Source organism: Chanodichthys erythropterus, chromosome 14 (genome assembly GCF_024489055.1).
Source record: "Chanodichthys erythropterus isolate Z2021 chromosome 14, ASM2448905v1, whole genome shotgun sequence".
NCBI classification, from domain to species: Eukaryota; Metazoa; Chordata; class Actinopteri; order Cypriniformes; family Xenocyprididae; genus Chanodichthys; species Chanodichthys erythropterus.
Genome location: NC_090234.1, coordinates 30,060,988 through 30,174,408, shown reverse-complemented (window position 1 = coordinate 30,174,408; position 113,421 = coordinate 30,060,988). Strand labels below are relative to the sequence as shown.

General features: G+C 36.7%; 7 protein-coding genes across 14 annotated transcripts; 2 read left to right on the top strand and 5 right to left on the bottom strand.

Moving 5' to 3' along the window:
• Positions 1-3,764: 3,764 nt before the first annotated feature.
• Positions 3,765-26,616, top strand: LOC137035333 (target of Nesh-SH3). Of its 4 annotated transcripts, XM_067408486.1 has the most exons (22): positions 3,765-4,018; positions 7,562-7,741; positions 7,814-7,882; positions 9,549-9,681; positions 10,565-10,746; positions 11,218-11,264; positions 11,341-11,386; positions 11,473-11,550; positions 12,929-14,584; positions 15,178-15,252; positions 15,739-15,879; positions 19,020-19,079; positions 20,328-20,369; positions 20,473-20,598; positions 20,783-20,863; positions 20,961-21,170; positions 22,208-22,313; positions 22,584-22,663; positions 24,383-24,412; positions 24,522-24,680; positions 24,762-24,884; positions 24,974-26,616. In XM_067408486.1, exons 1-22 carry the CDS (start codon positions 3,946-3,948, stop codon positions 25,087-25,089), a joined length of 3,813 nt encoding a protein of 1,270 aa, XP_067264587.1. In that variant the 5' UTR covers positions 3,765-3,945; the 3' UTR covers positions 25,090-26,616. The 4 variants fall into 4 exon arrangements, with proteins under 4 accessions (XP_067264587.1, XP_067264591.1, XP_067264589.1 ...); XM_067408490.1 differs by lacking the exon at positions 15,178-15,252 and having other exon boundaries at positions 12,929-13,444; XM_067408488.1 differs by lacking the exon at positions 15,178-15,252 and having other exon boundaries at positions 12,929-13,490; positions 15,743-15,879.
• tfg (trafficking from ER to golgi regulator) lies at positions 26,313-38,953 on the bottom strand. Of its 4 annotated transcripts, none has more exons than XM_067408492.1 (8): positions 38,840-38,943; positions 37,032-37,228; positions 35,478-35,561; positions 32,955-33,101; positions 32,323-32,472; positions 30,192-30,347; positions 28,637-28,720; positions 26,315-27,156 (listed from the first exon to the last, which is right to left on the bottom strand). In XM_067408492.1, the coding sequence occupies exons 2-8, from the start codon at positions 37,213-37,215 to the stop codon at positions 26,771-26,773; spliced, it is 1,191 nt and encodes a 396-aa protein (XP_067264593.1). In that variant the 5' UTR covers positions 37,216-37,228; positions 38,840-38,943; the 3' UTR covers positions 26,315-26,770. The 4 variants fall into 4 exon arrangements, with proteins under 4 accessions (XP_067264595.1, XP_067264593.1, XP_067264594.1 ...); XM_067408493.1 differs by having other exon boundaries at positions 37,032-37,216; XM_067408491.1 differs by having other exon boundaries at positions 26,316-27,156; positions 37,032-37,219; positions 38,840-38,953.
• Positions 38,954-39,615: 662 nt separating this feature from the next.
• On the bottom strand, positions 39,616-40,262 carry jagn1a (jagunal homolog 1a). The gene is made up of 2 exons (XM_067410509.1): positions 40,168-40,262; positions 39,616-40,078 (listed from the first exon to the last, which is right to left on the bottom strand). The coding sequence occupies exons 1-2, from the start codon at positions 40,254-40,256 to the stop codon at positions 39,616-39,618; spliced, it is 552 nt and encodes a 183-aa protein (XP_067266610.1). The 5' UTR covers positions 40,257-40,262.
• A 2,435-nt stretch (positions 40,263-42,697) lies between these two features.
• Positions 42,698-45,146, bottom strand: col8a1a (collagen, type VIII, alpha 1a). Its single transcript, XM_067410129.1, has 2 exons — positions 44,918-45,146; positions 42,698-44,622 (listed from the first exon to the last, which is right to left on the bottom strand). Exons 1-2 carry the CDS (start codon positions 45,144-45,146, stop codon positions 42,698-42,700), a joined length of 2,154 nt encoding a protein of 717 aa, XP_067266230.1.
• A 26,656-nt stretch (positions 45,147-71,802) lies between these two features.
• On the top strand, positions 71,803-91,846 carry dcbld2 (discoidin, CUB and LCCL domain containing 2). 2 transcript variants are annotated; one of them, XM_067409404.1, is made up of 15 exons: positions 71,803-72,084; positions 74,873-75,097; positions 75,679-75,816; positions 78,173-78,224; positions 78,313-78,385; positions 85,364-85,497; positions 86,523-86,563; positions 86,775-86,990; positions 87,079-87,203; positions 88,236-88,383; positions 88,465-88,593; positions 89,685-89,778; positions 89,957-90,003; positions 90,082-90,195; positions 90,285-91,846. In XM_067409404.1, exons 1-15 carry the CDS (start codon positions 71,979-71,981, stop codon positions 90,656-90,658), a joined length of 2,016 nt encoding a protein of 671 aa, XP_067265505.1. In that variant the 5' UTR covers positions 71,803-71,978; the 3' UTR covers positions 90,659-91,846. The 2 variants fall into 2 exon arrangements, with proteins under 2 accessions (XP_067265505.1, XP_067265504.1); XM_067409403.1 differs by having other exon boundaries at positions 88,236-88,593.
• Positions 91,847-93,076: 1,230 nt separating this feature from the next.
• On the bottom strand, positions 93,077-100,552 carry tmem30c (transmembrane protein 30C). The gene is made up of 7 exons (XM_067409775.1): positions 100,108-100,552; positions 99,227-99,343; positions 97,753-97,860; positions 97,493-97,583; positions 96,956-97,105; positions 96,668-96,880; positions 93,077-96,151 (listed from the first exon to the last, which is right to left on the bottom strand). The coding sequence occupies exons 1-7, from the start codon at positions 100,303-100,305 to the stop codon at positions 95,964-95,966; spliced, it is 1,065 nt and encodes a 354-aa protein (XP_067265876.1). The 5' UTR covers positions 100,306-100,552; the 3' UTR covers positions 93,077-95,963.
• Positions 100,553-100,730: 178 nt separating this feature from the next.
• Positions 100,731-110,553, bottom strand: cmss1 (cms1 ribosomal small subunit homolog). Its single transcript, XM_067409777.1, has 9 exons — positions 110,446-110,553; positions 109,864-109,997; positions 108,462-108,539; positions 104,247-104,382; positions 104,094-104,153; positions 103,143-103,245; positions 102,912-103,060; positions 102,708-102,796; positions 100,731-100,952 (listed from the first exon to the last, which is right to left on the bottom strand). The coding sequence occupies exons 1-9, from the start codon at positions 110,492-110,494 to the stop codon at positions 100,869-100,871; spliced, it is 882 nt and encodes a 293-aa protein (XP_067265878.1). The 5' UTR covers positions 110,495-110,553; the 3' UTR covers positions 100,731-100,868.
• Positions 110,554-113,421: the final 2,868 nt, after the last annotated feature.

Below are 113,421 nucleotides of genomic sequence, written 5' to 3'. Positions count from 1 at the left end.
TTTATCCTGAAACACCTCCAAGAGTGAGAAGTGGAAAAAATCAACTTGGTCACTACAGACAGAAATGGCAATAACTAAAATGCTGTCATGTAGTTCAAGTAGCACTGTTTATAATAGGCCTACCTGTTATAAAATACCATACAAATCTGTTATGAAACCCATAAAAAACTTTTAATGCTGCCAAATGTAGCTGTAGATTTGTTTTGAGTATTTTATTTGACAAGGATTTTGATAAATGTGACTAAAATCTGTGCATGTTTGACAACATAAAAATGAAATCAGACAAGATAAATGCTGTTTTAATAATTTAGCAAGTAAGCTGATCATTTTAACCAGAACTAAATAAAATTCATGTTGTTTGTATAAATTAATAGTGTGTCAGCACCATAACCACCATCATACAATACTACAAAAGTTTGGGATTTTTTATTATTATTATTTTTTAAGTAATTAAAAATTATTCAGCAAGGATACAGAAGACTGATCCAAAATTACAGACTTTTCCATTGTTTTGTTTTTAAAAAAAAAAAAAACCCTGAACTTCAAAGAATTTAAGCCAGCATATTATGTTTTTTGAAGGATCATGGTACACTGAAGAATGGCTGTTAAAAAAAACCGTTGCCATCATAGGAATAAATAACTGTTTTGTATTTTAATATATTTTAAGTTTTAATTTTAAATTGTAATAATATTTCACAGTATTATTGTTTTTACTGTATGTTTTGATGATTTAAAAAAAAAAAAATCTTTCTAACCCCAAACATTTGAATGGTAGTGTAGACCAATATTTATACAATTCTTAAACTATTAAATTTGGGCTTGAACTTATACCCTGGTTTCACCACAACTTATATCCTTTTGCCAAACTAACTGCAAAGACATCAGCAGCAAGACCTGTCGAACTGAACAAACTCCAGCAGTTTATAATAATGTGTTTGGTCCCAATTATTTGCCAACAGTACATTTTTAAAGATGACTTACTGTTTGTTTGACTGATAATCTATTATTAATTGGAGACAGTGCTGAAACAGAATGACATGTTCAAAAGCCTTCTAGACAATTGACTGTAAGTACAAATATATCAAATAATTTTCCGGTAATCAACTGGAAACAATTATTGTTATATACTGTGAATCATTAGAAGCCTGGAACACTGTTACATAGATGCTATAAATAACACGATTTTGTACATTTTGAACATGTTCATTTTATTAATAAATGAATTCCACTCAGTCTTCAAACATTTCTTCATGTTTTTCTCCTTTAGCTGTGGTTAAATAGATTTAGTCTGAGAAATGGGTAACATATGGTAGGGCTATTACATTATATTTTGAACAGCAGGGAAAAAGGGAAAAGCAGTACTTTTTGAGAATTTGAATTTCTTAATTTTTGTCTTCCAGATTTCTTTTTCAGCTAATTGCCATTATTGTATTCTTACATAGGGTTATGTATTTCTAATAAGAATTATACCCATGTGTTTTTAGTCAAAGTAATTCACATTTCTTAGTATTTGTGACTGAGGAATTTCCTATTGAGAAAACCATGTATAATTCTGTTAACAATTATGTTCAGAATCTTGGTTAAATTCTTACATCTGTATTATGTAATCTGATTTATTATTTTGTTTGTTTGTTTGTTTTTTGTTTTTTTTACAATTGCTAACAAGTGTTTACTTATACCAGGGGTGGCGAACATCAGTCCTGAAGAGCCACAGGCTGCATCCGAAAACTCAGCCAGCTGACTTGTTGTCTCACTGCCCTATCAGGCAATAACTTTCCAGGCAGCATTTGCGCCCAAAGGCACCTCAATAAACTGATTTTGGACAGACGTCTGAGGCAGTGTAACGATTTAATGATCTACAGCAAAATAGCGCAAGCTTTGATGATAACTAAGCGAATAATTACAACAATAGTAATTTCTTGCTAGAAGTGACATAAAAAAATTAAAAAAAATCTCATGAAAAAGGATGTGAAGCTAACTTTGGATTCGGACATGCATTGATACCTTACTACCTTGGAATGCGTCCTCCGAAGGCAGCATTTTTAAGTTTTCGGATGCAGCCACAGTCCCGCAGAGTTTTGCTTCAACTCTAATCAAACCTGAACAAGCTAATCAAGGTCTGAAGGGTTACTAGGAAGCTACAGTTAGGTGAATTTATATCAGGGTTGGATCTGAACTCTGCAGAACTGTGGCTCTCCAGGACCGGAGTTCACCACTCCTGACCATACCTAAAGTAAATCACACAATTAGCCAAATAGTTAAAGGGTTAACGTTAGTTCACCCAAAAATGAAAATTCTGTCATTTATTACTCACCCTCATGCCATTCCACACCCATAAGACCTTCATTAATCTTCGGAACACAAATTAAGATATTTTAGTTAAAATCCGATGGCTCCGTGAGGCCTCCATAGGGAGCAATGACACTTCCTCTCTCAAGATCCATAAAGGTACTAAAAACACATCTAAATCAGTTCATGTGAGTACAGTGGTTCAATATTAATATTATAAAGCGACGAGAATATTTTTGGTGCGCCAAAAAAACAAAATAACGACTTATTTAGTGATGGCCGATTTCAAAACACTGCTTCAGGAAGCATCGGAGCATTATGAATCAGTGTATCGAATCATGAATCGGATCGCGGTTCAAACCCGCCAAACGACTGAAGTCACGTGACTTTGGCGCTCCGAACTGAAGATTGGATACACAGATTCGATACACTGAAGCAGTGTTTTGAAATCGGCCATCACTAAATAAGTCGTTATTTTGGGTTTTTTTGGCGCACCAAAAATATTCTTGTCGCGTTATAATATTTATATTAAACCACTGTGCTCACATTAACTGATTTAAATATGTTTTTAGTACCTTTATGGATCTTGACAGAGGAAGTGACACTGCTCCCTATGGAGGCCTCACGGAGCCATCGGATTTTAACTAAAATATCTTAATTTGTGTTCTGAAGATGAACGAAGGTCTTACGGGTGTGGAACGGCATGAGGGTAAGTAATAAATGACAGAATTTTCATTTTTGGGTGAACTAACCCTTTAATTATCTTCCCCAAACTGCATTTTGCTAATTTAATACCAACTACACATTTCAAGAAAAATCCCTGATTTTGGTATTGTTTAAGCTTGTATGTACAAAGAACATTTTAGAAATGTGTTAATTGACAGCATATTGTGTGAAAACAACATGAACATGAATGGATGTTGTGCTAATTGTGTTTATAGTTTTGAAAATGTGACCACAAATTGGACAAAAGGCTGTTAGCAAAAAAAAAAAAAAAAAAAAAAAAAATAAAAAACTAATAAAACTAGTTTATATAGGTTTTTGAAAACCCTTTTGTTATGTGACACTAAAAATATCGGAATGCATTTTTATGCAATTTTGGAATTTAGTTGTAATACATTTATTTATCATAGACATAGAGTTGCTTTATTCTGTAAGCATAAAGGTAAATATCATACAAAAATATTTGGGAACCCCACAAATGCATTTCTTTCTAATGAGGGTACCAAATCCTGCTTGGTAACTTCTTAAATAAAGTTGATCATACACACACCGAAGTGAAGCAGAGGAAAAGATGCAGCTTAGGAAGAAAAACTAAGTGCTATGGTGTATAGAAAGAGAGAGAGAGAGAGAGAGATAAGTTAAAGGTTTAGCAACAACAGTGTGACATCATAGGGTCCCTCCCTCTTGTTAATAATCCAGTATAGATGATGCAGTCTTACAATCACACACACCCATTTCCAAACTCACAAAATCATAGTTTCACACGGTTTCTCGCACAGAGAGTGTCCATTGACACCTGATCTGAGGTCCCTTTAAAAGGACAAAGAGAAAACATATGATTCAAGAAAGAACAACTGTAGAAGTTTAGAGAAGAGGTTTGAGTGGACTATATGAGCTCTGTTTTGTGTTTTCTCTGAGGAAAAAAAGGACAACATGAAAGCCTTCCTCCTCCTCTTCCTCAGCGAGATCTTGCTGCTGAGACAGACCTCCGCAACCACACAGAGAGGTACCAAAACAAAGCAATTCAACTTTCTAGACAAGTTCATCATAAATATTCAGACAGTAATCATTTGAACAATATCAATATTCAGTTAAAATAATCATGAATATTTATGAATAATTTGTTTATATCAAATGCTCAACCATGCAACTTTTAAAATGAATTGCATGCAGAAGGAAAATACTGCATATGCCTAATGTAATTCAATATTATTGAATTCTTAAGTCATCTGGTAATTCATAAGTCATTTGCAATGCAAGCGCAGCTGTTGTCAATATAGCTGAATGTTTTCTATTTGTGTTTGGGATAATGAAATAATTTGCTGCAATTGTGACTATTTTATAACACTGAAAGTATTTATTAATAATGTTTATGTTTGCTCAGTAAATAATTTGAATTATATCAACAATGAATATTTCCAAAGTCTGTTTGAAGGTTCATTAGAATGAATTTTTATTGGCCGTCAGTAATGGATTCTGTTGAAATCGCAAAACAAATATTGTGTGTGTTTATATCTTTTATTGGCAGCAAGTACAAGGTCACATCAGGAGGTCTGTTTGTGTGCTTTATCTGTTTCCTGTTAATCTGTGCAGTTGTTTAAAAAATTGATGAAAGCTGAGTGCATGGGCGTTGGTTGAATGTGGATTAATTTAGGTTACTTTTAGTTTCCTTTAGTGTGTAATATTAAAAATGACCTCACACACTGAGTCTGTACTTGGTGTGCCTGTGCCTGAATTTGTTTTGGCCTCATCGCTCCCCTTCTCCTGTGTCACGTGTAGGTGCATGTAAAGCGTGCATGTAGACTCTTGACTATTGCAAGTTGTGCAGACAGACATAAAGCATAATATACTAAAATAGTAAAGCATCAACTGTAATGCCATTAAGCATTGAGCTGTTTATCATATGGTGAGGCGTATTGTAAAGCCATGGTCACACTAGACTTTGAGGATGCAAAATTTTTATGAACACTGCAACGGTCAATCTTTTTACAAGACATAATTCAAATTATAATACATAAAAATGTAAAAATGTGCAGCTACTCCACTTAACTGCAACACTGCAATCCTACAGATTTAAAGTTTGCATTTTTTAATTCAGCTAAAAGGTCACTGAGGTTCGCTAAACCAAAAAATTGATCTAGTTGCCATGGAAATCCCTGTTCAATTCATTGTTGTCGTGTTGTACACACTTTCCCCAAGGACTGTTTTTTCTTACGATCAAAAAGCGTTAATAATGATATTGTGACATAGCAGGGTTCCCACTACCAACATTACCATGTCAAGGTGCTCTTGAAGGTGAACTTGAAGAAACAGGTGCATGATTGGCTAAGTTCTCCAAATTGACCATGAACTTTCATTTATATTTGGCTCCACTGTTGTGTGGAATGCTAAAATGTTGACAGTAAGACTTTTACATTGTTACAAAAAATTAGATTTCAAATAAATGCTCATCAAAGAATCATGAAAAATGTAATCAACAAAAATATTAAGCAGCACAGTTGTGCTCAAAAGTTTACATACCCCTTTGCAGAATCTGCAAAATGCTAATTATTTTAACAAAATAAGAGGGATCATGCAATATGTGCATTATTTTTTATTTAGGACTGTCCGGAAAAAGATATTATGCATAAGAGATGTTTACATTTAGTCAAAAAATAGCTGAATTTATAAAAATGACCCATTCAAAAATGTACATACCCTTGTGTGGTTACCTCAATGATCTATGGCTGTTTTTATGTTTTGTGATGGTTGTTCATGAGTCTCTTGTTTGTCCAGAGCAGTTAAATTGACCAACGTTATTCAGAAAAATCCTCCAGATCCTGCAAATTCTTAAGTTTTCAAGCATCTTCTGCATATTTGAACCCTTTCCAGCAGTGACTGTATGATTTTGAGATCCATCTTTTCACACTGAGGACAACTGAGGGACTCAAACTCAACTATTAAAAAAGGTTCAAACATTCACTGATGCTCCAGAAGGAAACATGATGCATTAAGAACCAGGGGGTGAAAACTTTTGATTGACTAAGATGAAGATGTCCAAATTTGTGTTATTTTGTTTAAATATCTAATTTTTTCATTTAGTACCGCCCATCGAAGCTACAGAAGATACTTGCATGTTTCCTGGAAGACAAATTAAGTAAAATTTATCTTGATCTTCAAATTGTCCTCAGTGTGAAAAGATGGATCTCAAAATCACATTGGAAAGGGTTCAAATATGCAAAAGATGCTGGAAAACTGAATCTGGAGGATTTTTCTGAAGAACGTTGGTCAGTTTAACTGTTCAGGACAAACAAGAAACTCATGAACAACCATCACAAAACATAAAAACATTGTGGATCATCCAGGTAATCACACACAGTATTAATGGGTCATTTTGAATGGGTCATTTTGATAAATTCAGCTATTTTTTGACTATATGTAAACATCTTTTATGCAAAATATCTTATTCCGGACAGTACTAAATAAAAAATAACACATTTTGCATGATCTCTCTTATTTTGTTAAAATAATTAACATTTTGCAGATTCTGTATATATACCAGTTATTTTAATGGTAATTTTCACAATATTATTATTTGTTTTATTTATTTATTTATTTGATCCAATAAATGCAACCTTGGTAAGCATAAGAAACCTTTCAAAAACATGAAAAAATATTATCAACTCCAAACTTTTGAATGGTAGTGTAGCTCTGATAAATTGGTTTTGGAAGAATTTGATGAGAAATGTTTATGCTGACATCTCAGACTTTTGATTGCACTTTTTTGACTTGGGGTCTTGGCAAATCTATGACAATTATGCAATCTCTTCTGAAACTCCAAAGAAGAAATATTCAAGAAGCAGGAGGAGTCTTAATTTGTTTTCCATTTATTTTCACAGCTGTCTAGGAGAAATCAGCCTTCAGTTTCATATTCTATGGATTACTAGGTTTAACAGTAAACGAACACGCATCCAACAAGTGTTTTCTCACGTTACACCCCCACATGATTTCTGACATATCTCTGCAACACTGCAGTTTATCTGCCGATTCCTCTGGGGGTGATACAGAAACCAGCTCTGATGTAATAAATGGGCTGTTTGTGTGATCTGGAGCTCTGGAGCTCTGTGCTCAATGCCAGGGGTTTCCCTCACAGCAGTAACCACTTTCTCTGACATAGGACACTGTTTCATCATTCATTCTTCAGAAACGCTCCACACATTTATGAGAAACAAACCACAGGGGTCTTGCAGTGGGATTCTTTTACGTGTTTGTGTTTTGTTGTCATAGTTCGAAAAAACTAGGTAATTATAACGGCAGAACATGATGTTTGTGTGGGAGGCATTGCTGCTGGCAAGAGCTCTGGTGCATGACCAAAACACTTTCAGTTTGACTGTAGTGAAGCTTTCGGGAAGAGGAAAATCTGACACGACTGACTGTTATTCCAAATCTCTTGGCAGAAATGTTGTAGATACAGTCACATGACTTCTAATATCCCTAGCTGAAGTCATTATGTAAATGTAAGAGAATGAACTGAATCTGACATCACTTTTCCTGTGTATTTGAATCCAAGTGCAAAGACAAAACATGAGGGTGCATATCAGAGCTGCTGGAGACACCATTGTATTTAAGTTCATTCAGCCCCATGTGGACACCGGATTGGAGGGATATATCCTGGGCTATGGCAGTAGCATGTTCTCCAAACAATTAATTAATCTACCTGAGGATGGACAACCCTATGAGACCGAGATAGGTACCATCTTTCTCTTTAGTCCTCTTTCACAGAGTTTGTTGTTTAGTTTACTGATTCTCCTTTATTTTCTAGATGCTGAGCCCAAATATCTGATTGCGGTACAGTCAAAGAAACCTGAGGAGCCTAAGAAACAATGCACAGGTAAGAAACAAGGTACAACAAATGATATTTGAGAACAATTCACAGACAACTTCTGTGCATACACTGGCCCCAAAAAGTATTTGGACACATACACCACACTTAAAAAGAACGTCATTGCATTAGATTTGCTTTTATACAACAGTTTTATTTTTTCTTCACCAATGAAAATTGTTTCAAACGAAGTCAAAGCTGTTTTGTGTCTTGTTCCTGAATGAATCAGGCATTTGAACAAATCGACAGAGTAAATGACATACTAATAAAAGCATTCGCCTACTATACTACGCCCTAAAGGTTTGTACTCTTTTGTGAAGAAAAAGTACAAACTTTTGAGTGTGTAGCAGAAGAGTATACTAGCTTTGGGACATACTATCAGGTCATAAAACTGAAAAAAAAGTGCATTTTTAGTGATATTTGTAAATTGTCTTTCTAAATGTTTCGTTAGAATGTTGCTAATGTACTGTTAAATGTGGTTAAAGTTACCATAGTTTCTTACTGTATTCACGGAGGCAAGAGAGCCGTCACTAATTTCATTTTTAAACACGTGCAGTCTGTATAATGCATAAACACAACTTCATTCTTTATAAATCTCTCCAACAGTGTAGCATTAGCCGTTAGCCACAGATCACAGCTCAAACTCATACAGAATCAAACGTAAACATCAAAATAAATACTTTACTCACATAATTTGAAGCATGCATACAGCATGCATGACAAACATCTTGTAAAGATCCATTTTAGGGTTATATTAGCTGTGTGAACTTTGTAAATGCACTGTAATATAGTTTAGAGCTCGCGATTTAAAGGGGTGGCGCGCTGCTAAAATCAGTGTATTGTTAATGATGCCCCAAAATAGGCAGTTAAAAAAATTAATAAAAAAGAAATCTATGGGGTATTTTGAGCTGAAACTTCACAGACACATTCAGGAGACACCTTAGACTTATATTACATCTTGTGAAAAAGCATTCTTGGGCACCTTTAACATCCTCCACATTTCATTTCATTTCCTACTGTATTAGAGAGAAAAGAATTAGCACGTTGATCTGCCAGTCATGAGTCTTTCATGTGGAGAACTCATATTTTTTCATAATAATGCATTTAAAAGTTAATGGCCAAACAGATTATAAAACTTCACACTGTTCTTGCAGATGTAATATAACATGGATAACATTAAATAAATATTTTTTATGCTGATTATTATCTAAACCTCCTTTGGTCGCACACATCCACCATGTTTGTAGTTTTTAAACACTTTTTATTTGTGTTAGTAGTTCTGAACTGAAGCGCAATAGGTTGTGGGCAATATTAGCCAGTAGAGCGTGCACGGACCCACACTTCGAAAATCTATCGGAAATAGTAGTACTATGCTTTGGGACACTTTTATTCTAATTTCACATACTATTTAGGATGGATAGTATGCACATTGGGATGCAGAGTTTCACTTGAATGTTTCCTGAATTAATGAGTGTTTTCAAATGAATCGGTTGAGAAAATGATTCACTCATAAAGACTGTAGCTGGGTCTAAAATCGCATACTGAGTAGGTACTACATTTGAATAAGAACTTACTTCACAACCATTAAAAAAACTACATTAAGTATGACTTAAGTGTCCAAATGTTTAGGCTGTTAGTATGCAATGAATTTTAGGCGATTGCTTGTGACCTCCAGGGAAAGTGGATCTAGAGAAACCATTACATGTTGTGATTGGCTCGGTGACACAGTCGTCGGTGCTGCTGTCCTGGGGGACTCTACTGACTGGCCCCTTCACGGATTCTGTTGTGGATGACTGTATTGATGAGGGGTATGTGTCCTAATGTGTCTATGTGTGTGTGTCCATGAACTGTGTGGGTGTTATCTGGATTTAATCAGATTTATTGTTGTTGACCTTCTCTCAAGATGTGCAATTATTTTACTGTCAGAAGACACAGAGCAGGTACAGGACCATGTGTGCAGATGTGGTCTACAATCAACCAGAAACTCTGATCACAAACATCAAGGGGCAAAACAACAGGCTTTATTAAGCTAAACAGTACCACAAACAGTAAAAAAAAAAAAAAAAAAAAAGTTAAGTAAAAACACAGTAATATAATTAACAGATGTTCGGGTGAACAAAAAAAGAATTTGGGTGTTTTTGCATACACAGACAAATACAAATTTATTATTCTACCATCATGGAGACTCTATTGTTTTTGTACTAAACTAATGATGTTTTCTTTATCCATTTAGTATGCTTATTAAGACATTTTGCTCATAGATACTGTTGGCTAACAGCTGCAATGCAGCTGATTTCAGTTTTACTGTCCTTGTGGGGACATATGGTACGCACAATGTAGGCACACACACACACACACTCCTTGGACAAGTTAGTGGAAAGCTTGACCTCAGCTCTCTACAAAACAACCAATTTGATCTCCAACCCCATAAAAGCCTACAAGGCGGCAAGTGAGATATTCATTAAAAAAAAAAAACTTCAAAAGGGTAAGCAGGGGCATTGCTTACCCTTATGAATACCTCACTCTATACATAAATAACATCTGGATTTTGCCAATTAGTGCCATATTATAATGCAAAGTGTAAATTATTCAAACCAGAGGCCTAGTTTATCATAATTTGACAGTTAATGCTAGCAATTTAAATTTAGTTATAGTTTCTAGAGTCTGTTTTTCTTTTTTGTCACCACTCAGACAGTTCACGGTGCGCTACAGAGAGAAAGAACCCAGCAATACCTGGAACTACCAGACCTGTCCATCCACCAGCACAGTCATCGACAACCTCAAACCAGATGCTCTGTATGAGTTTGCGGTCCGAGCAGACACTGACAACAACAGTGGAGCCTGGAGCCCACCAGTCATCCATAACACAGCTGGTATGTTCCACTACAGATCATCCATTTTATCTCACTCTATATGACTGTAAAAACAAACAAGCAACAAAAACAAACAAAAAAAACTTTTACAAGATTCACAATTTTATACTAAGAATACTAAAGGGAAAAAAAAACAACTCAATTGTTTGTTCATCAATATTAAATGGAGAGACATGGATACTTTTGCTTAAGTCTTGTGTTTCTCAATATTTTTCTCCTGAATCTCATGTGTTTCTCATGTGCCTCATGTGAGTCATGGATCTTAATAGCCCATATGATACATTTCTCATCAGATTCTGAGCTGTGCTGGCTACAACTAAATCTATCTACATTCATTTTATGAATTGAGTCAACAATTATTGAGTAAACAATTGTCTCATATGTTTCAATTTTAGTAGAATTATCTGGCACAAAACTGATACTTAAATGAAATGTACTGTAACTGAAAGCAATTATTTTTTCCTCTCACAGATCAAATAATAGAGCCATTTAAGGAACTGAACCAGGCAAAGCCTAAAGTAAGTGTATAGCTGTGCTGTAAGGACAAACCTTTTGTTCTCCTTTTGTTAACCTTGGATGTTTCTTACTAAACAGACGCCAGTCTTGGCAGGCCAACCATCATTCTTGCCTCCAGTGCCAGGTTAAAGACTTCTTGTACCTTCTTAAACACAGTCACTGATATGAGTAATGAATAAATATGTAATGACTTTTACTGCCACTTTCTAGTCTTAAACAACATTACCCAGACCAGGGCAGCTCCTCTCCTCAAACACACTGGCCTTCCAAAACAATGGAAAACTTCAGGTAAATGACACTCTTTCACTTTTGAAGCCAAGCATAATGTTACATTAGCAGAATGGAATACAGACATAATCCACACACCGTACTGCACAGTATTTACTGCATACTGCCCACTGTTTTTTGTAATCAGTATGCAACATTTGAAAAGGTTGTATGATGCTTTGTAGCCACATCACATCACTACGTAGCATGTATAGACCTCCAGTTATAATCTCTATGAAATAAATGTGATTATTGTGCATTCTTACCCAATTTTTGTAAAAAAAAAAAAAAAAAAAAAAAAAAAAAAAATGGAGATATTGACCGTATACAAACCTGATTCCAAAAAAGTTGGGACACTGTACAAATTGTGAATAAAAAAGGAATGCACTAATTTACAAATCTCATAAACTTATATTGTATTCACAACAGAATATAGATAACATATCAAATGTTGAAAGTGAGACATTTTGAAATATTTTGGATTTCATGAGAGATACACATTCCAAAAAAGTTGGGACAGGTAGCAATTAAAGAGGCCGGAAAAGTTAAATGTACATATTTGGTCAATTGGCAACATGATTGGGTATAAAAAGAGTCTCTCAGAGTGGCAGTGTCTCTCAGAAGTCAAGATGGGCAGACGTAGGGCTGGACGATTATGGCCTAAAATCAAAACCTCGATTAATTGAACATTTTACCTCGATTATGATTAATGAACGATTATTATTATTATTATTATTTTTATTTATTTTTTTGCCATAGTTCACTGACAAGGTCTGTACAGTAAATATGATTGACTATTAAAGGTGGAATATATTTTCCTATTGAACAAGTGATCTGACATAACAGCTCACTTTCAGCAGTTATTTTATCTATGGTTCATAACATTTCTTACAGATTTCTGCTCGTTGTGAATCAGATACATATAAATTAGCACAGTAATGAGAGTGATTGCGTGTGTGAATTAGTCATACCGTCTCTATTAATTGTGAAGCTGTGGGTCACAGTATTTTTTTAGATAAATTCCAAATATATGTCCTTCACGTGTATCAAAGTTCCATGTGCCAAATGAGAGAGGGACAAGCTGAAGAAAATGTTTCAGCATTGAATTGTCCTTTATTTTATTGGCATTATGCCGTAAATAATTAATAAAACAACAACAACAACAAAAAAACATGCATTTTTGAAACAAAATTCAACTAATGACTATAATAACTTTTCTTCTATACACAAAAATTAATTGAAATTAAAACATAAAATGTCCTTTTATCTTCTGTAACAGGAGATTTACATGTATCATTATCAACAAATGGAAATCAGTGCCTTCTTATTTCTGTTTTTGTACTTGAACTGTGCTATTTTCTTTGAATATTTGTCATATATATTGTTTCTCTTTCTCCAGTTTTGCCAAAAGGGGCAGAAAATCCCACGACAACTTCTGATGATCAACCTGCCTTCACTGAGGCCCTTAGTTTCACCGACACACCGATCATTCAGCCCATGCCAAAAACCACAAACACAGTTCAACTTCAAAACCCCACCAGTCATCCTAGCACTACCCAACCAGATCCTCACACAGAACAACATACTAGTTTAACCCCACAACAACTTACGACAACTCAGCCACAACCTTCCACAACCCAACAACAAACCAGCACAATGCAACCACCACCCACTACAAACCAAAAATATACCACCAAAACACAGGTCTCAGTTAAAGTTCAACCATATACAGCCAAACAGCTGACGAATACAGCCCAACAACAGTTTAGTGAAACAACATCTTCCCCTAGTTCATCTACAACCAAACCACCAACCCAACAACACACCACAAGGACTGTCCAGGAACATCCCCACCCATCTAAGAAACAAGACACCATAACTCAACACAGTCTGCCTACAAGAAAAATTCAGCCAGGTACCAAGCTGCATCGGTTGAGCACAACCCAGCGTTTACAAGGCACGTCCAAACACCAAACCACTCACACTTATGATTTTTCAAAATCCACTTCCCATCACCAGTCCAGCACAATCACACATTCAACAACATTCACACAGCCAAACAACAAACCAACAGCCACACTTCCTGAACAGCCAAACAACAAACCAACAGCCACACTTCCTGAACAGCCAAACAACAAACCAACAGCCACACTTCCTGAACAGCCAAACAACAAACCAACAGCCACACTTTCTGAACAGCCAAACAACAAACCAACAGCCACACTTTCTGAACAGCCAAACAACAAACCAACAGCCACACATTCTGAACAGCCAAACAACAAACCAACAGCCACACATTCTGAACAGCCAAACTACAAACCAACAGCCACACTTTCTGAACAGCCAAACTACAAACCAACAGCCACACATTCTGAACAGCCAAACTACAAACCAACAGCCACACTTTCTGAACAGCCAAACTACAAACCAACAGCCACACATTCTGAACAGCCAAACTACAAACCAACAGCCTCACATTCTGAACAGCCAAACAACAAACCAACAGCCACATTTTCTGAACAGCCAAACAACAAACCAACGACTACACAGAATTGGTCCACAACTGACAATTCTCCAACAAACACAGCCTTGAATTCACCCACAACTTTAGCAAACATTCAGGATGGATTAGCGTCATGGCAGACAACTGATTTCATCAACCAACCAGTATTTAGCACTAAACCATCCATTCTTGAAGAATATTCGACACCCCATATTCCCACAACTGAAGATTTGCCCCTTACCGAGAATGTACAGGAACTGACTCCACAACCTATATATCCACCCATACGTTTTTGGTACCAGCCCCAACCCAGCACCACAACACAACATTCCAGAACTACTAAACAGCAAGCTACCACTGCTAAATACAACCCAAAAACATTTACCTATGCTGAAAACCAACCACCTAACCCTGATGAACAGTTGCCAGGTACCAAAAAAAACCCACTAAACCTGACACCTAAAAAGGCTTTCATCAAATCTGATGCTATTCAAAACTCACCCGTGGCGGAGAAGGTAACAGTGAGGATGCGTCAACCAGGTCAACCAGAGGGTAACTTCTCCCCTAGACATAGTGTATAGAAAAATATTAGTTGTATTAACAGAATTGTAGTGATCTGGCAACCTAAAATGTTTTTTAAATGTCGTTTAAGACAAGGATGTCCAGTCCTGCACCTGGAGGGCCACTGTCCTGTGCAGAGTTTCCCAAAAGCATTGTAAGCTTAAGTTGATCGTAGCTCCATTTAAACCAATGGAGCTACGATCAACTTAGGCTTACGATGCTTTTGGGAAACGCTACCCTGCAGAGTTTAGCTTCAATCCAAATTAAATTACCTTGATCAACTAATTAAGGTCTTCAGGATTATAGAAACTTCAAAGCAAGCATGTTGGGGCAAGTTGGAGGTAAATTTGGGAGGACATTGGCCTTCCAGGAGCAGGATTGGACACCCATTGTTTAAGAGGTTCTTTGATGTTTTTCATTCACTGTTATTCATTATTGTTTTTTTTAAACAATTGGTACCAGAAATTCAGCATGGATAATCTAGACAGGTTAAAAGCTGTTGCTCAGGGATCTTCTGAGAACATTATTATTACAATATGTTTAACGTTGTATGAGACTTACGCAAGTCTGCCTCTGTATGTCAGCTAGTTCCCAGCCAAAGGACGAACAACTACTGTCACTGCCAACACTTACAAATGAGGTGGCCAGTAGGAACAATGGTAATGATGTCAGCTCCAGTTTACTCCTTCTAACTGTGCTGTTTGTCACCTGTCCGTATTAACCGCATAAATCTTCATTGTACACGGCATCGTCGTGATTGTTGACCAAACATCACCACCACTTCCAAACACCATCCTGCTGGGCAATGCTATTACCACCTCACTAGAGCTGAAACAGCCCCACCACATCCCCTCAATCCTTTTTAAACCATCACCTACGGCACCAACTCTCACATTATGCCATGCGTTCAACTCAAATGCCTGACTACTTCATTCACTCTTGAAAACACTGCCACTGTCATAATGCTGCGCACACCATTTCACACCATCTTTGCTTTTAGATCTGTTGGCTTCTGTTTTTTGGATAGCTGGTGCTCTTTTGTGAGCTTCCCAGACTCATCCCCATTCAGTCAGTCAACTGATCTGTTGTCATAATCTTTAATCATGTTCTCTTCCCCATCGCTGACTGTGTTTGTGTTTATTTAGGCAGAGGTATCTTCCGCAACTCCTCTTCTTTGTCCCGCCCATTGGCACGAAACCTTACACAGAGACATGGTCGCGTCCCTCCTCCAAAGCCTTTCAGGCCACCCCCTGTGTATCGTAACTCAACTTTCAACAGGAAAAGGGGTATAAAATGTTGGCGGTCTTCGCACTGACACAAACACAGTTTTTCTTTTAAGTGGGGCCTTTAACTGTTCATCTTTTCTTTCATGCTTCCAATTCTTACTTTCATTTATTCATTCATTTTGTCATTCATTTTGTCTAACTGTTTTATTAGACATTTAAATGTCACGTAGTGTACAAATTCAGAAATCTGTAGCACGAAGGCTGTTTCACACCACATACATACACAGCAGCATGAAAGTGTAGCTGATGAGTACACCGCAATGTTTTTAAACAGAATATAATTGGATTTTAGGTTACTGCACTGTGTATTAATTTTAATTATAGGCACAAATTGTCTATTATGCACGTGATGAGTGACCACATTTACATTTAAAGGGTAATTAAAGGCACAATGTGTAAAATTTTTGCAGTAAAATACACAAAACCCACTAGCCCAGTGTTATATATTTTGTTCAGTTGAGTACTTCCAATATCCCAAATGTTTCTAACTATTTGTTAATCCTAAGAAAATTGTGATTTTAACTGAGGATCTGGGACGTGTCCAGGAGTCACCTGTCAATGGCGTCATATCCGCTTTACCCTCGGTTATTTTGTAGAAACCATGGGAACACCAAAGACGCTTTAATATATTACGTTTTATTCGACAAGGGAACAACTGTTTGGTTACATTTATAGACCAAAAACGAACAATTGTTATATAGATCAAAACATTTAGTCTTATTGTTTAAATCTAGTTTTCTAGATTTTCCGAGAGTACCATGCTTTCACCTTGCCTGGAAAATCCAGCCTCACCGCTGTACCAGCGGATGAGTCTAGTCGCCATTGAATCAATTCGATTTCTAGGGCAGAGCAAATCCGAGCAAACAGGAAGGGGAGTAAACCAATCAGAGAAGGGCGGATATGACGTTAACAAAGCAACAAGAGAGTCAGCAGCGAAAAGTAAATAATCAATGTGTTTTCGGTCATTTAAAAGTGAATTCACGGCTGAATAGAACAAACTCTCGGGTCTCGCGTGCGCAATCTTTGTTGATATTCCCTGCGTTCCATTCCTATGCCCTAATCCCTTCAAAGGGTTTACCCTCTGAAGCGAGAGCTTCGAAGGGATGAAGGGTGTAGGGGTCAAAAAAACCTCTTCTTTTGGAACGCACTTCAGCGTCATCTTAACGAGACAATCAAAGAGGAGTAACGTTAGATTGTGCAAGCTGCGCCCTTTGTTTAACATTAGTTTATTTATTTATTTTAGGTTTATCGCACCATTTGTCATATATTTTAAACATTTGAATGGACTGATAAAGAGAGCTGTAAAGTATTTTTGTTGAAGTACAATGTCGTTTTGACCATAATAATGTAGCAAATATAATCGTATAAATATTACAGCAGTATAAAAAAATACTATACATACATTTATAGGTAAAATCGAACTCCTAACCGCCTGTACCCATTCTGTGACATCAAACAGCTTCCTTGTGCAAAGGATCATGGGGGCCCAAAGTGTCCATCAGTTGAACCCTTCGAAATTCTTCATTCTGAAGGGCCCTTTGAAGTGTCCAGTTTTGAGCATTTCGGTTTGGAACTACCCTTCAATATGGCGGCCATGATTATTTTCACTCCGAAGTGCCCTTCGGAGGGCGATATATCCCGTTTGGAACGCACCGAATGAAGGGACTTTCACCGCACTAGAGTGACGCTGTTTGCGTCACTGAAATAAACTAATCTGATTGCAGGGTATGGTTTGGAGTTGACTTGAAGCGTGACGGAGGGCAGATTGACCAGACTAATATATCTTGTAGAAGATATATCATTCTGGACTTGCCAGGCAAGCTTTTACCATGCCTCAGAGAAAAACACTATTTTGTCAAGTAGCTAATACAGCATTTTCTTCATCATACAATACATTTATCAACACAAGCCATCCAGCATTTATTAATATGATATTCTAAAATTAATCTAGCTTACTGCAGTGTGCAACAGTGTCTCACAACAGCCGGCGAGCGAACGCATAGAGGAACGTTATAACAATTTTCAACACAGTCAACAGCACACATACTCACACATACCTCATAAGCTTGACTGGACGAAGCGGAAGCGGCGACTGTGGCATAATAAAAGTTCCGCTGCTCGCGAGGCGTGTGTCGCGTTCGTCTCTCATTAGAAATCGCTCCAGCGGCTTCGTTCAGCTCCAACAGCCCTCGGTCCTGCTCTGCTTCATACTACAGTAATGTTAATAATAATGAACGTGATTTCTGCTCGAGTCCCGTCCCGATTCTTTTCCACTGGCTGTGAAGTGAAGGCGACATCTCCCAAGATAATCAACTTTTTTTTTTGTTTTGAATAGGCGACCTCTAGCGGCGAAAAATCTACATATTGTGGCTTTAAGTTGTATTTAAATATATTTACATTGTTTTATTTATATAAATGAATTTATTTAAATATTATTCTCCATTATTTTACGTTGCTTCATAAAAGCCTAAATTGAAAAAAAAAAGTCTGAATTCTGAATATGTCCACTTACCGTATATAAATATGGACTGCTTATATATGTGATTCTTATTTTTAAGAATGGTCAAAAATGTATACTTGCCAAGCACTGACTCCACAAGTCACCTTAAGTTTTAAGTTAGGTTTTACCTCAGTGCATATTGTATAGTATGTATACAGTATATATATATATTAATTATGTCTGTTACACATTCTCAGTTGATTGAATTGGATTATGTATATTATATATCTGTACATTCTTCTTTGCACATGGTTTGTCTGGTGAGTTTTAAATTCATTTCTTTAAGGGATTCTTAGGACCTGTTGACAAGATTCATGTTATCTTCAGGGACAACACACTCACACACACTTTCTGCCAGAAGTCTGTTTCTCATTCTGTTCTCTTCATACTGCCATTTAATTCTGCACTACAGCTGATTACTCCTGTGACACCTGATATTACAGCTGAAACTGAACAGTTTAACATTTTAGTTTTTCTTCACATCTTAATTTTCCTTCACATCTGGTCTCTTACTATAATATCAAATATTATCAACTGCAAACACTCTCATACTCATATTATTGTATGCTTTTAACACGTTTCTTTATCATATCCTTGAATGAAATGGGTTTGATTATAACAGTCTTTTCTATTCTGACAGTGCCTCATGGTGAGCGCCATATAGGCCTTTGGGCGCCCAAACTTCCCAGAAAGAAACCTGGTAAACTCCTTCATAGATTTTGAATACTATTATTCAAGATTACTTTAGTTTTGTCTCATAAGGGCGTTGCAATATATTTCCATTACAGTCCATGTGATGTAACTGTAGTTTCAAAGCCTGTTGTTGTGTTCTTTAGTTTTGAGTGATTTTGTAGTCCCTGTCCCAGAAAACTGTGAATCCAATTGTGCATAGTGCTAGATTGGATACAGTTTTAACATATTGTTTGAGATATTGTTTGGTAGAAAACATTTCTTGTCTAGAGAATGATTCCCTTGCAGCTGGATTTCATGACAATTCTAGGCCAAAGAAAATATTTATGTGCTGTTAATGTCATGATGGATTTTCAGAGCTTATGATTCTTTGGAAAAGCATGACAGATCAGACACTGATAAACGTAGCTGACTGCTGGTGAGAACACAGCACCCTCTCTCACTTTCTCCATCACCCTGTCCCAACCAAATATAACAATGAATAATGGAGAATCAAATCCCTCTGCCCTTACCAAATTCATCTCATCCCATGCTCACCCCATCCATCCAATCTGACTTTTATTCGAAGTCTACTGCCCTGAATACATTTGGCAGATATATGATTACTTGAGGAAAATGTGAAACTGTGAAACTTTTCTTAAAAACCTTCTGTTCATCCTAAATTAGATTCCTGCTGAAAATGATCGCATATTGGAATAATGGACCATTAAAGTGGGCTGTTGGAAAAATTATGTTTTGAGGTTGATTAATTGACAGGCTTTGGTCAGTATTATCCTGAACTTCTATTTTGAGTGAATATCCAGAATTGTAGCTGTATAGTTCTGCACTCCATCATAGCATTGGTCCCGTAGAGCTGTTCTTGGAGAAGTTGCAGTCCTAAAAGTCTGGACAGCATTAAAGGATTCCATTTGGCTCTAACAATACCCTGACTGTGCGGACATTAGCCTGATGTCAGGCAGTATTTATTTATTTTTTTATTCCAACCATGTGAATGTTATGCAGAACTTTCTTTTTCTTTACTTCTAAATGATAGTAGGTGCAGTGTTTTCTGACCTTGGACATTTCTAATAATGTGAAATAGTTGTTGTATTTTTATGCTGAAATTATTTTTAACCAAACCCAATGAAAAAAGCCTTAGCTCTCTTTTTTGTTTAGACTAATCTCAGCCACAACATAACTTTATGGGTTTATAATGTTTTCACTGACCCCTTGATTAACCAAAAACAATTTCCATGTATCTCCTCGTCTTCTTTTACAGATAAGACAAAGCTGAACCAGGCTTCAGACACTAATGAAAAGGGTGAGGACACTGACAGATAAAGATATCTGTGAATATGGTGACAGTCTTGATGTGCATATATTTCGTTTCCAATTAATGAAAACTTTTCCATGTTAACTTTTAGAAAAGATTATTGATCTGAAGCAGATGGACCCAGTACCAGATATGAAACCTCTAGCTCCACCCGCTACTGAAAAAACAACCAATCAAGAGCTTTCACAGACAACAACACCACAATCTGCTTTTGAAGGTATGGTCTAAGTTATAGAAACCATCTGGTGAAGACACTGGATGCTGAAATTAGAGTGTTTTTGTGCCAATTATACTGAAAAAAATTCAAGATCTACTGAGAATAAGAGGCGCAGTGTGTCTAACAGAGCTGGAGTCTTGATCTTGTGGTCTTTTGATGTTTCATGCATGTCTTTGAATCTTAGGCAGTCGTTTTGACAACTCCTCTGTATTCCGTCCTCATCCCCTATCTGAGAAAACGATAACGGGGAAGAAACGTTTTGTAGGTAGGTATATGGGTTAAAATCATTTATTGCAACTATAGCACTGCAAGAGGTCTATTTTACAATTCACAGTGTTTTGACGAGTCGTCGTCTGTTTCAGCACCTCATGTGATCTATAAAACCGACAAACGTCCGGAGGAGCCCTGCTCTGTCACTCACTCTCTCAGCTTCTTTCCTGATGAGGAGGTGGGATACATAAATGTCACTGGCCCGCCCAAGACCCCTCCATCCAACCTTACTGTACTCACAGTGGAGGGATGCCCCTCCTTCGTTATCCTCGACTGGGACAAAACAGACAATGAGACCACAGGTACACTTAAACTAAAGACAGTATAGAAGTTGTGATGGACAGCTTGAGAAATTAATACAAAAAGTTGCAATGCCCAATATGGCAGCTGTAGGAATGAAAGTTAAAAGAGCCAACAGCCTTTTTTGATGAATGCAATGTCTGTTTTTCAACTCTGGAATGTGCGTTAGCTGGGCAAGCCTGAAAGATATCAGCTTTTAGCATCGGTTTGAGCTTAGGAAGTCAATTTATGATACCATTGTTGTCAGATTATATTGTTGATTTGAAATATGTCTTTGAACAGTACCATGAAAAATCTTGACAGATTTTTACTCTTTCTCCAGTTTATCAGATAGATAGGAGCTAAAAAAAAATAAAAAAAATGCCCAAGGGGTGTTGCCAAGATGGCAGTGAAGTGAAGTGAACTGGCTTGCATTGAGGCTTTGCTTAAATTTATTTACTTGGATTTAACAAGATATATGAGAGATATAAATGAAAATTCTGTCATTATATACTCATTCCAAAATAAGTAATTCCAAACCTATATTACTTTCTTCCATGAAACAAAGGAGATACACTTCCATTCAAAATTTTGTGGTTGGTAAGATTGTTTTGAAAGAAGCCTCTTATTCTCACTAAGGCTGGATTTATTTGATTAAAAAAAAAAAATACAACAGCAAATACTAAAGATGAAAAGCTGCCATTGCTCCAGTCGTTAGTCACATGATCCTTCAGAAATCATTTAAATATGCTTATTTGGTGCTCAAGAAACATTTCTTATTATAATCACAGTTGAAAACAGTTTTTTATTTTGTAATTGTCACTTTTGAATAATTAAGCACATCCTTGCTGGTTAAAAGTTACTTTCTTAAAAAAAAAATACAAAATCTTACTAACCCCAAACTTTTCAACAATGTTTTCCAAAAAGTACAAAAAAAAAAAAAAAAAAACACTAGTAAAGTATACTGAACAGAATAAAACAGCTCAGACATTCTGGAAAATATCTTCTGTGTTCCATTAATGATATGAAACGACAAACTATGTTTTTGTGGTCTCAATAGAATATGACGTAGTTTCCTCAACCAAGGGTCCACATGGAGAAGAGGTGTCCATCCAGACAACAAATCAAACACATACAGCAGTGGAGAACCTGAAACCAGAGAGCAGGTTTGAACACATACACATGTTCTGTGTCACAGACTTCTTGAATTAAGCTAATTGTAATTACTACACATTACACACTAACCCAAAGAACTAAAGATGTATTTGAAATGAGGCCATCATTTAGTCCCTTCATGAAGCTGTTTTCACCGTGAGGCCTTTAAGGTCCCCATAATATTTGTTACAATAACATATATAAATAAATAATAATAACTGGTTGTCTGATGATCAACATAGTGTTGGTTCAGAGTTGCTAACTCTATTTTTTTCTTGCAGTTATGAATTCAAAGTTGTACCCAAGAACGAGCTGGGTTCAGGCCCAACCAGTTATCCAGTCAGCTTCAGTACTGAGTCAGGTAAGCGGAGGAGAAATGTTAAAGGCCTAAGACATGAATTCATTGAGAATATGTTGTGAGCTCTTGAGCTCAAACCACAGTCATTTCTGAGGTCATTGTGAAATCATCTGGCTCATCCATTGAATCTGAGCTCTATTTGTTCCAGAAGTGTCACTGAGCCAATTGTATCAACAAGAGAAGCTTATATGATTTTCACCTTCAGAGTCACTCTTTTCCATAACAAAACTCAATGGCATGGCATGTCAAGTTCTAAAAAAGAAAAACAAGCACCTTATATGCAGTCTGCATGCTATGTTTCAAGACATTTGAAGCCATACGAGAGAAAAACAGACCCTATGTAAATCATTATTCACTTAAAATCTCATTTAAATCTCATTCTCACTTTACACAAACATTCGAAAGCATCGCGATGAATCAAGTTGCGTGAGAGCCGCCGTTTGATGTTTGATGTCATTGAACAATTTAAAGAAACTGGCATGCATAATAGAGTCAGGCAGGCCAAGGTAACTTAAGAACAAAAGATCGATCTCACAGGTGTGTAAAATTGGCAGTGAACTATTGCTGTAATGTATATGTATAATTAGCATATAAGCATTACTGTCAGCAGTGGGAGTAATCTGCATAATAGTTCCAATGTGTTCAGTCTTCTGTGTATATTGAAGTAATTTAGGTATAAATACAGTACTGGTGCTCTGATAAACTGCCAGAAAATAACAATAACCATGAGGATATCTGACACAAGCTCTGGAAAATTGTACATCATGAAGGACGACTCAGGGGAATTTCTTGGGGCTTTGGATTTTTAGTAACTTTGTTAGAAATAAGTCCAAAAACATACTGTTTTGATATATTCAAACCTTGAGTGGAGTTATTTACCCGATGGCATATTGTCTGGCTTATGTTTAAGGAAGGGATTCTTACCTTTGTGACAATGTGTTTGGCTCAACCTAATTCACGTATGTATAGTTTCATAGTAGGTATGAAAAAAAAAAAAAAGGTTAATTTCATTAACTTTTAGACATACACTTGCATTTACAGTAGGGTACACAACCAAGATGTTTGGGGTTTGAAAGAAATTCCCATTTTTATTCAGCAAGGATGCATTAAATTGATCAAAAGTGACAGTAAATACATTCATATTGTTACAAAAAAATTCTATTTAAAATAAATGTTGTTTTTTTAATGTTTATCAAAAGAAAAGTGAAAAAAAAATCCATTCTCTCACAAATATTAAGCAGCACAACCGTTTTTAACATTGATAATAATAATAATAATAATAATAATAATATTAAAAAAATGCTTAAGCACCAAAGTCAGCATATTAGGATGATTTCTGAAGGATCATGTGACACTAAAGACTGGAGTAACAATGCTGATAATTCAGTTTTGACATCCAAGAATAGGCCTAAATTACATTTTGAAAAATATTCAAATAGAAAAGTTATTTGAAATTGTAATGATATTTGTTATTTTAACATGTTATTTGAAATTGTACTGTTATTTGAAACAATATTACTGTTATTACTGTATTTTTGACCAAGTAAATTTAGCTTTGATGAGCATTAGAGACTTCTTTCAAAAACAATCAACAACAAAAATCCTACTGACCTCATGAAGCTAATAGACATTAATGAAAACCAACAAAACTTTGGGATTTTGTGGGTGTTTTAACAGTTTATGCATTAAGTTTCAGTGACATCATTTTCTTCTGTATTGCAGCTGATCCTCGCGTAAGTGAGATGCCCACTGGTAAGTGTTTCGATCGGAGTAGCCTATATAATATTAATATTAAAATAGAAAGATGCAATATGTCTATACAAAATGTACACTCGTATCTAATCTATATTGGCTCTCTTAGGTAAAAATGCCATCTGGTCATCGTTTCCATTCAGAGCAGACTCATACTCTGAGTGCAACGGGCGGCAATTCATAAAGCGAACCTGGTACCGCAAGTTTGTGGGTATCCAGTTGTGCAACTCTCTCAGATACAAGATCTACCTGAGCGACTCACTTAAAGGTCAGTATCAACTATTTACAGACTCAACAGATATTTCTGCTAAAAGTCACTTACTTAACTGTAAACTTTATATTTTTTTAGGGAAGTTCTACAGCATAGGAGATCAAACAGGGTATGGGGAGGACCACTGCCAATTTGTTGACTCGTTCCTGGACGGACGAACTGGTGGTCCTCTTCCGCCAGACCAATTACCACCTAGACAAGGTTTCTAATAAAACTTTAAAAAAAAAAAAAAAAAAAAAAACACAATAATCTCACACAAAAGGTATGATGATTTCTCCTCCTTTATCAAGGCTTTTTCCGGGCCATGCGTCAAGAGCCTGTCAAGTTTGGGGAGATTGGAGGAAATTCCATGATCAACTACGTGGCCTGGTACGAATGCGGGATACCCATTCCTGGGAAGTGGTAGGACCTCAAGGAGCAGATGGAAGACATGACGGATAAGAAACAATAGTTCCCAAGGGAGAACTAGTCTTTTTATGTGATGACTGTGTATAGAGAATGATTTCTTTAGAGTATGTATCTCTGTTTTTCGGTTATCAGGCACATATAAAATTATTTATAAGCTCAAACAGTGCAGCAAATGTACAGAGAGCTGAATAAATGTTACCATTGAGATTAAGAAGTTAGGCCTTAAACTTTTAATAATAAAGGGAAGCAGGCTCCCTTAAAGACTAAATGAAGGTGTATATTATTTATCAAAATGTTGAATATTCCACAAAAAAAAGACGTCACATATTTAAGTGAATATTTTTAAAGCTCATGTTCTATTCTTCCATACAGTTAGCTCAACTATTTAGCTGTGGGACTGTTTTGGGATGAACTTTGCTTATGAGTTGCCAAGGTAATTCCTAAAGGTGGATTTTTCTCTCAGTAAACAGTCCTTTTTTGGACCTTGCAAGTTTTGTGCAAAATTGACCAGGTTTACTGGCTTTATATGGCCATGGCAGGAGTTGAAAAATTGGATATATCTGTGCAGTGTTTCAGTTACACTGGTCTTATGTGAATAGTCTCATTAAGTCTTTTTTGGCTTTGCTTATAAAATACTGTGTATTTTACCATTTATCTGGGTGCAATGCTTTGTCCCATAGACTTTCAATGTAAGTGGAAGTTTTTCTCTATTATTGTTAGTGAAACATGCTGTTAATAACATACTGAATGTACTGAATCCAGAACATTCCTTTAACAGCTCAAGCACCAGTTAAACAAGGAATTTAAGGAGTAACCATAAAGTATCCAAGCCATGCTGCTTTTCAGTTAATTGTTGTAATTATACTATGTTTGAATGTCAGGAATGCAATATCACTTTAACAAGGAAGTCTATTGTTTTGTACAGAAGTTCAATGACTCATGATTTCCAGAGAAAGCTTTAAAATGCCAGATTTTATGTTAAAATTACATAGATTTTTTATGAGGTTTATCTGCTTTACTAATAAGAGCACAAGCAGTTTTTGTTTTGTTTTTCGTGGCTGCAGTTTAAAAAAAAAAAAAAAAAAGTTTATGAATCTGATATGAAAAAAGATATGGTGTGTTTTAATATTGTTTTATATGCAATCCTCAAAAATCAGAAAGATCTAAAAAAAAGAAAGACCATAAATGAATAAAGCTCCCATAACTTCAGTCTCAAAGTCTTTATTCGCCTTCTGAAAACAATGTTACAGTTTATACAGAAATGACAGGCTTCACTGCAGAGGCCAGTCAGGGGTTAGTAAAAACCAGGACATTTGAAAAAGTAAAGAAAACAAGTAAAGAAAACTAAACAAAATATCACTTACTTTGATTATGATCATTTTCTAGTGTTTAAACAGACTCATTGTTTATGACAAAATAACACCAATGAGGAGGCCGGTGATAAAATAAACTGCACACACACACACACAGCTGTCCACTCCCACACCATTTGGTCTCCCATGTGTGCAAACGCACACATACAACCTTCACTAGCTCATTGTCACATGCATTCATACATACACCCAAAGCACAAACAAACACAAACACAATATTAGGATGTCAAACACAGATTTCGGGGGCTGATGTGTTGGAGACAGAGAAAACTTGTAGCGATGTGCTACGGGGACATTAAAGGGCTTTTACCGATACCCAGGGCCCGGCTGGGTGTAGCCCTGGCCATAAGGGGGGCGGTTCCGGGCATAGGGGTTGGCACCCCCTGGAGGAGGGGTGGCGCCAGGTGGCGGGGTGTATCCAGGACGGGGCTGATAACCCCCTGTGGCCTGGGAGGTTGGAGGCAGGCTGTAGTTAGCTGGCTGCTGAGAGGCCTGGGATGTGTAATTCTGGGCTGGAAATGCTCCAGGTGGGTACTGGGTGGGTCCTTGGGGAGCAGGAGGCTGTGATTGGTTGGAAAACCCAGGGGCGGAACCAGGAGCACCAGCTGCCTGAGAGGTAGGGGTGGGGTAATTCTGAAACTGTTGTTGAGGAGGCGGAGCCTGAGGAACACCGGACTGAGGAGTATAACCAGCTGAAAAAGAGTGTTAAATTAAACAACATTAAAGCTTGGTAATATATATGCTTTGGAGTAAACAATTATTTTATTATATATATATATATATATATATATATAAATATATATATAAAAATATATATATATATATATTTGATTATTTACTTATTTGTACTTAATTTAGTGACAGGTTATTAGCATATTTTTTTGTCTAAAGAGACAAATTTTAAGTAGCTAGATTGATTAAAGCGCAAAAAACAAAGTGCAGTTTAAACAAATTAAAGCTACAATATGTCGTTTTTTTCCGCTGCTAGAGGTCACCTATTCAAAACAAAGGTGTAGCTTGATGATGCAGAGTTTGAGCGCGGAATCTTGGGAAATGTTGTCTTCACTTCACAGTCGGTGGAAAAGAATCGGGATGGGACTCGAGCAGAAATCATGTTCATGGATGTTATTATTAACATTACTGTAGTATGAAGCAGAGCAGGACCGAGGGCTGTTGGAGCTGAACGAAGCCGCTGGAGCGATTGCTAATGAGAGACGAACGCGACACACGCCTCGCGAGCAGCGGAACTTTTATTATGCCACAGTCTTCTTCCAGTCAAGCGTATGAGGTAACGTTGCTGTTTATCATATTAGATACATTTGACCGTGTTGAAAATTATTTTATGTTATTCATTCGGCGGCTGCTGCGATACACTTGTTGCACACTGCAGTAAATTAGATCGATATTAGAATATCATATTAATAAATGCTGGGTGGCTTGTGTTGATAAATGGCATGCAATTAATTTTAAAACGTATTGTATGATGGAGAAAATGTTGTATTACTTAGCTACTTGACAAAATAGTGTTTTTCTCTGAGGCATGGTAAAAGCATGGTACTCTCGGAAAATCAAGAGAACTATAAAGATTTAAACAATAAGACTAAATGTTTTGAGCTACATCATAATTCATTTTCTGTTTATAAATGTAACCAAACTGTTGTTCCATTGTCTAATAAAACATGTAATATATTAAAGCGTCTTTGGTGTTTCCATGGTTTCAACAAAATAAAACCAGAAACCGAGGGTAACGCGGATATAACGGCATTGACAGGCGACTCCTAAACACGTCCCACATCCTTGGATAAAAATCGCCATTTACAAATAGTTGGAAACATCTGGGGTATTTTAAGTACTCAACTGAACAAAATATATGACACTGGCCTAGTGGTTTTTGGATATTTTACTGCAAAATTCTTACATATTGTGCCTTTAATGAAACAGATGAAACTTCACATGCAAAATGTTGTTCTGGGATGATTTATACATTTTGTTTTATTTCATTTTGGAATCACAGGCGAGGCTAGTTTTTAAATTATTTACTTGTTTGCCATCCAAATTTGTACAAACTTTCAAAGAAAATTAAGCAAAAGACTATCAGATTTGTTATGAACAGGGCTTAAAGCTCAGCTGTAATTTAAGAAGGCATCATTAGTATGCGATTTATATAATTACCAGGGTACTGCATTCCATACTGTTGCTGGGGTCCAGCTGGCGGAGGATATCCACCTGGAGCCTGATACTGCTGATACATCTGACCTGTTCAATCACAGAAAATTTGTTTATTGGTTTAAGACAACATAAGTTTAAGTTTTTAAGGATTAAGACTCCGTGCTAAGGGAGGGAATTCCCATAAAAAATAAGCACGCAGCTTGTGGATCCTAGCGAGGATATCCCACTGTTACTTAGTTTCATCATCAAAAGTTTGAGAAACATTTGAGACACCAGAGGGCCATAAATATTAGGAACTGATCTCTCTCACTCTGAGTCACTCTGAATATATTTTAATGTGGGATATCTGGCATGTTACTCTGGAACATCAACTAATAAAGCACCAATACAGAAGAGCTTATTGGAAACATACAAATAGGAAAGCCATATAAAACTGAGCCATCAATGGATCGTCCAAATGATGGCAGTCGGTGACAGTCTGACCATCTGTGTAGGACACAGCTCCTGATCTTGACCAACACATTTTAAATACTTTATTTGGATTCCACATTAAATAGACAAAATATTTTTAAAGACCTTAAACATCAAGAGAATCTTGCAAAATCAACAGACCTCACATATCACGATGGGTAGAGATAAAAGCGGCTTCACTGACACAAAGCACACAGACAGATTATCCAAAGTTCATAAGTGTTTGTGTGCATTGCACCAAGAAACTAATGAGAAAAGGCTGTGTGTGTGTATGTGTCCCAGTGATGGTAACAATAAAGCAGAGAAAAGCATCACAACTCCATGCAACCATGGAAACCATCCCCAAAATCTGCCAAATCTAGAATAGTTCTGCACAATTTCTCATGTGCACTACATTTATGTGGAAGAACTTCCATGGAAGAGGAGAGGGGTGGGATCAAATCCAATGGACAGGCGGAGAATAACATTATGCTCTTTACTTGAAGGACATTTGATTTGTGGTTTGTTTTTCTTCCGCTTGACAGCTTCCCAAGGGCCTCAGTTAGACAACATCTGTAAGGTGCTTTTATGCTGCAAACAAATAAGTTTTGTGTGTGTTCTTGTATGAGTGTGAGAGAACATGTGTAAGTACAGGTGTGTGACCTTCCTGCCAAAGCAGCATGACCTGCCAAATCCAGAATCGGCTTGCATTTCTCAAGTGGACTGGAGTGATGTGGAAGTTTTTTGCAATGGCAAAGCGGAGAATAACATCATGCTCTGAATCCACTACAAAGACTCTGTAGCCATATGATTCCTTGTTCATTTTTCTTTCGCTGGACTCTCTCCCATAAGCATCAGAAGAAAACATCTGCAATGGGGATGTGCAAAACTACATTCTCAAAATCGACTGGCCAGTCTTAAGGAAGCCCTGAACAATTAGACTGATTTCAGGTTGTATAATTAGACAGGGTCACCTGACACAGATCATACAGGTTTCTTGGAGGGCTTTTACACAAGACTGAGCTGCTGACTTTTAAGACTTTTACATGCTGACAGAGCACTTTCTACAAGTGTACTTGGGTACAATTTGTAAAAGTGGTGCATTTACCATCCATAGTACTAGAGGGAGGTTGTTGGACCCCTGAGTAAGGTGGGGGAGCCTGGGGAGCCACAGCAGAAGGGGGCGCTGCAGAGGATGAAGAGGCAATACTGTCTGGAGTAGCAGAGCGCTCCTCTGCAGCAGCGGTGGCGGCTACAGCTGGAACTGGAACACAGGGAACAGATAAGTAAAATGTGATTCATTGTAAATCAGGTGAAGAAGAAGAAGAAAAAGAGGTAGTTGTTTTTATTTATATAGCACCTTTCCACAAGTCCAAGGTCGCTTAAAGGTAGTTGACAGTTTACAAGCAACACAAAAATAATGAAAAAACAAAGAAAATTATTTGAAAATTTATTTCAAACAAATTTGTTTTGAGTTGAAACAAAGGCAGATAGAGAGGAGTTACTGCGAAGAGAGGGGGGTAGTGAGTTCCAGAGCTTGGGGGCGTTAACACAAAGAGATCGTTCACCTATAGTAGATAGCCGGAATCTAGGAACTGAAATGGGCCAAGTTCAGATGATCTAAGAGGTATGGGTGGACTAGGTCTGATAAATAGAGGTGCAAGACCATTTAGAGCCTTAAAGGTTAACAGAAGTACCTCAAAATGAATATGTGAAGCAACTGGTAACCTGGTAAAGAAGATGATGGAGAAGGGGTGTTATGTGAGAACTACATTTAGTCGAGGTGAGCATTCTCGCAGCTGCATTTTGTACATACTGTAGCCTTTTAATGCGTTTTTTTCTGGTAAGCCAATTAATAAGGCATTACAGTAGTCCAAAAGAGAAGTTATTAGTGGATGAATGAGGGTTTCTGCATCATCCAGATGGAGGGAGGAACAGAGATGTGCAGTATTACACAGATGATAAAAGAGTTAACAACATGAGCAATATGAGAAACAAATGAAAGAGAGGAATCAAGATTAAATACAGGGGAGGAGGGTTTAAAAAGAACCCAATCTATGTCAAAGGACAGGTCCATTCCATTTACAGGTTTGGTGGAGCTAATCACCATAATTTCTGTTTTGTTGTCATTTAATTTAAGAAAGATAAGAGACATGTAGGCCTGGTTTCACAAGACAAGACTTACATTAAGCCAGGATTAGGCCTTAGTTCAATTAGGAAATTTAAGTAGCTTTTATAAATGTGCCTTAGAAAAAACATCAGTGGTGTACATCTTTATGTCAGTATGTCAGTGCAAGTTGCTTTCAGTTAAAACAGCTCAAACGTAAATTTCAGTCTGGAAATAGGCTTAAGCCTTGTCTGTGAAACTGGGCACCAGTTTTTGAATTCTCTAATACATGCAGTGAGTGTGTCTGGCAAAGATGAAATATCAGAAAATGTGGTAAGGTAGATTTGGACGTCATCAGAATAACATTGAAAACGAAGTCCAAACTTGCATAGTATATCACCAAGTAGCTGCATGTAGGTGATGAAAAGTAAAGGACCAAGAACTGAGCCCTGTGGAACACCCTGTGTTAATGAAGTTGTGGTGGACTTATACCCTTGCATAGTGATATAGTACTTTCTATAGTGAGAGAAGAAATGAAGCAGGAAAGAGCAGAACCACTGATTCCAATATTAGAAAGACGGAAAATGAGAACATCATGACAGATAGTATGAAACGCTGAACTTGGATCAAGGAGAATTAGGATGTTTGTAAACCCAGAATCCATAGAAAGGAGGATATCATTAACCACACGAATAAGAGTCGTATCAGTACTGTGATCCAGATATACAATCTGAATGAACGAGCCACACTAGAAGCTGTAAAATCAGCAGAAAAACACATCTGTGAGAGCTCAAGAATTGAAACCTACATTAATTCAGCGAGTGGCTATAATAAACCACTGAAAAGTATGATCTATGATATATATATATATATATATATATATATATATATATATATATATATATATATATATATATATATATATATATATATATATAAAGTGCTATAGCTAAAAAAATATATATATATATATATATACACAATTACTAAGCCATCTATTAAAGAATATTAAACTTCTATTAAAATATTTTAGATTTTTAACTCGGGGCAAAAGTTACAACAAACAAATGAGAAAATCCACAATTAATCAGCCACAAATAAGTGCTATGAAATCTGTAAATGTATAAGGTACCTGGGGCAGGGTCCTCAGACAGGCCAAATGCAGAAATGACATTCTTGTTGACCTCTTCCTGGTTCTTCAGGGGGTCAAATGCAGACATGCTAGCAGCACTAACCGGCGGGGCATGCTTCATTGTTGAATCTACTGCCTCGTTCACACATTCTGTCACACAGAGACATCAGAACAACAGCTTTAGTACTGCCTGTCTGCACCTCTCTAGGCACATTTATGAGGTTCAATTTTAAAGAGAAAGTTCAGCTAAAAAATTAAATTCTGTCATCATCCTCATTCTGTTCCTAACCCATATGATAAACTTGTTTGAATACATTCAAATGCGTCATATCAAGACATAATTTTCACACTTCACCTTAAAATCTCATTTGGTTTAGGACGACTTGGAATGAGATACACAGGCTATTTTTGAATTGCTTTTTGGGATTTGTTCCAAGGTAGTAATAAAGTCTTATGGGTTGGGAATGACACGAGGGTGTGTAAATAATGTTTCAGTGAACTAACCCTTTATGTTGTCCAACTTATATAATCTGAGTTAGCTTCTAGAGTGATTTGACATGCTTCAAATGCTTTAGTTACAGTATTGGATATGAAAAACAAGAGAACCACTCCAGGAGAATTCATGTGTATACCGGTTTCTGGGTTGGTGCTCTCTGGGACAGACTCTGAGGGGGGCTCCAGGCTGTCCAGCAGGCTGTTAACTTTATTCCTCAAATGGATCAGTTCTCTACGCAGGTGCTTCACCTGAGATGACTCCAGTGGCCGAGGCTGCCCATTCACTGTAAAAAAGCAAAGCATTATTTTTGACAGCACTGTCTAACACTTTGTTCTCACTATTCCCATAAAACTATTGTTCTAATCCATGTTAGTTTGCTAACCAGCTGCCAGACATTTCATCGACATTTCTATTTTTGTCATGTCTTTCCTTTATCCAAAATCCTTTCCTAAAATATTAAACATCAAAAATGTTCTGATATGTTGTGATTTGTCAGCTCTTTGCCTCTGAGTGAGGACAGACAAAATTACTTCACTCTGGACACTCATCCCATTTAGTCTAGATAGCCAGACTATGTCTATATGATGAGGTAATCCAGAGATTTGGCATTGTGTGTGAGCCTGGAATGCTCTTTCCTGAATCCATATGTGTGAGACCGGCTGCCGCTTGAACTGTTCCAGACTCTTCAGAGATCACACAAGCTCTAGCATAAGTCCAACCCAGCCCTGGGGCACCAGTCACACGTTTGGGATGCATACACACACGTGACATTATACAACCATGAACCAGCACATTCGAACTCTTAAAATCTTCCCAAAATTCCCTTTAACTAGTTCAACCATCCAACAATGGGCAGGGCTACATTTGCAAATAAGGTCAAGACATGACTTCATCTGGCTGGAGCACAGAGGCTTTGGATAGTGCCTAGTGCAGACTTGACTAAAGTTATTAATTTTTATTTTCATTAGGAAGAGAAGCATATATTATGAGTTGGTACTTAAATCAGTTCTTTCATATCACATTGTCTACAATAAGAGCATAAATACTGGCTTTTGTTACACCCACGCAGATTGCAACCTTTGATTTTGGCTAGACGTGCCAAATAAATTAGTGTAAAATAGTGCATGAATCAAGCAGCCCAAATCTACAGCTTTTCTTCGGCAGCGTTTATGATGACACATTTGAGGAATAGTCGGCACATGCTGAGAACTGGCACTGAAACTGCAGTGCAGATGTACCTGTGTGAGCCAAACAACGCTAGAACAGAGAGAGAATGACGTCATTTAATTGGGCAAGTAACTGGGTCTGATTTTACTCTCTTAAGAATATTTGTTTGTGCCACCGACCAGTTAAAAAGAAGAGTTGCTTTTCAGCACAGCTCATGAAATTGAGAGCAGGTTTAGAGCCTATAAAATGGCCCTGACCCTTTACATTGATGACATGTATAGAGAAGTTTGTTAGCTTTAGGGCTTCCACTATTTTTAACAAATCAATTTACATGACTGTTCCAGTCATTCATGATATACTAGATGTGGGTTTTTAAAATCATTTTTAACTCACAATTTCTAACTGAAAATATTTTAGAGCTTGGTATAACTAGAAAAATGTATATTCTTTATAAAAAAATACTCATGATGTTTTAGGACTTTATTAATTTAAATCTGTTAAACCATCTCAACCAGTATTTAGACACTCAAGTCACACTTAAAATGGTTACCATCAGATTTTAAGGTTCCATTGTGTCCAAAATCCCAATTTTACACCTTACTGGTAACATTAAATGGTCAGACACAGATTCTTTATCAGTTCAAATCTTGTTCTATTGCGCCCTCTGCTGGACACGAAAAGCTCCAGCTGTGCTATTGTTCAAAGAGGGAAAAAAACAACATCACCCGGTTGGATGAAATACTACCAAGTTCAGCATTTTTAAGATTAAAAGAGCTTAACTCCGCAATATTACACCATCCATGCCGATGTGGGATTATGTGCTTAACAGAGAGTCCATTTTAAACCAAAGGTTACAGCTCAGTATAAACTGTTTTCTGGGTCACAAAGACACAATGTGGAATCGAGAAGCTTTAACTTGATATCCTTCTTTTTTTGTATGAAAAACACCATCCAAAAAGCATAAAAACAACTATGGGCTGCACATGAGCTACTTGGTACTTAATAGTGTTGTACACCTATTCTGTCAAGGGACACCATGGCCACTGGAGCGTTTTTGGAATATGATCTTCCTGCAGGTAAGATAAACCTACACATGCTCACTGACCTTAACTCTGTGCATGATTAGCACTGATGAGAACAGTGTTGTTGTGCCTGTATCTGTGGCCTGTTGTCGTTATAAGAATATAACTTGCCCCTCAGTTTGTAAAATGAACAAATAACACATTTACAGATATAAACTTACAATGAAAGCCTAGCAGGTGGGCTGGAAGATTGAGCAAAAATACAAGCCTCACATTTCAGCTTCTACAGCACACACAAAAAAAAAAAAAAATTTGGTAAGCAATTCCATCACACCAGTCACCAGTCAGTTTTATACAGACTCCCTAGGCTTCCACTGTAAGTGTGCAACTGTAAATGTTTTTCATTCATTCTAGAATATTCCTTAAATGTCAGATTGAGCAAAAAACCCTAAGCATTGCTAGTTTCTTACCAAAAAGAGTGAGCTTCAATATTCTACTGCACTGGATGGCAAAGGACAAATCAGAACTGTCAAAGATGGTGATAAGGTCATCATCTGGAAGAGAACAGACAAACGATACAAAAGATAACAAAAAATGGATGCAGTACTTGTAGTTAAGCCTCAAATAAAACTGTACCAAATGTGAAAACAATACAGAGTTTGAGATCTAGACTAAAGTCTATAGTGCAAAACTACTGAAAGATTTGATTAAGAACATCTATAGATTTATTTATCTTATAGTATTACACAACATGACTTAAGCAAATGGAGATATTATATACAGTACTGTGCAAAAGTCTTAGGCACGTCAGGTTTTAAGCCAGTTATTTATATCTTTTGCTGTAGTGCGTCAATAGGAAATATCCGTTCACATTTCCAAACATTCATTTTGCCATTAATTGTAATAATCCAGTGAGATTTTTGAATACACAAAAAGATTGATAACAGCTGGTGCTCCACATGGAGATCAGAGCTCACCATCAACAAATCCGTCTGTGATTACATGAAGAAACTGATGAAACTGAAATAAAAAAGCAAATCCAGAAGAACTGTGGCCGTGTCTCCAAGAGATTTTAAGAAACCTGCCTCCAAAGCTACCTGAAAAATGATGCCCAAGTGTACCTGGACAAGAGCTGTTTTAAATGCAAAGGGTGGTCACACAAAATATTGTTTTGATTTAGTTAATATAAGTTAATTGATAAATAAAATCTATTTATAACAGAATTTTTTAGAAACATCCTCACTTGACAGCATTTTTACACAAGTGCCTAAAACTCTTCACAGTACTGTATCTTTGCAGGCAGGTTTCTTCAAGCATCTTAGAGACATAGCCACAGTTCCCCTGGATTTAGTTTGTCTCAGTTTCATCTGTTTCTTCATGTAATCACAGATGATGGTGAGATCAGATCACTGTATGAAGCACCAGCTGTTGTCAGACTCCTTGTGTATTCAAAAATCTCACTGGATTATTACAATAATTGGCAAAATTAATGTTTGGAAATGTGAACAGATATTTCCTATTGACATACTACAGCCAAAGATCTAAATAACTGGCTCAAAATCTTTTTTGGGGGGTGAAAATACTGACGTGCCTAAGACTTTTGCACAGTACTATTATATATAGTGTCCAGTTACTACAGTTACCATAATTGCTCTTTAAATGGTTACATTTATGATATGTGCATGTTTTAAAGCTTAAAATAGGCATGAAATGGAAGTTGCTGTAGTGTTTTTTTCTCCCAGTTGCGACGTACATCCGAGTGAAATGGCTTATAGAATGAGAAAAATGTAGGGCGGGATTTTGTTTAGATCATAGGTAGTTGGGCATTGCTAACAAAAGGCAGACTTAAATGCTAGTTTGCAGTCAGTTTTGACAGATATTTAGTCCCTAGTTAATGTTTTTGATTAAAGATTACAAGGACATATGAATAATAAAAAAAACAATCAGGATTATAATAAGCACTTTAACATTCTATAAAAAATAAGACTCATCATTTTTGATTTCATGGTGACTTTAAGACTGACCTTCATCCTTATATTTGATGGCAACTTCATCGCTGCTCTGTAGCTGCCCACGAAAGACTCGCTGCATCATCAGCAGGAGCTCATCGTAGGTGATGTCTTCATTGTGGATGGGGATACGACGAATATCGTCCCCCAACTGAGCTTTAATGATCAGCTTTCCACTCAGGTCCAGCTGGCCATTCATACTGCTGGAAAAACTTTTTAAATGTAAATATTGCATATATATATATATATATATATATATATATATATATTTTTTTTTTTTTTTTTTTTTTTTTTTTTAATTGACTGAAATTACATGAATCCAGTGCAGAATAAATACAAATTATTGTCAAAATGTCCAATTGTCAAAATGGCCACTTATGCTAGCCATTGGAGCACTCTTGCCATTACTGCACTATTACTTGTGCAGTTAAGCAGTTTATTAAAGCAGGCCATTTATCACTAATGCATCACATGCACATCAGACGTCATCTGATAGTACAACAACAGACTGCATTGAAACCAAACACACTATCAGAGCTGCAGCAGAGAGAACTACATTAAATGTATGCATATACAGACTTACAGAGCTAATAACCTCTGACACGATCTATGAAGACACAATCATTATGTTCTTCTATCAGAAGCACAGAATTCCACTCACAACACAACAGTTATCTATGAAATGTGATAGTTGTAACTCAATGAGTGTCTTCACACACTACTAACTTTCCTGCTTTGTTATGGATATAAAAAACGTTAGGGAATCGCTTGTCTTACTCAAACTCACACTCTTATGACTCATCTATGAGGTTTTATCTGAACAAGTGCTACTGTACGTTACTGGGACATACTATAACTTCAAAAAAGTCTAAGGGTCATGAGATATAAGATGATTTGGCACATGTAACGTTAGATGGTCTACAATCTTTCCCAGTACAGACTTTGGCCTCAGAAATGATAGGGAGACACATTTTGGGTTTTAGATCACAATACAAACGATTTGAGTGAGTGTGATCAATCAACGACAATCTTACTCTGATTAGTTTAGTTATCATTCAGCCTATTACTCTGGAGCATGTAGGCACACCTGTATTAAACTCGTATATAATTCAACAAAAACCATGATTGAAACACTGACATTTCGTGATCAAAAAAAAAAAAAAAAAAAAGACAAAACCCAAATGGCAAACTGTCAATCAAATGCAGATTAACTTAGATGTTGTTGTACTTTTTGTATGAATTTGTCAGTTTTTTTTTCTGGCTGGTCATGTTAAATAGGCCAGATGACAGTTTCCAATAACAACAGCCCAGCAGCTATCCAAGCTAACTAAAGATCGTTTAGACGAGAGGATGATGTGGTTTTTGGGCCACACCACACATCAGGCCATTTTTCTTCATCGCACTAGCATGACGTTTAAATGTCTTGCAAAAGAATGATCCATTTAAACCATGTCATCAGGCCTCATTCACCTGATGATGCAGCAACTTCCTGCCAAATAAAGGTCTGAGCGTGACAATTCTCCCGGCGTAACAAGGATAAAACACTGTAAACAAACCTCAAATGAATGATTACAACAATTATTCATGTGTTTTAAATACTACTATTTAACTACCCCATGCTGTGGTTTAAAAACACTGCTTTTTAGACAAAACGTCTGTTTTTTTAGCTTGCCCTAGTTTCACACAGGCTAAGCTATGCTAATGCTAGTTTACTTGACAACCGGCTAACTGCTAATGATTCTTTTCCAGAAGTGCCCTAAAAACCTGTAAAGTGACCATATAAACGTATGTACATGTTTGTAAGAAAAGCCCCGCGTCTCTACCTGGTTGTTTGGACGTGTCAATCCCAGCACCAGCCTGTGTGTCCCGGACTTCAGCTGAACGACGTCTGACTGACTAATCGGAAACGCCTCACAGCGACCTGTACGTGGCAAAACCACAAACGCGCATGCGCGCTATCCGCACACTGGTCACACTACTGCCTTGTAAATTTAATTACTAGGCCTACTGATGAGGTGGCCTATATGGCGTCTGAATTTTGTTACTAAACTCACTCTGTAATAAAAATATATTTTATATTAAATGTATCTGTTTATTTAAATAGCCTAAATAAAACTGACTGGAGTTGAACTGATTTATATTATTTAAAACTGGCAGAAATAGATGCCTTATTTAAGTCACATAGTTGACTTTTATGATGTGATGTGACTATATACTATGTTAGACCTTGTTAAATTAAAAAGAAAACATCAGTAATAAATACATTACAATGAAATATTTAAAGAAATATTTTATTTATAAAGTATTAAAAATGATGTGAATTGCTCTGTATTCTTGGACATAAACCAGACCTCCTTAAGAAACATTTTTTAATTAAACAGAATTCTAGGTTTTAAATAACATGTTTTAACAACATTTATATTGCAAAGTAAACATAATTTAAATATATGTGAGTAAATGTAAAATGCAGATAGGCCTAATATTAAGTAAGCTTTGTTGGCTTACAAATATATATATTAACATTAAAAATAATTGCATGCATTGTACAGTAACAACTAAGAAGAAAAGACTGTGGATAAATTAAAGTGCAATGGTGTTTTTATTTCTTCTTCTTCTCTTGTGTTGAGTTGAACCAGGCATCTAGAAGCTTCTTGCTGTAGTAGATTTGCCATGCGTGCACCTGAACAGCAATCACCATGAGTAGATACATCACAGAGACAGCGGAGAAGCCAAAGATAAACCGGTAGGCCTTCCCGTGTCGGTACAGCTGCTGGGCCAGTGGAAACATTTCCATTGCACCAAAAATCAAGGGTGCCACAGAGAACAAACCAGCACTGATCATGGAAATCACCAGGTAGCTGATGTTGTTCTTCGGCATGGCCAGGGCTCCAATAAACGAGGGCAGGAGACTCAAAAGATAGGGATACTCCCACTGATAGGGCATTGCCACCAAGTCATGTGACACCAGATTGAGGTGACTAACAGCCACCTGAGACGCCACCAGTATCCATATGAAGAAATGCACCACGGTGAGCTTCTTTATCTCTGATTTCAATGAAGCACTGAAAGACATTTTCAAAATTCAAATACATATTCTGATATATACAACTTTATTGGTAAAGTTATATTTCTGTGACAGTTTGAGAGTTACCTCATCTGATAGTGAGATGCCACTTTCTCTCTGTGTTTAAAATCACTCCCATCAGTCCCTGCAGCTCTTGGGCCAGCACGCGATGTCATTGTCAATTTTAAGATGTCTGTAACACCATGCAATTATGTTATTCACAGGCCCTAATACATGACATAACAGTTTAGCAATTTGCGATTATTATACAGACTGAGCATCTAGCAAGACTGAGCAACTGAGGCTAAGTGTTCAGAATGTAATATATCAAGACACATAATAGCTAACTGAAAAGGACAAAATTGCATTAACATTTAGGGGCCTGTATAGAAACAGCATAGCCCTGTATTATCTCAGCATTTGAGCAATCTACCGGACAATTTACATTAAAGCACTCTAGCACTTAAATAATAATTAAAAAAAAAAACTACATTAACCCTATATAGCATATAAGCTACGTTTGTGAATTTCAATATAGGCCACATAAGCATACCAAATATAGCCTACGTCTATTTGTTAGAGATATTAAATGAAGGCATCAAATAACTGATCTAGCCTATTTAAGGCACATCTTGCCGGCCGGCTTCCGGATGCAGGATAAATTGACCGTTTCAATTGACATACGGATCACTGTAAACAGAAATCGGTTATTTCATGTGATGCGCCATTTAATAAGATAACTTACCGTAAGGATTGATGAAATGCGGCCGAAAGCAACAGTGACTGGATTAGATGAGGAAATCTTAACACAAAGGATTTTTATCAATGAAGGCAATAATATGTTGCTCATGCGCACAAACAGGGCAGAAAAGAACCTCTCCGCCCCTCCGTGTGATGTGATTTGACAGCGCAGCATCACGGTCTGCGCATCCTCAGCATCACCGAGTACTGAGCAGGATGCGGTTGCTTGGCTCATGAATATTAATTAGGGGCGTTGACGTCCATTCTGATTTCCTAAAGAAAGAGGAAGCAACAGCTGGCATGCTACTATTATGCCGGACTGAGCTAATGAATATGAATTAGGTCATGTTGACTAGATATGTCCAGGGAGGATATCATGGAACATGAGCATGATAAAATGATCCATGCTTGACATGAGCCAAGCTTTGGCCATAACCAGAATCGTTATTTATTTACTTGCACAATTTACTTTTGCTCGCATTTAGCCATTTCATTGGGTTTGTCATTCACGAATAGTTAAGTAAAAGAATAGCCTAATAATTTGGGATCTCAAAGACCAAGTTGGAACAATTTTAGAATAGGCTACTGCATTAATAATTGTTAGATTGAATAATATTATTGACAATCATTATAGTAGCCCAACTGTGCCATTTCCGTGTAAACTATAAACACATCACATTGGAACTATAATCTTTATAGTGTCTTTTCAAAATTGATACTAAATTTAATACTTTAAATTTAAGATATTTTAGTTTTAGTATCTTTTCATATATGGGTTAGCAAATTAACAACATGATCATAATCAGGTGATGGTTTTTAGAAGAGATATATTATTACATCTGGTACAGTATGGATGTAAATCACCTTTATTAAAAAATTCAAAGAAAAAGTCACCAACAAAGTGAGGGGAGGGGGTCACTGGATTCGACAATTTTAGCACCATTGTTTGAAGTGACCAACATATAAAAACAAAGGTTATTACACAATCAGTAGTCAAAAGAAAAACACAAAAGAAAAACAGGTACATTTCAGGTGAAAAGCCAGCAGTTGAATTCAGAGTGAAAACAAAAGAAGTGATATGAAATATGATTCATGATAGTGAGACTTAAATTATTGTAAGAAAAACTGTCATTTTTATGACAGTTCACTATGGGAACAGAAGTGGTTTTCAGACAAGTTAGTATTTATAGTTTAAAAATAATCTTTTTTGGGAGGGGGGATAAAATAAAATCTAGCACACATTATCTCTCGTACACACACATACACATACACACACACACACAACACACATTCATACAAACAAATTTGTAATTTGGTTGCAGTTCACACAGCGCATGTGTTACAATATTAGAAGTGTGCAAAAACTTTAACGTTTTTTTTAAATCATTGATGAATAAAGACAAATATGATGTGATATTTTTGAAAAAACTGAATGGCTTCTCATCTCATTTAAAGTGAATACATTACTTATCATGCAAATGTCACAATGACATAAAAATAGTGTTCTAAACATTTTAAAGCATGTATACTCATGTTGGATACCATCAATTACACAAATACATAAATACATTACAAAAAACAATCTTTTAAAAAATCTGTTTAAATGTGGCGTTGAATTAAAGTTTTTTATTACAATCTGTGAGAGTCTTTGTGCAGGTTGTATCTTTATAGACACAGTACTCTGTAATTTAACATTGCATATACTCATACAGTCTGTAGATTGATATTGTTGGGTTGAGTTTATAAGGGCTGTTTCTGAGTCTTCTTTATTCCCTGTGAGAATGTACCTAAAAATATTGCCATTTTTAAGTCAAACATTTTAATGTCAGTTCTTTCTTCCCTCTCTCCTTCAAATTCTCTCACTTATTCTTGTGATCTACATTGGGTACAGTAAAAAGCCAGAGAAGGAGGAATGGACATACTGTCCTGCATAAAATCCAGCTGCCTGGTCAGATGGTAACTGTAAATAAACTGTGTCTCCTGGTTGTAATGGAATCACAGCACTCCCAGATGCTTGATCCAGGAATCCCTTCTTGTATTCATCATATGTATACATAAGTGGCTCCCCATTCCTGTAGAGCCCAACCCATACATTGGCACCCTTGCAGTGCACATGATAGGCAAAGTAGTAGATGCCTGGGAGGTCACAGGTGAACACACCGGTCTGAGGGTTGTAATTCTGACGCCCATTATATAGTAGTTTGTCAAGCACTATTGGCGTGCCAACTGGAGGGAATGGTGTGGTCAGCTGGGCAGTGAAAGCAGGCATCTCCAAACCACTGGCACCCATCATATCACCCCCACCAGCATACTTCCCTTTCTTGTACCCACCAGTTTTCATACCATCTAGGGCAGGGCCCATCTCAGGAAGAACACCCATCAGGTCAGGGGAAGGAGGGGGGCCTGGGGGTCCAGGAGGTCCCGGTGGACCTGGGATTCCTGGCTGACCTGGATTTCCATTTGGGCCAGGTGGACCTGCAGGACCAACAGGGCCAGGGATTCCGGGGCTCCCTTCACCGGGTGGGCCAGCTTGACCTGGTGGACCAACTTCTCCCTTTGGCCCGGGAGGTCCAGAAGGCCCAATTGGTCCTCCTGGCCCTGCAAGTCCTGGAATGCCTTTAGGACCCTGTGGTCCTTCTGGGCCAGGCTGGCCAAGTTCTCCTTTAAGACCAGGCAGGCCAGATGGACCTGGGGAACCAGGTAGACCATTGATTCCTGCTTCTCCTTTGGGACCTATGGGTCCTGGTGATCCTCTTGGCCCAGGTTCTCCATCTTCACCTTGGAGGCCCGGTTGGCCAGGAAATCCTGGAGGACCTGGTTGCCCCATAGGCCCTGGATCTCCCTTGGCTCCTTCTGCACCTCCTTCTCCTTTTAGCCCTGGGGAACCAATTCCACCTGGTGCCCCCATTGGTCCAGGAGGGCCTGGAGGACCAGTTTGACCAGGTGGACCTGTCATGCCTGGTTGACCACCATAACCTTTGTCTCCTTTTGGTCCTTGAGCACCAGGAAGCCCTCCCATCCCTTTGTCACCCTTTGGGCCAGGGTATCCAGGTTTGCCAAATCCAGGTAATCCAGGTTTCCCAGGTAACCCTGGTGGTCCTTGTAATCCTTTGTGGCCAGGTGCCCCTGGCTGGCCTGGTAATCCCCTTTCTCCTGGACTTCCAATACCAGGGGCCCCTTGTGGTCCTTGTAGGCCCTGTCCACCAGGTGGACCCTCTGGACCTGGCTCCCCAGGCTGTCCAGGTTTCCCTGGGACGCCAGGTGGACCTTGTATACCAGGAATACCAGGCTTACCCACACCAGGTAATCCTGCCTGCCCTGGGAGTCCAGGTGGCCCAGCTGGCCCTTTGGGCCCTAGTGGGCCAGGTTGTCCAATTCCTCTGTCTCCTTTAGGCCCAGGTAAACCTGGGAGACCAGGAAAACCTTTATGTCCTGGATCTCCTTTACCCCCTGGCTGTCCTGGTAATCCTTGTCCACCAGGCTTCCCTATTCCTGGAAGTCCTGGGGGTCCAGGGGGGCCAGGTGGCCCAGTCATGCCTGGTTGTCCCTCTTCACCTCTGGGTCCCTGTTCACCTTGCTGTCCAGGCTGCCCAATACCTCCTGGCTTCCCAGGCATACCTGGCATTCCTGGCTTACCAACTCCAGGGAATCCTGGAGGACCAGGAAGTCCTGGCTTTCCAGGAGGGCCTTGCATACCATTACCCTGAGGCCCAGGAGGACCTTGGGGCCCAGGTGGACCAGGGGGCCCTTGAGGTCCAGTCTCTCCCTGAACACCCTGCTCACCTCTAGGAATGGTCTCACCTTTGTAAGAGAAAAGTAGGCACAAGTTTAGATAACAGTGACCATAAGAATGTATGTCAGCACAAGTAACAAGTAAAATACAAATAAAGTTACCACATTTTTTAAAATAAATTCACCGGTGAATAAAAGGACTTTATAAGTAATGTAAAATGTATATTATATACTGTATCAACTAATTATAATAAATCTTGTTGTCTAATTTGAAATAAGAACAAACCAACAAACACTAATAATATACACCATGGATACCATATACAATGTGACCATAAGTGCTTAGAGTGCTAATTGTTCATACCTTTGTTCATAGCTTTGGTATCTTTGCCTTTGTTTAGGTGCATTGGTAAGTCTTTTCTGTAGTGTGGATATGGCATGTGTGGCATATCCTTCCCCATTCCCATGTGAGGCATCTGTGGTAAGGGTTGGTGCTGTTGAGGATGTGGCTTGTGTCCATAATATGCACCCCCAAAAGCTGGTGGCAGTAGAGCCAATTGCAAAAAAACTACTAGGAAAGCAGCCATGGCCATGGCCTTTGGAGAAGGAGAAGAAAAAAAAGAATTAAGTCAATCAATGGTAGTAAGGTAATCAATTAGTAAATTCATATTTAAATAATTAATAAATGTATCTATATAATTAATAAATGTATCTCTATCCATCAGCAATTAATAAAAGTTAATGAATTAAAATGAAGTAACCATTAACAAGTAGCAGTACCTAATAAATATTCTTTCAGCTAAAAAAAAGAGAACCAGACCATTTAGTTTAAAATGTTAAGAGAAAATGTCTGAAAGTCATTAAAAATCTTACCAACCCCAAACTTTTGAAAGGTAGCATATTTAATTAATAATATAATAATCAATATCAATGTTAACATCACCCTCCATAATCATACAATCTCTTCCTACCTTCTTCTAACTTGATCTGAGATTAGATATTATAACATGGCTTTCTCAGGTATCTAAACTTCATATTCTTACTCCGTACACGTGACCATAAAGCTGACTTTTAAACTGGAAAATCAAAGGACAGGAAGCAAACCCTTTATTGGAATTTCTCACTTCTAAGAATCTATAGGGAAGTTCTCAGTAACTACAAAGAAATTTCAAAGAAAAGTCACCTTTCACACTGCAGGAATCCCAGACAGTAAACAGTGGATGTTCATGTATGTGCTTTACATTTTAACATTATTTCTTTACGTTTTTGCGTGTCTCTTGTTAAATGACCAAATAATTTTTCATAACACGTTACTTTGATGCTTTAATTTTTATGGAAAAACAAAAACAGCTTAGATGTGAATGAATCAAAGATTGTATCAAGATGATGGGAGAGACAGAGTTGACCTTTGGCTTTTTCTCAGGCTGCTGAGAATCACACAGATATGCCACAGGCCCTCTAGGTTTTCTGCTCTTTGAGAGAGATATAGTTTTTGGCCAAAGATCTTAGACGCAAAGACCTTAGCACCCCACTTTAGACGCAACTGGTATCCGATATCTGTGTTTACATTACTTCATGCCCCAAAATGATTGTCATCGATAGTTTTACATGCACATAGTACTATTAAAAGCTGTGCTTTTAAAATTATTTATATATTTCATGTCGAGTGGCCATGAATGGATAAGTTAACAGCTGTCAGTGTCATGGATGTATTGCAGCGCGAATTCCTTTTTTTTCCAAATGAATTCAAGCAAGCTAGGGAGAGAGCACGGCGGTCTCTTTTAAATTAACAGGGCAAAGGTAGAAATTCAGCTGCTGAATGTATGTGTGTGTGTGTGTGTGTGTGCGTGCGTGCAATTTTTTTCTAGAAAAATAGATAACGTTGGACATATAGGTAAAGTTCACACCTCAATAATAAAGCTGCAAATTTGTAGTGCGAATGCATACAAGCACGTCTGCTTCATAATACAACATTAAAGCTTCCTTTTAGTGAGCAAACGTGCCGCCCTCGCCTTGCGATGGCTTGGAATTCCAATGGGAATCGGATATGCGTGTTTAGACGTAGGTCGCATGTCCAGAGATCGGATATGTATCGGATTTAAAACCACATTTGGAAGTGGCTCAGATCGGATGCGAAAAAATCGAAACTCGTGGGGATTTTTGTGTTCACACGTGTGCAACTAATTCCGATCTGTGTCAGATGTGAGCAAAAGATCGGATTTTTTGTGCCAGTGTAAACGCAGCCATAGTTTAATCCAACCATGCAAATTTATTTTTGGCTACAACATAGTTTAAAGCATAATAATCAAATCACACTCTAAAATGTGTATTTGCACATGTATTTCAAGGTCAGGTCTGCAGGGATGCCATTTTGTGTTGAAGAATGTCAATTCCAGTGATCATGCTAATAGCATAAGAATTATCTGAAACACTAATGTAACTAACTTATTTTTCCATGTCCAAGTGAAAGAGAGAGAGAGTGCAGAGGAGAAGAAAAAATAAACATAGGAATGTAAGCTCAGCTGATGAAAAAGAATAGAGCAAAGTCTACAGCTGAAGACACTGAATCACTGATGTAGACCTTTTAGCCCTATCAGCTGGCCTCTTTTCCCTCCTTCTTTCCATGAACTATTTATACAAAGGTCAGAAACAGAGTCCCATTCACCCATTAAAAAGCAGAGCAATTAAGTAAACAAGTAGGCCTACATTGTTACAAGGAGGAAAGGCACTTATTAACAAAAGCACTAACATTAGCAATGTCATTAGTTAGGTATCACTGCAATGACTATAACAATATACACTCTACCAGTGATCATTTTAACAACATATTGTCATGATTATATTGGGAAACATAATTACAAAGAAATAAACAATTTCTCTTTACACTATGGCCCCAATCCTGCCAATAAGTTAAAAGATGTTTTTTTTTTTTTTTTGATGGTATAAACATAAATTGTAAAAGGTAAATGAACATGCCAGTGTCCTGAAACAAACTTTGACACATAATAATAAATTCACAGGAATTTTAGAGATGTCTGTCAATGTCCATTTATATATAAAATTATCAGCAAAATGTAATATTAGATATTTCCGTGATAACTTAAAGTCACCATGAAACCAAATTTTACTATTCTAATTTTTTATGGATTATTGCATCATTTATTATAAACGATTTATCCATGCACATCAATAATTTTAATTAGAATTTTAAAATTCATGCCCTCCTAAACTTTAAAGGTGCCATCGAACGTTTTTTTACAAGATGTAATATAAGTCTAAGGTGTCCCCTGAATGTGTCTGTGAAGTTTCAGCTCAAAATACCCCAAAGATTTTTTTAATTCATTTTTTTAACTGCCTATTTTGGGGCATAATTAGAAATGCGCCGATTCATGTTGCGGCCCCTTTAATTCCTCACGCTCCCCGCCCACGGAGCTCGCGCTTGCCTTAAACAGTGCATAAACAAAGTTCACACAGTTAATATAACCCTCAAAAGGGATCTTTACAAAGTGTTCATCAAGCATACTGCAAGTGTTTAAAAATGAAAATAACGACGGCAATAAGAAACAATGGTAACTTTAACCACATTTAACAGTACATGGATATCACAGCAAAAGCAAACCACAACCATCTATTCAATTCCCAGTGGATAAAATCAAACCCCACACTACATTTTTCTTGCTCAAGAAAACAATGCATCACAATTATCGCAACTTCCATTTCAGGCTAATTTAATAACTTTTGGCATATAATCTGTGAATATCATTACTCTTGATTTTGCAATGCCCTGCCCTTTTTTAGGGTTTGTTATGATTTATTCATTTATTTATTTTTGATATTTTTATTCACCCAGGGCACATTAAATTGATAAAAAGTGACAGTTTATAAAGACATTTAGGGGTGAGCGGATGACAACCTAACATGGGGCTAGTTGTAACACACATGGTTTAAAAGTTTCCACACATGCCAGCATGACAAAAACTTGTATTTATTAGTTGCCATATCAACACTATATTGAGAAAAAATTAGGCCAAAATGCAAAAATCTTTAGAAGATATCACTGAACATTTATTTAACCATAGCAAAAGTAAAGTTAATTTTAATGAATAAAGTTAATTTTTCAACTCAGTTTAGTTCTTTAATGCTTATCTAACCAGCGGAAGACAATAACCGGGTTTAAATCTCAGTTGCGCAGGTGTGGTAACACTGTGTTGTAACACTGCATTACAATGTGCCACGCAATTAGAACTCTACTATTCTATGATATTAGTGATATGATTCACATTATGAATTCAATTGAGAAACCATGAGAAACAGGTGAATAAAGATTGGGAGTCAATGTTCAGAAATTATTAATTATTATTATGTTTGAGCTATGCTGTGTAGCTGTGTTTTGCTGAGTGTTCATTGTCAAATTCATTTTTTATTTTTACTTTTTAAAAAATGCCATTATTTATATGAAAAAGTTAATAATTGTAATTTATTGACAAAATATTTTAGTTTGTCTTGTATATTTTTTTGATTAGATCAGATAACATTTTAAGCTGTCATATTGTCATGTTACACCTGTGGGGCATGTTGTCACATTTGACATCCATTCTTTCAAGGTAAATAAAAAAAACTGTATTAATGACACAAAACCACATAATTGTACTAGACATATGTGAAATTAACATGGGAAAAAATAAATGCTCTGAACCCCAAGCGCATTTACACAAACAGAGAAAGTCAAAAAGTGTTAGTTTGTGCCCTACTCTCCTCTATAATGTTACTGTGGCAAGCAGGGCAGGGATGAGAGCCACGGGAATGGAGTGAGGCTGGTGGAGCAAGTGTTGATGAACATCACCTGCCCACAAAAATGTAAAGCAGCACAACTGTTTTCAACATTGATAATAATAAGAAATGTTTCTTGAGCAGCAAATCAGCAGATTAGAATGATTTCAGAGGGATCATGTGACAATGAAGAAAATTCAGCTTTGCCATCACAGGAATAAATTACATATTTAAAATATTTTAAAATAGAAAACAGTTATTTTAAATTGTAATATTTTACAATAATAATTTTTTTACTGTATTTTTATCAGATAAATGCAGCCTTTGTGAGTGTAAGAGACTTCATATAAAAACATTCAAAAATCGTAACATTTTTAACAATAGTGCATATTAAATTTTAATGTAAACATCGCCTTCCATAATTACGCTGTATTTTCATACCATTTTCATCTCAGGTGCCTAAATTTAGCCTACACACTTAAAAATGACCTCTGACCCTAGTAAAAGAGTTCTCCATGCTATTTGTGAAATGTTCTTCTAGAATCTCATTGCTTTAGTAACTGAACGTATGAACACCTCAGCAAATAAGTCTAGTTAAATACATTCGGCCTCTCATTGAAAAACACAGATGGCCAACAGTGTTTACAGAAATCCCTTCCTTGCTCTTGTTCGCCTAGTCCCTCATTCTTCACTTCTGTTTTTTATTTCATTCATTCTCTCACACCCTTTTTCCCCATCTTTACAGAGCAGTGCATTCACAAAGAAACACATAAATCATCAGTGACAACACTTTTATTCTGGCTTTCTATGGGGGAAAAGGAGGGGGTTGATTCTTACTGCAAACCAAGGGAGGACTTAACAGGCTGTGATCCAGTAAGACATTATTGTCCAGACTGATTTGAACTAGTTTGTTAACATGTACTATATTTAGATTTTTTTCTTCAATAGAAATGTTCAAACATGAAATATTGATTTAAGTTTAATTTAATATCTGAGAATAGGACTGTGGAATAAGTACTGTAGCTAAACTGTATGTATGAGTAAGTTTCCATGTTGAATTACCTGGTTCAGAAACAACTGGAAACCAGACAGAGTGGCTGTATTAGCATGCTTGTGTTGTAGCAGACCAATCAGAGGGTAGTCAAAGAATTCATATGCGAGTCAACCTACAGAATACGACCTTGTGATGTAACACTGAATGTCTTCTTTTATCTATTGTATGATGTAGCAGACGGACTATATTGTGCATGGGGATTCACAGCTCCCAGCCCAACTGTTGAACAAAAACAGGCCTTTTTGAGGTACAACAAGGTCCTCATTCTCGCTGAGCATCTGTTGGGTTACTTAGAAGCATTTTAACAGCTGAGCGTTAATAAGAGTGAGAAACACAGCAAGGTTCTGCTAGCCTCAAAGTGCATGTGTGGGGAGAGAGAAGAAAGTCTGTAGGAAAGAATCTATCTATCTATCTATCTATCTATCTATCTATCTATCTATCTATCTATCTATCTATCTATCTATCTATCTATCTATCTATCTATCTATCTATCTATCTATCTATCTATCTATCGTGTAGCCTATATTTAGTTCTGATTGATCTATTTACTGATAATAAAAATACTCTGCAGACTGTGCGTTATAATCTCTCCAATCACCAAAGCAACACTTGTCAATATAGTAAATAAATGGACCAAATCACTCAGTTCCATATTCCATATACATATACTATGATTGTTATAAACATTTATGATTTAATGGAGAGCATCTATCATCCAAATAATTAATTTATGCCCCTGTCTTTCAGTTTCGCTTGTTATGAGATACTTCATTAATCTGGATTGTATCGATATCTTAGATATATTTGATAGTTTCTTTTCACCTATTGTCCCATGAGCAGGTTTGATGGCGCACTAAAATGATACTGAACGCTGACTGGCTTACCTCTGACAGTGATTGGTTATAAAAAAGCAAAAGTTGGAGAGTGCTACATGGGTGTATTTAAGTAGCCACTGGTGCTCATTGGATAAACTGGAGGTAAAAATCAAATAATAAAGACGAAATAGGCTACTACAAAGCACTCACGTGGTGAAAGTAAAAAATAAGTTAATTAAAGGCTTTTTACTCTCACCATGTGGATGCCTTGGAGTATTTCGTCTTTATAAAATTATTGGTTATATTTGCAGAAAGAGCAGTGGCAGGATTTTAAAAAATATATATTGGAGAATATATTTTGAAGTGATGTTAATAGTAAACATAAATCCAAGCAAGTACTTTGCAATTAGTTTGTAAGGAGGCAAATTTAATTTCAGCCACATTTGGTTGGAATAAAACAACATTTCGTTATTAGAATATAGGCCTACATTCTGATTGGTCACTAATGAGAAGAGACTTTATGCTGCCAGACTAACATTTGTGTAGCGATTAAATCAGAAAGATTTCTAACACCAAAACATAGATACATATCTATGGCCATATATCAGATTAATCTGCCTATTATACCTAAAAGTTTCACTAATAGAACTTTATAGAAGTGGCATTAGTTACTAACAGCACATGTATGCTGAAACAGTTTTGCAAATGTATTATTTCAGGCTGAGGCTGGCCTTCACAAGTCACATCCCATTGTACCTTTAGTCTGCATTGTATTCCTCTCCCAGCTGAGAGTTAAACTAACAGTCCACTATCAGGTACACACTATAACAATCACACACGCATGCAAACTTGCAAAGACACCACATGGATGCCACCAGGAGGGGGAGCTAACACATTATCTTAGAAACTGTCCACTGAACTTAAAGCAACATGTTTCTGATGTTTCTATTTCTGTAATAAAATTGAACAGAAAATAAAATATGGCTATCAAGTCAACTGTACACTGTACTGTATACACATTTATGGGTGGTTTATACACTTTATAAACCACCCATACATAATTAAACACGCTAAAACTGAGTTTGCTTTACATTCATCACATTCATCAGCTTCATTTGTCAGATAGGAGATGAGATAATAGCCCAAAGATAAACAGTGTTTTACATCCTAATATGAAATGAAAATTCACATCTTAGCCTGTTACAATCAATGAAGGTTTAATTTTGGTTTTCAACACACACTACCTCAAACATTGATAAAGAATTGTGCTAAATATGGGGAAAACTATTTACCTGTCTTATCTATAATCATTAAACAACCATTTCCTTTTTCATTTCTTGTCTATTTGATCATAATTAGTTTTCACAGGGTACATCAATAAGAATCAAGACATGCAATTACAGACTAATGAAATTATGAATATATTTAAGTGTATTTTCTTACCTTTCCTTTGAACGGCCGTAGAAGGAGATAATCTCAAAGATTCTCAGGCTCACACTCAGAAAGAGCCTGAAACACACACCTTGACCAACTGACCAATGCAAACTGGACTTAAACAAGAAACAGTCTGCAGACAACCACCTTTTATTCACAGAAGGGTGGAGTCAGAGAGCAGGGGAGGGAGAAGAGAGGCAGAGACAGATTGCTACAGTATGGATGAACATGTGACAGTATAAATGTGCAGTGTTTTCAGGATAGACACTGAGATTTGTTTGATTTTCCAAAATCACTGTCTAGTGATGGCAGCTACACCCTTACTGTGGTGCAAAATGTCAATAGCCTTTCCTGTTCACTGATTAGTCACCACATTCTCAATTGAGGTAGGGCTGCACTGTTAGGGTTATAATTGGAAAGTTATAAGATTCCTCTTTGGATAAGTTAGGATGAGTTAAATATGAGTTTGGTATAGTAGTCTATATAATTAAGTGATAATTAAACTTGAATATTTTAATAATATTATATAAAATAAAATGTTGACAAGACTAAGTTTTATATAACATCTGTTTAACATGAAAGTAAGGTTAATAATATAACTTAGAGAACAAAATTTTCAGTTTTACTCAAATTAGGGTGATGCAAAAATGAGTACACCCCACTGAACGTCTCTGGAGCAAAGCTAAATTTTTGACTACAAATGCCTAATTTAACAAGAATTCAACCACAGGTGAGTCTAATTATTCATTACACAGGTGTCCAGCAGACGGTTGAATATAAAAGGGTGTTAAAACCCCTTCCCATTTCATGCTGTCAGCAATGGCACCACATGGAAGAGAAATGTCACAAGACCTGAGAAAGAAAATAATTTCTTTACACCAGAAAGGTGAAGGCTATAAGAAGATCAGCAAAGCTTTACTTATTGGTCAGAATACTATAGCAAAATTGGTACAAAAATTTAAAAAAGATGGAACTGCAACCATCTCACAGAGATGTCCAGGTCATCCATGGAAGTTAACACCTTGACAGGAGCGTCTTCTGATGAGAAGGGTTGAAGAAAATTTGCATGCAAGTTCACTGCAGTTATCTAAAGAAGTAGAAAGCCAAACTGGGGTGACTATTTCCCGTGACACAATACGGTGTACACTGCAGAGGAAATTCATCATAGGTGCAATCCATGAAGAAGCCTCTCCTAAAGCCCAGGCACAAAAAAGCCCGCCTAGAGTTTGCCAGGGCCCATGCTGACAAAGATGAAGACTACTGGGACTCTATACTCTGGAGTGATGAGACCAAGATAAATGTTTTTGGAACTGATGGCTTCAAAACAGTATGGCATCGCAAAGGTGAGGAATACAAAGAAAAATGCATGGTGCCTACAGTGAAACATGGTGGTGGCAGTGTCCTTATGTGGTGTCGGGGAGCTGCATTTCATTGATGGCATCATGAATTCTCAGATGTACTGCTCTATACTGAAAGAGAAGATGCTACCATCACTCCGTGCCCTTGGTCGTCATGCACTTTTCCAACATGACAATGATCCTAAACACACATCTAAGGCCACTGTTGGATTTCTGAAGAAGAACAGAGTGAAAGTGATTCAGTGGCTCCAGATCTGAACCCAATCGAACCCCTATGGGGAAGAGACAAGATGAGCATCGCTCTCCAACCAGCATCTAGTCTCTAAAAGAGGTCATTCTTGAAGAAAAGAAAAAGATAGATGTTGCAAAATGTCACCAACTCGTTCATTCCATGCCTAGAAGACTTGGTGCTGTTATTAAAAATCATGGAGGCCATACAAAGTACTAGATGTAGTAGTTTTTTTGTGGGGTGTACTCATTTTTGCATCACCCTAATTTGAGTAAAACTGAAAAATGTGTTCTCTAAGTTATATTATTAACCTTACTTACATGTTATAATTTAAACACAACTTATATTAATCTTAGTCTTGTCAACATTTTGGAAATTGTTTTTGTGTTCATTGAGATATTGTTTAAAATGTTACTTTTCAAAGGGGGTGTACTCATTTACGCTGAGCTCTGTATGTACGTATTTATTATTCTTGTTATTCTTACATATTATTATGTGTAAATGGCTACACAGCATTTGATTTTATTGTATTGTGGTGTAATAGAGAAGATAAGGAAAATGGTTTCACACTATTGTGATTCATTATTAAAAATTAATATTGGACCTAAGCCATATGCAAGCTCAACTGAACAGAGCTCATTAGTGGAGATATGAGATCTGAAAGTTTGGGACATTGGGACATAAAACCCCAAGCATATTAGTTGGAGAACAGGCATAGGGTCGCCATGGGGACAGGTACAATCAGTGTACTTAGCCTTTGGTAATCATTGTGGGAAACAGGCTGATATTGCCCTCAGCCCTGTGTTAATGAACAGTCAATTACAGTGCAGTGCGGATTGAAGTGGGGGTGGAGTGTGTCCACTGTGACGCCACCATGTGAACCTAATGGTTTTCTAAGCCTTCGCTTGTTGTAACAAAATCGACTGTAATTACTTTGTATTTCATTCATGCCTGCTTTCCCATTCATTCAGTGCCGAGAATGTGTTCGACCAACACATCATTAACCTTTGCAATGACAGCTGCATGTAGCAAACCCACAGGAAAATGTGTTACGAAGTGCTGAATTTGTGCACATGCAGTACATCAGAAATACTCATACTGAGCATTTAGAACCCTTGCAGAAATGGTGCATTCTGTTCAAGTGGATAACTTTGAAATTTGTTACAAATTCATTAACCCTAACTAATGATCTGGTTTCACAGCTAGGGCTTAGATTAAGCCAGGAGAAGGCCTTAGTTAAGCTAGGACATTTAAGTAGCTGTTGCCTTAGAAAACATCATTACTGTTGTGCATCTAGAGACAAAACGACAGCACTGGCGTATTTTAAGATATTAAGCAAGTTGCTTTAAGTTAAGACAGCTCAAGCATGCACTGTAATCTAGGTCTATAGGCTTAAGCTTTTTCTGTGAACCCGGGAATTAAAGTTTTATCACAATCACTTATATCAAATAGCACCCTAAGGATAGGACTCTCCCCAGTACTGTGCACATTCGCACACTTTTTCACAAAGGCACAAACTCAATTAGCTGTGAGCATGTTTGCTAATCACACACACTGTCCTGGCATCTGTTTCACGGTTTGCCCACAGGAAAGAAAAAGGTTTGAGAAATAGAAGCAGGGTAATGAATATTGACGTGAACAAGATTAAAAGTCTCTGAGATGTGAAGTCTTTAAATGTGCTTGTTAGCACTATCCCTTATTGCTATCACTGTAGCCTTTCAATGCATCATAATTGAATTAAGTACATAGTTTTCTGGCAAGAGTACAGGTTATCTGTCACATCTCTTATGTAATGTCCCAAGTCAAGTCAGATGCCTGTAATATACCCATTATATTGTTTTGCATCATGTTTTGTTTATGCTGTGTTCTGCATCATGTACTGTATCTCTGCAGCAAATGTAATTCAATAAAATGTAATTCAACCTAAATAGTAATATTAAAACTATAATCGTATATAATACTAAAATAGCACTGCTCTGAAGTGACAAATAATTAAATGAGATATATTTATGAATAGATTAGGAAAAGTATTCCCTCTAACAGCATCCAATAAGCACATTGTTCAAACGTTAAAATGTCTTTAGCTAATTCATGTGAAATAATCTTTGACTTTCCAAAAAAGTGTAGCTTGCCAATGCAGCTGGTTAGCATCATACATATCTGTAAATATTTGTACTGTTTACGATTAGCTATGTTAAAAGTGTTGTAAGCCTGGTTGCTAGGTGACAGGGTCTTCGAAGATTGTATAGTCAACAATGGCAGTAAAATTGCTACATTCCCACAGCGGCCTCGGAATGCAGAAAGCATGCAATCATTACCACGGAAACCTATAATGGGACGCCAACCCACAGAGGGCAAATCAAAAGTAGCTCAAATCATTCTTGTAAAATGTACCCGACACCACACACATCATCAAAATCACTCCAGCACAGGTGGTTCAGGCCCCTTTTTTTACTGGACTAAAATATAATGAACTACTAATCATGCATTGGCACATTTTCAGTGTGTACATGGAAGTGTGTGTGAATGAGTGTGTGTGAGGTCTGAACCCCCCTTGGTTCAAAGATGCTGACCTGACCGAAATCTGTTCTTGCTGTGAAAACCTGCGGCTGATTGGCTGCTCCTTCTGGGACTTGTAAAGCCATCGCCATAGAGACCTAAACCTGTCACCGGTAAGATTTAGGGGTCCCAGTGCTTGTTTTAAAAGTTTCAGTCTGACAGCAGGCAGCAAAAGTTTGTTTCTCTGAAACAACACACTACTGTATGTCCTCATTAGACTACATTGAGAAGGGTACAGCTACACTCAAAAAAATTAATTGTTGAATGAACATGGTTTAATCGTAGCACCCATTATGCATCTAATCAAATCAAGTAAACTTGGATTGCTTCGAATATTGTAAATGAACACAATATACATTTGTAATTTAAATATAATCTTAATATGTCAGTGTAACTTCTTTGCAACTAGTTGAATTAAAATGTTTGTATTGTGTTACTGTGTTAATGCACTTTAATTCAACAAAATTCTGCCTTGTTACACAAACTAGTTAATGTCTTGTGTATGGCTATGGTAATTTAATGAAAATGTATATTGTTGTTTCAATTAAAATTCGAATTTAGATTGATTTTTGCAAATAATGATTTTCTAAGTTGATTGTAGACCCATTACCACCAATGCAGCTAGGATCAACTTAGGTTTGTGATGCTTTTTGAAAACACTACCCAAAGCATAGTGATCACTTCATTATTAAAGTGAAGCACAGGTGCAACACTTCTCCACAATTGTAACCCCCAAAACCATTAACATAACTGAAACTTTTAAATACCAACATAACAGAACGGTAACCATTAAAAGACACTCCATTTTCTCATCTTGCAAAAAAATGCTTAAAATAACACTTTATTTCAACATTTACTCTCTCACTTCAGCCCCTTTGCAAAGCATGATGGGAAGTAAAATTCCTGGTTGGGTTACTTGATTGAAACATGTTATTCCAGTATGAAAACATCAAGTTGAGTCAAAAAGTAATCGTTTCAAGTCAATTTAACATGAATCAATCAAATTTAAACCATAAACCTGATACAATGGTGTTGAATCCAAATAAATTGTTTAAAAAAGTGAACAGCATCAAAAATCATTTTTCTGAGTGAATACAAAAACAATACATTTTATGCTTCTGAAGATCCACTTACAGACTTTGAATGCTGTTCAATAGAAAACTTCTTATCAAAATGATTTTACTTTATTGTTTACAGCAATCCAGACTTTCATAAAAATGAAAATAGCAAGTGTAAAATGGGTGAAAGTTGAAAATAGCATAGTTTTTATTCTGTCATACAGAGAATCTTGTGTATGAAATCAGCCTACAACTCTTTCAGAAGGATCATGTGACACTGAAGGTGGGAATAATGACTGCTGAAAATTCAGCTTTGCCATCACAGGAACAAATTACATATTAAAATATGTTACAATAATAATAATAATAATAATAATAATAATAAAACAGTTATCTAATGTATTCACAATATTAATGTTTTTAACTGTATTTTGGATAAAAAAACTACAGTATTGGTGAGCATTAGAAACATCTTTCAGAAGAAGAAAAGGGGGAAAACAAATTAAAAATTCTGCACTGGTGTATGGAAGCTAATATTTAATAAAATATGGACAAAATGTATCTGGTTATCTCCTTAGATCATACATAATTGATACTTTAAATCATCGCCCCATAACAGAGGACATTTTGTAAATGTTTCAAATCCAAACAAATTGTTTCAATTTTTCCAACACCAATAGTTTAATGGATTAAAATGTTTATCATTTGTTACTCTATATGAACCCAAGAATTTAGTTCTGTGTCTGACTTAATTTAGAATTTCAAGTTTTATTTACAATACTAAAACTAAGGAGCTGTGTGTGTGTTGTGTCTGATAAGAGAGGATCACTGTAGAGGATTAATGTTATAATAATGTGTCTGTGTGACTGTGTGTATTTTTGCATGTGTACTTCACATTACTGTGTTACTGTCTTCCACCACATACACACTCACTGTCAGTCCATCTCACAGTGGACATACTGTACAGTTAGGTTAGTAACAGCATACCTTCTTGTCAGTAAGTTACCGCACAACTATCTGACTCGGTGTGTGAACTTGTCTAAATGTCATGCTTACATTATTGCTGGTGCCATCATGTTTGACCTACAGATTGCGAGTGTGTGTGCAGTGGGTGGGTGGGTTGTGTGTTTAGCTGTAGGAGTTTACTGTGAGTGTGTGAGGCAGATGGCTCACCCCTTACACCTCCATGTTCCTCCGTACACACTACCCAGAATCCTTTGTCTCAGTCAACAGCCTGTAACATTCCAGCACCGTGAACGGTCGAGGGGAAGGTGACATCATCATTCTGCAAAAGTCAGATGGCATTGTGACTGTTTCTGCATAAAAAAACAACAACAAAAAAAGCGCTAAACTAGTGCCCTAAAGTGGTCCAAAAATAAACCACCCATAGCGGTCAGCTAGCTGACATGTCTCTCATTGTATTCTGTCACCTTTGCCTCTGTGAGACATCACTGTCTATGTGTCTGTGCTCACACATGTGTGAAAACCTATTACTAATAGTGCTGGAGCCATATTGCTCGACACGTGATAAATGACAAAGTCATCAGAATATATTTTGACAAATTCAGAAAGGCAAATAACATGTTCATGTTTAAAGCAACACACACTTCCTAAGCTTGTGACTTTGTGTTTGCATGCACGTGTGTGTGGCCTGCCGGTTCTCAGGGAACCGTGGAAATGGTTGCCAAGCTTCATTTAGGGTGGACAGGCAAAGCCCTCTCCCTAAAGGCCCCGACCCCACATGCCTGCCCGAATGCTTTTACACATACGGACAAAAATTGGAACATGTCAAGTTGCAATACTGCCAGATGTTGTGTAACGAAGTCACAACCTCAGTATCAACATGTGAATATAGAATAACAACAAAAAAGATTACACATATCACTATTTTAAAAGACAGAATGGAAATCATTTAAATATTATGTTGTAGGGATTATATGCTACTGTTAAAAAGTTTGGGGTCAGTTTTGTTTTGAAAGATATTAATAATTTTATTCAGCAAGGATGCATTAAACTGATCAAAAGTTATAGTAAAGACATTTATAACATTACAAAAGATTTCTATTCCAAATAATGTTCTTTTGAACTTTTTATTCATCAAAAATGCCGGAAAAAATATCATGGTTTTCTCAAAAATATTAAGCAGCACAACTGTTTTAACATTGATAATAATAATAATTGTTTATTGAGCATCATGTGACATTGAAGACCGGAGTAATGATGCTGAAAATTCAGCTTTGCCTTCAGAGGAATAAATTATATTTTAAAAATATTAAAATAAAAAGCTATATTTAAAATTGTAATAGTATTTCATAATACTAATACTTAATTAAAAAACGTTTAAAAAAAACTTAGTTACCCTAAACTTTGGAACAGTATAACTTTAGTATCAAAATTGATATGTAAATTATAATCTATAGTCTATGGTATATTTATATTATACAACATTAAAATAATAAGTATTAAACTATATTCCCTGCTGAAAAAGAAAAACAGCTTACAAATCATTTTCTTCAGAGAGAGAGAGAGAGAAAAAACATACACTGCAAAAAAAGAATTTAAGTTAAAAAAAGTAAGTTGCCTTAAAATTTTAAGTTGATTGAAATTAAAAATTTGAGTTAATACAATAAAGGCGATTGGTTAAATCAACAGAAACTGAAAATAGTATGTTATCTGAACCACATTAATTATTGAAGTTGATTTGACAAAAGAAAAAATGTTGCGATAACAAATCATGAAAATTATTTTACAGGATAAATCCAGGAATATATAATTTAGCTGCTCCCGATGTTCATTGACTTTGCAAAACATTGGTATTGATGCCTTTTCACTTATGTGAAGAATAAGTAAAAAAACTGGTGTTACCTTTTGGCCTTCTCACCTCATATTGGGCTTGAGTCAATGTTAAATATCACTCAGAGTCAGAACTACAGCTAGCACACCATGCTGTAGTTTCACACCCTACAGTCAATTGTGATAACATGAATGACCTCACCCACACAGAACTTTACCTGTACACTTTGGGCTTCTTGTCGTCTGTCTAGTCGTACAATGTTTATTATGTCTGTACAGGAGAGTGTTATGCTATGGCTCTGAGTACATGGTTGATGTCAGATTTAGAATGATGTTTGCTCAGCTCTTCTGATTCAGTGTTTTAGTAAACATGTGACAGATCTGGCATTTTGATGTGATGTGGGAGTTTTACCTTCACGAAGTCTTACACTTCATTTTCATGTTTTTCTTTTCCTTGGGGCAAGTGAAATTCACATAATGTGTTTCACATTACATGCTTAAAAATAAATGTTCCAAAATGGGGTTTTCCAGTCTTAAGAAAACCTTTTAAAGTTTAAGGCATTTACTTCAGCATTTAAACACAGTTGTTCATCCCAAATCTTTGCATTATGCATGGGCTTTGCTTTAAAGAACACTGATCTCAAGAATCCATAAATGTAACATCAAGAATCTCAAACCCTATACAGTGAAAAGTGGTTCTTAAGGAACAATTATTATATTTTTATAATAAACAAAGGTTTGGAATATAGGCCTACTGTTAGTGAGTGAAATGCAGCTTTGTTGATTATAATGAGAGCATTCTCAGTGTTTTATTGTGCAACTCAATATATATTAGAGGGAGTAAGGCTAAATATGCAGAAACACCCAGTTCAAGACTTGTGGGTCAGAAAGTCGCATAAAGCAAATTCCTGGAGAGGAGTGGTTATGGACCTAATATGAACAGGTTTACAAAGTGATTGGAAGTACTGATAGATAAATAAATAAATTAAATAATAAGAAATACATACCGTTAAAAAGTTGGAGTTGGTAAGTTATTTTTCTTGACCGTTGCGCGTGAGCCCGTCCTGCTGCGACTGAAGGAGGGAAAATGGCGCCGGCGCGGTTGCCTAAGAAACGCACTTGGATAATACTTTGACATGAATAAATGTAATTGCTTTAAAAAATGTTTAATGTAGGCGTGTAGGCTTAATATGAAATAGATCAATGTATTTATTATTGTTTGTGTGTTTATTTGATAGCTTTTAGTTATTTATTTATAGATGACGTAAGCTACCAGATAAAATGAATTTCTCTTACTAAAACCATTAAAGTTAAAATATAAAACTGACAACATAGTGACTTATTTAGTTTGAGTTATACTTAATATAATACATTGAGTTCACATCACAAAATTTGTTAAGTTGAATTAACTTTTTTAAAGTTTTAAGTAAAATGAACTTATTTCATTTAGTGAGTTAGGTTTTACAGTGTATGTTTTTGAAAGAAGCAGCCATTATTTGACTTTTCAGTGTCACATGATCCTTCAGAAATCATTCTAATATCCTGATTTGGTGCTGAAAAAAACATTTCATATTATTATCAGTAGTGCTGCTTAATATTTTTGTGGAAACTGTGATACTTTTTTTCCCCTTTACCGTTTAATGCATTAGTGCTTAATAAAAGTATGTTTTAAAAAAAAAATACATACTGACCCAAAACTTCTGAATGGCACTGTATTAATATATCATCATATTAATTTGTTCGACTTGTGTTATGTCTTGAATCTGTTCATTTAATCTGACTTTTCTTATTCTTCACTACAGAAAGTAGGAAATTAAACAGCATAACCTTTGACCAATAACATGATGTGATCTAGGAGAGGGATCCTTAAACAAAGTATGCTTACAATTATGTAAATAAATAAATATATGATCTAATTAAACCATTATATGTAGTTTCTAAAATATAGTACTTGTAATGACTGTGGTTTAGTAAATGCTACTGTTTCTGTAAATAACTGTATTTTTAATGACACGCGTCTTAATCGTTTTAATTTACAAATACACACAATCACCCACCCACGTGCCTATAACACACAATGTGTATAATAAACGTGGTCACTTGGAAGAGAAGGAAGATTGTGAGTAACACTGAGGTGCAGAAATGTGGAGAATGTCTAGCATGTTTACCTGGAACAAACATGAACACAAACATTCTCAATTGCTCTATCTGTGGGATTTATTATTCAGTCCAAGATTAGTGATAGTGATTGACAGAACATTTCACCAAAATACTGGACAGCAATAACAATATAAGCAAAAACTGAAATATAGATCCTGTGTGATAAGCACTGTGATCCGTAACTGGTTTACAAGTGTGTGTAAAGAATATAAAGGACAGAAGACGACAGTGGCATGTGTTTGGTCTTATCAGTCCTCTTCTTTGTTAGTGTGTTTATATGACTGGGTTAAGTGTTATCATTGTCACTTGTTCTTGAGAATGTTGCCCAGAAAAAAATATTTGCTCAGATGTTGCTCTTTCAAAGCTGGAATTCTCAGTTTCAACACTGTTTTGTACTAAGACAGTGATATTAAAAGTCCAAATTCAGTACCTTATTGAAGATGCATACTAAATACAGGCAAGCAGATGAGCCCAGAATATGAACGCAACATGCTAAGTTGCATGTTAAGCATTTTTCCATAGAGAACCATTAAATAAAATAAATAAAATGCTTAGTAAAGTTTATTGCATTAAGACAGTGCTTTATACCAAAGTCCCTTTAAGACAAGACATTTCACTCGGCGGCCATCTTTGAAACGCCTCTCGGGCATCCTGGGCATCATGCAATCTCTTTGAATGGGGAAACATCAAATTCTCCAAAACTGTTCGCCAACCTTATGATTAAATTTCATATTTGAAATCACCAATGAAATCTAACAACAACCGGCTCATAAAATTAGTTTCTAAACGCTCGAATCATGACAAATAAAATTATTTTTCAGGCTGGATCAAGCTAATGCGCATGCGCAGACCTAAATGCGCGTCTCTTTGGAGGCGCGCGTCTGACTGTTTCTATAGAAACGGGTGATTCTAACGGCCGCTGAAGTGACGCGATTACTTTACCAGTCGGCGATTGGCTCTTATTTAGTAGGCGGGACTTATTCCGCCATATTGCGCGTTACACTTTCTCCCATTCAAAACAATACGAGTGACACGTCTTGTTATTCTATAGTCTTTGTTTATACTCTGGGCTTTTGTATATTGTATATTTGTATAGTACTTTACTAGTTACTTGAAAAAAGTAATCTGATTACGTAACTTGCATTACTTGTAATGCGTTACCCCCAACCCTGTTTACAATATCATAGTTTCAATATCATTTAGTCTCCAAAGAATTTGATGCAAACACAGCAGGAAAATTTGCCAATCTAAATGAAACAATATATATTTTAAATATTTCGTTTTTATTGTATCATCTGTTTCATATAATTCCACCCTTACACTGTGTGTGTCTACACTGGATGTGAGCATGCAGACATGGTGCTTATAACATAAAACCAAAATGAATTCTGGTTGGTCATTTCACATGTCAGTCAAGACCCCGCTTTATGCTGATGGTCACAAGTCTGAGTCTGTGAGACTAAAGAGGCACATAGACAGAAGTGATATACTGTGCCACACAGAAACCTCTGGGACAACCTTTAACCTTTTTGTACAGTTTACTTATTTTTTCAGCCTTTAATTTAATCATCCTGAAAATGGCTGTTAAATACACAGTGCACATACTTTTATACATATACATCCCCATAACCAGTCAGACATAACCTGTAACTTCTGTGACCTCCATAAACCAAAGACCACCAGACAAGTGCTCTTCCTCAATCATAATTCATGAGTCACACACGCATACACATTTAAGCCAAAAAATTTCAGCAAAAAAAGATAACTTGAAAATAATCGTACATTTTAAATGATACATGATGGACACATTGTGGATGTTAAACATTAATGGAAAATTTGTTTGCAGACATAACTTGGTTTGTTATTTTGTTCATACATTTTTAATATAATATAATATAATATAATATAATATAATATAATATAATATAATATAATATAATATAATATAATATAATATAATATAATATAATATAATATAATATAATATAATATAATATAATAATTGTTTTGAGTTCCTCTCTGTGGTCTGCTTAGACTTCAGCTGTGAAGGAAATGTTACAGCACAGCGGTCAAACTCTTCTCTTCTGCAACCCACCAAGTCTGAATCCAACCAAATCTCCCCACAACTTAAACAAATGCTTCCATAGTGAAAGTGACTGACAGGTGGAGAAACTCTGACCTCAAGGTTAAATAGGCATACTGTTTATTGGAATGAAGGGATGTGTGTGTATAGATGTGTATATGTGAGGTGTGGTTGAGGGAGTCAAGGAAGACATGTGTCTTCGAAGGGCAGCGTTTACAGTGGGAATCCATGCATACTGGAAAGGAAAATACACATGAAGTAGGAATGAGAGTACTGATGGAGATCACACAGTGAAAAAGAGAGAGGGAGAAACCAGATGGACTTAGAGACTTCAATATGATTTCCAATCGGGAATTTCTGCATAGATGTTCAAACAGGACTGGCGTTCAGAGAAAATGGCTTTATCTTGTCTCAACATGCATTATTCATGCATTTCGATTACTTAAAATCAACAGATACACGTACAGAGCCTTGCAAATGTTCTCAGATTTGTCAACACAGTTTAGATTTTTTGTGCCAAGTTTTGTTATAAATAAATAAATGAATAAATAAAATGACTTTAATAATTCTTAGGGGGGGAAAAGCTCTTAGATTTGCTGTGTATAAATGGTTTTTGAAAGTTTGTCCCATTATCTTAGCAGATCCTCTGTATTTCATGATCCATTTGACATTTCTCCATCAGTCCTGCATGTAAATTGGTGGGGGGAAACAAATTCAACTGGTTACTGTAAAAGTCTTGAAAAGTCACAACACACAATTACACAAAGACAATTGTACACTTCCATTCATATCATAGTAAATTTGGCATACAACCTGATTAAGGTATGTTCTTCTCAAATCAAATAACATTAGTATTCTTGCTTGGACCCTTTATAAATAGAGAAAAAAGGGTTTCAGTTATCATCTGCACTCATGCTGTAGTGTATCTTCCAGAACAGACTGAATCAATAAATATTCTCCCGAAGAGCACAGGAAGATATACTGTGACACATGAACTTATGAGATGGACCACACTCTGTGTGTGAGTGACAGTTGGAGAGTCATTTTTAGCAATGATGGACAGGCACGCGTACAGGTGGGACACACACACACACACACACAACTGTGCCGTGACTTAGAGTCTAAATTCTTTTCATACAAACCTTACACATAAAATGTAAGAAAAACATCATCATATAATGCTTATTATTAATTGCTTTTTTTTTTTAAACCCCCATGTCCATTGTGATCTTCAAGGAGCTGAATGTGTGAACGTGCATTTTCATGTATTTATATGAGTTTCCTGTATTCTGCATGTGTATGTTCTCCTATTGTGCAGTTTCAGTGAAAAGGTTTTTTCTCCCTTGCCCTCTCCAGACTTGGCCTACATTACATGCATTTTTAATCAAAGTATACTGTACTTTTGTCTTTATCCCTTGTTCAACCTTATGGACCTTTTTGTCATTTTCAGTTTTTTTTAATCATTTTGTCTGTGTTAACTACATACATTTTGGCATAGGTGTGTATTTTTAGTGGAATTTTACTATTTCACCACCATTTCCTTTAAAAATCTGTTTTGCACTATAACACAAAATAGAGCCTCTCAGGGCCTTAAATAACAAAAATGTCTCCATTGCAATTTTTATTCCCAGAGCCATTTAAAGGTGATAGAGAGGATTTTTTCGTCGACTGAGAATGCAAAGACTGTTACTCAGTTTTTGAAATGAGCGCATGCGTAAGAACAACCTCCCTCCTTCGAAAGAACGCCTCCCAAAACTCATAAACACTCATATTGGAACACGAGTGTTTACCACCGGCATTCTCTGTGTCGTGTTAGTGGATTCATTATGTCGGACTCACCGCAGGTAACTCATAATCTGCAGTTGTTATTCCTGTCTCCTGACAAAAACATTGCATGCGGCGCCTGTGGAGTGTGGAAAGTTACTGGAGCGCACAGCCGCGCTCGTCTCTCACAAGGAACGTCACGGCAGTGATTGACAAGCCAGAGGGCCAATCGTTTACGCGATGATCACGTAAACGATTGGCTGATGTTTTTAAGGCCCTACCTCGTGCCCAGATGATGTATATTAATATTATTCCTTTCAGTGCACCTAATAAATAGTATTTTATCAGTTAGTAAAGACAGTTTCAAGTAATATTACAAAAATGTATAAAACAAAACATCCTCTTTAGAACCTTTAACTATAAAATAATGCAATCTTTGTTAAAAGGCTTCCATTCTGTTGGCAAGGCTTCAAAAATTTAAATTTGTATGATTTTTTTTACCAGATGGTGCCATTTTCTCAGGTTTGGCCTATAAAGCAAATACTCATTTTATTCCATGCTTCTGCATATTATGAAGCCAGTTGGATAAATTATGCAGCTATAATTGTGTGGGTGTTGGTATGGATGTCAGAGTTTTGTTTATATGTGTGTAATAAAAAAAAATTGTGTGTGTGTTTGTAATATTTGAGAGAGAAAACTCTGTAAATCACAAATCCAACCACTGTGTACCAACGGAAATTTGCTGGCATCTAATGGGGAAAATTTGGTACTGCGCCCAAAAGCTCATTTTTTGAGATATCAACCTCAAATTTGGAACACAGCTTGTTTAGATTTTTGGCTTTGAGTTTCTAGTAGTTTTAGAGTTCAACATGTTTCATTAAATATTAAGTTTATATAAAATAATGTTCATAAATCATTTTCATTTTAAACCTCTATCATTTTTTACTTCAACAATAATCTGCCAAGGGTCTTCTTTAAAATGAGGCCAAACTTAAGTCTGTGCTCCCAAGCTTCAAATTTTTATGAAAGTTTTTTGACATGGACATTTTTGTCCTCTATGGACCTATGTGTAACTTTTTTTAATTGACGCACAAGTGTTAAAGGAAAAAATAGCAACATAAAGCATTACAACCATAAATATTTAATATCAATCAACACAACATGACAAGAACAAATATATGATTAACATTTCATTGACACTTAAAAGACTATACATTGAAACAATGACAAAAGTATTCAAATTTGTCCTAAAACCATTAAAAGAAGAAATGGTTCTTTCCTTTCAGCTCATTGTAAGTTGTAATTTACACCGCAAATGAACTTATATTATTAAATATGAAGCCAACAAACCAATTAGTGCTTAGAGATGCAGAAATGAAACATTTGACCTTTACATCGTTTATAACGATGAGTTAAACCTGTAGCCTATCCAGAAATAAATCATAACACAGCTAATAAGCAGTATCAAGCATCTGTAATGAAGAAGCAGTATAAAATATCATAAAATTCCTTGTTGCTGGGGCTTATTTCTAAAACTTAAACCTCACTCAAGTTTCTTTACTAAATTATCAATATGGAGTTTAAACGGCAAAATGTCATCTAGAATATGACCTATTAAATGTGGGCAAAAAAAAAGAACCATATCAAACTCAGCAGGGGTTTATTAGATATTCTGGGTCGCTCTGTACTCTTTGATGAAACACTCAAAGCTCTGAGTATTGTGACTGATGTGCTCATGTCTCCCAACTGCAAAGCAGTGCTGAAACACAGACTGTGTGATCTAGGTGTTCTGCGCTGCTCTGCTGAGCTCTTTGTTTTGATAGACTGTCTGAGTCGGCCACCGTGGTGCTGATGATCAATGTTGACTCTCAGAGGTCAGACAGGCAAAGGAAATTCACTCTGTCTCTTCTTAGCTAATGAGGTGGAGTGCCTTAAACAGATCCAAGAGCAGTTTATCAAGTGTTGTGCTTAAAGGCTTAGAACAAAAAAACTAACAAACATAATATTCTTTGAGGTCCCTTTGAGTAACATGTATAATATTTATACACTCTTAAAAATAAAGGGGGCTTCGCTGTGATGCAACAGATTTTTACTAAACTAAAGATCTACTATATGGATGTTAAAGGTTCTTAATGGAACCATCAATGCCAATAAAGAACCTTTATTTTTAAGAGTGTATGGTATACACAATATTATACATGAAATACCATGATGAATATCGTAAACATTCAGTAGTTAGAAATCCAGACCATCTAAGACCCATCAAAAATAGACCCTTCAGGGTCCAAATCCAAACCAAGACTTGTTTGTCGATTTTAACAGATGAAGAAATAAATAGAACAACTGAATTTATTGCAGACGCAGCAATAAATATTTACATTATACTCAGGTCCTTCATAAAATACTGTGGTAATAAAACAGCACCAGAATTTTATGTAAAAGTGACATGGTATTTTTTTGGAGCTGCTAAAGTGTGGGAGATCTTAGAGAAAGACAGAAATATTTAGTAAGCTGACATAGAGATTGATGGAAAGATGTGAAGTTTGTTCATCTGTGTTTGACATACACGGCAAGACAGAGTTGTACTCTGTACTCTTGTCAACTCAGTACTTCATAGCAGACATTTCTGACCCACATCAACCCAAAATCAGACTTAAAAGAGCAAGGGAGACTCAAAAACAAGCAACAGACTGTTGCACAACAAAAAGTTCATAGGAAAAAAAATATCAGTGTATATGATTGGTGCTGTTGAAGATTTATCTTTGATATAGTGCCACAAAAACGATTTGGACACTTAAGCCACACTCAAAAATAATATTGCATCAGTTTAACTATGGACACACTAACATCTGGCAAAAAAGTGTCTAAATAAACTACTGATCAATTGTACTTTTTTTGTTTTGTTTTGTAAAAAGTCTATTAAGCTCACCAATGCTGCATTTATTTGATCAAAATACAGTAAAACAGTAATATTGTGAATCATTATTTTTTTAAATAATATAATTAAATATATTATATTTCAAAAAACAAAGCTAATGGTGATTTGGTACTCGAGACACATTTCTATTTATTAGCTATCAGTGTTGAAACAGTGCATCATTTTATTTAGGATTCTTCGATAAACAGAAAAAGCATTTATTTGAAATAGAATTTTAATGTAAACTTGCTTCTTTCTGTCTTTCTTTTAAAAAAAAATATTACTTGTTTTTTATATTTCTTAATCAATACAATGATATTTATATCGAAGTCTGACTTAATTGGCAAAACATCATTAATTTTATGTCCATGGCGTATCAGGCTATTGCAATACCTCGTATTTCCACGGTGCGACAGTAGTGTTCTTCTAGTAATTCAACAAGATGACAATGAGTCTTGCACCTCTAGGTGGCGTCATTGCGTTAGAATTTATGATTCTCTGCTATTTCCGATGTGCTGCACACAGAGAATGTGGACGTGCAGAGCAGACCTCGTTGTATAAAAGATAACAACCCTGGCTGAAGGACTCTGATTCACCACTGAGCTATCCCAAGGACAGAAAGAAAGGAAATTAGATATAGCGAGAAAGACTGAGTAAGAAAGAGAGAGTGTTTTTGTGGTCCAGGGGAGAAAAACATACAGAAGTTAAATCCCACCCAGATATTTTGACCAAAGTGAACAAACTCAGTTAGTGTGAGGCATTTAGAAGAGAACAAATACTATTTACATAAAAAAACAGAAGTCCTTTACTGTCTGCTTCTATAAAAGATGATACAATTAATCGTACCAGAAGAGCTTATGAAACTTTTTATGTTATTTTAAACTCTTTTTTTTTTTTTTTTTTTTTTTAGAATGACCTTTATGGTGTCTGTGCTGTGGTTGACAGTTTTCATATTAAAGTAACTTGGAATATGTACTAAAATTATGCTTAACCAAAGGCCATGTAGATGTATTAAAGCCTCCTTGATTCTTAAAAACTGAGAGCTTGAAATGTAGTTTTCTCTTCAGTTACACTCTATAACATCACATTTTCTGCAAGGGAATGTGACATGAAACCTCCAAACCACTGATCTCATATATAATTGATCTTATAATTATTTTAGTAAAATTCAGATGTGAGCTTCCAGTCAAAAAAGTTTCTTCATTCTGTGGTTCTTTGAGAAATTGGACATTTATAAAGCCACCAGCCAAGTGACTTTGTCTCAGTACTTCAAATAGATTCAATAATAGACCTGCATTAAACAGAAATATAAACATGTATCATTAAAAAAAAAAAAAAACATTTTCACATTTCCAAAGGATAATACCAGTTTCAGAGTTGTGACCTGTTGTTGGCCTTTATATTGCAGGTTCTCTTTCTATATTTCGCCAGCTATGAGTTCAAAAATGGTTTTTAGTTTTATGTAAATTTGCTTAGCGTATATATCATATGAACCAGAAAAACAAAATGACTACTGTTTAATATAGACATTTGATATTCATAATATAATTATTTTGTCAAAATCATAAATGTTATGTCTGATTGAGGTGACAAATCAATAGATTGAGCAACAGTTAAAATAAAAATAAATTCATCCAATTCAATTCTTTGAAGTAAATTTTAAATTTCAATTTGTATGCATATTGTCAGTATTTATCATAATCATCATCATCATCATCATGATGAAAGTAATTATTATTCTCATTATTATTATTATTATTAGTAGGCTAGTAGTAGTAGTAGTAGTAGAGTAGTAAAAAATTAAGTAGCCTAACAATAACAAAAGTCTTTATATAAAATGTAAAATATCTTATTATTAAACACATAATAATAATAATAATAATAATAATAACAATTTGTTACAAGTTATCATTATTATGGTCATTATTATTATTATTTAAACAATTTTAAAAAATAAAATATCAATTTAAAACCATATAAAATATCAATTTACACACAGCTTTTAAACTCTTCATATAAAATGTCAGCTATCATATTATTAATAATAAAAATATTAATAATTTACTTTTACTTGTGTTTTTTTCCCGAATAACTTTGACATTATGTTCCGAGTATATATTTCAGCAAAACAAAAACAAACCACTGATCACTCCTTATATCCACAACAATGTATGGAATACCACAGAATTCCCATCTAGGGGCCGCTGTGTGGTGGGAGGAGCGGAAGTTGAGGAAGTCGTGTATTAGATCGGGGGATGAAGAGCCCGTGTTTGTTCTAACTGTGCGCCGCTCAAGAGTTCAGGAAGCGTCTATAAAACCATCCTGATAGAAAACACACACAGTCACCCGCGCGCACTTATCAGGACTGTGACACGCGCGCGGCTGGATCAGGACACTTTTGCATTATGCATTCGGACTGCAGGCTGCTGGGATGGACGCGTCGGTAATGGTGGGCAGAGGGACCGGAGGGGCTGCGGTCTTCATCCTGATCGTCTTCATCGTACTCCTCGGTGCCAGAAGCTCGCGGGCGCAGAAGGGTACGTGATCTTCCGAGGGGGTTAAAGTTTTTTATGAGTTGGTAAACTTCTCGTAAACGGCTTCACCCCCTCTTGGTTTGGGACTGATTGCGGTTTCAAAACAAACTCTCGGGGTGGTGTGGTGCAGTGGTAACTGAAACTAGTGGTATCTGAAAGAGTGTAGGTTCAAACCCAGGCTCGGTTCTTGAACAGTCACAGTTGTATGTTCGATCAAGACACTCATCCACACCAGTAACTAACCAAGACATTTAACTAGCAGGGATGAACCTGTAATAAATTCAGTTGGTAAACACCTCAGCAGCTAATTAAGTATAAGTGCGCGTGCATTCTTGCATTCTCACATTGTTGCTGTGCTACAGCTGGAGCAACAGAAGAGCGTGATGACGCAACCTGACATGGGCCGCGCGCTGCCCCCACTGCTTTCCCAAATATGTAGTGAGTTCATGTGCTGTCCAGTGTCAAGATGCTGCATTTAATCAGACTAACTAGCAACTTAAAGGGATAGTTCACCTAAAAATTATCCCATGATTTACTCACCCTCAAGCCATCCTAGGTGAATATGACTCTCTTCTTTCAGACAAACACAATCGGAGATATATTTCAAAATATCCTTAGTCCGCCAATGTTTATAATGGTTGTGAATGGCAGCCCAAATTTTGAGGATGAAATGCATCCATCAATAAAAAAATTAATCCATGTGACTCCAGGGGGTTAATAAAGGCCTTCTGAAGCGAATGCGTTTGTGTAAGACTGATATCCTTATTTAAAATTTTATAACGTAAAATAATGAGCTTCCGGCGCATCAGCCATACGCATTCGACGTACGTCCAAAAGCATTAACTTGCACGACATAGTACACAATGACATGACATATTACGCATTATTTGTCTCATTGTAGAGCTTTACATGGCATATAAAGTTTTAAATGAGGATATTTGTCTTAGACAAACACATTTTATTAACCCCCTGTAGTCATATGGATTCATTTTTTTTGTCTTCAAAATTTGGGCTGCCATTAACAACCATTATAAAGCTTGGAGGATAAGGATATTTTTAAATAAATCTGATTGTTTTCGTCTGAAAGAAGAGAGTCATATATACCTAGGATGGCTTGAGGGTGTGTAAATCATTGAATAATTTTCATTTTTGGGTGAGCTATCCCTTTAATGCTGCCTTGACATGCTCTCGGAATTCTCGTAAATATGAGTTTCCTTGGTAAAAATTGCACATGAACGCCCTCCCATTTTGAAACTTGAATGTGATGAGCTCATAATCACGACTTCAGAAGTGGGAATTATCACATTTCCGGTAGCATGTGAAGGCAGCATTACTCCTCCTCAGGTAATCTGATGTTAACCCGGTAAGTTTTTCCAAGTAGTGTTACACATACAAGAACAGCACTTTTACGCAATATCATAAAAATATGCACTTACACAAGTTGAAGACTGCAGATATATCAGTCCTCTAGAAAAAGATGTTTGATTCTACATGGAGCGAATTGCCCCCTCATGGATGCTGCCGTCTTGATGTCACATGATCTCTCATGGCTGTTACTAGTTCTAAACCATTTTTTTGTTATTCAAGTAAATAAAAAAAAGCCATTAATATTGTTATATCTTGTCACAAAAGGTCAAAGATTGTTAAATGAACTGTCAGTTTTCCTTTCAATAATGGTGGTAATGATCAATGCCTTTTTCATTATGAAGACTTTCAGATATGTTTCTATGTAGAAACTGGGTTTCAAATATAAACCTACCCTAATGAATATTCAGTGAAACTTGTGACAACAAGCCCCATACAGACTGTTTTCTAAAAGAGCTGACAGTATAGTCTTCTTCAGAAATCATTCTAATATGCTGATTTGTTGCTTAAGAAGCATTTTTTTTTATTGCTATCAATGTTGAAAACAGTTCAGATAAATATTTTTGAGGAAACTGTGATACGTTTTTTTCAGGATTCTACGATGGATAGGTTTTTTAAAAGAAATATATATTTTTCTTTACATTATAAATGTATTTAATGTCACTTTGATCAATTTAATGCATTCTTGTAAAAGTATTAATAAGAAATTTTCAGTGAAACATGTGACAGCTAGCCCCAGTTTCTCATACAGACTGTTATCTGAAATAGCTGACAGTACGTTCTGTGCATAAAACTTTGGAAATGTAAGGTTTGTGTGGGTGGAGTGAAGCTAAGGGAGACACTTAGACTAGAGGTGTAGGTGTGTGTGGAGGGGCCTGTTGTTTTTGCTCCGGGGGTCTGAATAGTGTCCAGCAAGGATTACGTAACAACAGCGCAAGCTGAGTTTCATTCGGTGTGTAAACGCGTGACAGGCAGCGCAAGCAGCTGCAGTGCAATGCGATCTCATCTCTCTGTCTCTCTCTTTCTCTCCTATAAAGATTCAACAAGGAGTTCTTTTGCACAATTTCCAAGCAAAACATTTCACCAAATGAAGTTTAAGTGGAGGAAAAAAAAAAAAAAAAGAAAAAAAAAATCTGTTCTTAATTAAGACAAAATTATAGTACTTTCTGTTTGTCAAACATTAATGGAGCATGAAAAATATAATCAAATTATGTTGATTTTACCAGATCATCCAGATTAGATAATTAGATTAGATAAGAGTTTCATGTTATTATCTTTTTGTATACTGTATGTACCATTGATAAACCATGGTATTTTTGGAATTACCTTGGAATACCATTTTAAGATCTAGTGCATGATGTATATATCAAAGTACCTTTGAATCTGAGCTCTGCAGAGTGCTTGACCATTTCTGGATGTTTTTCAGGGGACGGCTGTGGACACACAGTGTTGGGTGTGGGCAGTGGGAGCCTGGCGTCATTGGGGTACCCTCAGTCCTATCCCTCACACTCTGTGTGTGAGTGGGAAATAAGCGTGACCGCCGGATACACAGTCCTTGTGCGCATTGCGGATCTTGATATCGATACAAACAACTGTCAGGTGTCTTACCTGCGACTTTATAATGGCATCGGACCAGGACGAACAGAAATTGGTGAGAAACACTTATGGACTTGATGTGCATTTGGTTTTGTTTTTGTTTTTTGTTGTTTTTTTTTACAGGTCCTCAGTCCCATTTTGGGAAGAGAAAGTAAAGTGGTCTTTTCAAAACTTTTATGATCCATGGCCCTGTTTACACCTGGTAATTATAACATTTGTTGCCAGAAACTGATGTTAAAGTCACTATGAAATCAAAATTGATGACTATTATCTTTTTAATGGAATACTGCATTGTTTGTTAATAATGATTTATCCGTGCAGATCATTATATTTCAAAATTTATGTGCCCTCATAAACTCTCACTAATGAGATCGCATCAATTATCAAACAACAACAATCCAATCGATTCCCAATTGACAAAATCAAGTCCTGTCCTACATATTTTCTTGTTCAAGGAGCCGTTTCATTCTAATATACATCAGAATATGGAAGAAAAGATGTTTTTAATATTCATTTCTTGTTGACTTTAAAAACAGGTGTAAACGGGGTCTTGGTAATGGAAACAAAACTGCCCACTAATGTACAGAATGTTAAGTAAATGGAAATTGAGAATTATTCTCATTTCTCTCTCTGCAGTGAAGTTTTGTGGAGGGAGAGAATGGAGAGACGCTGTCATAAAATCAAAAGCGCATCAGGTCACTGTGCAGTTCATGAGTGGACCACAGAACAACGGCCATGGCCTCTTCCTCTCATACACCAGTAGTCAGCACACAGGTAACTAATCTGGATACATTTATTGATGGTCTTCGCCTCTTTTAAAGCATGTGCATATGCAGACCATGTACTAGGGGTAGAAAGGTACACAAAAATGATGGTTCGGTACATATCTCAGTACAGCAGGACAACTGTTTTTTATTAAACAGTGGTTTACTGAATAAACTATATCTGTCTTTCAATAAAAAAGTCAGTCAATATTGCTTGCAACTGACAGCAACATACACTGCAGTTTCTGGTGCTGTTGTAATTGGGGGAAGATATTTGGAGTGCTTACTCTTTTAGGTGCAAAATGTGTTGGCAAAATATTTTAGAATAAGATTAGAATTATTGCCTTTCTATTCTGGTATTGGTCTTCAGTGTCACATGATCCTTCAGAAATAATTCTGATATGCTGATTTGATGTTCGAGAAGCATTTCTTATTATTATCAATGTTGAAAAATGGTTGTTCTGCTTAATATTTTTGCGGAAACCGTGTCACATTTTTTCAGGATTGTTTGATGAATAGGAAGTTCAAAAGAACAGCATTTATTTGATTTTTTATTTTTATTTTTTACATCTTTTGTCACTTTTGATCAATTTAATGCATCCTTGCTGAATAAAAATGAAATTCTTTTTAAAAAAGCAACTTTTAAACAGTAGCGTATTTATTGTCCTGTATGTGTGAAAGCTTGTTATTGTATGAATTAGTGTTGAAGTAGGCTTGGGTGTCACAAAGGAGCTGCTATGGAAACTGTGTGTGTTTGTCCAGATGAGAGTGAGGGACATCATGCGAAACTGATTATTTCAGGAATATGTTTCTGACTCTTAGGGTGTTAGGGTTTTTCCTGGTTCCAGGGTGCGTCCTGAGAGCTTATGAATGGCAGGCAGTTAATTTAACAGATGAGGCAATAATTTAAAGTCATTCAAAATGAGAGGAAATGATGTAATGGCCATTGGTTCTTATGTCATACTGTACAAAGATGTTTCAGAGTTAGAAAAGTGGAAAGGGTTTTTTTTCCACTTTCTTACAAATGTGAACACTTTCTTGTGCGAAATGGCCAACTCCTGAGTTTCTATCATACTCTTGTCCCTAGTTTTGGCTCGGGTTCCTCCTTTAATGTCTTTAGGATTTTTCCTCTTTACATCAGGTGAAAACATGAGTCAGAAAGTCAGGTCAAGGGTATTTATGTAGTATTTTATACAAAACAAATTACTTCAAAGCAGCTTTAAAGTAAAAACCAGTCTGATTGTCTCAATTCAATTTGTGGAATCATTAACAGCAGTTATAATAAATAGAGGAAGAATAGCATCCATGTCTGTAGCATAAACAGTGTGTATGTTTAATATTGATGTCGAAGTTTAGTACTTGGAGAAGCCCAAAGATATACAGCTTTGATGCAAATGCTTAGCGTAAGCATACAGCATACTGTATATAAATCTGCCTGTGCATGTACATTACATGCTAACAATGTAATTTGTCACATGCACTGTACACATACCCTAGCATACACATAAAAACAGTAGTAGGCCTTTACTTTGATCTTTAAAAGATTATAGCTGTGTACGTCACACATACCCTTATGCTAGTTATTTTTGTAATAATGTCCATTGCTGCAGGAAAGTTTCAGTTTGTGGTTGTTGAAACTGCAGCGTAAGCACATTTGTGAAGGTGCTCTTTATAGCATGGTACATCCTAAGCCTTCAAATCTTTGGAATCACAGCTGTGCACTTTTGTGTTTGATGTGTTTTAACAATGACATTTGCACTTTGACCTCTCGGGCTGTCTGAGGTCAGGGATTCACGCTGCCATGTGGGAGCTACACCTGTTTACCCCAGTACTGAGTCACTGTGTGTGTGTGTGTGTGTGTGTGTGTGTGTGTGTGTGTGTGTGTGTGTGTGTGTGTGTGTGTGTGTGCGCGTGTGCGCGTGTGTGCGCGTGCACAAGAGAGAGAGATCATATTTCCCGTGAGTCAGGAAAGAGACAGATGAATCTATGCTGTGGGTATGAGTAATGGGTACAATAACACCACAAAATACCTTGAACCTTAGATGCGCGCACACAGTCATACACACTCTAACAATTGTGGCTGGGCGTTTTGCACCACTCATATTTTCTTCGGAAAAAGTAACGGATGTAAATCTAGTTGATATTGATCTGTTCATTCAGATAGAGGCTTTCATCCACAAGTATGAAACCCAATACACCAATCTGTTACACCACTTACTGAATGGCCAGTGCGCACATAACAAGCACACACATAAACGGCTGCGTATTTTCTTTGTGTGGAAGGATGACATTAATCAATCGTGTCGCCATGGCAACCATCTAATGTGCTGCTTTATAAAATGCGTCTCTCTTCTCTCATCCTTCAGACCTCATCACCTGTCTGGAGAAAGGAGAGCACTTCAGTGAAGCGGAGTTCAGGTACCCACGTTTATAGCTGTCTGTGTGTGTGTGTGTGTGTGCGCGTTCTTGCGAATGTGTGTCTCATTTTCCCGCCCTGCATTTGCAGTAAATTCTGTCCTGCTGGATGCCTGACTGATTTTGGAGAGGTTTCGGGAACCATACCACACGGATACAGAGATGTGAGTATGCCACTATTGAGTGGATGTTAGATTAAAGGCTTAGTTCAGGCACAAATTAAAATTTTGTCATTTTTCACTTACCCCCATGTTATTCAAAACTTGTATGACTTTCCTGAAAGTAAAAGGAAACATTTTTACTAATGCGTTAAGCACAAAGTATACTTCAGTTTTAATATGACATTTAACATATGCATACACCCGAACGTGCAGCCTTTCAACGTTGAAAGTGTGTGTGAACACATGTGGTCAACACATGCGCACAAGTAGAAGGATTCATCCTTGTCCAGTGTTTGCGCTATTTCTCTCCAGAAGTTATGGGCGAGATAAAATATATATTTTTTGTACTCTTTTAAACTTTTTAAACTAGAGTTATCCCCTTACTTTACTGTTTAATATGTTGTTGTTGTAATCCTGGGTGGGTGGTTGATCTGTTGTTGTTCCATTTTTCTTTTTTTTTTCTTTTTTGACTGTGAAAATAATGTTGAGCGTACTATGAAAGCTTGTTTCCGCCACTGAATAAAAAATAAAAAAGGTCATTGCGACTTTTTATATCACAATTCTGACATTTTTTTTTCAGATTTTTCTTTTTCTCAGAATTGCGTGATATAAACTCGCTATTGCGAGTTATAAAGTCAAAATTGTGAGATATAAACTCGCAAATCTGAGAAAAATGTCAGGTTTTCTTTTTCCTTAGAATTGGACTTTATGACTCGCAATTGCAAGTTTATATCCAGCAATTCTGAGAAAAGAAGTCAGAATTGCAAATTGTAAACACAATTCTGAGGAAAAAAGTCAGAACTGTGAGATAAAAAGTTGCAGTTATCTTTTACATTTTTTTAATTCTGTAGCAGAAACAAGCTTCTATAGTATACTTCAGTTTTGACATGAATGCAAATGATTGTGTACAGCCAAACACGTAGTGTTTTAAAGGTGCCATCGAATGTTTTTTTACAAGATGTAAAATAAGTTTAAGGTGTCCCCTGAATGTGTCTGTGAAGTTTCAGCTCAAAATACCCCATAGATTTTTTTTTTTAATAAATTTTTTTAACTGCCTATTTTGGGGCATCATTAAATATGAGCCGATTTATGCTGTGCGGCCCCTTTAAATCTCGTGTTCTCTGCCCATGGAGCTCGTGCTTGCCTTAAACAGTGCCTAAACAAAGTTTACAAAGCTAATATAACCCTCAAATGGATCTTTACAAAGTGTTCGTCATGCATGTGTCGGATTATGTGAGTATTGTATACTGTTATATTGTTTACATTTGATTCTGAATGAGTTTGAGGCTGTGATCCGTGGCTAACGGCTAATGCTACACTGTTGGAGAGATTTATAAAGAATGAAGTTGTGTTTATGAATTATACAGACTGCAAGTGTTTAAAAATGAAAATAGCGACCGCTTTTGTCTCCGTGAATACAGTAAGAAACGATGGTAACTTTAACCACATTTAACAGTACATTAGCAACATGCTAACGAAACATTTAGAAAGACAATTTACAAATATCACTAAGAATATCATGTTATCATGGATCATGTCAGTTATTATTGCTCCATCTGCCATTTTTCGCTATTGTTCTTGCTGGTTTACCTAGTCTGATGATTCAGCTGTGCAGATCCAGACGTTAATACTGGCTGCCCTTGTGTAATGCCTCGATCATGGGCTCATTGGGCTGGCATATGCAAATATTGGGGGCGTACACCCTGACTGTTACGTAACAGTCGGTGTTGAGATTCGCCGGTTCATCTGAGGTCTTTTAAACAAATGAGATTTATATAAGAAGGAGGAAACAGTGGAGTTTGAGACTCACTGTATGTCATTTCCATGTACTGAACTCTTGTCATTTGACTATGCCAAGATAAATTCAATTTTTCATTCGAGGGCACCTTTAAAGTGTACTGCATTTGATAGCGGGCGCAAACACAGAATGCCAGATGCAAATGTCCTCTTTTAAACGAGAGTTCTGTGTTTCTCTTAATTCCCCCCACACATGGTTTGTCAAAGCAGCTTTCAATTGTTGTTGCGGTCATGTGTAGTTTGTTATTGTTGTTCTGTCTCCTTTGTTTTTTCTGATTGTGAAACCACAGCCAGGTCACTGTTGGCACCTTGTGGACAAACTGATTTGTGCAAAATGAATGCACACATTCGAAACTGTCTGTGTGTACTACGCTACGTTGAATGGGCATCGAAGATTTCAAAGTTGAATGGGGGTCAAAGCTTTCAAACTTCAAAAGTGAAGTAAAAGCACTCTAAAGGCATCTTAAAAGTGCTCCATTTGACTTGTGCACTTTATTCCAAGTCTTCTTAAGCTGTACCAGAAAACAACTAACAATTTGAGAACCACTGCGACCAGACTGAGTCATTGAGTTCACTGAAAATATCTGACTCAGACAAACCAGACACCTCTTAGGGTTCTCTTGCTTCTGCAATATATGATTTGTTTATCCTCTTTAACTGTGGTGATTCAGTTATTGCTCTTCAAAGTAAAATATTCTCTTTGGATCCATGTTTGAAATGTGCCATCTGAATTCTTTACATTCTTCAGCAATGTTCCATAAGTAATGTGGTGTAAAATTATTTAAAAATTCTTTCTTCAGTGAATTGCATAGTTCTAGAAAAGGTCGGTCATTGAAAACATTGGTAGCTACAGAAAATTGTCCTTCAGGCTCTTGAGGTTGCACAATTGCACAGATAAGCGATTCTATCATGTAATGTTTAACTATTTGTTTATACTTCAAAGCAAAAGAATATTTTAAATGCTTATATACAATGCTTCCATTGTAAGTGCACCGCCTATTAATGTTTTTACAAATTAAGTCAAAATTATTGTTGGTGGTAAGCAAAAGCTAAGAGAGACCACACACTGTCTTAGCTGTACATTGGGTCACTTCTGATGACCTCATCACTGCTTTAATGCTTTCTGCTTGCTTCAAACTGGATGATTTCACATGTGAATTTACACAATAGGCAGTTGTCTTCTGAGAGCATGTTTCAAGCTTGAACATGGTTGAGATTGAGAAGCAGGCGTTCTTTTGAAGTTTAGTCATTGTAAATGATTCTGTGTGTCACTTTCAGAGCTCTTGGTCTCTTAGGGGCGTGTTGGTATGCGCGTCTGTGTGTTTGGATGTATGTGCGCGTGTTTTTATGTGTGTATGACAGCGTGTTTCCCGGGGAGATGTTAGATCAGGTTTGGCTGAATGGTTTTCTAATGCAGACCAGCTGACAACAGTCTTGTTTCTCAGTTCAGATACACCCTCAGAATTAGTGTGGGGCCCATATGACGCTTTGTGAACTTGTGTGTGTGTGCTATGTTTTTTGTGGCAAGAGCAGTGTTTTATTTTGCCCAGAGGAAGTGGTGTATGTTTGCGGTGTCGTTGTGTGTGGGTGTTGAGAGTTTGCCTAGTGTGTGTGGGTGTTGAGAGTTTGTCTAGTGTTTGTGGTCTCTTATTGGTTTGGAATCCCAACTGTGTGTGTGTGTATAATCAGAACTGTCATTTTTTTTCTCTTTTTAAAATAGCAATTTTACTATTATTCCAGTGCCTGGCAGCAAGTGGCTCTGGCCATGTACATACTGCAAAGAGATACAGTTGTCATTTCTTTTCTGAGAGCTTTAAGTCCTCCTGCTTATGAGTTGTTGTGATTTTACTATAATGTGCATTCGAGTGTCACTGTGAATATAAGTGAAACATAAAACACGCATCTGTGGATCAGATTGTTTAAAAGTGTTTATTAGGAGTGTTTTTCTTTCTGACAGGCTTATAAGACTGATTTAAATGCCTCTGAATCTATTGCTTTCACATGCATTACAGACATTTCAGCCTTAACTGAAGTGTGCAGTCTCGATTATTTATTTGATTAATTTGTGCATTCTTTAGACACATAGGCAGCTAATTAAGAAACACATGAAGCTTTTAAAGCTCTAATTCAACAAAATTGAGGGAAGGATGCACATTAGGTGTGTAAATGATACTTGCATTTTATCCTTTATGTGCTGCCACAGCAGATGGTTAATGTGGTACATTTCCTGTCACCTCATAAGCTGCTAAATGAGTTGTATTTTCTGGCAAGCTTTAATGCTGTTCTTCTTCAATAGTCTCCATAATGCATGTAGAATAACACTGTATAGTCAACATTCACAATTGAAACCTAACCCCACTACCAACTTGCATCTGACAAGATGCTTTAATGGACACAAAACATATTTGGTTTCAGAATTCACAAAAAAATGACAACCATATTATTTTCAATAAATCTACAAAGTAGCAGAACTGAACTGAGTGATGAGAGTAGAAAAAAACGGATATTAAAATTCTGTCATTCACCCTCATGTCATTCCAAACTTGTTTGACTAACTTTATTTTTTTTGAAAAAGTCTATATACAATAACATCAAAATCAGTGGGGTCCAATCTTGTTTTTGGACCCCATTGACATTTGTTGTGGACAAAACAGTTGAAATATTCTTCAGAACATTTGTGTTCCGTGAAGTCATAAACATTTAGAACAACATGTCCGAATTTTTAGTTTTGGGTTAACTTTAATGAGCAAAAACTAAGTGGTACATGTCTGTCAGCTGTAGTTTACTAAGAACAGGATAATAATATGTTTCTGGTCACTAATGTTAGGTTGTTGAATAACACCTCATATGTTGCTATGGTTTTCACTATGTCAGCAACCCTGCGTTTAAGGTTATAAGAGCTACTCATTTATTCTGTACACACAGAAGATAATTTAAAGGACCTATTATGCAAAATTCACTTTTATAAGGTGTTTGAACACAGATGTGTGTCCACAGTGTGTGTAAACAACCAGCTTATAATGGTAAAAATCCACCCACTCTTTTTTTTTTAATTTTTTTTTTTATATATAATCCCATCAATCATAAATTGTCTCTCCAAACACGTGGTTCCAGATTTCCCCCTACCCTTACGTAAAAGTAGGGGGAATCCCCGCCCATGACTGGTGACAACTGCTCTATTAGCATAGATAGCCTGAGTGAGCCAGTCAGGAGCTGGAGATATGCAATAACTGTGCCAAAAAAACATTACAAATGTTCTGTTATTGGATGTATCAATGAACATAAGAGTCTCCATAGACCAGTGGTCTCAAATTACCGGCTCAACCGCGTCGTTTCTATTATGAGCGCGCTTGCCTAAATTACTGTTAAAGCACTCAACTTTAAGTCACGAGTGTCGATTAAAACCACCAAAACGCATCCAATGCATCCATTAAACGTTACCGATGCTCAAACGGCATCTTGGACAAATGTGTCTCAGCTGTGTGAGCGCAAGCGCTGCCAGGTGTCTGGCAAGAAACAGAAGAGTGTACAAATGTATTCAGGGATTGTATTTGTTCAGTATAGTGTTGTTCAGTGCAAGATTTTAATGTTATTTAAGCTAACATAAAGTAAGGGAAAATACTTCCACTAAATGTTAAAAAGTAATAATGTATGTAACAATGAGAGATTTTTATTTTTTGGCAAAATAAAGTTGATATATAGCTCCAGTTTTTTTTAGTTGTTTATTTCTGACCCCTCCACGCCACAAGTGTTGCTGGTTTTGTTCCTAAATTACATGGAATAAATTTATTTTTTTATTCCATGCACCTTGTTGGATGTGAGAAGTTGCACTAAACTATTGCAATTAATAGTATTATATTAGTAGTATTATATTAGTATGGTAGTAGTATTATGTTAGTAATAGTATTATATAATTCTATTACACTCTGTAACAATGAGAGAGACACGTTTACATTTAGTATGGTAAATAAAATATTTATAGTATAGCTATAAAAATATTTTAGTAGGCCTAATGAAATTTTAAGTAAATGAGATATAATGAAAGGAAAGTAAATTTTCTGAAAATTTTCTTGCGCTTGAATGTTAATATGGCCCTCCTATGAGGTGTCAATCCCAGAAACGGCCCCCCGCCAATTTGAGTTTTTAGACCCCTGCCATAAACTCTCTGCATCGGTGTCACTTGATGCATGATTATTTATTGATAGTTTTGTGAATGGTGGATGTTATTATATGCAATGATTTCATTGGCTCATTGTAAGTTTGATTTTTGTCTTGATTTTACTTAAAGGAACCTACACACACCTGTAACCTTTTAGCCCTGATGAAGGTCTGTGTGCCGAAACGCGTTAGCAAATTAAAGTCTTGATCTTTTAGCTCCAGTTTTTTGTTTATTTCTGATCCCTCCATGCTACAAGTGTTGCTGGTTTTGTTCAGTCACTGAGGACACCATGCTTGAATTTAATTTATGAAGGAATTATGCTGAAAAGTTGGTAAAGTGTTATGTATTTACGCAAATCATTTTACGCCGAACTGCTTCACAAATGAGGGTCGGTTCAAGGCTGGATTTTCATGATTGGATGGGAAAAAAGATTTTTATATAATCCATTACTCCAGTCTTTAGTGTCACGTGATCTTTCAGAAATCATTCTAATTTTAAATCATTTAAAAATTTTACCACTGAAGAATTATTATTATTGTCAATGTTGAAAACAGTTGTGCTGCTTAATATTTTTGTGGAAACTGTGATACATTTCTTTCAGAATTCTTTGATGAATGAAAATGTCAAAACTACACATTTATTTGAAATGGGAAATCTTATGTAACATTATAAATGTCTTTACTGTCACTTATGATGACTTTAATCCATTCTTGCTGAATAAAAGTATGAATTTCTTTCAAAAAATAATCATACTGACCCCAAACCTTTGAACAGTATCGTATACGCATTTGTCATTCCCCAAACTTTGCTATGTGTCTTGTGAGAACTCTGTGTGTAACTCAGTCTAAACTCTGGAAGAAGTTCCTCTAATGAATCATCCATCATTCTTTATCACAGTGGCATAAATGAAACCACTGCAGTTCTGCTTCAAGGATGTGACCTCATCATGCCAAATCGCAGCTTGTGGGTTTTAGGTGAGTGAGTCAGTGTCAGCTGTCTTAATGTTTCACCGTCTCTTTCTGCAGTCTTCTCCACTCTGTCTGGCCGGTATTCATGCGGGTGTGGTCTCCAACACTCTGGGGGGGCAAATCAGTGTGGTCAGCAGCAAAGGCATCCCACACTACGAAAGCTCACTGGCTAACAATGTGACATCTGTGCCGTGAGTAACCCATTTGCATTCTTGCTTGCTTTCTTCATGGGAAAATCTATTTCATTTGATTACCGGGCTTGCAAGGCATTGCAGTTTTGATATTTCTCTAAACTTTTTTTTCTTATTCTTTCTGCAAATCAATTCTGTTGAACTGCTTAATGCAGGGGTTTTCAAACTTTTTGATGCCAAGGACCACCAAATATGCTGATCCACTTGCAAGTGACCCTCTTCCTAGAACATAAATAAACAACATATGCAATTTAATGAAAATATTAAGTTTTAAGATTTTATGTAGATATTTAAATTTTCATCATATATTTTCATATATCCACGTTTTTTTTTGTTTTTGTTTTTTACAATTATAGAATTCGTCTAATTGCAAGCATTTTATGATTTTACAAGATTATATGAAAGCTGTAGTCATATTGCACTTTTTTTTGTTTTTCAATATTTTGAAAGAGCGTATAGGCCTAGAGGTGAATTAATGCAATGATGAAGTACTGTCATAAACATCAAAGGAGCACATGGATCCGTCTTGGCATTATGAATCGTTTGTTGCCATAGAAACAAATACTTTCTGAGTCAGAGGACCCGAACTGCTTTAAATTGTCATCTGGTAATTATGGTAATTCCAACATGACGTGAACACAGCATAAGTGACAGCTTAACATTTGCATACTGGATGCATTTATTTGCAACCCTCTATAGCCGTCTACACTGCAAAAATCTAGCGTTGTGTGTTTATTCTCATGTACAATTCTAGATGCATGCTGTGTGCAAAACGTCTCTGATGCAGCATTTAATTTAAACCGAATCGAAGCCCACAACCTGAACTTACTAAAGCATTTTGCTGCCTTGCAAGCACTGGTATTTCCTTCTGGAAATGCAAACCTAGTTTTATCCCTCTCTTTGGTTAAGTTTTTTTTTTCTTCCCTCCATGTAATAAACTGATTGATAGCTCTGTGTCAATCTGTGTGATAAATTGATTGATTGGTAGACAGAATGATAGCTCTGTGTCTTTCTCCCTCTTACAGTGGAAATCTATCCCCCAGCCTTTTTACTTTCAAGACTAGTGGTGAGTGAATCAGTAATGTATCAAACCTTTTCCCTTCTCTATTTATTGGATGTGCAGTACCCTCCAGAAACCAAAATAGTTTAAATATAAAATGTTTATATAACTTAGTGATTTAATAAAGAAGTTTGTTCTTTATTCCTGTCACTTCTATAGAAATGACCTATACCTTGAAGATCTAATAATAGAAACTTTCATTTTCTCTCTCTGTAAGGTTGCTATGGCACTTTGGGTTTGGAGTCGGGGGTGGTCAGCGACTCTCAGATCACAGCCTCGTCGGAGTGGGAATGGGGCGGTCACGGAAAGGAGCCCACTGTCTGGGGCCCCACAGGGGTTCGCCTCAAAACACTGGGACGTCCGTGGGCAGCAGCCAACAGCGACACAAAAGAATGGATTCAAGTGGACCTGAAGAAAGAGAAAAGAATAACAGGTAGAGTTTGTGTATGAGAGAGAAAAGATCAGTGTGTTTTCATCTACTGCATGTCTTGATTGATCAATCAGTCGAATCTACTTCTCAGGTATTATGACCACTGGCTCCACCCTCCCAGAATATCAGTTTTACATTTCGTCCTATGAGGTGTTATATAGCCATGATGGACAGCAGTGGAAACCCTATCAGGAAGTGGGATCAGATAAAAACAAGGTATGGAGGATTACCTTAGTTCTCTGGAGGATGTAGTTCTCAAATAAACCTAAAAATACAAATATCGGGTAAAATGATAAATTTTTTAATTACACTTACTTTTAAGTATTAAAGTGTTAGTTCACCCAAAAATGAAAATTCTGTCATTAATTACTCACCCTCATGTCATTCCAAACCCATAAGACCGTTCATCTTCGGAACACAAATATTTTTGAAGATATTCAAAAGATATTTTTTTGAAGATATTTTTAATGAAATCCAAAAGTTTTCTGTTCCTCCATAGAGATCCAACACAACTTCCACTTTCAGGATCCAGAAAGGTAGGAAAGACGTCAGTAAAGTAAGCCATGTGACTCCAGTGGTTTAACCTTAATTTTGTCTAATTATGTCTTTCCTACCTTTCTGGGCCCTGTAAGTGGGAGTTGCATTGTATCTCTCCAACTGTCCAACACGAAACCTCTCAGATTTCCTTAAAAATATCTTTATTTGTGTTCCAAATATGAATGAAGGTCTTATGGATGTGGAACAACACAAAGGTGAGTAATTAATGACATAATTTTCATTTTTGGGTGAACTAACCCGTTAAATTTAACTGTAGGTTTATTATTTTATATATATATATATATATATATAATATTTTATATAATTTTATATAATTTTTTTTGCAATTGAATTTGGCCAAAAAAGCTATCTTAAAAGGCAGCATAAGTTGCATATTCAGCTCAGTAGGTTTTGAAACAGAGCATGTGTTTTGTTGTCCATTCTTCTTTGTGTTTGGGGTATTAGGAGGTCATATTGTAACTGCTGCAGAATGACATCACTGTTTGTATATTTCCAGGAAAAAGGGTTTTACATTCCTGTGGTTTAAGGAGCCTGAAATTAAAGTGCACTCTGTGGTCATTAATAATGAATGTCCATCGACTGTCAGGGACCTTAACGAGAAGCGCATTGATTAGGCGTAAATAAGATGGACCTTGGTCTGAGGCCAAATGTTCTTTGTTGCCAAGACGTGTCCTTGTGTCTCTGAAACAGATTTTCCAAGGCAACACCAACTATTTCCAGGAAGTGCGGAACAACTTTATTCCTCCAATTGAAGCACGGTTTATCAGAATATGCCCCTTCCAGTGGCACCAGAGGATTGCCCTTAAAATGGAGCTGCTGGGCTGCCAACCGCATGCAGGTGAGACTAATCTGAGAAATCTGTCTCCGATTTGGCCAATTAGCCATGCTAAACATGATTGGATCTCTTTCTGTTGGTCAGCGAGGCCAAGAATCTTCCATCCAGCCCCTCCTCCTCCTCGCAGAAAAAGCACAGTGCCCCCCCTGCAGGAGAGGACGACACACACGCCCAACATCCGAAACACCACCATGCCTCCACACTCTCATGATGGTATAAAACATTCTTCATTCCCATAAAACAGCCTTTCTCTCTCTCTTTCTCTCTATTTTATATATATATATATATATATATATATTAGGCAGTGGCATCTACTTTCTATATGGGGCCATTCATTTAAAAATGCAAGATTCAGGGCTATGAAATGAAAAAAGGTGAAAAAAACATATACGTCTAGTTCATGTTTACATGGAAAAACAATGGAAAAGTAGCACAGTGGAATGCAAAATGCGTTCTATGTGAATTGCTCCTCAGGCAGCATTCTTAGTGAAATGGAACCTCAGAAATTACTAATTTGAAGATGCAAACAAGCTTTTCACACAGAAAAAGCTTCTCATATGAAGTGCACTCATTACAGTGGATTCCAATAGTCTCATTTTAGCATATTGCTAAGTTAACAAATACAAACCACATGCAAAAATTGGGTGAAATTGTGAATTTTTAAATAGTTAAATCAATCTGTCAATATGGTTTAATACTGAATACAATATTTACAATCAATCCTTAAATCGATGACATCTTGCATGAAAATTTATGAATTGCTTTATGGGATTGCCTTATCCACAAAATGCACAAGCAGTGCTACCTTAGATAGTGGTAGGTTTATAGTACAGTAAGGTTTATAGTATTAAAATATGTTTTTTAGGCCAATATTAGTGACCTTTTTTTTTCTTTTATTTTTCAGCATCAGTTTTGTGCATGCTTAATTCCCAATTTAAACATTAACAATGAAGTTAATATTTTAAACACTTATAACACTGTTAAATGTGATCTTTAACAAATCTCCATTTGTACCCAATTTGTATAAATATCCATTTTTTTCATGCTGTACATTATAATGTTGTGATGCCAAAATTCACTTGCAGCTTTTAAAACATTTGATTTTGTTTCATTTTTCATTTATTCAGACACCGTAGTATACATTTTAATATTTAAATATTGGTTATCAGCTTCAACATTTAAAATGGAATAGCTTTTATGTCAGAACCATGCATGATGCCTAAAAATATTGTGTAGGTAGGCGGCTCACTAAGGTTTGAACTGTTCTAATGCTATGTAATTAATGTGCTGTGTAAATGTTACAGAAGTGGCGCTGGTGGCAGTGTTGGTCCCTGTGTTAGTGGTGGTTCTGACAACCCCAGTGTTAGTGATGGTGTGTTCGTGGCTATGGAAGAACAGGTCAGTAAAAAAAAAAAAAAAAGTTTAGGTATCTCAAATTATTGAATAGTAAAAAAAATAAATATTTCAGCCTCATTTTAAAAATTAATTGTTCATGAAAATTTAAACTTGATGCGGGTAGGCCTAAAAAACGACTGGTTTCAGATAATATGTTCACCATCTGCATTCAAACCTACAGAAAAAGCCCCGAGGTGACATATGACCTTCCACACTGGGAACGCACAGGTGCGTCTGTACTCACTTTTTCCTCTTATGCGTTTTCACCTACATAAATTATTAAATGTGTGTGAATGTGTGTTTTAGTGTGGTGGAAGAGTATGAAACAGTTGTTGCCCTCTAAGCTGGATGGAGACGACTGTGTTCGTTACAGTTCCACGGCACGAGTGGACCACCAGAGACCTCGAGTGGAGCCTGCAGGTACACATACAAACAAACTGTTAAACTTAGATTTATGTTCTCCAACAAACCCTTTACCAGTCTATTTTCTGCCTTTCCCATCTGTGTAGAATATGCCCAACCGCTTGTCACCGGTACCATGGCCTCTCTCGGACAAAGGTCAACGTTTAAACCTGAAGAGGCTGATGCCCCTGAGTATGATGCACCCATTCCCCCGGAACATTACCATGCTTACGCTGAGCCCCTTCCTGCTTCTGGCACTGAATACGCCACGCCAATCATGATTGACAGGGCTAACCACCTATCAGGAGGCACTCTACCATTCAGGGGCCGTGGTTTAGTGGCACGGACAGAAAGCAGCCAATCGGCAAGCTCAGCCTATGACACACCCAAGAGCACATCTGACCAAGCCACATCCACTGAGGGAGAGTTGTACCAAGTACCACAGAATACCCACAATGCACCATGTCAGAAAATAGACTGACCAATCACAGAAGAGTGGACTCTTTTGGAAACCCTCGGCTGAACACTACCTTTCCTAAAAATCTGCAGATCAGATCAGAATGTGCGCAAACGTGCCGCTTCTAGCCATCTCAAATTGTACGCCGCGCAAGTCCTATCACTGAAATAACACAAAGGAATGTCAGGAGAGAGAACAGCAGAGATCTCGTTACACTACTGTGTTTGGTGGGTGTTTTGTTTGTTCATGCGTCTAAATGTGTGTGTACGAATGCATATATGTGACTATGCTCTGCTATCAAACTGTGAGTCTTTAGATATCTGTGCATTTTTCTGAGAGCGGAGATGTATTCATCTCGGTCGCTCGTTGTAAGGCACATGTTTCCCCCTTAGGCAAAGATATTTTCAACAAAACCGCCCTCATGCACAATAACAAATGATCAAATTTCAGATTAATAGACAAACACTCTCATAATAACACTGTGATTCACTGTCATTTTGCACTGTTGTATTGTATTCTGCTGTTACATAGGTGCCTTCTTTGTGACATAGCAACACACGCCTGTGCTGGTTTCTCTACTTCTGTTCCAAAACCTAGTGAGTTAACTTGCTTTGTACTGCTTTAATACTCAGCTTCCTTAATACTGCAGTATACCAACCTATAGGGGTGTAAATTAGACGTTTCAGACTGACATCAATTCTCGTAGCCAGCGTTATGATATTTACAGATACCTCAAAACATGCTGCGATACGTTGACAATTTGATTAGATTAAGGGGCTTGCGACCGATTTTGATATTATATATGCCTATTTTAGGCATTTTATTAACTTCCTAAAGTAAAAAAAAAAAAAAAAACATGAACATTTTAACTCCACAATAATGAAAATCATCAGTTGCAAATGCAATGAGATAACCATTGACATCAGTCAAGAACCTATTTAGAATCACATATTGTTTTCATTTGTAACGCAATTCCTAGCAACAAGGCAACTGTTTCTGCTTTCTGAGTTTGTTGTGTTCAAAATGACTGTTTACAAAGTCAATACGTTTATGATGCCTTGACTTTTTGAAAATCGTGTAGTGTATTCCAGCCTTTAGATGTCGTGCTTTACACTGCGTTCCAAATTATTATGCAAGAGACAAATCAGTAAGTACTCAGATTTTAGTTTTTCTAAGAAAATGTTTGTTTGTTTATTTATCCATGTCTTTTTAGATAACTGGTATCAATCTCAGACAAAATAATTTGCCAGGTCTATGGAAACCCTACTTAGAGGTTGTTCTACATTATTAAGCAAGTCACAGTTCTCATGCCATATGGAGAGGAAGAAAGATCTTTCTGAAGATGAAAAGCATGAAATGGTGCAATGTTGTGCAAAAGGCATGAAAACAACTAATATCGTGTGAAACTGAATGGAGATTATCAAAGTATCATAATTAATTGTATTAAAAGGGCAGCTATAAAAAAGCCAGTATTGAGCAGCAAACAGTTATTTGAAGCTGCTGGTGTCTCTGGAGTCTCAAGAAGCTCTTCATGCAGGCTGGCAGTTGTGCGTAAAGATGCATTTCAGCCACTCTAAACCAAACCTCACAAAGAGAAACATTCACAGTGGGTTTAGACTCATTTTTAAATAGTTTTATTCACTGACTAATGCCGTACTACAATAGATGGTCTAAATGGATGGATTTCTGGATGGTTGGTGAATGGCCACAACGTTCCAACAAGACTGCGATGTCAGCAAGGAGCTGGCAGGTGATGATTTGTGTTGGATTATTGGGAAGTAAGATGGAGGGTATTAAAATGACTTTTGCAAGACATGTGGAGCTCATAACTGTCCATTTTCAGCTATAAAAAGGAGAATAGTGCATAGTACAATACACTATTGTGCAATGCACTATGCACTATCCCATGCTGCAAAAAAACACCACAGCAATAAAACTGTTTGAAAATGTATTTCTAAACCCACTGTAAATGTTTCTCTTTGTGAGGTTTGGTTAGTGGGGTCTAATGCATCTTTACACACAACTGCCAGCCTGCATGAAGAGCTTCTCAAGACTCCAGAGACACCAGCAGCTTCAAATACCTGTTTGCTGCTCAACACTGGCTTTTTTATAGCTGCCCTTTTAATACAGTTAATTTTTTTGACAGGAACTTTCATTAATAAGCCTTTATCTGACCGAGTTCTGCTGTGCTCTAAATCACTCACAGATCTTATGCTAATACGATAATCTCTATTTAGTTTTCACACAATATTAGTTGTTTTCATGCCTTTTGCACAACATTGCACCATTTCATGCTTTTCATCTTCAGAAAGATCTTTCTTCCTCCCCATATTGCATGAGAACTGTGTCTTGCTTAATAATGTGGAACAACCTCTAAGTAGGGTCTCCATAGATCTGGCAAATTATTTTGTCTGATTGATACCAGTTGTCTAAAAAGACATGGATAAATAAACAAACAAACATTTTCTTAGAAAAACTAATATCTGAATGTTATTGTACTGAAATCTTACTGATTTGGATTTTGGAACACAGTGTAGATAGGAAGCAACTCCCCTGCTCACAATTAATAGTTTTGTTAGCATGTTGCTAAGCTAACACCTCAGTACTTTAATAATTGCAAAATACGTTGTACACACAAATATTGGTCAAAATAGTCAGTTTTTCATATAAGTAGTTTTTACTAATAAATTTTAGTATTGAATGATATATGTGGTTATTTAAAATCATCAGAACATTTGTATCCACTCGTCCGCCATTTTGGATTCATTTTTTCATTTGTCATTGCAGTAAGCCTACCTTTTGGAGAAAAAAACATGACAGTGATGCCTTAAAACTCTGTCTTGGTAGGCAGCTTACAAGGTTTTGGAACAGATTTTGTTGTAGATTTTGCATCATTTAGTTAAATCTGAAGTAATTAAAAGTAGGACAGATTGACAGACATTTATTCAGCACAGGAACTAGCAAGGCTTTTATTCAAAAAGAAAAAAAAAATGGTACAGCAATGGTGCTGGTGCTGCATTTTCAAATTCCATGGAAAAGTGTTCTGTGCATGACTGCGCATACACATTTTTGCCAAATATATCTTTAGTCATGCACATGAAAACTTGTGCCATGCAAAGATCCATTTTTTCCTGCTGATGTTTCCTGCTTGTATTAATACTCCCAAACCACTAACAGGTCACGTTTAAGCTACCGAGCATGCACTGCTTCCATGGTTACACTGTCCTAATGGATGCTTTACAAAAGTTGACCCTATAGTGGTCAAAGGTTAAAGAGCAAAATACAGGATGCCAACAGTCTTGCCTTTTAATATGATTCACTCTGTGCCAAGTTTTCTTTATATCTTGTTTTTTTGGATTGTTGACTTGAAGACCAAACAACCTGATGGATAATTAGTCCAAAAATATCCATTTGATTTAATGTTATCAGACCAAACGTTGCCTCACGCTATGGATTTTGGATTCCAGGATGTTGCATGTTCAAAGTCAGATTTGTACACTGTTACATTTGTCATTTACTAGAATATCTGACAAGTCATATTTCGGTACTTGCGTTAGTTTACTGGCTTAAAGCAATGAAATGTCCACAGTGGTGGCACTATGGACATGTATGTGTGTTTCAATGTCTTTGTGAGTTTAAAAGTATACCAGATTCAGTCGTGTTTGTGCATGTCTGCTTATAGTTTTTGAAATCTTATCAGAGTTGTATGTAATGTGTTTCTGTGCACTGTATCCACAAGCCTGTGTGTGTGTTCATGTGTGTCTGCCGTTCACTGTACATCTGTCTCTAAATGATGATTGGTACTGTAGATTGATTGTATAGGAAAAACAATTTTAAAATTTTAAATTGAAGTTTTATTAAAAAAATAAAATGTAATTACAAGAAATTCCCTTTTATACCACTGAATTCATGAATGGTTACACATCCTGGCCTTTTAATTTATGCAGCGGTGCTATTTCTCACTTTTTCATATTTACTTTTCATATTAGTATGATAAAATGTTAACACACATTTACCAACATGACCTAAGCAGTTGAAATCCTTCAGAAATATTTTTAAAATTTCAATGGGTAGATGACAATATAAGTTTTTTCCCCCAACATCAATATTTCAATTTTAAATGCTTAAGTGTGTGTGTGTGTGTGTGTAGTTAAAAGGTGCTATCGCCATAACTTTTTCAATATTTTAATTACTTAGTAATTCCTTCTCAAGTAGTCCTACGTGTGACAAATAAAAACATTCCATGTAGTTCCTCAGATAATATGAAGTCGTAATGCATGTGTAATAATTGTAAAAGAATTAAAAAAATTAATTTCCCGCAAATATTAACATCTGACTGATTGACGAATGCGTTATGCCCAACTGTCAAACTGACAAAAGAGTCCCTTTGTAAACTATGTGGAGTGTTAAAAGCGCATAAATCATAGACTGTACAAAAATAGGCATAAATACATAAGCCAAGTCTGTAAAACTGATACATTCTTATACACCTTTTAAATGAAAAAATTAACACACATTCTATGCTGTATAATAATAAGTAAATACAGTGTTCAGTAAATACAGGTGGTTTGTAATCGTGTTCAATATATTTCCTATATTGTCACAGACGCCCCCTGCTGGTAGTTTACTGGTATACTGCGTACTTATGCAGTACGTACCTGTTTTTTTGTTTGTTTTTTAATAGAATGTTAAACATTATGCAATTTCCTCGGGTTCATTCATCACACTGAACATGGAAGATCAAGTCAGGTTTTTATACAGCACTTTTACAAATATTGTGAGTCAACTGAGTATACACTGTAGAAAGTAAACTTGCATACTACACACAATATATGCCCTACACACAGCATAAATAAATCAGTAGTATGCTATTCCAAACTTAGATCAGTAGAACAGTTGGAAATTATACTTATCCATTATCATTTCCTGTCTGGAAATATGGCCAGTTTTTACATTTCATCATAACAGAGGGGTTCAAAAGTTCACTTGTGAAAATGTTTCTATTTTGCAATTTTCTACTTTAATACAGATTTGTTTCCATTATAAATTATAAGCATAGCAATTTGTGTGAAAAGCTGAATTGAAAAATGAACACTCTCTATTTTTAATCCCAGACTTTCAATGTGAACTCATATTTTTGAATGCCACTGTATATAAGGCTATTGATATTATTATAGAACCATATGAAATGGGTTTTGGTCAACAATTTTTTTCTCATAATTAGGCTGATATGTACAATGTATATGTACAATTCAATTGCTTCCAATGTGCCTTGAAGTGCAGTGTTCATGTCATTCTTTTCTGATATACATTTCCTTCCTACTATGGTTTATTCCTCCATGTTCTTGCCTTTTTTGCCCACTTTCACATACACCACTGTGAGTATGATAGCTGCCACCAAGATCAGTCCACTGGTCACCAGGTACGCTATGGGCAAAAAGTAATTCTGCCCACCAAACCAGGTCACCATGGAGATCACCAGCTCCTTCTGACCTCTAAAGGGCTCGACAGGAAAATCTGAAGTTATTGGTCAAGGCTAAATCTGCATCTGGAAATATATGTATATATATATATATATAAAAAAAAAAAAAAAATTAAACAGATAAATATGTTTTAAAGGGATAGTTGACACAAAATTTAAAATTCTGTCATGTTTTAATCATCCTCATGTTGTTCTAAGCCTGTATGACTTACTTTCTTCTGTGAAACAAAAGATATTTTTTAGAAATGTCTCAGTGGTTTTTTGTTGTTGTTTTTGTCCAACCAATGGAAGTCAATGGTCACCAAAACTGTTTGGTTACCAACACACTTTTTGTGTTCTGCAGAAGAAACTAAGTCATGGAGGTTTGAAACGACATGAGAGTGAGTAAATGATGACAGAATTTAAAACCCTTTAAATGAACTAAGGAAAAAAAATCCAATTTTGTCAGTAGTTAATGAGTTTTGCCACCAAACCAAAAGCCTGGCTTTCAGTGCTGCTGAACCATTTCCTTCCATTTACAGCCAGTTCTGTCCTCCATGAGCAAAGGATACTGTAAAATATAGAGACGCTGTAGTTGCCAGCAGGCAGGCCTTGAGTGAAAGGCCCTTGAGCACGATTGAGAACCCCATAAAGCTTTTTGAAATTAGGGAAGGCCGCCTCTCTCATCCAAACAATCAGGTCGTCATTTATGAAGCCATTGTTGTTGTGGTCTGTGTCATCCAGCTCATAAACCGGACGCTGCCAGTATAAGGGCCGAATCGTGCCTGAGAACAAACAGAGAGACAACAATGAGAAAAACAGACACATGCTCATAAACGCATGAGGCGTATGGTGTGTACCTTCAAAGGCTTGTTGGAGTGTGAATGTGTTGTTGGTCGGAGGGTTACGGAACTTGACGTTTTTGTCCGTGTACCAAGCGATGCCCTTCCTGTAGAGTGGAACTTGCAATTCTGGCCCGTTTGTTGGATAATACCTCACTGTAAATGAGTCTGAAAGAAAAATAAAATAGCATAAACAACCTAAAACATATACGGAAGAGGATTAGGGCCAAGCAATAATAAAAAAATAAAACCATCTCGAGATTAAAGTTGTTAAATTTTCGAGAAAAAAGTCGAAATGTTGAGAATAAACTCATTAAATTACGAGAAAAAACTCGTTAAATTTCAAGAAAAAGTCGTTAAATTACGAGAACAAATAATTCGTAATTTAACGACTTTTTCTCATAATTTAATGAGTTTATTCTCGACATTTTATTTCGACATTTTTTCTCGAAATTTAACAACTTTAATCTCGATAGTTTTATTTTTTTATTATTGCTTGGCCCTAATCCTCTTCCGTAAACATACATTAGCACAGCATACTAAAATGTGTCTCACCGTTGAACCTGCTGTTGGCCACAGCACCACATGGGGCAATGGGTACTCCGTTTGCATCATAATCGAACGGAGCGCAGTATGAACTCGGTGCCTACACGAGCAATAACAACATCTTGAATGTGATAACAGCGCTACTAATGTGAAGCATAGTGAGAGATCAAATAAAGACAGACGTTATTTTAATCAGTGAGTGGGAGGGATGAGGAAAGAGCGTGAAAAAGGAGTGCAAACAGAAGGGGAATGAAAGAGACGTCAAGCACCTTCAGGTTGTTCTTCCTCCCCACCATCTGTGTGTCATCGCGGGAGTCCATGTACCTCCGCAGGTTCTGATGAAAGTTTCTCAGACCGTAGTAAAAAAATACATCGCCCTGAGGGAGACAGCATGCTATCAGACATAGTACTACATCATGTTGATAGAAAACATGCTTATGATGACAAATTATGAGGTTCACATAATGTCTCGTTTAAATTTAGAATCAGACTTTTGTGAAATGATTTTAATTTTGGATATTTTCTCTTTAAAAAAAAAAGTAATGGTTTAAATCTTAAGTACAGAAAATAATTAGACAATAAAATATGTTATTTGAGTTTATGTAAATCTTTGGTCTAGACAGAAAATGATGTCATTCTTCTGGAATTTACTCTATTTTCACACTTTATCATGTTTACATCTATAAAAAAATAATGTATTTGCACACAATGCCAGACGCGAAAGCTTGACAGGCGTAGCAACAGTAACTAAGGAGGGCGGGGCTTAGCGAAGGGTCCATTTTCTTTTCAAAAAATCAGTGTTGAAAACAGTTGTGCTTCTTAAAGGGATAGTTCAACCAAAAGTGAAAAAACTGTCATTTACTCACCCACACGTTCCAAACCCATAAGACTTTCGTTCATCTTTGTAACACAAATGAAGATATTTTAATGAAATCTGAGGGATTTCTGTCCCTCCATTGACAGTCCACGCAACTACCACTTTAAAGGGTACATTAAAAACTTAAAACTAATCCATATGAATTGAGCGGTTTAGTCCAAATTTTTTGAAGAGACACAATTGCTTTATATGATGAACAGATTGAATTTAGGTTTTTATTCACATATAAACATAAAATCACACATGAGAATGAACCTCGTTGGTTCTCGTATGTCAAGCAAGCATGCTTGAACTTCCGCTTAACACAAATAATGTGCGAGTGGATGAATGTGTGAATATAAGCCTAAATTCAACCTGTTCATCCAATAACCATGATTTTGTCTCTTCAGAAATTTTTTGACTAAACCAATCAATTCTTATGGATTAGTTTTACGATCTCTTTGTGAACTTTTTGAAGTGTCAAAGTGGTAGTTGCATGGACTGTCAATGGGGGGACAGAAATCGCCCAGATTTCATCAAAAATACCTTGTATTCCAAAGGTGAACGAAGGTCTTACAGGTTTGGAATGACATGAGAGTGAGTAATTTATGATGTAATTTTAATTTTTGGGTGAACTAAACCTTTAATATTTTTGTGAAAGCCATAATACATTTTTGTTTTTTTTTTTCATATTTCTTTGATGAATAAAAAGTTCAGAATAACAGCATTTACTTGAAATTTAGAAATAGAATTTTTTTTTAACATTATACACATCTTTACTGTCACTTTTGATCAATTTAATGCATCCTTGCTAAATAAAATGATCAAGCTCCTTTAAAAATCTTAAAGAATTTTGAATGGTCATATCACTTCTTGATCTGACCCACCGAAAAGGTTTTTGGAACGTAGAAGTTGACTAAGCATTCGCAGGTTGTTCTGGTGTGGATGGCATGCTTCCGCATCTCGAAGCATCGTTCACATGTTCCAGCATTAGTGTAGTCCACCTATGCAGCAGAAAGAACAACATATAACATGACTGTAAAATGTGACTGCGGTTGGAGTTACGGCAGCACGTGCTCCAACATGTGATGTGGTGCATGTGTGGGTGTCACAAGTTTGAATTCCATTCACCCCTTTTCTTTCCATCATTTATCAATGTGACCATAATGAGCAATTTTCTCTATAGAGGTAGAATAATGTAGAAAACCAGATTATTATACATAATAAAAACATCAAAGTGATGCCCATGCAAATGATGCGGTCATGTTGCTATATGGTTGCTAAGATGTTCTGGGTGGTTGTTTACTGGCCCAATTTAAAATAGCGCACCCCCAAGGCTATGATATTCTGGTCTGTAGATATGGCTGCCTTAGCAAGCAGTGCTAATGACAAACGAGACGACAATCACAATCATATGTAGTTAGCTACTTTAATTGAACAACTAATTTAAATGGTTTAATAAGTGGTAATGTAATGACTTGGTTACAATTTGGTTTTTGACCACCAACCTTGAGGAAAAGTTTAATGATAGAGAAACCAATATTTTGAATTTATCAAATTACAAATGTTAGGTCTATTACAAGTAAAAATAGCTAAAGAACTTGAATAATACATAATATTGCACTATAAAAACACACTAAATTCACACTCTGATGGATTTGTACGTTGAGTTGAGGTTGTTTCCACATCTTCCTGGTCTGTTTCTCCACTTCCTGCTGTTTTGCAAATTGGCACTTGATAAAAACAAAAACAAAAAAAAACATCTAACCTTCAGTTCATATGTGTTCTCAACAGTGATGAGGAGCCAGATGCCCAGAAACAAGCACACGAGAGAGAGGATGTAGAAGGTTGGCAGCACGGTCTGTGCCGTGAGAGATGGAGACCAGGCGGGTAACCTCTGCTGTTTAAATGCGGAGTTATCCGGACGCCTCGACAGTGGCCCTGTACCTGCCTGCTTCTTTCCCATCTCAGATTCTCTATAACTTCACAAATATATTAATAACACAAATTTAAATAAGAAAGTGTTTTCTTTAACTGCCACCGAAGGAAGTTTTCCCAGTTCCCAGTGTGACTGAACCTTTGAACCTTAAGTGACTGTTACTTATTAACTACAACCACTCCACCTTATACACACAGAGAGCAGTTCTCCCTGTATTTAGCTCGAACTGTGAAACCTCCCCAGCGCTCTACACATTCTTTTCCATCAGAACTGAGTCTCTCCTCATTCCTGGACTCTGCCGTAATGTGTGGGAGCAGCATCCGAGTAAATGTGTGTGCACTTGGTGTTGTAACAGGATATTGCATTAAGCAGAATATTTTGAATAAAGTATAAACAGTCTAAAATGGGAGGGGCTCCTGATGTACAAAACCAAAAAAAAAAAAAAAGAATAGATCTTTTTGTCCAATCAGATTTTTTTTTATTGTAAAAAAACATTCACACATTTTTTTCCTCTTGCAACAGATGTCACAAATACATTACAATAGCTCTATAATAGCTACGTTAAACGTGTAAATAACAGAACAGGCTGCTCAAAAGAGTCCTATTTTAAATGTTCCTTCCCTGCAGCTCTTAATTAGACCATGGTCCATCATTTTCAGTAAGTCTCCTTTCACCTGAAACAAAATAAAAAATATTTTCAGCTATTTTACCCCCAGTTATCAGAATCGAGTTGAAGTTTAAATGGATAGTTCAGTCATCTGTCAGGAAATTCTGTCATCATTTGCTCACCCTCAAGCTGATCCAAACCTGTATACATTTCTTTGGAAGATATTTGGAAGAATGTTTGTAACCTAGCAGACCTCTCCCCCCATTGACTGCCATGGTATTTTTTTTCACCTACTATGGCAGTCAATGGGGGGGGCGAGATCTGCTTGGTTACTGACATTCTTCCAAATATCTTCTTTTGTGATTAGCAGAACAAAGAAATGTTTACAGGTATCCCTTTAAAGTCAGTTAAACAAAATTAAATCCAAATGAGCAAAGTTTAGTTTATCAGATATGCACATTTAAAATTTAGTCTTTTTCTTCCTAGAAAATGGGACAAAAATTATTGATGTTCTTGTTCACACAACTAACAACAGGAAGTAGCCAAACATATTTTTTAATGGTTGTGATATAAAAGAATGCCTTTTGGCAGTTTAAAAAAAAACGTGTTTAATGTTTTTACAGAAAATATGGTGACACAGGAAATCATCTGTATTAAAGGTGCAATATGTAATATTTTTGCAGTAAAATATCCAAAAAACACTAGGCCAGTGTTATATATTTTGTTCACTTGAGTACTTACAATATCCCAAATGTTTCCAACTGTTTGTAAATCGTGAGAAAATTGCAATTTTAACCAAGGCTACGGGACGTGTAAGGAGTCGCCCGTCGATTGCGTCATACCCACGTTAACCCCCTGGTATGCCTCGGTTTCTGGTTTTATTTTGTAGAAACCATGGAAACACCAAAGACGCTTTAATATATTACACGTTTTAATAGACAAGGGAACAACTGTTTTGATATATTTATAGACAGAAAACGAATTATTGTTATATACCTCAACACGTTTAGTCTTATTGTTTAAATAAATTCTTGATTTTTGTGAGTACCATGCTTCACCATGCCTCAGAGAAAAAACACTATTTTGTAATCAGATGCAGCTTTATTTTTAGTAACAGTAATATATAATTTTCTCCATCATATAATACGTTTAAAATGAATTGCATGCCATTTATCAACACAAGCCATCCAGCGCATTTAATGTGATATTCTAAAATCGATCTATCTTACTGCAGTGTGTCTCAAACAAGTGTCTCATAGCAGCCACCGAGCGAATGCACAGAGTAAAGTTATAACATTTTCAACAAACGCAAATGTATCTAATATGATAAACAGAGCTGCGTTACCTCATACTCATGACTGGAAAAGCGGAAGCGGCGCTGGCGACTGTCATAAAAAAAGTTCCGCTGCTTGTGTATTGTGTGATCGCTCCAGCGGCCTCGTTCAGCTCCCACAACACTCGGTACTCCTCTGCTTCATACTACAGTAACATTAATAATCGCATCCATGAACATGATTTCTTCCTGAGTTCTATCCCAATTCTTTTGCACCGCCCGTTGAGGTGGAGACCACATGTCCCAAGGTTTCGCTCTCAAACTTTGCGTCATCAAGCTACGCCTTTGTTTTGAATAGGCTTCTAGTGACCTCTAGTGGACAAAATTATTACATACTGCACCTTTAAGTGTGTATCATAATTTTGGCTAAATCTACATTAGATATCAACATGTTAGATTTTTTTTTTTTTTTTTTTAAATATCTTTGTAATGTTATAATAAACATGCCTGTCCTATCTGAAAACAGCATATACAGTATGTCAGTGCTACCTCTGGCATATCCACCATTCTCCTGAGCTTCTGGTCTCGGTAGTTCCAGTCCAGTACCAGATACCTCAGTCCTTCCACAGTCAAACCCTCTAGAGCACAAAGATCACAAGTCAAGCAGCACAAAAAAAAGACATTTCACAAAACTGAAAACAATGCAAGATGGTTAAAATAACACATTTACAATAAATGTGCATCAAAACAAACCTTTCTCTAACAAGGCACAAATTCTCCCAGGAGTTCCAACAGCAATATGGGTCACACCTTTACTCAATGACTTGATCTGGTCATCCACTTTGATGTGTTTCGCGAACAGCTTTAGCACTTTAGCTTGACCTTTAAATGCCATCAGCTGCCTTAAATACAAAGAGAGAAAAAATGTCTAACACTTGGGAAGACAAACTCTGTATTGTTCAAAACAGAACAACTGAAACTCACTTAATGACATCAATGGCTCTGAGAGCGGATCCGCAAACGATGAGCAACACCACTGACCGGGTCTGGGTGTGCTGCTTCTGGACTTTAGCCCACTTTGGACAAACTGAAATAAAATGTGTTAATATGAAATGTGTTGATAAAAAATATTTACAATTAACGCAATGCACACAATTAAAAAAGCCCCGTGACTCGCCGTTCAACTATTTCGTGTAAGTAAGAATTTCTTTTGCAAGAAATTAATACTTTTATTCAAGAAGGATGCATTACATTTATTAAATGTGACAATAAACACAATATAATGTTACAAGAGATTTCTATATCAAATAAATTATGTTATTTTTGATTTATAGAAAGTTTAAAAGAAAAAAGAAAAAAAGATTGTGGTTGTCAACATATTGATAATAATAAGAAATGTTTTATGAGTAGCAAATCAGCATATTAAAATGATTTCTGAAGGAACATGTGACACTGAAGACTGGAGTAATGGCTGCTGAAAATTCAGCTTTGCCATCACAAGAATAAATTACACTTAAAATATATTAAAATTATTATTTTTTCACAGTATTACTGATTTTACTGTATTTTTGATCATAAAAAATCATTAAAAATCATTAAATCACCATTTACCGTCATGTTGTTCTAAACATGTATGAGTTTATTTCTTCTGTTGAACACAAAATGATATTTTAAAGAATGTTGATAATCAAACAGTTGACGGTAGCCATTGATTTCCATAGTATTTTTTTCCTTACTATGGAAATCAATGGCTACAGTCAACCAACATTCTTTAAAATATCATCTTTTGTGTTCAACAGAAGAAAGAAACTCATGAAGAACAACTTGAGGGTGAGTAAATGATGAGAAAATTTTAATTTTTGGCTGAACTGTCCCTTCAAGAAACTGAAAGACTGCATAAAAAGACAAACACAGTGTATATATACGGTGTTTTACCTTCTTTGAGGTAAGACGACAAGCTATGAGTAAGGTCATTACTGCTGAGGAAACAAGAGTCTGAAACAGAAAAGACAACAAACAAAATCAACCTACTCATCCAATACCCAGATTCAAGCGAAACCACACATAAATGCACATTAATCGACTCACCCTTCAGCGTCAGCTCCTCCTGCTCAATAACAGAGCGTGTCTGGCTGTAGTGATTCTTCAGAAGGCTCATAAGGTCAGCTGGAGTGCCCGGCACAGGCTCGGAGCTCGTCAGGACATCTGTGATAGTTTTCTTCTTCTAAAGACAAAGGAGAATTATGCAACAATAATAATGTTTAAAAGGATTAGTTCATTTTCAAATAAAATTTTCCTGATAATTTACTCACCCCCATGTCATCCAAGATGTTCATGTCTTTCTTTCTTCAGTCGAAAAGAAATTAAGGTTTTTGATGAAAACCTTCCAGGATTATTCTCCTTATAGTGGACTTCAGTGGCCTCCAAACGGTTGAAGGTCAAAATTACAGTTTCAGTGCAGCTTCAAAGGGCTTTAAACGATACCAGACGAGGAATAAGGGTCTTCTAGCGAAATAATCTGTCTTAAAAAATACAACTGTATATGCTTTATAAATCACCTTGCAAGTGGTTCCGCCATTCCACTTTCTGTACTCTTCAAAAACCTTACACTGTATGTCCTACACCTTCCCTATTCTACTTACAGAATGAACGGAAAGACAGAAAAGACAACAAAGGAGAATTATGCAACAACCAGCAGCCACACCAGCAGCCCTCTCCTCTAATTTCACTTTCTCTCACACCTCACGCCAGATTGGGAGGGGTGGTGGTACTGGTTTGCTTATGTCCAATGAATGGAAGTTCAATCCTTTACCATCTCTCTCTGAAAATGGCTCATTTGAATCACATGCAATTACCATCACCTACCCTACCAAAATTCATGTTGTAGTTGTCTATCGTCCCCCAGGTCAGCTAGGTAACTTCTTGGAGGAGTTGGATGTGTTACTCTCATCCTTCCCCGAGGATGGCACTCCTCTGCTAGTACTTGGTGACTTCAACATCCATCTAGACAAACCTCAGGCTGCTGACTTCCACACGCTGCTTGCCTCATTTGATCTCAAGCGAGTGGCTACCTCAGCTACCCACAAATCAGGTAACCAATTGGACCTCATCTACACACGCTGTGGCTCCACCGACAATACACTGGTTACTCCACTACACACCTCAGACCACTTTCTCATTACTTTCACACTCAACCTGACCCCCAACTCATCACACACCCCACCACACGTCACTTTTCGGCGAAACCTACGCTCCCTCACACCATCTCATCTATCCTCTTTGGTCTCATCCACACTTCCTCCCGCTAACCAATTCTCATCAATGGACACTAACACTGCTACTGACACTCTCTGCACCACTCTATCATCTTGCTTAGATGATTTCTGCCCCCTCTTAACCAGACCAGCCCGCGCCACCCCCTCTGCCCCCTGGCTCTCTGATGTTCTCCGTGAGCATTGGTCTAGACTCAGGGCTGCAGAGAGGAAGTGGCGCAAATCTAAAAATCCTACTGACCTTAGCTTATATCAGTCACTCCTTTCTTCTTTCTCTACTAATGTCACCAATGCTAAAACCTCCTACTATCACACTAAAATTAACAACTCAAATGACTCCCGAAAACTTTTCAAAACCTTCTCTTCTCTTCTTTGCCCTCCTCCCCTCCCTCTCACATCAGTTCTTACAGCTGATGACTTTGCCACTTTCTTCACACATAAAATAACAACCATCAGCGGCCAATTCTCCACACCACACACTGACAAGAACATCTTAATTGAAAACACACAAATTCTCCCCTCCTTCTCTATGCTTTCTGAGGCAGATGTTTCCAAACTCATTCTTTCCAATCACCCTACTACCTGTCCGCTAGACCCTATCCCCACTCCTCTTCTTCAGGCCATCTCCTCCTCAATTCTACCTGCACTCACTCACATTATCAATTCCTCCCTTCACACTGGAACATTTCCCACAGCTTTTAAGCAGGCTAGGATTACCCCACTGCTTAAGAAACCCACTCTGAATCCAGCTCTTTTAGAAAACTACAGACCAGTATCCCTTCTTCCTTTCATTGCTAAGACACTTGAGAGAGTTGTATTCAACCAACTGTCTACTTATCTCTCACAGAACAACCTCCTTGACAACCACCAGTCTGGTTTCAAGAGTGGCCACTCTACTGAGACTGCCCTGCTCTCAGTCACTGAAGCCCTGAGACTGGCACGAGCATCTTCAAAATCATCAGTACTCATCTTGCTGGACCTGTCTGCTGCCTTTGACACAGTGAACCACCAGATCCTCCTGTCTACACTCATGTCGAAGGGCATCACGGGAACCGCGCTCCAGTGGTTCGAGTCTTACCTCTCAGGTAGGTCCTTCAGGGTATCTTGGAGAGGTGAGGTGTCCAAGTCACATCATCTTGCTACTGGGGTACCTCAGGGCTCTGTGCTTGGTCCACTTCTCTTCTCCATCTACACGTCATCACTAGGATCGGTCATTCAGGATCATGGTTTCTCCCATCACTGTTATGCTGATGACACACAACTCTACCTCTCATTCCAACCAGATGATCCGACGGTTGCTGGTCGCATCACAACCTGCCTGACAGCCATTTCTGCCTGGATGAAGGACCACCACCTCCAACTGAACCTTGCAAAAACGGAACTGCTTGTGATCGGTGCAAACCCAACACTTCATCACAACCTTTCAGTTCAACTTGGGTCTTCAACCATCACTCCTTCCAGGACAGCCAGAAACCTTGGAGTGGTGATGGATGCTGGTCTAACCTTCACAGATCATGTTGCAGCAACGACCCGGTCCTGCAGATTTGCCTTGTACAACATCAGGAAGATTAGACCCTTCCTATCTGAACATTCCACACAAATTCTTGTCCAAGCTCTTGTTCTATCCAGACTGGACTACTGTAATGCTCTCTTGGCTGGCCTTCCAGCATGCACTATCAAGCCTCTACAACTGATCCAAAATGCTGCAGCAAGACTGGTCTTCAACGAACCGAAGAGAGCGCACGTCACTCCTCTCTTCATCAGTCTGCACTGGCTGCCAGTAGCTGCTCGCATCCAATTCAAGGCTCTGATGTTTGCTTACAGAACGACAGCTGGCTCTGCACCGCTATACCTTAACTCACTACTTCAGACTTACGCGCCCTCCAGAAACCTGCGTTCTGCAAGTGAACGGCGCCTTGTGGTGCCATCACATAGGGGCACAAAATCACTCTCACGGACCTTCTCCGGGACTGTTCCTGGCTGGTGGAATGACCTACCACGCTCTATCCGAGCAGCCGAGTCTCTAGCCATTTTCAAAAAAATGCTAAAGACGTATCTTTTTCGTCAGCACTTGACCCAGTAGTAGTAGCACTTACCTTGACTAATATTCTTCTCCTATCTGTGTATTTATTTATTTAAAAAAAAAAATAAAAAAAAAATAATAATAATTCGCTATGAGCACTTTACTGACATAACTGTGACTTCACTCAGCACTTACATACTGTTGTTCTCATGTTGATTTAATTGATTCTACTACTCTCATTTGTAAGTCGCTTTGGATAAAAGCGTCTGCTAAATGACTAAATGTAAATGTAAATGTAAATGAACGCAGCGCCAGTTCAGTTTTTTTCTGTAAGTAGAATAGGGAAGGCGCAGGAAGTACAGTGTAAGATTTTTGAAGAATATGAAAGTGGAACCACTTGGAAGGTGATCATTTGTTTGTATAAAGCATATACATTTACATTTTTTTTCGAAAATCATTTCGCTAGATCATTTCTTTCTCATTATCATTTCTTATTTCCTCGTCTGGTATCGTTTAAAGCCCTTTGAAGCTGCACTGAATCTGTCATTTTTACTTTGGAGGCCACTGAAGTCCACTATATGGAGAATAATCCTGGAATGTTTTCATCAAAAACCTTAATTTCTTTTTGACTGAAGAAAGAAAGACATGAACATCTTGGATTGGGGGTGAGTAAATTATCAGGAAATTTTTATTTGAAAGTGAACTAATTCTTTAAAGCAGTTACATCAGTGGCAGAGACAGTAACAAGAGATGGAATTAATTAATTCAGATAAGCTAAACGTACTAAATGTATACTAAATGTTAACCAAGACCTATGAAAACTGAGAAATGAGCTTTCAAATTCTGTTCAGTAAAATCTCTGTAGAAAGTTTGCTCTTTTTGTCATGTCTTTTTTTCTCTTTTCTATCGAGCATGATGAAAAAAATATTCTGAAGCAGCATATTGAACTGGGCAAAAGAGTTTGACACATACAGTAACATTAACCGACATGTGAATCACAATTCTTACCTTTCTTCTCTTCTTGTTTTTGTTGGACTCCTTATCACCCTTTTCCTCTGATCTCTCCTGTGTGATGAAACATTCTTTCTGCAGGGAAAGACAGTCTTTACTTAAAGATGCCCTGGTTCTGTTTTTGCTCATAAGACCTTTTGTCTCAAAGACATCTCTTTGATGAAAGACTTAAATGCCTGAACCCAAGAAAAAAAAAAAAGATTCACAAAGTCGAGGTTTCTACATCTTTTAAAGTGTCCATATTATGCTCATGTACAAGTTCATAATTGTATTTTTGGAGTCTGTTAGAATACATTTACATGATTTAATGTTTTCTCATATTTTAAATTACTGTAGCATCTCTTTTCAAACTCTGCCTGAAAAGCTCCGTTTTAGTGTCTTTGTCTTTAAAGTCTGCCTTTCCGAAAAGCCCAGTCAGCTGGCCCAGTCAGCTGGTCCAGTCTGTTGAGATTGATCAACTGATTAGAGCATGGGTGGGCAAACTCGGCCCTGGTCCACTGTCCTGCAGAGTTTAGCACCAACCCTAATCAAACACACCTAAACCAGCTAATCAATTTCTTCAGGATTACTAGAAGGCTACAGACAGGTGGGTTTTATCAGGGTTGGAGATAAACTCTGCAGGACAGTGGCCCTCCAGGACCAAGTTTGCCCATCCCTGGTTTAGAGTGTGTGTGGGAACACCCCTTTAACATAATCACATTTAAGCTCTTGTGGTTTCATGAGCAGCTATAAACTAAAATATCTAGGATAACTCAGTATCGGAAGTGCATACAATGTTTTTGCCCTTGCAGCAAAAAAAAAAAAAAAAAAAAAATTGTCTCCTTGCAAAATCACTTATCCAACTGAACTGTTCTTTGAGGGTGGGTCAAATCTGCCTGTAGGTGGGCTTTATGTAAATTAAACTCCTTTTGGTGTGGACTTTGAAGATCATTTACATGCACAAACAGCTATATTACACACTATAGGAAAGGTAAAGTAATAGGAGCCCTTTAAATAGAAGGGATATTTTAACAGGTTTCTAAAGGAACCCCAACACTAAAGCCTCACCACAAATCCACTGCATTGGTTGAGCCACACTTGAGCTTTAACAGAGTGCAACAGCAGCCATACTTTTTTTTTAATATGACAATATAACATATCTTTTCTTTTGAGAGCATAGGGAAATTACATCTTTAGCAGTGCTTCATGGATGTGGGCGGTCGCTGCAGAGCTCTTTTGACATGATTTGCTTCTCTGATTGTAGTTTTCTTTGCAAAATCATGGCATAGCTCTCAGTCAATCGGACTAGTTATTTTTTAAATTAACTGAAAGGCATATTTACTTCCAGGACCTGATTGCTGCACACTATTCGGTCAGATTTTTAATGGCCTCACAATCATCACATTTGTGTGTGTATTACCTTAACCGTTTTCTTCCTCTTCTTTTTCTTAGTGCTGTCTTGAATCTGTTTTTCACCCTTCCTTTTCCTTGATGTAGATTTATTCGGTTGTTCTTCTGTAATTGGCTGTGTGTCCTCCTCTACCTCTGACACACCTTCATGCGACAAAATTTGCAAATAAACTTTCCAATAGAAAAACTGATTGAACAAGGCAACAAAAATTTCATGATGTACATTAATATCCATATAAATACAATTGTTTACATGGGAGAAAACTACATATCCCAAGATGCTCCGCAGACAGTTCAAACACGTGTTGTGTGTAGTCTGAATCCAGTAAGAAATGTTTAGAAATAGATCCGACAATATGAGGCTAACCAAGTTCCAATTGGTTTTCGTTTATAGACAAGTATTTCATGTAAGTAACAAAGGATTTTTTAACGACCTAACAGAACCTTGTTAGGCAGAAGTTTCTAGAGGACTACATAGTGTGGCATGGCACAGCAGGCTGTTTAAAACCGACACGCACAGAGCATAAATACATGACACAAACATTACAGCACGAAGTATAGTTCAAATAAACAAAAAACATATGTTTGTTACCTGAATTGTCTTCCTGGGTCCACCACTCGTCTCCTAAATCATCAGCCATGTCTCAAACCGCAACCGCATGTCTGGAGTTTGCGCACGGCAGATTCGCATAGTATAAAAACTGCGCGAATCTACCGGTAAGAATAATGTGACACTATTATTGAAATAATAAACGAACCATCCAATATAATTATTTTAGAATAAGGCTTATATAATTGTAAGCAGAAAAAAAAAACATTCGAGTGTTACTAAAATTTTACGTTAATTTTTTTTTTTAGTTTTGATTATTGAGGTTTATTTGTAACCTGAAAATAAGTCTAAACCTAACTGAGCTGAGGCACTGTTATATTTCGGGTTTAATGTGGTTTCATTATGCGGTTTTCCGATTAACTAAGTCTGAACCACTAGGAGGCGCTGAGTCCTATACAATTATAATTATCACTCTGCAGGGTGTTTACCATCTCTGTATGTATGTGTGTGTGAATGTTGGACCGGGATGGAGAATTTGAGATGTGTGTGTGCTCGTTTGTTCCACTTTACACCACACTTGTTTGACTGGACATTACTCTATAATTTCTTCTTTCTCCTTCCAAGCCATCGCGCCCCTACCCCTCCATGCGCGCTCGCATACACAAGAACGCGCACGCAATTATTTATTCATCACAAACATGAATTAAAAATCTGTTTCCCTTCAGCGTACAGCACTGAAAGCAACTTCACAGGCTGTTCATCTAACACCGAGATCACTTGTGGTTAACCAAAGATGGAAAATATTTTATAGAGAAATTCTCTAAAGCCATATCTAATTATTCAAGAGCAGTTGGCAACTGAGAGAAGGGTGCCTAGTTTGTTTTTAATGCTGTTGTCCCAAATACTGGTGAATATTCTCAGAATTTTACAGTCAGCAAGTTCGTCTTATGAACTGTTTTTCAGCCTTTTTTTTTTTTTTTTTTTTTTTTTTTTTAAATGTGATTAAAGTAAGATTGCAATTCCAACTTGAAACGAGGGGGAATATTTTAGTCTTACACTTTCAAGTGCAACCTTTAAACACAAATTTACAAGCTCGTACACACACACACACACACACACACACACACACACACACACACACACACACACACACACACACACACACACACACACACACACACACACATACACACAAAGGAAGAGAGAAATATACCCTCAACGTTGTAATTTTCCCCTAATTACAACCACTCTGTTTCATTGTCTTTCTTTCTCTTTTTCTTTCTTTCTTTCTTTCTTTCTTTCTTTCTTTCTTTCTTTCTTTCTTTCTTTCTTTCTTTCTTTCTTTCTTTCTTTCTTTCTTTCTTTCTTTCTTTCTTTCTCCCTGAGTGATCCTTAGTAACAAGTAGGTTCTCGTCATGGCAACATGCTCTGAAATAGACTGTGAAGCTGTGTTGGATTCAAGCCGCAGTGGTCAAAAGACTGATGGAGTGTGGAATGTGTTCTCTGCATTATGGGATTCATTGTTTCAGTAGATTTTCTGTGTTATTAAGAGCTATCCTTTGGGTAACAACACTTTAGGCCCACAGGAGTAATGCAGCAATCAAATAAATTCTTAAAACAGAGTGCAGGTTGTAGTGTCTGGCATGTTACATTTTGTAATTTAGCTGATGCTTTGATCCAAACTGACTTGCAGTACCTAACCTTATTACAGGGTCAGTCCCTCTGGAGTTACCTGGGGTTGAGTGCTTTGATCAAGAGCACAATGGTTATAGTTCATAAATCACCACACTAAGGATTTTGAAAGTGCATGATTCATTTAAACGCTGTTTTTCAGTACAACACTGCTCTTGCTTGTGTGATATTGCAGTTTTATAACCAACATGTTAATATTGATTAACTGACAATTCAGACATAACATGGTCAGTTATATGTTTTTATTTTTGCTCCGCAATAGTCTCAAAAGAATCCAAAGCAAGATCAAGTGTTGGAATACTATGTAGCAGCATTCTATGCAGTGAAACTATTCCAGTGGTGTACAAAATATTAGCGTTTTCGGAATGCTGTTTTTCAGTGTCACATGATCCTTCAGGAATCATTTTAATATTCTGATAGAGTTTAAGAAACATTTCTTATTGTTGAAAACAGTTGAGCTGTTTAATATTGTGTAAACCGTGATACTTTTTCTTCAGAATTCTTTAATAAATAGAAAGCTTAAAAGAACAGATTTTTTTTTTTTTGAATGGAAATCTTTTGTAACATTATATCTTTACTGTCACTTTTTATTCATTTAATGCCCCCAATCAATCCATTTTTTTGGGCTTCAAAATCTAGGATACCATTCACTTCCATTATAAAGCTTGGAACAGCAAAGATATATATATATATTTAATATAATTCCAATTGTGTTTTTCTGAACGAAGAAAGTAATATACACCTAGGATGGCATGAGGGTGAGTAAATTATGGGATAATCTTTTCCATAAAGTTTTTATACAGACTTTTTTGATTATAACTTAATACAAAGCTTAATATGATAAATCAGTTGGCCTTTATATTGATTGTTGCCTTCATGAAACTAAACCTTGGTTAGCAGTTACAACAATTTTTACATAAATAAACAGGTTTTTTTACAGTGTTTGTTTTTTTCCCAAACAATGAAAGTGAGTCAGTGGGCTCCAAATGTTGTTTGGTTCCAACGTTCCACAGAATATCTTCATTTTTGTGTTCCATAGAAGAAAGAAGGCCAGGTTTGGAACGAAATACAGTAAAGATGAGAAAATGATTACAGAATTTTTATTTTTGGGTGAACTATCCCTTTAAGGTGTTTACACGACACCATTTTCAACTAAAAACGGAAAACCTTTTAGCCATTAATTTACATGACAACTGTGTTTTGGTGGCCTTTAAAAGTGCAAGGTTTCAAAGTGCAAGTTTTTGAAAGCGATAACGTTATTGTCTCCGTGTAAATGTCAAAAACATGAATTTGTGAAAAAAGGTGATGTCATGCGCATGTGTATTA

Coding starts and splice junctions, on each gene's coding strand:
- LOC137035333 (XM_067408486.1), top strand. CDS start 3,946: ATGAAAGCCTTCCTCCTCCTCTTCCTCAGCGAGATCTTGCTGCTGAGA. Junction 11,551..12,928: donor AAAACAATGGAAAACTTCAG/GTAAATGACACT, acceptor CTCTTTCTCCAG/TTTTGCCAAAAGGGGCAGAA. Junction 22,314..22,583: donor AACCTGAAACCAGAGAGCAG/GTTTGAACACAT, acceptor TTTTTCTTGCAG/TTATGAATTCAAAGTTGTAC.
- tfg (XM_067408491.1), bottom strand. CDS start 37,215: ATGAATGGCCAGCTGGACCTGAGTGGAAAGCTGATCATTAAAGCTCAG. Junction 35,562..37,031: donor CATCAAATATAAGGATGAAG/GTCAGTCTTAAA, acceptor GTTCTCTTCCAG/ATGATGACCTTATCACCATC. Junction 28,721..30,191: donor TCCCTCTAGTACTATGGATG/GTAAATGCACCA, acceptor GTGATTGAACAG/GTCAGATGTATCAGCAGTAT.
- jagn1a (XM_067410509.1), bottom strand. CDS start 40,256: ATGACATCGCGTGCTGGCCCAAGAGCTGCAGGGACTGATGGGAGTGAT. Junction 40,079..40,167: donor GCATCTCACTATCAGATGAG/GTAACTCTCAAA, acceptor AATGTCTTTCAG/TGCTTCATTGAAATCAGAGA.
- col8a1a (XM_067410129.1), bottom strand. CDS start 45,146: ATGGCCATGGCTGCTTTCCTAGTAGTTTTTTTGCAATTGGCTCTACTG. Junction 44,623..44,917: donor TACCAAAGCTATGAACAAAG/GTATGAACAATT, acceptor TCTCTTACAAAG/GTGAGACCATTCCTAGAGGT.
- dcbld2 (XM_067409403.1), top strand. CDS start 71,979: ATGGACGCGTCGGTAATGGTGGGCAGAGGGACCGGAGGGGCTGCGGTC. Junction 78,225..78,312: donor TTCAGTGAAGCGGAGTTCAG/GTACCCACGTTT, acceptor CTGCATTTGCAG/TAAATTCTGTCCTGCTGGAT. Junction 89,779..89,956: donor TCGTGGCTATGGAAGAACAG/GTCAGTAAAAAA, acceptor TCAAACCTACAG/AAAAAGCCCCGAGGTGACAT.
- tmem30c (XM_067409775.1), bottom strand. CDS start 100,305: ATGGGAAAGAAGCAGGCAGGTACAGGGCCACTGTCGAGGCGTCCGGAT. Junction 97,106..97,492: donor GGCCAACAGCAGGTTCAACG/GTGAGACACATT, acceptor TTTTTCTTTCAG/ACTCATTTACAGTGAGGTAT. Junction 96,152..96,667: donor CAGCGTCTCTATATTTTACA/GTATCCTTTGCT, acceptor CAATAACTTCAG/ATTTTCCTGTCGAGCCCTTT.
- cmss1 (XM_067409777.1), bottom strand. CDS start 110,494: ATGGCTGATGATTTAGGAGACGAGTGGTGGACCCAGGAAGACAATTCA. Junction 104,154..104,246: donor GGAGGAGCTGACGCTGAAGG/GTGAGTCGATTA, acceptor TTTCTGTTTCAG/ACTCTTGTTTCCTCAGCAGT. Junction 103,246..104,093: donor GTCGTCTTACCTCAAAGAAG/GTAAAACACCGT, acceptor ATTTTATTTCAG/TTTGTCCAAAGTGGGCTAAA.